General features: G+C 40.6%; 10 protein-coding genes and 1 non-coding gene across 19 annotated transcripts; 4 read left to right on the top strand and 7 right to left on the bottom strand.

Moving 5' to 3' along the window:
• Nucleotides 1-3,629: 3,629 nt before the first annotated feature.
• Nucleotides 3,630-10,457, bottom strand: grk7a (G protein-coupled receptor kinase 7a). Its single transcript, XM_055033593.1, has 4 exons — nt 9,252-10,457; nt 7,631-8,086; nt 5,482-5,762; nt 3,630-5,291 (listed from the first exon to the last, which is right to left on the bottom strand). The coding sequence occupies exons 1-4, from the start codon at nt 9,846-9,848 to the stop codon at nt 4,952-4,954; spliced, it is 1,674 nt and encodes a 557-aa protein (XP_054889568.1). The 5' UTR covers nt 9,849-10,457; the 3' UTR covers nt 3,630-4,951.
• A 3,417-nt stretch (nt 10,458-13,874) lies between these two features.
• fbxo36b (F-box protein 36b) lies at nt 13,875-16,327 on the bottom strand. Its single transcript, XM_055033397.1, has 4 exons — nt 16,161-16,327; nt 15,594-15,702; nt 14,765-14,937; nt 13,875-14,453 (listed from the first exon to the last, which is right to left on the bottom strand). The coding sequence occupies exons 1-4, from the start codon at nt 16,254-16,256 to the stop codon at nt 14,070-14,072; spliced, it is 762 nt and encodes a 253-aa protein (XP_054889372.1). The 5' UTR covers nt 16,257-16,327; the 3' UTR covers nt 13,875-14,069.
• A 208-nt stretch (nt 16,328-16,535) lies between these two features.
• agfg1b (ArfGAP with FG repeats 1b) lies at nt 16,536-30,215 on the bottom strand. Of its 3 annotated transcripts, none has more exons than XM_055033611.1 (12): nt 29,853-30,214; nt 26,633-26,726; nt 26,317-26,432; nt 24,858-24,996; nt 24,605-24,764; nt 24,372-24,467; nt 23,496-23,640; nt 21,172-21,251; nt 19,793-19,885; nt 19,458-19,616; nt 18,937-19,031; nt 16,536-18,530 (listed from the first exon to the last, which is right to left on the bottom strand). In XM_055033611.1, exons 1-12 carry the CDS (start codon nt 30,017-30,019, stop codon nt 18,471-18,473), a joined length of 1,404 nt encoding a protein of 467 aa, XP_054889586.1. In that variant the 5' UTR covers nt 30,020-30,214; the 3' UTR covers nt 16,536-18,470. The 3 variants fall into 3 exon arrangements, with proteins under 3 accessions (XP_054889586.1, XP_054889588.1, XP_054889587.1); XM_055033613.1 differs by lacking the exon at nt 29,853-30,214 and adding an exon at nt 29,713-29,800; XM_055033612.1 differs by lacking the exon at nt 24,372-24,467 and having other exon boundaries at nt 29,853-30,215.
• Nucleotides 30,216-31,094: 879 nt separating this feature from the next.
• zgc:110269 (probable flap endonuclease 1 homolog) lies at nt 31,095-37,017 on the bottom strand. Of its 3 annotated transcripts, none has more exons than XM_055033463.1 (11): nt 36,714-37,017; nt 35,811-35,877; nt 35,568-35,670; nt 35,314-35,368; nt 35,161-35,222; nt 34,941-35,092; nt 34,332-34,392; nt 33,527-33,658; nt 33,257-33,402; nt 33,017-33,161; nt 31,095-32,071 (listed from the first exon to the last, which is right to left on the bottom strand). In XM_055033463.1, exons 1-11 carry the CDS (start codon nt 36,793-36,795, stop codon nt 32,018-32,020), a joined length of 1,059 nt encoding a protein of 352 aa, XP_054889438.1. In that variant the 5' UTR covers nt 36,796-37,017; the 3' UTR covers nt 31,095-32,017. The 3 variants fall into 3 exon arrangements, with proteins under 3 accessions (XP_054889438.1, XP_054889439.1, XP_054889440.1); XM_055033464.1 differs by having other exon boundaries at nt 34,941-35,077; nt 36,714-37,016; XM_055033465.1 differs by lacking the exon at nt 36,714-37,017 and having other exon boundaries at nt 35,295-35,368.
• A 59-nt stretch (nt 37,018-37,076) lies between these two features.
• Nucleotides 37,077-43,257, bottom strand: LOC129362118 (mitochondrial fission factor homolog A-like). Of its 3 annotated transcripts, none has more exons than XM_055033466.1 (9): nt 43,099-43,257; nt 42,658-42,785; nt 41,247-41,465; nt 40,885-41,063; nt 40,054-40,145; nt 39,780-39,977; nt 38,740-38,815; nt 38,354-38,527; nt 37,077-38,245 (listed from the first exon to the last, which is right to left on the bottom strand). In XM_055033466.1, exons 2-8 carry the CDS (start codon nt 42,698-42,700, stop codon nt 38,396-38,398), a joined length of 939 nt encoding a protein of 312 aa, XP_054889441.1. In that variant the 5' UTR covers nt 42,701-42,785; nt 43,099-43,257; the 3' UTR covers nt 37,077-38,245; nt 38,354-38,395. The 3 variants fall into 3 exon arrangements, with proteins under 3 accessions (XP_054889441.1, XP_054889443.1, XP_054889444.1); XM_055033468.1 differs by having other exon boundaries at nt 39,780-39,950; XM_055033469.1 differs by lacking the exon at nt 42,658-42,785 and having other exon boundaries at nt 37,080-38,245; nt 43,099-43,255.
• Nucleotides 43,258-43,949: 692 nt separating this feature from the next.
• Nucleotides 43,950-51,912, top strand: stk25b (serine/threonine kinase 25b). 2 transcript variants are annotated; one of them, XM_055032748.1, is made up of 11 exons: nt 43,950-44,354; nt 44,908-45,138; nt 46,664-46,720; nt 46,813-46,921; nt 48,774-48,931; nt 49,883-50,068; nt 50,783-50,928; nt 51,007-51,106; nt 51,193-51,264; nt 51,349-51,485; nt 51,565-51,912. In XM_055032748.1, exons 1-11 carry the CDS (start codon nt 44,325-44,327, stop codon nt 51,602-51,604), a joined length of 1,266 nt encoding a protein of 421 aa, XP_054888723.1. In that variant the 5' UTR covers nt 43,950-44,324; the 3' UTR covers nt 51,605-51,912. The 2 variants fall into 2 exon arrangements, with proteins under 2 accessions (XP_054888723.1, XP_054888722.1); XM_055032747.1 differs by lacking the exon at nt 51,565-51,912 and having other exon boundaries at nt 51,349-51,546.
• An 800-nt stretch (nt 51,913-52,712) lies between these two features.
• septin2 (septin 2) lies at nt 52,713-65,393 on the bottom strand. Of its 2 annotated transcripts, none has more exons than XM_055032749.1 (13): nt 65,250-65,393; nt 64,348-64,395; nt 62,381-62,495; nt 59,616-59,702; nt 59,400-59,523; nt 59,172-59,306; nt 58,446-58,563; nt 58,224-58,325; nt 57,959-58,104; nt 57,180-57,302; nt 54,837-54,897; nt 53,783-53,896; nt 52,713-53,706 (listed from the first exon to the last, which is right to left on the bottom strand). In XM_055032749.1, exons 2-12 carry the CDS (start codon nt 64,369-64,371, stop codon nt 53,816-53,818), a joined length of 1,116 nt encoding a protein of 371 aa, XP_054888724.1. In that variant the 5' UTR covers nt 64,372-64,395; nt 65,250-65,393; the 3' UTR covers nt 52,713-53,706; nt 53,783-53,815. The 2 variants fall into 2 exon arrangements, with proteins under 2 accessions (XP_054888724.1, XP_054888725.1); XM_055032750.1 differs by having other exon boundaries at nt 57,219-57,302.
• A 1,052-nt stretch (nt 65,394-66,445) lies between these two features.
• Nucleotides 66,446-66,517, top strand: trnap-ugg (transfer RNA proline (anticodon UGG)). Its single transcript has one exon. It is a non-coding gene; the product is annotated as a tRNA-Pro (tRNA).
• Nucleotides 66,518-72,662: 6,145 nt separating this feature from the next.
• LOC129361725 (transcription factor Sox-14) lies at nt 72,663-73,748 on the top strand. Its single transcript, XM_055032755.1, has one exon. The coding sequence runs from the start codon at nt 72,663-72,665 to the stop codon at nt 73,377-73,379; it is 717 nt and encodes a 238-aa protein (XP_054888730.1). The 3' UTR covers nt 73,380-73,748.
• A 1,706-nt stretch (nt 73,749-75,454) lies between these two features.
• selenof (selenoprotein F) lies at nt 75,455-82,097 on the bottom strand. Its single transcript, XM_055032756.1, has 5 exons — nt 81,998-82,097; nt 79,494-79,661; nt 76,957-77,020; nt 76,765-76,814; nt 75,455-76,186 (listed from the first exon to the last, which is right to left on the bottom strand). The coding sequence occupies exons 1-5, from the start codon at nt 82,043-82,045 to the stop codon at nt 76,055-76,057; spliced, it is 462 nt and encodes a 153-aa protein (XP_054888731.1). The 5' UTR covers nt 82,046-82,097; the 3' UTR covers nt 75,455-76,054.
• Nucleotides 82,098-82,340: 243 nt separating this feature from the next.
• hs2st1a (heparan sulfate 2-O-sulfotransferase 1a) lies at nt 82,341-116,741 on the top strand. Its single transcript, XM_055032753.1, has 7 exons — nt 82,341-83,002; nt 108,227-108,477; nt 108,569-108,654; nt 109,739-109,877; nt 110,067-110,164; nt 112,695-112,852; nt 114,237-116,741. The coding sequence occupies exons 1-7, from the start codon at nt 82,879-82,881 to the stop codon at nt 114,458-114,460; spliced, it is 1,080 nt and encodes a 359-aa protein (XP_054888728.1). The 5' UTR covers nt 82,341-82,878; the 3' UTR covers nt 114,461-116,741.
• The last annotated feature ends 4,567 nt before the right edge of the window (nt 116,742-121,308 follow it).

The raw sequence follows: 121,308 nt of genomic DNA, 5'->3' as shown, positions 1-121,308 counted from the left end.
GAAGAATCAAATGTTTTTGTAGTTTTTTTATGTTTAAGGAATATTGTTCATTTTTTCACTGACATAACAAAGCAACTTTTAATTTAAAAGACACAAGTTTTTTTTATATTATTATTTATTATGCACTCGCCTGATTTAAGCAACACATTGAGTAAGATATTGTCTGCTTATGACAGCATCTTACCTGTCAGGAGATCAGCGTAACCCCACTTACACAAAAACGAACGCTTTTCTTTTTGAGTCATATTTAGTTTTTCCAAGTATCCTTTTATTTTTAATAAGTATGAGTGTCAGAGAGCTTGGGTTCCTCAGAGAGAGATTGGAAGGTTTTCAAACATAATCATTGTTTCTAGTAAGTTATTTCTAATCTTCTGAAAATTCTCTTCCTTCCAGATCCCTGTATGTGATTCCATGAAGCAGGTGCAAAAGGTCATGACCTAAGATCAGCATAGAGTTATGCATAGACAGAATGAAAATGAAATTTTTGTCTTCAGATAAGTTATTATGAATTGGGTGATGGACGTCACTGGACTGCAGCTCGGGTTTTTTCATAGACATAAATATGAGTTTTTTCTGACGTCCTCTCATTTTTATTGTAGTACATGTTTGTGACCACATGAGGGCGCCAGAAACAACTCTGCTGGAACCGCCAGAGAGACCACGCAGTGACAGACAACATTGTACACACGTCACCACCTTACCGTTGATATCAACTTACCGAGTAACATTATTAATATATAACATGTAAACCTAAATTATTTAACAACATTCTTTGGCTGTAGCTCTTGGTTGGCTTTTGTTAATTTCACAATGATCCATCACTGCTTCAATAATGTGATGATATTTCTATAAACGTTTCTGGTAAATGGTCGGTGGGATTAAGATCATTATCATGATAAAAAATGGAACCATTTGTACAATTTTCAGAGCACAGGCTGAAGCTGCACTCTTCACATCATAATTCTATCAAAGCTGGACATGAATGAACCCTGACCTCTTCAGAAGACAACCAGAAACATGACATGCAAGATTGTTGTCATATGCAGCAATCACAATCTTAAATGTATTTTGTGTCAAGTAAAAGGTCACACAGGTTGTTCTCAACATGCTTTTGTAATAAAAATCTGAAGATTGTGTCTCATAGAACCCGAACCTGTTGCTGCAAGAACAGCTGCAACATCTGGTTGTTTATCTTGTGACTCTTTCAGTTTAAAAAATGATTTTCCATTGTAGTTTTAGAAAATACGTCCGTTTAAATGCAGCTGGAAATCCACCTCACCCGAGTGCACCAATGGTCAATCTAAAACACGATTATTTTTTTTCATGCGTTTCCATTAAGCTAATTTAGATAGACTGGTCATGTTGGTAATGAGCCCTACTAGAGGCTCTACTTGGTGCAGAGACCAGAAAACATCAGGAATGGATGCAGAATAAGTCTGATCTTCTGCAGAAGCTCAGTCCTTCACGCTCAGCTGCAGCAACAGCAGCAGGAACAGCAGCAGCAGCAGCTCCTGCTAAATGTGAGATAATCTCCTGGGCTTTAGCTGCAGCAAGAATCCAACTTAATGTCTCCTAATCTCTTACTGTCCTTGACTTGGATGACAGTAAACAGCTGAAGTTGGAGATAAAAGCTTTTCCCACTTGGTATCTCAAGTTTCATTGAGGCCAATAAAATGTATCAACAGTTTTTATTCATTTCTTCTCCCAACATGCAAAATAAAACAAATGCCATCAACTTAACACCTTTGGATGATGCAGTTCTTTTTGGATCGGTTATTATTATTATTGGTTATTACATCAAATTCAAAGAAATAAAATTATTTGGTGAACCTAAGTCAGCCTTCCACATGCACACACAAATATTCTGATATGTCCCTGAACAACTTGTAGAAAATCCACCGAATTTTCATAACTATCTCCTGACCCAGTTCTGACTGGATAATTATCCATTCAGGCAGAACTCGGTTGATTTGCTCGGTTTCTTTCCACAGATCTGGCTTTCAGACATAATCCATACATTTTCAACAAGGTGGCAGTCAGTGCTATTCTATAAGCTTAGAGTTATCCTGAATTAACCGGCATTAGAGCAGTTTGGATCTGTGCTTGGGAGCATTAAAAACTAATTTTTTTAACACTTTATTGATCTCAAAGAGAAATGAAATCTAAGTTGATGAATGAAATTGACTGGATGCAGAGCAGGACCAAAGAGCAAAGAGAGAAGGAAGTTCTAACCGGGCAGCAATATAAAGTGGAGCGGCTAAAGCTGATGAGGCAGCTTAGCGGTGCTAGCCGACTACTGATGATGCAATGCAATCCAATATTATTGTAGCACATCCTCTCTGCTGCCCTCTATTGAGCTGGACTGCAACAGTCTTCAGTCAGAAGCCTCCTCAGATTGGTTGCAAGTCTGACTGCTCCTTTCTTCCCATAGCGTCACCATCCAGGATTTTCTGAAGATATTTGAATGATATGAGTTAAGACAAAAACTAACTCAAACTGCATGACACAGTGAAGGAAGACAACTTCTGAGTTCTTTGACTTCAAATCAACAGCTGGATGTTTGAAATATTGATGCATCTGAATGCAGGTCAGCTGGAGCAAACATCAAAAACTGTTTTTTAGAATTGATGAAACAGGTTTAAGTTTTTGGACGGGCACTAACTTTTTATAATTCTAAAGAATTATAAAAAGTCTGGCATAAAATCTGTATCAGTGCCAGGAAACCGATAGCCAGTCTGTTACCTGCCTGTGGAAAAATGTAGGTTTCTTCCACTTACTTTGATTCCTCTGGTAGAATTTCAACCTGGCCAATCAGTGAACAGAAGGAGGAATTGTGATGATGACGTCAGTTGCCTGTAGTTCACTAATGGCAGTGGAGGGAGTGAACGAAGCCGTTCAGTCCGTGTTGGCCACACTTCCAAACATTGAATCAACATAAAAAGCCTCTTTATGTTGGACACTTCTCTCTTCACAGTGGAGGTCGGTTGTTAACAGCACAGCACACAACTAGTGCATTAAATACTCACAGACAAATGTTAGTTATGGACTAGCTGTCATTGGAAGCAATCATTTCTTGACAGGCTATTGCAAACTTGACAATTGTGGTCAAATATTCTTGTTAGACCAGAAAGCAGGTTGATTCTCTGCAACTTGTTGAGGGAGATTTAATCAAATACTAGTGTGAGTCTAAATTTCCACCTGTATATTATTTCAACCTCATTTGGAGAAAATCCATGGTAAATTCAAACTTGTGTAAATTCAAATATTTGCTTTTAGCATTTATTCACCACTTTGAAAAAAGAAAAAATGCTGTATGCAAATCTTCACCTTGCACATGTCAGAAGCATTGAGTCGCCCAGAACCTTGAGGCGATTTAGAACTGGTTTAAACTAAGATGGCAGAAGGGTTATCACCTAATCAGCTAAAACTTTAACTTGCCAATTTGTGGAAACCAAGACCTGGCTGTAGTCAGCATCTTTAGAGGGGATTAGCGCGATGGATATTTTTAGGATTCACTCCCGAGTCCTCAGCAGCACCGTCTCTATAAATACAGTGAAGAGCGTAACGCGCCACAGTCTGGGCTGTTCTGACGCTGGCAGCAGGTGACAAAAACACATGAAAACCAGAAGCACGGATTTCAAAAGACACATTTAATTTCTTCAAACTGATTCAAACGTAAAGACCTTTTTTTTTTCAGATTTACACAGCGCATTACTTCATTTTCTTTCATTTATATGTACAGGAACATGATTGCACATTTGAATTATATTCACATAAATGGTAAAAACTCAACTTTGCCCGATATCTGCCAGTTTAAAACAAATAAAGACCCTGAGATAATCAACAAGAACAACTGGCCTATTCAAAGTCTCTAGACTCAGCTCAACATAAACGATACAATAATTTATAACATCTGATCTGATTAGCTTGAGTTTTTTTTTTTTTTTACAATCATTAGGCTAATAAAAACAGCCCTGAATGATCACAGAGCTTCAGGGTCATGGACAGTGAACTCCTGGTACAGGAATTTATTGCCCAACTCCTCTAAATTGTCCTCCGTCATACGCAGCAAAGATCTGCCAGTTGTGCCCTCTTCTGTCCCCCAGCATACCTGGGCTTCACTCCCCGTCCTTATGTCGGACATTACAGCACCAACACAGGAGAGACTCGGAGTGGGGAGGTGTTTGGTATTATTTAATTTCTCTAATATCATTCTAAACTTCAAATTACTTACATAAAGCTTCTTTTTTCTGTGCATAGATACTTGCATAACTCTTTATGTACAACACATACAGTCACATTTTATAGTTTGTATAAAACTAAGAAGTCAGGCGGATGTAAATGCTGTGTTTGGCTGTAACTACGTGGTCTAAGATCACAATGAAAAAGGAATGCTACAAATTTCTCTGTGGAATGCGGTGGAGTAAGAAAACCCCACTCTTCTCTGTAGAAACCCTGTGGTGTTATGGAAGCGTAAATAAACGCAGATATTCCAGCACAATCCAGATTTCAAAGACTAGAAGATACTTTACGTTTCTATCTTAACAGTTGTACATGTAACAACAGTTTCCAAGTGTATTGCTGTGCAAACACCAGTTTACTTTTGCGGTTTCACTGCAAACACTTTTTGGATAAAAAAAACCAACTTATTGCTAGCAGTCACTCATGGTCAACGTGGTTGCAAGTCTACAGAATTAAATACGCATGTCTTTAAGAGAAGCTGTGGACCAGGAATGATATGTAAAATACATCATCATGTCATTGTTCATGCTTTTGTGAGCTCTGTTTCAGGAGCAGCCCACCTCTAAGCCATCAGCATCCATACAAGCTCTTTCTCTCTGCAAAGATGTCAATCCTTACCCCTCATGAAACATGATCCATTTTTTACACCGACGCTATTGTCCATGAGAAAGCAAATTACTGAGGTGTTAGAAGCGTAACGTGAGCTCGCTCAGAGGACCGCACATGTTCCGGACTTCTTGTCATCATCCAGACCTCCTCCGCCCTCCTTCCTGTTGGGATCACTGAGTTCGTCGTACAGTCCGGTGTCGATCATCTCCTGCTGCCAGGGAATAGACACTGCGCCCGTACTGAACTCCTTGAAAAATTTGTCATCCTTGGCATCAAACTCAATGCCTTTGATCTCGGAGAACTCTGCGATGTCGCCTGTATCCTTGGCGTAGACGACATTGGGTTTGGGCACCCAGGGAGGATCCACGAGCCCTGCCTCCAGGCGAGGGAAGTTGATTGTCTTGAACCACTCGTGCTTCCTCGGATCCTCCATGTTGTTCCTGACAAAAGGAGAAAAATACATGTGTGAATTCAATTAGGTCCAGAATTACCAAAAGGCCAATCACCAATGCTGAATCTTATGCCTGACGCCCTGACTAAGGCTGATTTGAAGAGGCTACTGTTGGGGTAGCAGTGGTACCTTCTGTCCATCCCTAATAAGTCATGTAAACCAGAAGAACCTGTTCTTACTTCATGCCCAGGCGCTCATCTATCTTCTTCTTGAGGAACAGCTGGATGATGTCCTTGGTGGGAGCATCAAAGCACTTGTGCTCCCACTTTGGCTCCTCATTGAGAATGCGTCGTTGGACCTCCTCCTTCTCCACCTTCTCCTTTTTGCTCTCAGGGCCTTTGAAAGGTGTGTAGCCTGCCACCATCTCATAGATACTGCAGCCCAGGGCCCACCAGTCCACTGATGTCCGATATGGTGTTTTGCTCAGAATCTCAGGGGCCATGTAGGCTCCTGTACCAGCCTGGACAGCAGACATAAAAGGTAGGTAATTTAGAAAAGTTGAGGTCAACATAATAAAAGTCAAGTCAAAGTCAAGACTTTTGTCATGTCCGTGTCAATGAAAGCATGACATGTTTTAGAGAACGTTGTTAGGTCATGGAATACATTTCTGCTTAAGAGTATGCATTTCCAAATGTATACATTTCCAAATGTATACATTGATCTGTCCAATGAAATACCACCTTTCATTCTCCTTCCCTACTGCCTTTCTCCACCACTTCCCCTTCTTTTTATCTTTCCCTTTCCTTGTGTGACCCTGTTGCCAGCCTTAAAGCCAGGAGTTTAATCCTAATGCTAAGCCTACTAGCTGTCAAGAGTTGTGTGTGTCTGCACCCTGAGTTGTCCTGTCTTTTATATAAGGCCTGGCCATTTCTGGATGTTGTAGCCTCCAGCAGAAATGCATCCAGACATCCAAACACAGAGCCCATTATGGCAGTTAAAGAACATGAGCCACAGACCTGCGTTGAACTATTTCTGTTTGCCACCTCAAGTCAGTCACTGCACTTACATATCCAAACACCTTAAAGACTATTACTATCAGCCCAGATCATTCATTTCTATTCTTTGCTCCACCCTCAGCACCATGCCGGTAGGCAATTGACCTAGAATCATTGCCAGTATCAAGAAAACGCATAACATATATAAATGTAGACATTGATTGAAGACCTCATCATTTGTGCTATTTAAGTTTTTTGCACTGATGATTGGGATTACTGGACACCTTTGGCGCCTCTAGATGTGTTCTTCACAAAGATTGAGTTGTGATTTAAATGCCTACTAGTTTTGGACCAGCACTATGTCACATATGATAACCCAGTCCACACAAAGGACGAAAACAGAGGCAACCTCTGGAATTTTTTGTCTTCTAGATGAAAGTGATTGCAAACTACCATGTCTGAACATATGCAATGCAAGTTTTCCTTCAGTCTCTCAATCTAATCAGGGACAGACTTGTGTAATGCCCAGTAAGAGGATTATGGGACCAAAGCCAGGCTTGCCTGTAGGAGGTTAGCCCAGTCACTTTGGCTGACTGGAGAGCATTGCAGTGCTCAATAATGAGCTTACTGGACTTTCATAGAGCCGAGAGCTTACTCTTTGCTCCTGCAAGTAAGTCCTGAACGAGTGGCAATACTGCTCTTCTTTTTTTGACAGTTGAGGTGAAAAATGCTGCTGACTAAAATACTATTAGAATGTTCAATTATTTATCTGTTAAATGCATTTTTACTCAAAATATTTCACAAATCTACCATTGTTTTCACATGTTGGTGCATAATCTTGTCGTAAAGGCATCTAGTCTGGTTCAGTTTCATCAGGGTGCCCTTCACTTGGGGACCTTCAACCAAGATGAGTTGATTTTCACAGCTGAATAGAATGAATAAAATCTCTCCCCTCCAGGAGCTCACAAAAGCATTAGCATTTGTCCTAGTGTATCTCAAAATGGTTGCCTACAAATGTTCAAGCTTTGTCGTGACTGCTAAAGGATCAAATGAGTTATATAATCGATTGAGAGGCTCTAATTGCAAAGATCTTTAAACAAACCACTAATCCCTGTCCGGATTTACACTGAAACTCTACCAAAGGGTAGAGTTGGGTGACAAGGGTGACAAGGCTATCATGGCTGAAATGAGCTCAACCTTTTCTTTACATTAGCCCACTACCCAGGGACCACTGAGCCTGCGTTATTTGGATTTTGTTTTGTTTCTTAAGAGAGTGATCTCACAAAAACTACTGCTTTAACACCAGTTATACAGACACAAGGGATGATTCTAAATAGCTTTCTTTCCACAGATGCTTTCTCAGTTCTTGAAACTACACAGCCGCAATACTCACCATCTGGGTGACAGTTTTTCCGGGAGTGACCTCTATTGCCAGACCCAAATCTGAAAGTCGACACTGGCCTTGACTATCCAGCAGAACATTCTCAGGCTTCATGTCACGGTATACAATATCCATGGCGTGGAGGTGCAGGATGCCGGTGGTAATTTGTGCAGTGTAGTGAATGATGCGTTTCATCTCTATGCCCTTGTCCACACCTTTGCCATCATAGCCTATGTTGTAGATGTGGTACTTGAGGTCTCCTCCATTCATCAGGGTCATGACAAGGCACAGGTGAGTCTTGGTGTCATACGCATAGGCCAAGTTGACCAGAAACAGACTGTTGACCTTCTCCAAGATCTGCTTCTCTAAAAGGGCCATTTTTTCACCACCCTTCTTTTTCAGACGCTTTTTACACAACTTCTTGCAGGCGTACATCTGACCTGTGTTCTTGACCTGAACAGCACATACCTACAAGGAGAAAAACATTGTTTGGAAAACATGAGGCTTTCTTCATTATGATAGATGCTTAGAACTTCTGCAATTTTTAGACAGAACCAAAATATCATCTTCTGTTCTTACTTCATGCCCAGGCATGAAGGAAGAGCAAGCTAACAGGCGTAGCTGAAGACCAATTTATCTATGTAGATTGAATGACGAAAAGCTTTTTTGTTTCTTGAACAATTTTCACACTAATGGGCAATGTGATGTTTATTATAAAAGGCTTATAAACTTTTATAGTTCATGTCTATATGTTCTGAGTTTGTGAAACCAAGGTCAAATTTTTTGTGCACACAAACTTGGCCAGTGACACTTTTTCTGATTGTGAATGTTAAACCGTTTCATTAGTATCCCCTTATGTATGATATACTAATCATCAATCATCCAATTATCTATTGGCTTGGGTACAAGGCAATTGGAAAACTGGACATAGGAGTCAACCTAACTTTTCTATCTGATCCTTAGCATCATTTAGCATCACTTAGCATCACCCTGGAGACTTTTGCAAGACTTAACATCTTAAACCAAAATTCTAATCAACATTAGTTTTTGCTGTAGGTAGAAACATGGCACAATCAGTATGTACACTAAGTCATAGTAACCTCCAGTGTTTTGTTGAAAAAAATGGACAACATACTAATGAAGGCCATTTGAGGTATCAGCTATAAGGTTCAGTCATGGTAATCCCGAACTCCAAATCAGTCCTTCAAGGATCATTTCTAAAACCTGTGTATGTGAGTGTAATGCTGAGCCATTACAGGATAGTAGTGTTCATCTATTACTGATGATTCTTTTAATGCTTCTGTTTGACAAACTTTTCCCTTTTTGAAATACTTGGATGGCTCAAAAAAAATAAGTTTCAAATATTTAGTTTTGGGAGTCAAAGACTTCTTATTTTGGCCCTTATTTTCTGTCGAGTCATCAGATTTGATTCTGGACCAACAATATAAATTGTGATTTTATGGCTCACGCTTGTCAGTCAGCTTGAAATGAGGTTAATCCTCTTGCTCATAAGTTCTAATCAACAGTAATTTATTACAACCAAGAAATCCAAAAATGCCAGTAGATTTTAGAACTTGAATTTGGAAACCACATAAAATGATTAAGGTAGAAAAGATATAGTTTTTATGCTTACCTCACCAAAGCCCCCTTTTCCCAGAGTCCTGAATTCGTAAAAGTATTTGTCACTGATGGGCTGCTTTTCGTACTCCTTCCATTGAAGGAATTTGTCAAAGAATGGGCTGGCCTGGTATTCTGTAAAAGGCTTTCCTTTCAGAAATTCTCTTACGCCGTCCTGGACGTTGGACTTCATCACCTCTTCAAAGTTGGCATCTGTAACAGACTTGCATTTTTCCGCAGGTTCCCCGGTAAGAAAGGCCAGGAAGGATTTGGAGTCAGCTTTGCAGTACTTTTTCATAATTTCTTGCCGAGCCTTCTCTTTGGTGGCACCTTCAGCGAGGTCCCAGTCATATAGCTCATCCAGGAACTCTGCAGCAAGTTTGAACTCAGGGGTACTTGACAGAAAATCACGGAAAAGCTTTTTCCCTATAGGCTGCCTTTCACAAATGGATGTAAAGTCCTTTTCGATGGCTCCTCTGGTGGCAGCACACTGCTCTGGCTTGGGCAGAGACAAGCTCCGGCGGCGTTTTTTCATCTCCTTGTCATCCCCTCCTTGTGCTTTCAGGTAGGCCGTGTTGGCCACCAGGTTATCCAAGCCCCCCATGTCACACATCTTGGCAGTTTTATGTGTTCTCTCCCCCTACGTGACTGGGTTCTTCAGTGGCTTCCCAAGGATGCCCACTTGGAGTTTGTGCGTCTATGTAAGAGTTCACTTCTCTCCCAAAGCCAGCGTGCAAATGAGCTCCTGCACACAGCACACCTGCAAACCTAAGACACACTGACACACCCAGTAATTACTCATTTAGAATTAAATACCAAGGAGGGATTTTGGCTTAAGGATCTTTGTGTGGTCTATTCAAGGATGCTGTACACGGAAAGGGAATCGTAAGCGGGCTCTGTCGTAAGAGGCTTTGAAGACCTCTATATCTGTCCCTGATTTTTCAAAGTCTAGCAGTGGTCCTTTGGATTCTGTTGACCATGAAGATAACAGTGAGGTGCACAGTAAGATCAAAAGAAAGAAATAGCCAGAAAATTTTTTTGACTTGTCATGGATAAATTTAAATAAATCTAGTATGTCTATCTGTGCATTTACTTGAAACACGACAACTGTAAAACTGAATTCGATATTGTGTCGTTATCATATCTTGTTTTCACAAGATATCAGTCACACGTGCGCACATGGAATGGGAAAAGATCTTGGGCAACGTTACATTCCTCCTGCCTGTCTCACCAAAACATGGACCTCAGTCAGCTCACTTCTAATCTGCTTGCTTTTTTTATCTCCCCTGAATTAACTAACCCTCTCTCACTGGCAATATTTACTCTAATTCATCAACGGCCATCTCTTGATCACTAAAAAAGGAAAATAAATAAATAAATCTGCAGCACATTTCTAATAATACTGTGTTTTTATTGTCATAAAGAAGACCATATTGAGTGAGATGGTCTCCGAGAACATCCTGGTTGTGAAACCAGCAGATGTTACAGATGTGACTGAAACCAGGTGTTTAGCTGCTCTGACGGTCTGCAAACTGCAGCTCTGGACCCGCATGTGGCTGTTTGGGCCCGGATCATTTTGGACAAAGTCCAAGTAGAACAGAGCAGCTTTTATTGCATATGAAATTCAATAAAAGTAGTCTAACAGCAGCTTTTCTATGTGGTTTGGTTCAATAGCTGCAGGTGCAATTTAAAGATTAGTGAAGGTGCCACATTCACCTGTTAGAACAGTTATGTGCAAGGATAAAGCCCATGGTAATGTCCAGCTCTGATATTCTTCAGGGAGGAGAAAAAAGCCACACAGTGAGGAAGAATCCAATACTACAAAGGCAACAGAAAAAAATACTAAATTCTAGTTTGAAATTGTCTTAAGGAAAATAGTTCACTGTGTTTTGTTTGGCCTCGGCCGCTCTGGGACTAGCCGTTAGCTTCCACCTTCTAGACCCTTTAATAAATCACCAAGATGGTTATCTTCTGCATATCAGCTGCTTATAGCCTTTTCATAGAACCTCACCTTAACATTTCTGAAACGATTTGAATCGCAAACTTTAGATGCCAATTAATATATTATTCCTACTTCTGCAGGCAATCCCAACGTTTTGTCTATGATAATGTGTGGGCCAGTTCAGGTTGATAAACCTGAGATAATATTAGCTAATCCTTTCTCAAAGAGTCTCGAGCTGTCAGTGTCCTGCAGAAGATCAAAGGCTTTGCTTGCAGTCCACAACCACCAATGTAAGAACTTTTGACCCCCTCCAGTGGCCTGGGAAGACTCCCCACAGATCACCCAGCTTCTAAAAACAGTCAGAGGGATCGGTCATAGTTAAGGTCCTCATTAAACCACTTTACTGAAGAAAACAAGACCAACATTTCCTTTTTTTTCTCACTGGCTAAAAGAAAGCTTAAGAATATTTTGATCTAAGAGAGCCAGCACCCAAGTCAGCCATGACAGTGTGGACTTGTAAATGGATCATAGTGTCAGTGAAGCCCTTAAGCCTCCTGAGTGGATGAAAAGAGGCCATGAGTTTTATCTGTTTCCAGGTCAGGGAGGGAAGAGAGCTGTAAGCTGAAAGCTCACAGATCCCTTCATAAGTTTCACTTTTACCTCACACACGACTTCTGCTGCTCAGTTACTCTCCCGTTGGACCTTGGTACCGTCACAAGGCACTTGGTCACATCAGATCACAGGAGAGAGTGGTTGCAAATAAAGATCTGTGTCAGATACGCTGACAGGACTGTTTCCAAAAAGGATCCTCTGATGTTTTATTTCAGTTGGTTTTTATGCTTTTTCAATGAGTCGCCTGCTGCTTTAACATCGGTGTAATTAACCTAGCATGGTGATTGGTGGAGTGTTGTTAGCAAGGGTTCAGATGAGGTTAACCACTCTGAGCTAGTGCCTCAGAAGATGTTATGTCGTCTTCACACTGTTTCACTCAATCTTCTTAAGTCCTCCAGACAGCTCTACATGGAGAGAGAGGCAGCACACATTCCCAGCGGAGCAGGGAGCCAAATTAAAGGGATAGTTCAGGATTTTATATTCTGGAGAATGTTAAAAGATTTTAAGCAGCCAGTATCCTATTCAATTTCTTTTCTTCTTCTGTTTGTGTTCCGACATGTCTTCTTTTTAAATGTGTCTTGCGTGTTATTGTCCCAGGTCATCACAGATGACAAAATAAGGCTTCGGGATCCCCAAGAGTCTCCAGCAACTCCAGGAAAACCTGCAACACAGCGCTGTGCAACAGAGTCCTGTTGCCACCGGTGCAGAGCTTGCTCAGCACTGGCAGTTTGCAAAACAGGGAGCAAAGAAGCTTCTTATGTCTCAAGAAAAACATGGAGGACATTCTGACAGTCTGCCTGTGTTTCTTCTCCTTCGTCTCCGGCTTTTCTTTCACTATTGTAAGCCTAACTTTTTCAGTGTAGGGGAAAACTGGAACCTGATCAAAAAATATAAATAACCCTTACATGTTTGCAAACACTATATTTCTTCAAAATAAAGTGGTCCAAACAGGCAGGCAGGGAACACTAAGAATAGACCAGTCCATTAGCTTTGGCTGCTTTTGCCCCCTAGGGGGCTTCTTCTGAGTCCTAGACACCATTAATTCTATAAACACTCCTACTTTATGTGTCTCCTGTTCAGACAGGGAGGGAGCTGATGTAAGTATTAAATACAAACACGGCCAAAAAATGTTGGCATCCTTACAGAATGATTTTCTTTTGAAGAAGATTGTTTAACAGGGATGGAATAGTTGATGACAGTTTTAAACCCATTGTAGATCTGATTCTCAAGAAGCAATTATTAACTATGACATGTTCAATATGAGAACATTTCTGAAGGAAGCTAAAAGAGGCCTTCCAAAAGTGTGTGTATCGGTAAGACCCGAATCACAAGTTCAGGTGGGGAGTAAGGTTCTGCAGCCGTCAAACTGGAGAGTCAAACCTTAAAAAAGGACATTTTGTGTGTTTACTGTGTTCCATGAAAATGTCCAAAATGAGTTAAAATACTAAAGAACCTATTCTCTCTGGTATAGAAACAGTGTATATGGGTGATAAAATGTGTATCACCCATACATTTTATCTACAGTGAGATAAAATGATGTCAATATGATATGGGCCAGTACTATATGTTGACTAACATGGACTTAGTCCATTCAATATGTTAAGTTTTGCAATTATATCAAAATGAACTAAAATGCTAATTTTAGCTAAAGTGTTATTTTCCTTATAGCAACATATTTTATTGTGCCAACAGCAACTTTATAAGCTAACTTTAGCTCAAATGCCACAGTAAGCTAAAAATGATGCTTACGGCATCATTTTAACTTATAGTATCAAAATTTGTTATTTCATACATATTTATGACAGCTTAAATGCTATCATGAGCACAACAGCTATAACTAGCATATTAATATCCAGTAACATACTCCATCTACATGTAAACAACAGTGTATAGCTACATTTAGCTAAAACTGCTATGACAGGCCAGAAGAGCTCATTTGAATGAATTGGCTCTTCTGAGTTATGAATTGTAAATATCAATGTACATTAACATTAAAATGATTTCTGTTACTGTAAAGTAAGTCTCTTATGTGTAGTCAAACAAGTAATGTAGACAAATGAAGAAAAAGATGATTCAAATGAGCAACTAACCAGATATTTAATCACACATGTTAATGATACAACTATAAGAATTCAACTGAAATTTAAATAAGGCTTTTGTCAGTCAGACTGGCTTTGTGCTCCCTCCCACCCCCTGAACAACTTTCTGTTTGGAGGAAATTCTCAATCTCAGACAACTGGATGTTGTCCTTAAAGCGGTCAGCAAAGGAGTTTAATGGAATCATACTCCACCCTCTGAACCAGAGGCGGCATCACGGGTGGAGATGTTGTCAATCTGTGGATCAATGTTGTCAACTTGTACCTCAGTGCTGTCAAGGTGTGGCTCTTTATGGTCAGAGTCTGGATCAGCTCTAATACCAGCGATCATTTCCTCAAAGCTTTCAGTGGAAGATTCCCGTGACTCTGTAACGTCCTCGGTGCCGGTGCCTTCCTGTTGCTCCCTAGCTGAATGCCTCCTGCGGCTGAGCAGCCTCTGCAGATGTAACTTGTTGGTGAAGAAAACGGTGCGCCAGCCTATTTCCTTTGCCAGAGATGCCACTTCGTCAGAAATGCTGCAGCAACGGCGACGCATTGCCTTCTCCCAGAACTCCTCTGACCCACACAGCTGAAGGGAAAAACACTTCACGGTAGGATACAGTGACGTAAAAGAAGGATATTCTACCTCAGAGATTTTGTTTCTGTTTATGGTTTTGCCACATTTAATCTTTCAGATCATCATTTTAACGTCAGGCAAAAAACCAGAGTGAATGCAAAAGGCAGTTTACGAATGATATCTTCATTGACTTTATATTTTATTGGATTTCATGGAAGCAATTTTGTAAAAAAGTAAAATATTTGGTACAGTGTCTCAAAATTGAAGCAATACAAAATGTGCATAATATAGAATTATTTGATTTGTGTTTTTCTGCAGCTCACCTGCTGAAACTTGCGTGAAGTCTGTGCAAGCTGATCCACATCCTCCAGCTCCAGAAAGTTTATTATCCGTAGGAGGAGGGGGTCGGACAACCGATCAAGATAATTGTAACGGCCTTCGCACAAAGCGATGGTGAACTCCAGGACATGATCTCCAAAAACCACTCTGACTTCTCCTGAAAGAGGAGGCCATAGTCTGTTTGTTTTTTTTTGTAGATTACATGCTTGATATTATTTATTGCTTGTTATAATTAGCAACAAAAAAAAAAAAAAAAAGTCTATTGCAACCAGATGAAACACAATCAGAGACACGATGATTCTACAACAGCAAGCCTTAGAGGAAATCGTCGTTCTCACTTGTGGCTCTTAATGCCTTCCCAGACAGCAGGAGCTGCAGTTCACCATGCAGTGTGTGACAGGCAGAGTGGAGAAGGTCTTTTAGTTGTGTTAGATACTGCTTAGTATTGATGATAATCATTTTTTTGGGTGCTTTTACTAAATGTTTGATATAGATTTTTTCTTCTCCTGATACAAAAATGTTGTCATAGCAAAAAAAAAAAAAAGAAAAAAAAAAAGGCAAATGTAAAGAATAAATTTGATCATAAAATATTAAAAGAATAAATATAATCAAGTTTTTATACTCTCTAAATTGATGTTATTTGCAGAGGAAGCACAAATTTTAGAAATTTGATGGTACTCAGAGACGCCTCTACTAACCACTAACCAACTCCCCTGACTAGTTTTGCCTTTTCTCTTTTGTGTTTTGCAGTCAGACGAGACATTTGTTTCCACTGACTGTGTTTTAACAAATCTCGAGATGTCGTTGCCTTACTCTGTAGATCAGGGTCCTCCAAGAAGTCGCTGAGAGACTCCTTCACCTCTCCGGGCTTGCTGTGTCTGTCCACCGTTCTGGGGGAGATCTTCCACCATCTCCATATTATCTGGAAATGGTCAGAGTAAAGGAGCTCCAGTTCAAATCAGGGAGGGAAAAAACACAGACTGGTTCTTTTTATTAAATATCAGTGAGGCCCTTTTTCTTCATCTAAGCATTTGTGACATATGATGGAACAGAAATACTAAAGCCATAAGGTCTGTCCACATTTCCACATAAAATAAAAGGATTAAGGTCACTGAAAAAAAACATATATCAGAAATCTGATTAAAAATAAAAAGTGAAAATAATTTCAAAAGTAATTTAATTCTGACATTAAATTACTGTGTGTAATTCACTTTTTGAAGACTTCAAACGAATTGAGACGCGCCTATTATTTTTGAAAACTGATGGAAAAGTTGGAAATGTCTCTCCGCAGGTTTAGCTCTTTATGCTAGCCGTTTCAACCCTTTCAACTACAAAAAAGGAAACAAAAGCTGTTCTGTGCCGCACACAGTGGTTACTTACTTCTGACTTGGTGACAAAAAAGTGGTAATAATCTTTAATTGGCGGAGGACCCCGTCCACAAGTCTCAAACAACGGATCTGTTAGAAGCGACGCCATGTCGAGTGTTTGGGCGTTGCCCTGACAACGCCAGACTCAGTCCTGTTGAGATTCAAGGATCATCATCCAGATTATCATCCAGATTATCATCCAGATCATCATCCAGATCACATTTTATGTTTACAGGACCAAATCCAGACTTAAGAAACCTAATAAATATACAACATATAGATGAACCTGAAATGATCTTTGTTAAATGTTTATGTGTCATCAATTCATGCAGCATGTTGCTGAAGCGCCAAGTATGTCATCTGCTATAAAGACTTACAAGTTAGGCAGTGTAGTTAAAAATCTTTTAATTTATTTATACATATATTTATAAATGTACACATTTACTACCTAGTCTTGTAAAAACAAGAAACATTTTTTTTCTTAAAACATAACTGAAATTCAAATTGCCCACAGTCAGGGGGGCTGGTCCAGTGATGTGTGCAGTCCTGAAACTTGGCCTCATCTACACAAACCGTCTTCTCTCCACCTTTTGCTCGTCTCATCTGATGCGTTAAGAACGAAGACAAAGAGGACAGATTCAAAAAGAGGACAGTGAGCACAACCCTGATCGCTCAGATGTTTAGTCAGTCAAATGCTGAAGATGTTCTGCTTTTAAAGCGCCGCTCCCCAACAGAACCGTGGGATCCTGACTTCATGTGTTCTGAGGTAGCCCAAACCGGATCACAAGCCTGAGGCCTTCAATAACAGTCTCTTTCTGCTGCTTTTATTCATAGAATATAGAGAATATCTGAATTATGCTCCCCAAGTAACAAGAGTATACTTATCAACTTTAACAAGGACTTATCAGCTCAGGTAAAATGACACAAAGAAATCCGACTAATACTCAACCTTTACTTGGTTCTCCTCTGTTTCTGCTCTAAGAGCCGTTTCTGCTCCTTTACCTGTGAGTAAAACACGACAGACCCCAGTCTGCCTCATAATCTACATAGTATAGTTGCTGTGCACTGCCAACAGGCGTGGGCCTGGGGCCTACAGTAAGACGCCCTGCCCCAGCTGGTTGCTGAACAGAAAAACTAGCTCAGCTGTTTGGAAATATTTGTGTGAAGACAAAGACAGAACCACCCACCCTGAGGGTAGCACTGTTTTAAACCTACAGTTGGTAAGCTATGAATCTCCTCTGGTAAGCATCCACTACCTTAGCAGGTCGGCTAATAAGCACTTAATGACTAAATTTAACAGGTATTTACTATATATTTCTGCTTTAGTCTCTGTAGGACCATCATAAATATTCCTATTTCTGTAGAAACCAATAGGTAAAAATTGTAGGAATTACTTTTCAGATGAAATATGACTTAATTAGCTCATTAATTAAGCTAATTAATTAATGAGACAATTGGCCTATTGTCTCATTAATTAAGCTAATTAATTAATAAGCAAATTAAGTATTAAAACTGCAGTTTTTTGTTTTTTTTTACTTAATTTCATATGGTGACAGTCTCACACCAGTCCACGCCTAATCGACAATCTTTAAATGTTGGCCTATTGTCTCAGATCAATGCCAAATTACACGAACCTGCTCTGAAGGTTACATTTCATTGTATTTTTTAAAAGTCCTAGCTATCAGACTAAAGCCTACTTTTATATTTCAAGAATGGCAGTAATGGAAACACGGCTTAATACAGAAAACCTGGTGCGAAAAACAAGAGTTCTTAAATTAACAAGAAAACAACAATTCCCTTTTTTGAAAATGAAAAACAAACATACAAAAACAAAAAAACAATATTATGACTGCTTCACGCTACCAAAAATGCAGATTTTGATGGGACCCTGTTAAAATGTAAACTGTTACCTATCTATTAGTTTGAAGTGATTTTCTTCCCCTTTTCTTTTTTGTTGTTTTTAAACACAAGGTTTGTGGTTACGCATCCTTGTTAGTTCAGTCCTTGTTATACATTACATGTACTTGTTCGTGATTACAAATAGTGATATGCACAAAGCTTACAGTTAGAACGGAAAAAATATTAAAAATAAAAAGCATACAATAATGGAGTATAGTCCAGACAGTACATTTCCCCCATAACTGTCCCTTAGTCCTAAATATATTCCTTTGTACTCCTTCATAGTGTTGTAAACTTCTTTCATGGAGAAAAAAATAGATAAGTCTTTTCTCAAGAAATGTACTGTCACTAGTTGCGTGACGGAACAGGTGCGTTTGAGTATGTGCTGCATGCTGCCCTCTGGTGGCCGAAGCCAGGAGCTGTGCTACAGGAAAGGGTTGGTGGATGAACCTCCAGAGGGGAACGGCCCCGCTGGCGCTCCAGCCTGAAATAAAAAGAATTATCCAAGATTAGGTTCCTGCGGTGGCCCTGAAGTGCAAACCGCTTCCGCAAATCACTAAACACGACTACAAATCAAAAATCGCAACATGAAAAGTGGTGTCATCCAATCAGCGACGCCTCAGGGACTTACCTCTTCTGTTTAGTTATTGTTGTTGTGTTTTCTTAAGTTGGAATTATGCTTAGCTAATGTTCTTGTGTTTTTCAATCTTTAGTTGTGTTCAGTAATTTGTTGATGTGGTTTGCACTCCAAGGCCATCGCAGATTCCACAACACAAACAGAAAAAATAAAAACAAAATAAAAAGCAAGCACTGCAGCAGAAGAAAGACCCCTGGTGGGATTGGGTAGTTCTGAAGAGAACTGTGGAAAACACGGGACAGAGCATGCTCACCATAAATGGGTTATTGGACATGCCAGGAACAGCCATGGGCTGCCCAAAGGGTGTAATAGAGGGCTTGTTCTGACCGTAGACTGGGAAGGCGGGCCCTGAGGGGGACAGAAAGAAAGGAAGGAATATGGCTTCACTTCACACAAACACATAAATATTAAAATGATTTAAACCATAACAGTCAATGATTCAAAACTTTGAAAGAAATAGGGAAAATAAAATGAGAGAATAAACCTTGAGATATTCTGTTGCATTTAGGTGTAAACAGAGCCATGTTGACGAATGCTTTTTTAAAATTATTATTATTATTATTATGTTATATGTTGAAAACAATAACTCAAAAAGCTTTGCACCCTAAATGCAAACCTTCAGTAACTGTACAGCAGCTGCCAAAAAACAAAAAAAACAAAAAAACAAATTACTGTCCATCCAGACATTCCTTTATGACCAAGTAGATACAAGATACAAGGCAGGTACTGTACAGGTACAATACTGTGTGAGGTCAGAGGGGACAGGGCACTAACCATTAGACTGAGGGTGGTAGGCCCCAGGCTGGGAGTAAGGAATGGGGGCCTGGCCAGGGAATTGCTGCTGGAAGTTTCCGCTGAAACTGGTCGGGAGGCAGTAGGAAGACGCATTCCCAAAGCCGGCGGGCATGCTCATAGAGCCAGTACCAAACGAGGCTACGAAACACACACATCATGTGTGCACAGCGACAGTACACACATACCCACAACACACACACAGATACATTAGATACTTAGCATAGACTATTTGTCAATGTAACAGAGTTACATTAAAATTCCACTAGTATCTAATCAGAAACACAGAATAACAAAGGTTTTCTAAATGTTCCTACCTGCAGCTGGACCTCTGCCGTTGGCCTGGAAGGGGTTGGAGGTCATGTCGGGGGCTATCGCTGCGGCAACGAAGGGATTTGTGGATGGCACCGCTACGATGAAACAGTCATAAAAATCAGCCTGTACGTTATAAATCACTGAACGGCTTAGCGCCACAATACATTAAAGATCCTCTGCTGCTATTATGTCAACCTTCCAGACCTCTCAGGTCTTCTGGTTATGGGTCTGCTCTGCATCAGCAGAACCAGAACCAAACATGGAGAAGCAGCATTCAGTTTTTATGCTCCATTAACCTGGAGCAAACTTCCATAAAACTACTCATAAGTCATAAGCAATGAATAAATAATAATGACCTGCAAAAACATGCATCCTTTAAATCAATTGTAAACCCACCTTCTTAGAGCTGCCATTCATTAAAGAGGCAGTGTTATGTATTTTCCAGCCACATAGTACAATTTCAGAGCATAATAAAATTCTCTTCAGTTGTTACAAAAATGGTGGATATATGAAGTATGGCTTAAAAATATTTGACTTTATAATTTAACACCTTGAAATCTTTAAAAACACCTGCTCTTTCAGAAACTCTGCCGTCAAGAAGTCACAACAAAATTCCTCAATTAACCCTTTAGCATCGTCTTTACCAGCGTTTCACTGAGAAGTAACGCCTATAACGAGTTCATCAGATGTGCAATTCCACCATGATTGGTGCTGGCTAGTCTGAAGGAGCTGAGTGATATATATATATATATATATATATATATATATATATATATATATATATATATATAATATATATATATATATATATATATATATATATATATATATATATATATATATATATCTGGTAATGGCGAACCAACCAGACATTGTCGTAGTGGATAAACATCAGAGGAAAGCCGTTGTGGTAGATGTAGCAATACCAAGCGACTGCAACATCAGGAAAAAGGAGCACGAGAAACTGGAGAAATACAGGGCCTCAGGGAGGAACTGGAGAGGGCCTGGAAGGTGAAGACCACAGTGGTGCCTGAGGTCATCGGGGCCCTCGGGGCAGTAACCCCCAAACTGGAGCAGTGGCTACAACAGATCCCAGGAACAACATCAGACATCTCAGTCCAGAAATGTGCAGTCCTTGGCACAGCCAAGATACTGCAGGACCCTCAAGCTCCCAGGCCTCTGGTAGAGGACCCGAGCTCAGAGGATAAGAACCACCCGCGGTGGGTGAGAAGGGAATTTTTATATATATATATATATATATATATATATATATATATATATATATATATATATATATATATATATATATATTTTTTTTTTTTTTTTTTTTTTTTTAATAAAATTAAACTTTGTAATCAAGACTGAAACATTAATGGGCCACCTCCAAAGCCGGGCTGCATGTTGGCCATCACAGGTTGGTTCTGAGCTGGCGAGGAACCAAGGACAGGTCCAAACATGGCCCTGTGGGAGCAAAACACAACATGATACAGTTTAAATGTCTGTTTAACAGTCGTAGGCCATAAATAAAGAATAATGACCTGGCAGCGAAAGACTTAAAGCATGATTTCCACATCACTAGGCCTATTGCAATTCTAAACTTATCTGGATGATAAATTGTTGCAGAAATTATTGCTATAAACAATAATATTGTCGTTTTGAGAGCATTTTCAAGTAATATAACATGCATAAAGATGCGAGTGAATCCTCTCAAAGATAAATACACTTTAATTTATAACTTTTAACAATAGAACTAGAAGAGATTTTTTTTAATATCCCAAATTACAAAAAACAAAACAACCAAAAACAAAAAAATCAAATGAAAATAAAAAGCAAACATAAACAAAACAATAAAGATAATTAAGAAGTCTCTGTAAACAAAATTGTCCTTCAAAACATATTAATCAATAGACTCACACTGGTTAAAACAAGAAAAAATGCCATTCAGCACTGTGATCATCAAGCACATTTCAATTTATCACACTGTTATTTGCTGTATTGTTTAATGCAACAGGCTTACACGACACAACCATGAACTTTACTAAAATTTTAGTTCATAATGGTGAATTCTGACACAGAGATTTAAAAAACTTTTACAAATAAAAATGGAAATACAGATATATTTTTATGAAGGGGTCAGAGAACATTAATGAAAAAAGTTTATGGACTTATTAAAGACTTTGAACATGTCAGAGGTCGGATGTGAACGATGGTGCTCCGGTCTGATGAGAAAATTCAAATTTATAGTCTAGTATATGGTGAAAACGCAACACTCTTAAACCATCCCCATGGTGAAACACAGTGGTGGCAACTTCATGCTGAGGGAAAATATTTCTTCAGGACCAGCTAAAGCAGGGAAGCTGGTTGTTGGACGGAGGAAGCTGAATGCGAAAATAACTGAACTTTTGCAGATATCGGTTAAAGTTCATATTTTAATTGAATCAACATGCGTCTTCCCACTGGAGGTAACATTTAGGAGGAGTCAACCCAGAGTCCCAGCTTGAATCTCAGAGAATTTGTGGGAGGCGCTAAAGATTAATGTGATGGCAAGGAGCCCTTCTAACGTCGTATGAAAACATGCAAAACGTTACTCAGGTTAAGACTGCCACAATAAGCGATTAATCTGTTAATTACATGATAAATGAAATTGAGCTTGATCATTTTCATTCTTCTGCTTAATGTGTTTTGAAGGGCCATTTTTTTTAATGGAAACTTCCGAAACCGTTTTATTTATTGCTATTGGTTGCGTTTTATTTTGGATATTCAAAAATATTTTCCAGGGAAATGTTCTTAACAAATGTAAAGTTTATTGGTCTTTGAGAGCGCAAACTTGTATTATTATGCTGTTATCATCTTACTTAAAAATGCTCTTGAAACAACATTATATTTTATCAATAATTACTGGGACAATTTATTGTCCAATGAAATTTATTATTGTGACTTGCCAAAAAGGTGTAAAGCCAATAAATGTTTTCTTTTCATAGATTGAGTAGAGTATAAATATTCTTCATCATGTCTTTTTATTTTAAGTATTTGCTATAAATGACGTTTTGTGTTGTTTTGGGAAGTCTTGTCTCACTTCCTAGTCAAAAACGAACTTCTTATCTGAACAGCCAGAGCAACAGTAAAATAGTATAGATTAAATCATAATTCATGTTTTAGAGTGGCCTACTCAAAGTCCAACATAAATCCACTGAAGACTCAGTGGCAGAACATTAACAGTGATGTTCACAGACACCCTCCATCCAACCTAACTGAGCTCGGGCCTTTCTGCAGACTCTGGGCGTGGAAAGCTGCTAGAGTCACTTTCTGTAGGACGTTTTAGAACCCGAGGAAGGATGGACTCAAATTCATGTGGGACTTTCAACCAATAAAAACACATTTTTATTGATAAGAATGTTTATTTTTTAGAAAATCTTGTATCATTTTCCTTCCATGTCACAAATCTTGCACTACATGGCGTTGGTCACTCACATAAAATTCCAGTGAAACACTTTCAAGATTGTAGTTGCAACATGTTTAAGCGGTATGGATGCTTTTCAAAGGCTTTGGAAAATTATAGTTCATGCAGTATGTTATGCAGTCTGTGTGTGAAAGGCAGCAGCTGCAATGAACGTATGTGTGTGTGTGTGTGTGTGTGTGTGTGTGTGTGTGTGTGTGTGTGTGTGTGTGTGTGTGTGTGTGTGTGTGTGTGTGTCGGCCTCTCACCCCTGCATGTTGCTGCCTGTGGTGACAGAGGAGCTCAGCTCACTGTCCAGCTCGGCCAGCGCAGCGTAGCGGTCCTCTGTGCACCTCGCTGCCTGGGAATGAGCTGAAGCGGCACTGGATTTGGAGGGAATTGGCACACCTCCACCTTTCAAGGAATATTAGCACTGTGTCACAAAGCATCACAAAAATGTGCAAGAAAAGCCCCCCCAAAATTAAACTGTTACTATAAAAATTAGGGTGCACCGATTGCAGTTTTCTAGCCGATCACCAATTTTATGGGTTATGCCATTAACACGTTGCATTCGTCAACAACTCAGAGACAGAAGTCAGAGCTCGGCGCAACGCAAATAATTTTCCGGCTGGAACACGATGCGCTAAATGTTAAAACATAAATTAATGAAGCTTCGTGGCAGGTAAATTTTCCTCGACGAATTTGAATAATCGAGGTACTCAAATCATTTGAGAATTCGTTTCAACCCTCCAACAGTGGGTTGAATGTTGTTAACTGCACATGTGCAGATGTGATCTGGTGTCAGACCACCGTCTCTTGTGACAGAGCAAACAGGGACAGTGGCTGATTTTTAGATCTTTGCCAATGTGGATAACATCTTCTTCATGTGGAAGTGTCAGTCAATCACCCAAAATTGAGAAAATTGGGGCCGGTATATTAGCTCCTAATAAAAATTTACAAAAAATTATGTAAGTAGGTTTTTCTCCTTTCTAACGGATACATTGATTTTAGTTTAAAGCTCTAAAGTTGGGGGGAGATTTCACTGAACATTGCTAAATACTGAGTGCATTTGGAAGACATCAACATGAAACAAAACATGAAGAAACATAAAGCAAAATGGTGAAGGGTGATGGGGAAGGTGATACCTGATGAGGGAGGTGATGTGCTCAGATGGGATGAAATTGCAGTGTTTCCAAATGCTTCAAAGTTGGCAAAGTTGGTGTTTGAATTACCCTGAAGTGCTGCAGCCATGTGAGAAACCATAAGATGGAAAATAGGGTGTGGAAATAATAATAATAATTTTAAAAAATTAAAAGACACGGCAGGAAATTGTACGGAGTAATGGATGAATGAAGAAGTGTGTTGGGTGCAGACTTACTCGACTGGCTTGGAAAATGTGCAAAATTGGCAAAGTTGGTGGAGGGGGGGCCAGCTTGAGTCGGAGGAGCAGCGAAAATATCTCCACCCAGATCCGAGAGCAGGTCGAACTTCTTCTCCTGGCCAGTGCTGTGGGGCTGCGGGCGACTCAGCCCTGGAGACTGGAACAACCAGACACACAGGACAACTGACCACCAGAACCCACAATGGACAGGACGTTACCGGGCCCACTCAGCCGCAGTGGCTGGGCCTACCTGGCGTAGTGGCGTTTTATTGAGCTGCAGGGTTTTCAGGGGCTGAACCTCCGGGGTGCTCCCAGTGCTGCTCGCTGACGAGCCCGACACCGAGGCCTGAACGCTCGCTACCGCCCTCGCCTGGTCTGGAGGAACATACCTGCAAAACACACGCGCGCACACATGGCATTACTCCCCAGATTTTTCACTTTCACTGCATTTCTTTCTTAAAACCTTTTACTTCCTGCCATCTCTCATACGACAATGTTTCTTTAAAAGGTCTTTCACAAACTACACGGTAAGAAAAAAGGGAAAAAAGCAGACACGTGGATAATGTAGAGACTCCATGCTAGCAGACTGAAACATATGATTAAAGATTTTTGGCAGAGGGAAGTAACAATTAGACGGCACACTTTCTTCACACCACAGCTGACACTGATAAAGCAAGAAGTGTCGAGTCATCCTGGCCGAGACCTACATAACAGGAATAATTGTAAAGTGGACTTAAAATAATACGGAGTATCCAAACTTTTTTCTTTCCAAAAAATAAAAGCTGAAAAGTGTGGTGTGCATTTCTTTTTAACCCTCTGAGTCAACGCTACCCAGGATAAAATATTTCTTTAATGCACAGCAGTTTCTTTCATTTGTGAAAACAGACAATAGTAAAAGCTGACCTTTAGCTAATGTTTTTTTTTCCATTCAGACCATAATTACTTACTTTTTGGGTTAAAAAATATGGCTAAAATTAAAAAAAAAAATTGAATTCAGAAAATAATCAACATTTGACAGATTTTATAGGACCCTAATTCTGTTCTTGTTGCCGATAATAAACACAAAAAACCCACATAAAGATAATAGGAAAAAACAACATTTAGGATAATCTTGATTCTTTTCTACTACTTTAATTTAGTACAAATTGCGTTTATATTTGAGCAGGTAAGAGTAAAACATATCTTTATTTTAATATAGAAAATTTTACATAAACATTTTCTGGCTCTCAATGGGTGGCGGGCATATTATTTATTACTGAAAGTAATTAATGATAAGAAAATTGATTTATTTATTATCTTGATGAATATCCATTAATGTTGGAAAAAAAAACGATATTGGAAAGTTATATTTATGATTTTTTCCACTGTTCCAGAACTATTGGTAAATTTGAAAATATGATTACATGTAGTGTGTCTAGTTTAGTGATATAAATCAAACTTCTTTAACTGGTGTCCTGAACTACTTAAAATGGGAACGTTTTTCAAGAATGACTACACTTGCTAAAAATCCCCCTCTCCCCCCCAAAAAAAATTAGAAGTTTGGCATCATCATTTTTATTCATTATCACTATAATATCACAAAATATTGCAATAAAATTCAAAGTCCACATCGCCCACCAGTTTTGTCCCAAGTGGCCAAAAGTTTGGACCCTGATTTATGACAAATTATTGAATTTGTGTTTGTGATGTGACCAAGCGGGAGGACTTACCATCTTTTCTTCTCATATTTTTCCTGAAGAAACTCCTTTACTTTCTGCGGTTCTCTGAAATCTGGAACAACTGATGTCCTGTCGTCGTAAAGGCCCAGCCAGATGTGTTTACAGACCTACAGGGAGAGGGGGCCACAGAGAGAAGGGTTGAGGGATTGAGGTGGGGGTGGAAGGAAGGACAGAGGTGAGAGAAAGTAAAGTCAGTAAAGGGGGCAGGAGGAGGGAGAGAAAAGGAATTGGAGGAAAAAAAGAAGGGGGAGAGGAATCTCAGGAAGTGAAGTCAGAAAACGCTTAGGAGTGAAGACGTGCAGGGCACCTCGTTGCCGTGTTTCTGTAGGAACTCTATTTCCTGTTGTGTGAATGTGGTCATAGAGATGGACTTCACTCTGTGGGGGGGGTTCAGTCCTCGCCTGCAGGGAGGAGAAAAGAAGACTTTACGTTAGCTGAAGAACAACAGCAACTTTCATACATGAAACACACACACACAAGCTTATAAATGCAATTTGTACTCCACCTGCATTCAGTGCAGCCTCAGCATGTCGGGTTGAAATCCCAACGCCAAGAAGGCAGTTTCTAAAAATAACCTGACCTCTGTGTTAAGAGGTGCAGGTGTGCTGCTGAACAGAACGCCACGATTCACAGGAGAATCTTTCAGAGTCCAGAGATTTGATTCAGAAACTGGCTTTAATTCAGAAACCAATTTTTGCCAAGCAAATAGAGAATTTATTTAAAACTATTTTATAAGCTTCCATGCTTTACCAAATTCCATCAGCCAATAGTTCAGCAAAAATAGGTTTATGCATGAAGTTTGTTACTTAGATTACTAGTGATAGGTTAACTTAGCTGGCATACAAACCTCACCGGGTCTGCCTTTGTCGCCACTTTTTTATCGCATGTATCATAAAATTTATTTCTTTGAAAGCAGAAGAACGGCAAAAAAATAAATCTAAAAGTTAGGAAATAACTGACTGCCAATTGGGAGAAAAACACATTTAGTTTCAACCAGTAAAAACTAGAGAACTAACTTTTAGGAGTGGTTTTGTAACCTATATTTACTGTTAGACATAGAATATTGATATGGTTCCCTCTTACACTATGTCCATGTGAAAAGATAAAATTGTTTTATTTTTCTAGTAATTTTATTATAAGGGTTGCACCAATTGCAGTTTTCTGGCCAATCATTGATTGCTAGAAAGCCTGGGCCTGCTAATTCAGATTTTTGCTGATACCAAGTTGTTGGGGGTTTTTGTCTAAAAAGTCACTAAATATAGCCTGTTGGTAACAAAAAGTTGGTAACAGTGGGGTGACTACTGTTAACCGAACAGGTGCAGACGTGACCTGATGGGCGGAGCCAACGGTCCGCCCATCCTCCACAAAGCTCTCCAGAGCTAATTAACATTAGGATTTTTAGAAAGGCCATTCCTGAAGCTTGCTGTTATTCTGCATTAGAACCGGCTATGATGCATTTACAAGATCATGTACCTGTTGGAACACCAAAACAATCAAAATTTCAATCAAGCAGCTGTCGATTTCAGATGAAGAACTTCTTCTTCATTATAGCATGATGCTGCCACCACAATGGCTAGTAGTTCATATGATGTTCTTAGGTTTGAAAGCCTAGCTCCTTAAAACATTATGGTCAAAAACTTTTCTGTCATCAACTTGTAAAGATGTGTTGTCACCATTCGGAAGACTCTGTTGTGGGCAAAGGCTTTAAATCTATCTGAATTATATCTTTCCTCTTCTCGTCCTAAATAATCTGGTTGTTGTTTATACTTTCAAATCCAGGAGCAGGGAGGTCACATTCACCGTCACTACATCAAGTCGTTGGCCCGTGAAGCTTCTTCCGAGAAACGTGGATGATGGAGCTGTGGATCTCTGGTAGTAATCACTGTAGCAATAAATATGAAGAAACTTCTGACTGAAGACACTGACTGACATGACATGTCATATCTGGGCAGCAGAGAATATACTTCCAGGATGACATCATGAGCCGTTAGCAAGAACTATCAATCCTCCTCATTTGCTTTTGCTGCTCCTACTTAAATCTGTCTGGCTCTACGGTTAGAAAGCTGAGTAGAGAGAGGATACAGTCGGAGGTTTGTTTCTTGTCCACTATGATCGATGGAAGAGATGGTTTGAACTTCCTCCTTCTCTCTGCCTCCACTGCAGCTCCTCTGGGATTTGGGGGTCATAGCGCAAGCATTATTTGAGCCTTTGAGATCTTAATCAGCTGCTTAAAGAAACAAACTAAAATGTACCTTGTTGTTACTATCCTCAATTGTCCTGAAGTTAAAAGAGAAAATTAAAAGCAAAACCCAAATTCCAGGTGAACAGCATCCAAAACCACAGCATCCCCCCAAAAAAGCAACTCATAAATCAAAAACACTGTAGAAAAAAATCTACAAAAAGAACAAATCAGAATTAATGTGACAGAGTTACTACAACATGCTGCCATCTTGACCACACTAAGCTTAAAAGTTGAGCACCTAAATCTTGTTTTACAAAAACACGCAGCAGTATTTATAGGACGTTCATGCCCATAATGACTTCATGTAAACTTTTAGCCACATCTGTATATTTCCCTCTATGTCTTGTGATCTGGTGTTATAAATGTGTTTTACAGCAATCTGCACATATGACAAACATTACATTAAGACACAAAACATAGGAAAGATTTTAAAACCGCACATGTGTATTGTCAAATCGCCTTATATGGAGAAGATTATAACTCCTTTGTCCCTGTATAAGTCACACGATGTGTGTATGGTTGGCTGATATACACACAGGATGAGTCAAAGGGAAAGGTCATAAAAGTGACGTAATACTGCGATACTCTTATGAACATTTTTAGCCTCCAAGTCATTTGAAATATGAAGGTAAATGGTTGGTAAACAATTACTAATGCTTCATCTCCATATTGCAACCTGACTCTAGAGACAGGAACCTGCCAGTTATACCACTGCCTGGATGGTGTCCTGCAAAACCAACACTTGAGTAAAACCCATGTGACGCACACAGAGAAGAAGCAGAAATGTGTTTTATGTTTAGACCAAGTCGATGGCTCAAACTTGAGGAATGACTGACTTTCTGATTGTAGGGTTTTTTCCATCCTGTCTAAGTCCAAACGCCTATCAGGCCTAATTAGAGCGGTGTGTTTCTCTTCTGCTTGGTTTAATGACCCTTCAGCGGAACACCTGGAGGTTTTCGGGAATTGGATGCTAACCTGGAGCACCGAGGCAGTGTGAGTCAGAGATCAAACAGTGAGCCTACACACAAGACAAGGCGTCTCGTCATGCTGAAGGGAGGCTGTAAACAAGCCAGTCTCCCTCCTGGAGGACCATAAAGCCCAGCCCAACAGCCCTCCGGCTGAACAGGAGGGAGCGGCGGCTTTACCTGTCCCGTCTTCCCCACTAGCTAATGAGCTAACGGTATCGGACCTCCCGGGAGCTTCGTGTCGACAGCTGCTTCCTGTCGCTCCACGGCGGTTGCTATAAGCAACAAATAGAGCGCGGAAGCTAAAAGGAGACACTCACAGGATCCCGGAGCAGGTGGTGCAGACGAAGGAGCCCACTGTCATGTTGACGTAAGTCGGGCCGCGCTGGTCACAGTCGAAGCATTTCCTATTCGCAGGCAGGCTAGTCATTTCCCGAAGCATCTTTAGGTGAGTCTCCTCCTGCTTTCGCTTCGCACTCGTCGCCATGGCGAGAAAATGGGGCAGCTGGTATCACCGGGAAAAGTTTGGTCAAATGGCCCGGCGGCGGAATGCGTTTCTCCGGGAGCAGACTCGCCGCGTCTGACGGCAGGGAACGGGGAGACACCTTGCAGAGGTCCAGCGGGGAGATCGGGCGACTGACAAACTTCTTCTTCTGTAAGTGAGACGTCGACAAAACCAGACCCCTCCCCCAGAGGCTGCGCCATCTGTCGGTTTGGAATGCTGCCTTGCGTTTTCATCACAATGGCAAGAAAATGATCAAGGGGCATAAGTGCCAAGATGCGTCCCGTATGTAATAACTTGAAACAAAATAGTGAATTTGTTAAGTGCAGCTTTACATTTTAAGAACCAAAAGGTAATAAATGAATTTGTAAATAAATATTGATGTCTGTAATAATTTAAATCAAATGGTATATTAAAATATAAAACTTAAGAACATCATGTTAACTGGAAAACATGAGGGAGGCAGTGTCACCCTGTAAGTTTCTTGAAAGTATTTAGCATTAAAAGAGGAGGACGACCCTTAAAATCTTTTGACTTCACCCCCCCCCAACAAAAAAAAAAAAAAAAAATAGTAGAAAGTTTTACATAGTTTTAACCATCGTGTTTTTTTTTCATCTGGATTCTAAACACACACCAAGGAGGGCTTGTTAATAAATAATTACTTCATGGATTGTATTTAATATGCTTAAACATATTAAGCATCTTAATACCCTATAATTTTGCTGACAAAATTATATTCATATTTTATTTCATAGACATCTGTTGTAGGTGATCAGTTCATTTTAACTCAGTCACTGCTTGAGTCCATAGCTGCTATTTGCAACTCATTGATATTTGATACAAATCATAGTTTGTCACCAATCAAATATGGTAATCATATTTGACTGTGTCAATATGATCTGTGTTTGATACAATCAAATACCAGCCATATATTGGTAGTTGCTTGTGAGCCAATCAGATGTCGAGAATTATTTGAAGAGGCATAGTGGCAGTTTAGATTATTTAATAATGAGATGTAGCAGATGAAATAAATGCATGAAAAAAACATATATCTCTTACTCTTGACATGATTTAAATATTTTTGATATTTGTGTATTTAATAAACTGGCACATTATATATTTAACAAAAACTTTTGGTTCGCTGTAGTAAATGGTCCCACAAAAGAGCAATTAAAACAATTCACATTAAGTCACAAAAACACCACATGACCAAATACAACTCAATGTCATTTTAATTGTGAAAGAAAAATAATTACTTATAAAGACATCAAAAGATGATAACAAAAATATGAGGATTTACACTTTTTTCCTTGATAATATTTATGTTACTATGTGAACTTAGCGATCTCACTTTCTCTTTCTGAAATTAACGCAACAACGTACACGGTTTAAAATTCAAGCCTTCGGTGTCTGTCTTGGCTCCTGTTACACAGCAGGTGCTCATTGAATATCCAGAGAAGAGACGTCGCCTGTCCCTGGTTTTGGCCTCCCTGACAGTGGTCACTCTGTTCTCTTTCATGGCCGCACACCTCCTGCTCTGCTCGTCTCACTGGCTCTGCAGGAAACTGCTGCATGGACCAAGAAATCAAATGGAATCGTGTTGTTTTCTGAACACCGCTGGTCGTACACGGCCACAGTACTGTACTGTCGGAGTCTGTGATGTTCCAGATCCGGGGTTGTGGTCAGTATGCTTTCATGATTTCCAGTTGGGTTTCTTTTAATTGTATCAAAAATAGGCTCTCTGGCAATTAAATCACTTTTAAGCTTCACATTATTTATCAATCAGCAGCTGATTGAATTATACTATCAGAACTGTTGGATTGGGATAATAATCTGTTATATTAAGAAAATGCCTCCTGATTATTTTTGTATGGAATATTTATCTCGGAGCATAATCTTCAGGTTGAAATGTTTTTTTTGTTGTTTTTTTTTCATATATAATTGTTCCAATCTAGGAACAACTATAAAATAGAGGTGGACTTATTATGATCTAGGTTTCTTTTTGTTGTCACCTAATGAGGAAAGTGATTCCACTGTCTGTGGAGGAAAAAAAGAGAGGAAAAATGTTTAGATGTGAAAATAACAGATTTAAACATTGAAAAAAACATAGCAGCTCTGCTCTAAGGATGTGAATGCATCTGAACACACAATAAGACAAAGACTTTTGCGGTCGGGCTTTGTAACAAGAAGGGAAGCAAAGAAGTCTCTTCTGTCCAGGAAAAACAACAAAGACTGACTGAAATTATGCAGTGGGCAGATGGAGAGCAGAGGATTGGTGCAAAGTGATTTTCTCGGACAAATAATCCTAATTGTCTAGGACATCTGGATAATAGTTTGTGCAACAAATAAAAAGTGTGTCAACTGTGAAGCGTCCTAATACATTTATATGGTTGCTCATCTTCCAAGGGAGTGGACTTCTTCCTCGCACTTCCGTCCAAGCATAATGCCATAAAGAATGGAATCAAAAACATCATTCTTGAGCAGCGTCTTGAAACACTAATAACCGTGCTTTGCTCTCAAAAAGCAGTGGTTAAACAAAAAGCCAGCAAACTGCGGTAAACTCCAAACTCATGTATACTAATTGTTATGTATTTGTTTATCGAATTTAACATACATTTTCTGAGAGGGCCATGGCCCCCCCGGCCACCCTTTCAGGAACACCTCTGACCATTAGAAGCTGATATCCAGCATGTCAGAATAAATGCCTTGAGATGTTATGAAAAATGATAAGAAAGATATTGTAAATATTTACTCTCTGGATAAATGGCATGTTTTGTTTTGTTTTTTTGCTGAAAGAAAAAAACACTGCATCGAATAAAATTCTTTAATTCTTCAGTAAATTATCAAAACAATTAAAAACTACAAACACATTTGCAATCATATTTGGGGATGACTAAGTTGAAACGTATCAATGATGAAGTGTTGAAGATTTCTGTTTTCTAAAATCCACGTTTGTGTATTTTCCCCTTTTGCTCTCCTCACCTGTCCTCTCTTTCTGGTAACTCTGAAGAAGTTGTCCATGCGCGTCTGTCTCATACATCCCGCCGCCTTCTCCTTTCTCCTCTCCTCTCGCCTATTTTCTCGATGTTCATGAAACGTCTTCATGCGATGACGGATCCTCTCCTCCCTAGAAACGCACACGGGAACAAATGGAACAAATCCTTCAACTCCACATCAGTCCAGGTCCACGTAAACAGAAACACAGGCTGTATGAATCTGTACCTGACATGTTTGGTGTGACACAGGAAGTCCACCACGGCTTCTTCGTCCAGCTCACTCCACACCAAGTCAGGAGCTGGAGTTTGTGTTTCGTCCAAGAAAATCTTCCTGGCCTCTTCATATTTCCATAAAACAGGTACAGGATAGGTCTGGAAGTATTTGACTATATTATATATATATATATATATATATATATATATTTTTTTTTTTTTTTTTTTTTTTTTTTTTGAAGAATTTCTGTATCGTGAGAAGTAGATCAAAACTAAAGATTACCTCTCTGTTGATGTGCAACACCACATTCTCAATAGTGCGATGTTTCTGGATGAGAGTCAGAGCTCTCTTCGGACCTAAACCGGGGATCTTGTCGCAGTAGTCACAGCCCAGCAGGATGCAAAGGTCAACAAGCTAAAAGGCATTTTGCAAAATAAGACAGGAAAAAAGTGATGATTCATCAAAAAAAAAAAAACAACTTTAATCCAGGATGTCAGACTGATTTTTTTTTAGGCTATGTCAAGATTATGAACGTCCACAAGGGGCCAGTTGTGGTAAAACGTTTTGATAAAACCCATTAACAAACATTTCACATTCATGTAATTTGGCAGTTTACATATGAAAACTTCAGCAGAAGATTGTAAGCACTGAAAAAAAAATTCTGGCTTTAATCTTTTGAGATCAAACGTCCTAATTCTGAGGAAAATGTCAACATTTTCACCTTTTCCCTCACAATTTTGATGTTCTTTTCTGAGAATCCTGGTGTTTGATCTTAGAAGATTAAAGTGAGAATAAATCTTGCAAATTCTAAGAAAAAAAAGTCAAAATTCTAAGAAAAGAATTCAGATTTTTTTCCCCCTGTGAACCTAATCTTCTTCTACTGAAAACTGCTTTCATTTGATGGATAAAATATTATTTAAACATACAACAGCTATTCCCAGTGTTCTATGTCAGTGTGCCTCTGGGCCACATATTAACTTTATGGCGGACTGGATTTGGCCTGCGGGCCTTGAGTTTGACACACATGCTTTAAACAATTCCAATAACAGAAACTTATGCTGAAGATTCATTAATGTTTTGCTCTTACCTCCTCATGAGTAATCTGCAGTTTTTCCAGCAGCTTGGGTAAAGAGTATTCCACAACTTCACTGGGAACATGAGTATAAAATCAAAATCAGATAAGACTACACATCTCGATAATCTGAGAAAAAAAATCAGGCTCCTCCACCTTCTCTCAGTGCTAATTAGAAACAGCCAATCAGAGCCAGGAGGCGGGTCTTCTGGCTGACAATCACAATATGTGTGGCCCTACTCAGGCTCCCCTGTCCTTCCTCTCCTTGCTCTCTGCCATGCTGCAGCTATCATAGCCTGTTGACAATGCCAAGGGTAGTTAGCAATGAAGGTGGATAAACAATTTTCCTGTAGCAGTAAACTGTTACCCCTCCATTAGCACATTTATCATCCTGTACACAAGCATGACCGACAGCGCTAGGATCCTCCTCCTGGCTCTGATTGGTTGTTTGAGTTGGTGCATTTCTTCAAACGGCAATAGCAGCTTAAGGAGGTGGAGGAGGAGATCGATTTTTTCAGATTATTTGTCTCTTACTTTACTGTTACAACATAGTGACAGATTTGACAAATATGAAAAAGTAAAATTTTTATAAAAGTTACACACTGCAGTTTCAACAATTCATACCTGTCCTTCTTAGCATTCAACTGACGAATGAGAATGTTGGCTCCAAAGGGCAGTGTGTCCATGTCCTCGGAGGCCACTGCATCCACAATCCCGTCTCTCACCAGCCGGGCACACTGCGCTTCTGCGTCCCCTGCAGCCTGAAAGGCAGAATCCTGTGCATGAAGTATGAAAAAAATTATTTTTAAAAATGCATGAGGGTGGAATCTGAAACAAGTTGTACCTGGATGACAGGCACACCCATACGTTTCAGTAGCTCAATGGAATCCTTAGTCTGGGCTGATGCTGTATAAAAGAATGATTCAATGACATCAGAATTTGGAAACATTTAAATATGTTAATGAAAGATCCTTTTACACTCTTTGTGCATGTGGACCTTCTCCTGTTCTTTTGGGGGAGCTCCAACCAGCTGCTGCTGCTCGCCTCTCCAGCTGCAGAAAAGCAAGTCTCAATCAGCGAGAGGGATTTTTTAAAATCTGGAATCAGTCAATTTGCCGTTTCTATAGCAGACCAGTTAAACTGCTGATTTGAGCAAAACAGGAAATGGTCTTTGGCCCCTCACACATGCTCTCAAACTCAAAATGCTCCCCAAAAACAATTCAAAACACGAAGGCTGTAAATGTTTCTTACAACAGGTGTCTTTTCCACGGGAGGTTTTCCATCAAATACAAAGACCGGCTTTATGTCGTGTTCCAGGAAGGTCAGCGTGCGGAAAAAGAGTCCAGTCAGAGGACTGTGGAGAAGAAACCCAACATCATCAACATGGAAGAGAAGCTATTTTGGCATTTATATATGAATTGTTGGACTTTTTTTTTTTTAACAGTACAGATGTTTGTATTTTTTTCTGATAGGTATTTTTCGAAGGTCTCTCACCTCAAAGAGGGTGTTGCTGCTCGAAACTGGCTCAGAACCACTGAGGTATCCAAGGCGATGACTTTCCCTGCGGTGGAATACAGTGGCAGCACAATGATCATAAAACTACACAAGAGTTCTTCACTTACTGTCTCCTGCCACTGACATAGATTCCCAAAGGACAAACTGAACAGATATTTCCTTGATGTCAGGACAAAAATAATCGGTTTCAAAAGATTTCATTAGGTAAATTAATGAGTCACAAGATATTTGATATTTTCTTTTTGAATCTGACAAGTTGAGATCATTTCTCTGCATACGCCTCAGAAAGTACTTAGCTGCGCCCCTGCATGTGAGTGAAATCATAATTACCTAAAGTTATTGTTGCTTACAGGTGTTCCATAAACCATTGTATCTGTGAGTGAACTGATACAATTTATGCATATTTGTGGATTTATACATGACTGTTCTCTGCAGAATAATATATTTTATTCCTACCCAGAATAACATAAGAATAATAAAAATATTATTGATGAATGTATTTCATGTATGGCACACATTTAGCTACAGCTGCTTAGACTTCATGATGATCAGTAAAATATTAATGCATTTTCTCAGCAGCACATGGCTGTTATTTACATAATTTGTAAATTTCTTAATAAATAATTAGATCTTAGAGATATTTAACTAGAAGGTTCTTTTCCACTTATGGTAACAGTTTAAGCTTACAGTATTTACTATGGAGAGACCAGTTAACACTTGACTTCATGTGAAAGCACTGACATCATTCACTGATTAGCACCAAAGTGATTGGTTAGTGTTATATAATCAACTCAGAAACTTTATGAATGCTAACGTTAGCTGCTAGCAACCTTTGTCAGAGATAAGGCAGATCAAGCTGGTCGGCGTTCAGTCCTGTATTACCTGTATAGTCACTGATATCCTTATAAGACACTGCATTTGGAGCATCAGAACGAATTAAATCAGCCAGTCTGGTGATCCCCATCCTCCTGATCACAGATGGGCTTTTGTTTTTCTTCCACTTCCGGTTTGAAACAAAAAAGGAGGAAAATGAAACAAATAGCGTCCGGTTCTCAGTATATCTCACGGTAAATCCACTTTGTATCCGTTTAGAAACACAGCTGTTGACTGTAAGATGAAATGCGTTTTATCTCCAACGAATCTCCCCTACTTAAACACAACATCGTTTTCCTCATCTCGGCACTTCACCAAAATGGACGGTAGGGGTCAGTACTGAGCAACCAGACGGGTTTTGAGGAAATGGGCCTCCAGCATTTATTATAGCAATAATATTTACAGACATTTCACAAATGAATAAATTAGAAACAAATATTAACCTAACGTTTTATCGCTTTAAATATATAATACATATGTAAGTAATGTTCACATAAGAAGGATGAATATATGCCATTCGAAAACAAGTATTCATCTACACCTGAGCATGAACACATTGGCTCCTGAATTTACAGCAAAATTTTTGATGAACAAAACAATGGGATTAATGGCTTTAAGCTGAGAAACAAAAAAACAAAACCAAAAACCCAGCTCCAGCTCTGTGAAATCTTCATGTAACAGATCATAGTAAGCCTCCCCCGCATCAAAGATAGTTTATATAAAACATATGAGAAACTCCTAAACATGTGACATGCAGGAAAGTGGCTATGGCATCTGCAGAATTATTCATATTTTGAGACTTTACAAATGGTTAGTGATGGCCACAGCAGGGGACCTACATTTCAGCCTGGGTCCGAGACCTAAAACTTTTGTCACTGAAGAAATCCTTGTGAGTCTTTTCAAACTGCTGCTCAGTTTAACATATGTGTGTCAGTAACAGATGAGTTTGGTTCTTACTAGTACAAGTCTCTTTTTTCTGTTCAAGCCTTTAAATTCCCTTACCTGTGTAAAGGCCACTTTGCTCAAACAAAGGTAAAAACTGTTGTCCAAAATATGCAAATAGATTAAAAATAATTAGTGTACAATGGGAATTGATATTATGGACACTTCCTTTAGATTATATAATGGAATATTTAGTACTACAAATATCTGCAAAGTGATTGTTGTTGTCAATTGAACACCATTGTTATTTTTTATTTTATAATTTCACCCTTTTTTGTAACATTTGAACATTTTAGCTGACTTGTCGTGAGCTTTGTCTCAGTGTTTGGTGTCAGGATTATTTATTAATACCCACAGTAAAAATATTTTAACTCAGACAACTAGTTTTAAATTTGACAACAGTGGCAACAGCACACATACACACAAAAATCAAGATGGCTGGCCTTCATTTTGTGGATAATAACTAGCAAGAAATGGTGCTATACAGAGTATACAGAGCAGATCCAGAAAGCATCTACAGCTCTTCACTTTTTCCACATTTTGAGCACTTTCTGGTTTCATTGGTTCAGGTGTTACCTAGTCAAAGATAATCTTGAAATCTGAAATAAAAACAAAGCAAACAAAACATTGGTTTTCTTTAATTAAATTAATTATTTAATTATTGTGGAATGCCAGAGGAGACCTATGCTGACTGAACAAGGATTTACTTTGGCTTCCAGTGTTTTTGGAGCTTTGGGTTGGATCCTGGTTTAGCGACGCAACCAAATCCACGTGTTAATGAGCCAGAATGTCAACGTGGTCGAGTACAGGACCACCTCCCTCTTGGAGCGTTCTTTGTTTTCTTCCTCCAGCAGCTGCAGACGTCTGTTGAGCTTCACAATCTGGTGAGCACAAGAATGTGAATATTTACTTGCACACCTTTTTTTTTTTTTTTTTTTTTATGTTGAGCACTAACTCTGCTGGGCTGTGATAGGGAACCTAACAAACTCCCCAAACACCGACACATCCAGTCCCTGTTTCAGACCTAATCATTTCAAATGAAAAAGAGTTCAACGTTGACAAAGACAGCGCTTAAGATTACGGGATTCATTACCTGACGCCGCAGCGATGAAGCATCAACTAAGCCAGATTCGTCAGGGTTCATATCAAAAGCCAAGTCCAAGTGGGTTCTGTGGAAATTAACACATCTTTGGTTCAATTAATAACATAACCAGCAGCCTGAACAATATTCTGAAATTCGATATTTTTCCAACACAAATTTTCTTGTTCTTTTAGACCAGTATCCCAACTGCTTTCATTAATTAATCGCCACAGTTTGTTTGTTTTTTGGCAATTTTGTAGGATCCAGAACACTTAAAGTTCTGCTGTCCTTACCTGGCTCAAGCAAGTTCAGGAGTCATGATTCAACAATAGGAAAGCAAGCTAAAAATCACATTCATTAGAGGACCACGACCAAGAGCCACTGCAGAGCAAAAAGACTAAACAAAAGCCTAAAAACATCGATGATCCTCAAGAGTTTGGGGGAAATTGCCAAAAAGGCTGAAGGTTTTAGAAAGCATATTGCATTATATCTAGTATAGAGTGATGACAGCTGGAGTGGTTTAGAGGTTAAGTGATGGAACAGTGAATTCTGCTCTCTAGCAAAAAACTATTGAAGGACAATGTCTGACTATGAGCTCTTGACCTTTAGCTCAAGCTTTCATTGGAAGCATGTTTCAAAGCAAACCAGCATGTCCACCTCTGATTACCTTTAAAAAAAATCTAAACCAAAATGAATCTATGAAGCAGCTCAGTCAAAATCCAGACTTGTATTTGATTAAGATGATGTGGCCTGACCTTATGCAGAACATTCAAACTTAAGAACCTTCCATTGCAGTTGATATAAACCAATTCTGCAAAGAAAAGTGATCCCCAATTCCTCCAAATTGATGTAAAAAACTGTTTGAACAAACAGTCATCACGCTACACTAGATACAATGTAATACCCTTTACAAAAAATTACAAACAGTTGATGGAAGTTGTTGCTGCCAAGGTTTGAAAATACATTCAATTCAAATAATCAGAGCTGGCCATCTATATGGAGAAACATAAAGAATGTAATGATTAATGAGAAAACAGCCAAACAAAACTCACCTCCGGCGGCTATTGTCCAAGAGTTCAAGGACCTGCTGGTAAGCACGGCGTGTTGTTGACTGAACGTAAGACAGAAACCCAGCAGCTGTAAACAGGTTGATGTTTGCGTCTTCTGGAGAACAGAGGGGAGGACAGAGGCGGACAGTGGGGCCAGAGGGGGAGGGGCTTACGCTAGCACAGGGGGAAGGTTGGAAGAACCTATAGATTAATAAACAATGATGAAAAATAGACTTTAAAGACCTTTGGGGATGAACAGCGATTCAGGTTTTCTTACTTTACATCCCCTTTGTTACAACGGCTGCCATGACGACTTGGTGTGTTCTCACTTGCACCGCGTTCCCTCCGAGAGCGGGTGTTATAACTGGTCTGTAACACGCGGAAAGAGATCAATGAATTCCAGGCTCACATTAAAGCTAACATTTAGTGATCAATTGTCATTGAAAATCCTGAATCATTAAATAGCCAAAATCAACAGCTTTCCTGCTAATGATCGTCTCAGCATGCCACCACATGAAGCAGAAGACTTATCAGACATTCATGCAAGTCAGGTGTGTGACAGAAGGGAAACGCCTAAAGATCAGATCCTGAGGATCCCTCTTTGGTAACACTCCACTTCAGATTTTCAATGACCAGGGTGACAAAACTGACAGCTACAACAGACGTCCATCTCTGGCTGTACTGACTGGGCTTGTATGCACTGCTCTCTCCAGAGAAGCTTCCAGATATTACTGGGATTTCAACATGAAATGTAAAATTTCCAATAAACTAGAACTATCAGACATTATGAATAGAATCAATCAAATTTTATTTGTATAGCGCCTTTAAGCAACAAGGCATTTCAAAGTGCTGTACATCTTAAAAATACAAAGTCAGCGAACACATTACATTTTGCACATCAGATTACTGATAGTTTCATATTTAGATTTCAAAAGCAACTCTAAAAACCTGAGTTTTAAGTCTAGATTTAAAGGAACTCAGTGTTTCAGCCATTTTGCAATTTTCTGGAAGTTTGTTCCAGATTTTGGTGCATAGACGCTGAAAGCTCAATAAGCAATTTTTCGAGTTTTTATTACAATCCATAAAGCTAGAGTATGATTGTACTTACAGTTTGGCTGGGATTACTCTGTGAGTTGGCAGCTTGGTCAGTTTCCAGAGAGTCCAGGGGCTGTTCTGTCAGGGTGAGGACACGCGGCGGGGCCTTCATGTTCAGGAGATCCACCGATGGAACCGACTGAATTAGATCTAAATCTCTTGGTTGAACAAACCTCGACTCCTCATCATCACCTGAAAGAAAAACAAAAAGAAAGAAATTAAAGAGACATTTCTTTTACCACTTCTAGCATCCCACTGATGATGGTTTTAGAGCCGTTTGTCCTGCATGGTCTGCAACAGCTCCACAACTTGAACTGCTCCATCTATGTTTTACTTTAAATGTTTATTATTAATGACACTAACCCAGTGTCTTACCTGCAACGACAATTCTTTCAGGAACCTGCATCAGAGTTGTGTGAACTGGCAGAGGTGGCTGAAGCAGAGCGGCCCCCGATCCGCTCTCCAGCGCCACCTTGAGGGTGTCAGGGATTCGCATGCGCTGGCTTATGCCCTCTGTGTACTCCAGCTCATAATGGATGCGGTTTATCTCTGCCACTTCAGAAGGCGGGGTGAAACTTGGCCCACTCATCCAGCCTGTTGTCAAATGGACAAAAAAAAAAGAAAAAAAAAAAAAAAAAAAAAATTTTCTCTGAATATACGTTGCTTGGATTCGATGTCTTTCACATATAGACATTTGAATTATCTTACCAACAGAATTACAGATGCGGATGGAGCCTTCAAGTTATTTTACTTTAAGATGAACTTAAGTACAAATCAGCCAGATTTCTCACGGGCAATCAGAAAAATTCAAAACTTTAATGTTTTCTCTATCAGAGGATCACAACACACCTAGGCATGGCTATGTAACAGTGACTAAAACACTCTTCATTGTGGATGTTGTTACAGAAGTTAGCTGCTTCCTGTGTCAGCAACATGTTCAAAATGAAATCAGAAGAAGCACATGCCTGTGACCACAAGAGAGCGAAAAAAGAGAAATCTGATATAAGAATATATTTTTTTAAATATAAAAACTTTTGAGATTAAAATAAATATGCACACTTGATGGGTTTTGTTTAAAATGGTGTAAAATATGGTCATAGGTTTTATAGTCTGATGAACTAGGGTGTTCATCAGACAACCTGAGGGAAGAAACTGTTGCAGTACTGAACTTTTTTTTTTTTTTTTAAACAAACTGCGCTCTGTAACGTTGACTTGAAAGTAAACTGTTTGTGTCCTGGATGTGTGGGGTCTGCACAGATGTTAGCTTCCCTTTTCCTGACCCTGTTCCTGTACAAGTCCAGGATGGAGAGAAAATCAGCCCTGACGATCTTCTCTGTAGACCCGATTCTCCACTGCAGTCTGGTGCCACTGTCCAACACAAGACTGTAGCTAGAGACCAAGACATGTTAAGACTGAACCTGAAGATATTTCTCTACCAATTCCACTGCCACATATTTTCTAGAAGCAAAACAATAGAGTGGGTACGATCAAATGTTTGGGTTTAAATGGCACCCACTAATCCCCGTCTGGTAGGCCCCAGTCCCACTCTGACAGATAGCAGGAGGCTCTCTGGGTGAGGCAGGAGGAGAAGCCTGGCATGGTATCCATCACAGGGGAATCAACAATTAATCTTTTCAATTATCAATAACTCTTAGATTATTCTTCTTGTAACCTCACACACACATAATATAACATCTAATGGTAAAAATGATTACGTCACACGATTTCAATCACGCTGCCCTTCTCCATCCCAGTGGATAACAACTGATGAAGCGGTTGAATTTACTTCGGGCAGAATCATTTACGGCTGATCCGGACATGCTTAGCATTAGCCCCGCCGAGGAGCTGCCGTGTGGTCACAACATGATGTCTGGCTCGTCTGAACAGACTGTCCGGTGGTCGAGTCGCGTCCTGCTATGAAAGATGTGAGGCGATGTGAGGCGCTTCATAAATACTGGATGAAAAACAGCGTTTCTCGCAGCGCTGCTGCGTTGAATTACATAACACTGACATGAGTATAGCTGTTGCTGACACGCGGTTTCAATGTCACAGAATGAAAGACGCCATGTTCAGCCTGAATATAAACTAGCATTACGCTAATTAACTCAAATTGGCTAACATGCTATTCAACATTAGCAAGCCACGAACAGCAACCCGCGTTAGAATGTTAGCAAAGCCGTCAGCTGAGAACCGCGTACAGAGCTATGAACCCTGCGTGACTACTTACTGTTGGGGGGATATTTTTTTGGTCCACGCTTTAAAATGTCATGTCAAATTCGTGTTCCACTTGTTAAATTAACAGCTTCTCCCCGAGACAATCAGCGAGCAACGATACAGCTCCAAACGCAAGAAAAGAGTGGATGTTGCGCCAATCACAATCGCGTGCATGACTGAGGGGGGCGGAGCTTGAGACTTTGTATTGCTCGCGGAGAGCCGCAATAACAGGTGGTAAAGAGGTTATAAAACAAACGCACACTACTCTCATTACAGCAGGCGGTTTCTGTATTAAGGAATCATCCGGCTGAATAAATAATAGAGAATGGCTATCTGCAACATGCCTTCTGCTTATTGTTCAGTTTTTTTTATTTATTTGGAAGAGTAACATTAACACATCCATTAGGTCACTATTTCCATAATTTTGTATTCACCCGTGTTATCCTCTTATTTACATAAGTATCCAGTTCTAATATTACGATTATTATGTAAGCATCCTATTGTCGAAATAGGATTAGATACTTATATAATCCTATGTTGAAGAAAATCTTTTAAAGTTTGAAATCTGGAGAACAATTAGAAGACACAGAAAAATGTTTCTAAAATGTACACAGCAATATCCTACTGGGGGAGATCTGACTACCTGTCGTTCTTTGCGCACAATTATTTTTCATATTTTTATTATTTTTTAATATTGAAAATAACCTCGCACTACTTCATAAAAAACATCCCTTTAATAGCTCCAATCAGCTCTAAAATATTAATGAAACGATTAAAAATATCAGGTTGAGAACTTTCTGCTACAAGTGTGGAAATACACCTCCCAGAATTCCATCGGTTTCCTACACAGAGCGCATGCGCAGTCGGTCTGAGCCATTATTTTGTCCTCCTCAAGCTTTAAATGAACAACAGGCTAAGCGCTCCCTGAAATGAATTAAATATTAATTCACGGAAAGAGATTTTTTTTCCCCTCTCCCTCCGTCCTCACCGAGAACATACCATGGAGCGTGCCGGTCAGTAGCTCGCTGTCTCGCCGGGCCTGCTCGGTCCTCAGTTGGGCTTGAAGGCCGAAAACGGTACGCGGGGTGACAGCCCCGTTAAAAGGCAGCAGTTTGGGTGTTTATCTGCTCGGCTAGCCTCTCAGCTAGCTTCCTAGAGAACAGCGACGGAAACAGTCAGGACTGATAAGTTTGGAAAGACAGAGCCGTGACCGTCGCTCTGTCCGACCCGGCAGAAGGGATGGCACACCTTGGAGACTTGCAGAACCAGGTACAGAACCTCCTGGCACCTTTCTGATCCTTTGTTTAGTGGATTCCTGTGGCTGTCAGGCTTTTCAGGAATAAGGATGGGTGGGGGTCCAAGACATCGGGGCACACGGTTAAACCAATTGTCACAACATGTACCATTTTTATTGCCATTACATTTTGCAAGAAACAGGATTGGAGACACTTTGTACGACCATTTAAAATGTAATGTGCTGTTTTATCATTTAAATTCTCAATGATTTTGCATTTGCAGTTGATGCATTTGTACGCTGAGACAACCTCGTAGCTTTGAGTTTATTTGCTGCTGGTATTTCAAATGATTAATATGGTGACGTAGAACAGACACAGCTGATCATATTTTCTATTAACATTTTGCAGCACAGCACTGTAGCACGTCAAATACACGTTTAAGGCAGCAATAGCAGTATTGCTTTCTGTGCTTTTTGTGTCAATTACAGACAAGCTCACTGTATACACACACACACACACACACACAATAAAACATAAGCACTTTTATCAGCACACAAGATGCTTAGATTTGTCTGTCACTCATCCAGAACACCAAGCTGGACCCGGAGGAGTACTTCACCCGGCAGGAGCGGATTGGAAAGGGATCTTTTGGAGAAGTTTACAAGGGCCTCAACAACCGCACCAAGGAGGTGGTGGCTATTAAAATTATTGACCTGGAAGAAGCCGAGGATGAAATAGAAGACATTCAGCAGGAGATCACAGTCCTGAGCCAATGTGATAGTCCGTTTGTTACCAAGTATTATGGATCATATTTGAAGGTGAGATGATTAACAACAAAACAAAAACCACCCACAACAACAACGGGATCAGTACACAAAGAGCCTCGCAATAATTTCAGTTTTTCACATTTTATGTCACAACTACAAACAATAATGTCTTATTCAGGCGTTTTATGAAATAGACCAACACTCAGTAGCACAGAACTGTGAAGTGTCTCTCCTTTTCAAAATCCTTCATGAATGAAAATTAAATAGCAAGGCAGGCACAATTTTGTTTTCTGCCCCATTCTCTCTGACACCCCTAAATAAAATGAACTAGAACAAACTGGCTTAAGAATTCAGTAAACAGAGTTCACCAGCATGTAACTTGGTCTCAGCATAAATGTAATCGATCTGAGAATATTGCAGAGTTTTGCGTTAGGACTTTGGAGAGCAAACGGCTTCGCTGAGGCTAACTGTCGCACTCGTGCTAACTGTGGAGGAGTTGCAGAGAACTGTAGCTCAGGTGAGAAAATCTGGGCCCAGACAAGTTTTCATTTCCACACCATAGATGTGGAAAAAGATTAGACTGAAGTGAAGCTGGCATGCAAAATGCCAAGCGTTCCCTCAGACCCTTCTGCTTCACATAAACTCGTTAATAAATGGATAGCTAAAGGTGCTGTGTGTGTGTGTGTGTATATATATATATCGTTTTATATCTATATCTATATATATATCTATATATATCTATATATATATATCTATCTATATATATATATATATAGATATATTTTTTTTTTTTTTTTTTTTTTTTTTTACAGAACTTGAACCAGTTGAAACTAAAACTGTCACTTGAAAAGTATTGATTAGAGCATATTTACAGATATTTATCCTAAATGCTACATTTCTATATTTTCTGTGCAGTTGTGGCTTTATTATTGCTCTGACCATGTTGTTCTTTCAGCAAGTTGCCTTCTTGTGAGTCTGTATACTGCACTTAACGATCAATCAATTACAAAATTATTTCAGTAATTGATTAATCACAATTAATTGTTCCAGCCTAATTTTATTACACAAAATCCCTATAATCCCAATTGTGTTTTTATGCTAACAAATAAAAAAAAATAAACAATTATAGCATAATCGAGACTTATTTCATGTGACTTAGGTCAAATCGTTGTGTTGACATCCAAATATGTCAATGTCAAATTTATTTATATAGCACTTTAAAACAAGTATAAAACTGCACCAAAGTGCTGCACAGGAACGACAGTCTTTGGTTTCCTTTAAAGGAAACCAAAGAGTTAAAATGAACTAAACAATGTAAAAAAATAAAATCAAAGAAAGAAGGAGCAACAATTTATCCATAAGTTAATATAAATGAAATACTGTCATTATTATTTAAAAAACAAAATAGAAAAATCTGAATAAATAGAAAAGTGAAAAAATAAGTCTAATGTGGTTGTAACCTGACAGAAAGTTGAAATAAGAACCAGGAGATAAATTGTCAGGCGCTCTAAAATAAGTTAAAGACGATGTGAAACAACAGTCAGTTAATACTCTATTCTTTCTTTTCCCACTGCAGGGGACCAAGCTGTGGATCATCATGGAGTATTTAGGTGGAGGATCAGCTCTGGATCTGGTAAGACACTTTTCTACATTTCGCGCAGCCCGTTGTTGTTGCGGCCAGACTGAAAACGAGAATCCAAACCGTCCCGTCTCTCGCCGGCCCAGCTCTGCCCCGGACCTCTGGAGGAGACCTACATCGCCACGATACTGCGGGAGATTCTCAAAGGCCTCGAGTATCTGCATTCGGAGAGGAAGATTCACAGAGACATCAAAGGTAGAGGAAGACGTGTGACTACAGCCTGGTGCTGGCCGAGCCAGAACCAGATGCTTCACACTCTGCCATACTGCACACATTCTCCTGCTTGATTTCACAAGCGTGTGTGAGGCTGTAATGTAGGCGCTAAACATATTCACATTGGTATTTTATTTTCATTTACATCTCTTTTTTTTTTAATTGACATTTCTTTTAGCTCTCCATCATGAGACAGCGTTATTCCCTCATGAAAAACATACCAGGAGTGTTGCCTTGATGTAGAAAACCATTAATCTCCCTGGCAACCATTCAGCTGTGTAAAGCATCTCACTTAAAAAGTCAAATTTGAAATATGAAGCGTTTTAGTAACAACTGAAAAACCCATCACTCTGCGCCTTTAAATGTTTTTGTTACTCCTGAAACAGATGGATTGTGGTAAACCCACAGTGAGACCTTTAATAAGTTGGACTATTAGTGTGTTTAATATTTAGCAGAAAAATGAAGGCGTCGTTCCTCCCTGCTTCCTGACTCCTCTGTAGAGTGTTTGTGCTTTTTAGTGCTGAATCCAGGGTCAGATTCAGGGTCTTGGTCTCAGCAGCATGTTTCAGGGATTGCTCTTCTGCAGGGTGTGGCCTGGAGAGTTTAGCCGTTCAGGTTAGTGCTTCTGTTGAGACAGCTGAAGTGAAAGATGTGGATCATTTAGTTTCATAATGTCTTAAAATCCAATGTGTTGAAAGTAGGAAAAAAAAAAGACCAAATGTGAGGATTTTGCCGTCTTTCTCAGGGGTCAAATGTAGATTTCTTTACATTTGGGCCATACATGCACAGCTGTTGCTTTTATGAGATTTTCCTTCCTTAGACCTTCCAAAAACATTCAAATGGCTAAAGGGGTTTTATTTTTTGGGGGCATGCAGGAGGCGTTAGTTTCTCTCTGGAATCTTCCAGTGATACATAAAACAAAAGAGCTGCAAAAAATAACTAAATATAAAAGTTAGGGATTAGCCTACTGCCAACCGGGAGAAAAACCCACTTAGTTTAAACCAGTACAAACTTAAACTAACTTATGATAAACTTTTAGAGTGCTTTTAATCAGTATTACATACTGTTATATATATGTATATTGGCTATTTTCGTGTGAAAAGGTAAAATAGTTTTTTCTTATACTTGAATATAAGGGCTGAACCGACTGCAGTTTTCTGGTTGATTGTGGATCTTTAAAAAGCCTGACCTGCAGATTCCTATTTTATTTCACTTTGTCTGAATGGTTGCTAGGTTGGTAACGGTGGAGATCCTATTGTCAACCACGGGACGTGACCCGGGGGGCGGGGCTAACGGTCACTTCTTTCTCACAGCAGATCAGAAGTGGACAGAACCAGTAGCTGGTATTTTATGGTCCTGGTATTTATTGGTCCTCTATCTGCTGTAAACTTCCAAGCGCTAATGGAAGTATAATGATACTGTTACCATGGAGACTAAACACTGGATGAAGAAGAGACTTTGCTGACTTCTGATTTCTTAGGCAAGTAGGTAGGTAGCAGGGAGCGCACCCTTTAAAGAGAGACATCTAGATCCTCTAACTCTACGTCCTTCAGATTAAAAAAAAGCACAACTTTGTTTAATTTTATGTATTTAAATTGACATTTTCCATATTTATCATAGCCCTGTGTTGTTTATGATGAAGTGTGCCTCTGATCAAATGAGGCTGCCGCAGTTTTACTCCAGACCAGGTGTTTCACCATGGAGCATTTAGGACCTCTGGAACAGATAGCAAAGACTAACTCAGCTTATTGAGCTGTCTCTCTCTCTCTCTCTCTCTCCCTCTCTCTCTCTTTCTCTCTCTCCCTCTCTCTCTCTCTATTCTTCTGTCTCCCAGCTGCCAACGTGTTGCTGTCGGAGCAGGGCGACGTGAAGCTTGCTGATTTCGGAGTGGCCGGCCAGCTGACAGACACCCAGATCAAGAGGAACACGTTTGTTGGCACGCCGTTCTGGATGGCGCCGGAGGTCATCAAGCAATCGGCTTATGACTTCAAGGTGAGAGAGGAGCAACAGCAAATGGCAAGCACAAGCACCATGACTGACATTTTGACGTGACAGAGTCACTGTTACAGACGCTGGGCGTCTGTAACAGCGTCTGCTTTGCACTTTTAGAAACTGAACTCAGACTAGATGGTAAATGGTAATTTTCCACTCTTGCCTCAGACATGCTAACACTGAACTAGGCTTTGATCTGAACTACTTGGCTGTAGGTTTAGGTTACAGCAGGAAGTTAGCATTTGCTCACATCTGACCCAAACTCCCACTTCCTCATGTTTACTGAGGCGGCGGGTAGAAAACTCTCTGAGGTTACTTTCACCAGCAGCTTGTGTTTCTTGCCCCTCCCTTCAGAGTGCATGACTGACAGCTGTTCAGAGTTTCACACTTTGAATGCGATCGGTGCAGCTCCTCCAGAGGTTCCACAGCACACACCACTTTATGCTACCGTAAACTAGCATAAAGTGACAGATTGAACTGTTCTCTGAGAGACGCTTAAAGCTCAGCATACTGTTCTGGAACCTAACTTTATTTTTAGAACAAGCAAAATGTCAGAGACAAAAAAATTATATTTAAGAAAACAAAAAAAATCTATAATAATATTAATCATTAAACATGAAAAACACACAAAACTCTGGGTTCATATTGAGTTAGTGACAAATTTTGTTCTGCTTCTGTACAGTAAAGGCTCATACTAATTCTAAAAATTAAACGCACACCACACTTTTCAGATTGTTGTTGCATCAAAATGTTGAAAACTTCCAGATGAAACATAGGACGTTTTATGATCCTCTGTTTTGAGTTGATTTATTACATAAAGATCTACTAAAATCTCATTTTCTTGTGCGTTTCAGTGTGGGAAAACATTGTGGGCTTTAGATTTGAAGTCTAGTTCTTAGTTGCAGCGTTTTGTGCCGCATGACGTGACGACGTGTTTCTGCTCTGTTTCAGGCCGACATCTGGTCCCTGGGGATAACGGCCATAGAGCTGGCTAAAGGAGAGCCGCCCAACTCAGAGCTGCACCCCATGAGGGTACTCTTCCTCATCCCCAAAAACCCCCCGCCCACCCTGGAGGGCCCCTACAGCAAACCTTTCAAAGAGTTTGTGGAGGCCTGCCTAAACAAAGACCCTCGTTTTGTGAGTCCCACAGCTGCGTCCGATCTCGTAGCTCACAATTCTGGAGCTTTTCAATGTGGAAAAAGAGCTTCACTAATTAAAACATTTAAGAATTAGAGATGCACCAAACCAAAGTTAATATCCGTATCGGTTCCATATTGCAAAAAATTCTTGGTGACGATGTGCCCAATCTATTCAGTCTAATTTTTTGTTTTATTCTCTGAGTGACGCCATGCTTTATTATTTGTTTCATACATTTTACTTATGTCTTCCTAAAATAAAGGCATAAGTATGACGGCTTATATATATTTTATATTATATTTAGAATTTTTAGATTCACTTTCTGAACCATTTAAAAGAAAGTTTATTGGAGGTTTTTTTTTTTTTGCATGTTTACCTGAGATAGTTTCAGTTTCTTTATCATTTATTTTACATTGACTGTTTTATTCCTAATTGCACGGACAGAACAAATGAAAGTTTTTTTTTTTACACGTTTGACCAAACTTACAAAGCTGTTTGTGAGCTGAACTGATGCAGAGTTCTAAGATTCATTTATGATTCAGTTCCTTTTTGTCCGTGTTTCTTAAAAGAAGAAAAAAAGAACATTTTGAGTCAATTCAGTACCTCAGATATCAGTATCATTATTGGCAGTGAAAAATGTGGATCGGTGAGGTCCTAATGAGAATAAGTAAAAAAATGGGTTGTGATTTTTTTGTACTTGTGTTGTGTCTGCAGAGGCCCACCGCCAAAGAGCTCCTAAAGCATAAGTTTATCACGCGTCACACCAAGAAGACGACGTACCTCACAGAGCTGATCGACCGATACCGGCGCTGGAAATCCGAGGGACACGGGGAGGAGTCCAGCTCCGACGACTCAGACATGTCAGTGCCACCGTGGCTTTAAGAGCATTTCTGGCCGCTCGCTGAGTCAGCAGTGTTTCATTCTCCTCCGTCTCACAGGGACGCCGACGGTGACGTTGAGCAGACTCCCCTGTGGAACTTCCCTACAGTCAAATCTATAAGCCAGCTACAGCAAGGCTACCCACAGCCAGACTCAGAGGTGAGGCGTCCCGCTTGCCGAACACGGCAGCCAGCCAGCAGCTGCTCTGTCAGGTCGCTCACCTCTCCTCTTCCTCCTCTCTTTAGTCTGGAGATTCTATGAAACGACAACCTAAGTCACAGTGCTTGTCTGCTTTGGTAACGCCCATATTCAGAGAGGTAAGTCACACTCCTCCTCATCACAGCCTGCAACTCATTGACATAACCGGACCAGTTTTTGACAATACTTTCCTTCCCCCCCAGTTGAAAGACAAGCGTCGGGCCAGCGGCGGTGGAGTCGGAGCCATTGAGGAACTGGAGAACGCCTTCAGCCTGGCAGAGGAGTCCTTCCCAGGCATCTCTGACCGTCTGGTCACACACATGATGGAGAGAGTGTGCAGGTGCCGCTTCCGCCGCCGGCGTTCTAAAACCAACGTCACGTCTCTGATTGTAACCTGCTAATCCACGTTCTCCTTTCAGGTTTACTTTAAATGGTAACATGACTCCATCTTCACGGTGAAACCCCCTACTGGATGTAATGTGACCCGGCCTCGTTTTTGTTTTTTTTGTTTTTTGTCCGTTGTCTGTCCCTGAACACAACAGCTCTGACAACCACAAACAGACCACCTGTCGTACCACTGCCATCTTCCTTCTACACCCTGAAAGAGATCTTATAATTAGTTACAATTAAATATTTTTACAGTTTTTCTTTAAGAACAAAGAGTATTTAACACTAAAACAAAAAGAAAAAAAAGCCATGCCATTTAGACCGTTGTGTATACCTGTTAGTGAGAAGAAATCTGCTATCATAAAGACTATTGAAAATGATCTCCTGTCTTTTTTTTTCTTGCTCTATGGAGCCTTTTATCACGCCTTTCATTCTTTGAAACGCCATTAAAAAGGGACAAGTTGACATGACAAAATTAAATTTGTTCATTCCACTGACATTTTCTCCCTCCAATCAGTGAGCTGGGGCTTTGGAGCACAGTGATTACTGATCACCGTCATGTTTAGGGGCATCTAGTGTGAAATCCCTGCAACATTAAATATTAGTAGAAACTTGGGTGATATGATGGATGGTATTTTCCAGACTCGACCTTCAGTTGCTATAAAAATGCTTCATATGTATCAAATATGACTTACAAATTTGTGTAATTTAATGCCTTGAAACTGGGCCTGTCTCTTTAAATACTCCTCTGAAACTTCACCTTCATCACATCAGCATTAATAATGAGCTCAGCAGAAGCGCTGTTCCACCTGGAGTTCGCTAATTGCTGCTTGCTAGTCTGAAGGAGCCGAGTGGAGGGTGGGATCCTGTTTGGAAGCCTGGAAGCTGCAGCACTGAGACAGAACTTTGTCCACCCTGGTGTCTCTAATAGCTCAATTGGTTGCTAAGGGAGATTAAAAGATTACTCAAACATGCATGAAAAAAATCAAAGTGTTACTCAGGTATGTTTGTGATGGGGTAGTGACATAACATGTTAAAAATAAAGAGGATTTTACATAATACTGGCCCTTTAAAGGTTTGGGGCCGTTTGTGTGATGAGTCTCAGTTGGCCTGACGGGGAAACATGCCCTGCACTATTTCAAAGATTGTAAAGATGAATAAAAATCCAAATTACAAGAGAGTTTGTTGAAAGTTTAATAAACATTTGTTTTATTCAATATATGCATAAAGAACAATATTTGGTACTTAAAATGGTGGGTAGAAACAGCACAAAGACGAATGTGAAGAACCCAAATCTTGGCAGGTTTGAGGAACATTGGTCCTGCCGGGTCGCCTCCCGACCCCAGAGCTCTCAGCAGCTGGGAGGAGTTCAGGGTTAAACCATCACAATTCACCACTTCCACCTAAAACAGAACACACTCACTGCTACTGCTGCGCCACGTCACACTTCACATGAGAGGAAAAGCACCCGGTTAGTTTAAAGCACCAAGCAGACGTCACGCCTCGGTACTCCAGTCAGGTGCACAGGAAGACTGTCAGAAGCCTCAGCTTAACCACAGTGAAAGGCAGTTTTAATATGGCTACACTGATCTGAGAACAGCACTACTGGATAAAAACCTGACTTCAACTATGCCTGAATAAAAACCTTTGACGAGGCTGAAGGCTGAATGCGTTTAAACTGTCGCCTTCTGAACGCTTACAGGTTAGAGGATGGGACCAGTTAGAGAGTTTGAACTGGGTAACACTGAGCAGGACATGTCCTATTAAATGGAAATTCACATATTGGGTTAAAAAAGGGGGGAAGGTTATAGGCATTTTTAGTAGTTCCCACCATAGTTGGTTCTCCCAGGAATTATTTTTCACAAACTTGTGAAAAGATGCAGCAAAACTTTGGCTTTCTGAACAGAAGTGGTCCACAAATTAAATAAACGTAACAGAAACATGAGTCACCATCGTAGTGAGATGGATGACTTGATTTCTTCTAAGCAAATGTAAAAAAAAAAAAAAAAAAGATACATAAAAAAATAGAAAGAAAATAAAGTTTTATATGTAAATATATAAACATAACACTGAGTATATCAAACTAAATGTAAAAAAAAAGAAAAGAAAAAAAAGGACTTCAGACTATCTGGAACTAAACATTAGGGGTCAGTTGGTTGCCGGTTAAAATCCACCTGAAAGGAGACGATAAAAAAAGTTACATCGCTATGGGAACAGAAACCGGAGCGCGCTTCCTGGTTTGACGCTTACCAAAGATGATGTTTGCCCGTGTTTTCTTTCCTTCTACACGTGTTGACCATCTCCCTCTCCTTGGTTCTGCATTTGGGCCTGCATCTTAGCGATCATCTCTTGCATTCTCCTCAGCTGCACGACACAGAACATGCAGAGGTGTGACGGGAAATCTGAACTTAAAACAAGGAGCTAAAAAGCCTGCAAATCCAACACATCACAGATCCCCGACTAACGACAAAATCTACCACTGTTCAGGCAAAACGCAAACTCAAATGAATGTGTAAAACACTAAAATGGACAATGGGTTCTTACTATTATATTATATTCCTTTTATTTAAATTAGCCTAAATAAATGAAAGGAATTGATTGATTTTCCACTTGAATCAGTCAGAACCAATTAGCAGCCAATCAGAGATTGGAGAAACCATTCAAACATAATAGAAATCAATCCTTCATTCAGGTGAGCTGTTGATAATGTCTATTTGTTTAACTGAGAGGTCATGTACCAGTAGTGGCTCTAAATGATTTTTATTCAGCTGGACTGAAAACAAAAATGTCTATTTAGATTATAAACGGTGCAGATTCCTGGTCCGGATCTCTTAGTTTCCAATATGGCTCTGACGAATCCGGCTTTTTGTTGTGGTGGGTCTGTTCGGTTCAGTCTGACGGAATGGCCCGATGCCGTGCAGGAAGCGGCACCGAATGAATCTGTGTTACTGGAACTCAAGGTTTTCATGGGAGATGAGGAGGATGGGAAAAACCTCCGGGATTGTTTCTAGGCCAGCACCGGAAAGGTTTTTATATCGTCACCTTCCTAAAATAAAGGCATAAGTATGATGGCTTATCAGGGCCTCTGTGTATAAAAATAAAAGAGCAAATGTCTCCAGAAAATCTGACATTTCTGAGCTCCAAAAATTGAAAATTTGATTTAGATTTTTTTCTGGCAAATTCTCAGTTTTTCCAATATATGAGAAGTGTACCGACAAAAAGTATGGCCACTATGAACATAAAGAAGGAAGAATGAGTGAATGTTGCACTTGACAAAGTGGTCAGACATTGGTCAGCCTCTAACCTCGGCCTCCTTCTCCTGCAGAATCATGTCCTTGTCCATTTCCTCCGGCTCGGGGGCCTTCCTGCACAGGAGACACAACCTCAGTCATGCCTCATGTTATTGTTGGTTGCCATGGAGATGGAGAGTGAAAAGAGGCAAATTACAATGAACAAATAATTTATGAAGGAATTCCTTTAAATGTGCTAATTTGTCTAAAACTGAAAATAAATAAATAAAATAATTGGATAAAGAATTACACGTTTAGATTTCAATAAAGAAAAAAAAAAAGAAACTTGAAATAATTTATTCGAACATAAAATTCTTATATCTGGTTTTAAAATGAAATCAATACATTTATTTGAGGAATGTGTAATTAATTCTACATTTAATTGATAATTTGTGTATTTATTGAAATGAAAGATTAAAGAGATCCAATATTAATATTAATAAAAAACCCCTTTAGATCAGGTATCGGTGACAATGTGCACAAGAGCAGATCTATTCAGTCTACTTCTATGCTTTGTGCTTGGAGTGACATCATGCCTTATTACTTATTTTACATGATATTTAGAATTCCTATTTTCATTTTCTGAACCATTTAAAAGGTTTGTTGGAGTTTTATTATTTATATGATCAACATAATCTGTTGGTTTTGTCAATTTCAGTTTGATTATTATTTATTTTACATTGGATGTTTTATTCTGAGTGAACAAATGAAAGTTGTTTTACAGTTTTGACCGAGCTTGTGAAGCTGTTGGTGCAGTTATCAAATCCATTTATATTTCAGTGCATTTATGTCTATGTTTAAAAAGGTAAACATTTTAAGTCAATGCAGCCGTGTTTCAGTATCGGATTGTATTGGCCGATACCGATCTGCAGATATCAATATCAAAAGTGAGAAAAGTGGATCGGTTCATTCCTAATTTTAATAACTGTTTCATAAGTTTGTCATTCATTGTAATTTTCCTCTGTTCACTCAACATGGGCTGCATTACCAACATGTAATATTTTATCTCAACACTCAACAAATGAAGCTGAAAGCAGTAAGGGAGGTTAATATGGTGCCATTCGCTTTGTGCACTGATTTATTGATTATTAACACAGAGTGCTCAGAAACACTATGTGAGGAAGCGCTTGTTATCCAGCTTTAAGCAGCTTTAGGGAAATAAGACAAAAGCCACATTGAGAGAGGGAAAACGGTTAGTGTGTCAGTCTTCTTTTTGCAGAGGGAAACGTTTGGCTCTAAGACAAATATCTAAAAGAGTCTAAAGCAGGAAGATCCAGAAGAAGCAGTAATTAGTGCCGAGGTCCGGGGAACAGCTTGCCTCCCCTCTAAAGATAAAAACATTACCTCCCCCTCGCCACAAGTGGAGACCAGCACAGCCATCAGTGGACAGATGGCGGAGCAGTCGGACAGCAAAAACCACTTCCTGTGGTTGACGTCAGAACACAGAGCTAAACCGACTCGACTATTCAGGGGTTAAACGGTGATGGAACCACACTATGTTACTCCACACACACTCATCCTGATTCTAATCTACAGACACAAACTACACATGCTTTGTCATCAACAGCAGAACTAATTCTTTAAAAAAAAAAGACTCCTAGCATCAGTTGTACATACAGATATCAAAGGAAAATGGATGCAGCTACCTAAAAAGTTAGCTGAGCTACACCTCAAGTAGTTTTGCTAATGCTAACGTATTATTTAGCTAAATTCAACCATGTTGATACCCACCAGGTGTCCATAGCTGTGTTTGCCGTTCAGTACAGAATTGTGCAAATTGAAATTACGAAAATAAATTTGTTTAACTGAAACGCACCAGTTTAGAAATGAAACTCATGTTTTTTGATAAAACATTTTTTCACTAGGATGAGGTTGGTTTTCAGCCAAATTGAAATGGATGTATTCCTCAAAAGTGCAGTAGAACACTTTTTTTGCATCACGAGTAACATAATCAACAGTCGGATGTTGCTACTGGCAGAAACAATGAAGATGACAGGAAGTGGTAGCGGGACGATGGTTTGTTTGTGTTTTCTTCAGACAATGTGCAGTTGGCTTTACCAAGGCTAGGTTTCATTCCAACTTATTGAATCCAGGTTAACATCTGTGGCTGCCATTATTTTTAATGACTTATCACGTGATCTAGCCTATTCACATGTGGTTTTGATTTCATTTTCCTTTTTAACTGAAATGTAGCAACTGCAAAATTGTGTTTTTCCCCAACATTAGCAGAATATCAACAGATTTGTGCACATTTGCGATGGAAATGCAGCTTGTGAACCCTAACATGTCATCGGTGGAGGGATGCTGTTTGGAGGTGGGGGAGGTGAGACAGAGCAGGCAGGCAGACAGCTACGTACGCAGGAGACAGAGGCAGAACGTAACCATGGGAGGACAACCTGCCACCCCGCTTGAGGCGGTCCGAGCGGAAGTTCTCATAGTGCAGGTCCTGGGTCACTTCCTGCAGATCCTGCATGTGGGTTCTGTGGGAAAACAGCGACCAAGTTAGGAGCTTCACAGATATTTACAGACTTAGGCCGGACGGTTTCCCCTTTAAGGGAGAATCAAAGATTTGTCATCTGTGTTTCTTTAAGATGGCAGCAGCCTGAAGTCAATGGAGTCAATTATGCCATGGGAGGAATGTCGTTTTCCTCTTTTCAAGAGCTCTATGCTACTAGCAGAGTGACAGAGTAACTCTACAGTAAAAACAGGAAGTTCGGTCCTGCTCTGCTTTACTGTATGCACTGTTTTTATTTCTTCAAACAGTGCATACAGTATGTAATAAAAACCTTGAGTACAAGAGGTCCCAAATTTAAAAAATGAAGCTTTGCAATCTCAACAAATACCCTTGCTGGATTCCAGAGAATTTCCCAAAAACAAATGTTAACAGAGTTCAGGCACCTTAAAAAACAAAGTGTTAAAATGAGCACAGTAAAGACAGTGCTCTCTGATCGTTACTGTCTGAAACATCTGGATAAACTATCATTTTGTAGAAATCACCGACAATAAATTTGCATTATTATGCAATTTTCAATATATTACTTGAAAATTATCTGAAAGCAACAACATTATTGTTGATCACAATCATTTCTGGGACAACTGTTCTTGCAGTTGTAGTTTCAGCTCTTTGCTCTCTTACATCAGCATGGTCCGCAGCTTCAGGAAGTCGTTGTGTTCTGGGTTCTCCACCTCCACCACGCCCCACGGGTACAGGCGACCTCTGACCTTCTTCCCTTTGGCCTCAATCTGCTGGTTGGAGCCCACCACTGCAAACGGGATGCTAGCCTGAACAAGAGAAGTAGCATATCATATTACAAATGGAACGCGTCCTGAAGTGAAAAGACGACTTTAGGAATCTCGATGCAGAATGTGATAAATGAGCTGCTGTGTAGAGAATCAACAACCTTGAGGATCCTGGTCTGCTCTTTGAAGTCTTCATCTTCATCCGACTCGGCGTCAGGAAGGTGATAGATCTTGATACCGTGCTCATCGATCTCATCAAGAATCTTAGCATTATTTTAAAAAAAGAGAAGGAGACAAAAAAGTGAGTTATGAAGCCATTCCAGATCCAATTCCCAGTTGCTGTGATGGTGAGTCAGGAAGTGGAGCCGTGGTAAACTCTTTACCCTGCGCTTCAGCCTCTCCCTCTCTCTCAGGGTGAGCGTGTCGGCCTTGGCGATGACCGGAACCACGTTCACCTTGTTGTGGATGGCCTTCATGAACTGGACATCCAGAGGTTTCAGGCTGGTTTGGACAGGAAACCAAGAAGTCAGCAAATATTAGAGAAAAATTATTTTGCAGTTTCCAGGCTGATCAAACAGGAGTGGTGGTGTACATTTAACATCTAAATAACTCAAACTGCAATGCAATTAGTACAAAGAGACAAATCCTGAGCAATTTACCAGATCTATTTAACGCAGATCTTTTCAAATTTTGCAATCTACCTGGAAAAGTCATTCTTTCCATCCCATATAAATCACACATGATCTGGTGCCAGTCATTTCAGCTTTTCAGGCCCTGATCACCAATCTTTAAAAAGTCTGACCTGACGGTTCCCGTTTCGGCTGATACCAATTTTTCAGTCTGAAAAGTTGCTAAACATAGCAACAAGGTTGCTAAGATGGTAAGTATTGTTAACTGAGCGCATGCAGATGTGACCTGGTGGGCGGAGCTTACAGTCAGCAGTCTATCATTGGAGAGCAAAAAGGGGACAGTGGTTGATTTCGCAAAGATACATAAGATCACTTTCACATTTAAACACCAGCTGATTTCCTAAAATTAAGAACATTGGGCTGACTTATTGAAGCGTTTGCTCTAACATAAGCGGTGTTTGCATGTCAGGAGGCACACACCCATGGCCCAGAGGGGAGATGAAGTAGAAGCAGCAGTGAACCCTGTTGTCTACAATGTGTCTGCGGTTTAGGCCACTTTCATCATGGAGGTAGCGCTCAAACTGGTCGTCAATGTAGGCGATGATGGTGCTGAAACTGGATCAACAGAAGGAAACACTGGCAATAAAATCTGAACACAGAGCAAGTAAAAACTATATCTACTTATTAGATGTGAAAGTGATTTCCTACCAGTCTTGGCTATTGATGGCGTCTCCGTATCCCGGAGTATCTACGACGGTGAGGCGGAGCTTCACCCCTCTCTCCTCTATTTCTACAGTTGATGCTTCGATCTGAACCGTCCTCTCAATCTTTTCTATTGCAGAGACAAAATACAAAGCAGGCGGTACAGGACTTGAACTGCAGATTTAAGATGGAATTAAAAGTGTGTGTAGGTGTGTGTTCTACCTGCTGCCCCAGGGATGACTCTTTCAGGATAAAGATCAGTAAGGAAGAGGCTGTTGATCAAGGTGGATTTTCCAAGCCCAGACTCACCTTTAAACAAAAAGATAACACGCTTTAAATCCGTGCTACACGACATTAACTGCAGAAACAAATTTGGTTCAACGAGAAATGGCTGAAAACTAAACAGAAATGACTCTGCATGAGGCCTCCCATCATGTAGAAACACAGGGCAGGTCGTCTGCACCTGGAGGGCCACCAGGCTTTAGTTGCGCCCCCACAAGGTTGAGAACTGTTTGTTCTACTTATGTGCTAACAATACCTGAACACAGTTTATAAAGCCTTATAATGACAAACATAACCAAACTAAAATAAGTATTCCAATTTCCTGTCAACTTTATAAACATTTTTATAACTCAAAAACATGGAATGCTGCTGGATGACTGACCTGGTGCCCCTACCACCGAGTTTAACAAGTTTTAGTTTCAGGAAAACCTGAAACATGAAATTAATAGGAATTTTTCCTATAAATCCTCACAACTGCTGAAGAAACAGTCTGTAGCATAAAAGGGGAGTTTAGGAACACTTATAGTTTTTCTGTGTACTTCAGTAGCCAAGCAACCTTTTGTTTCCAACAACAGTTCTGCATTTGTGTAATGTCAATAAAGTACGTCTGATTTTTTTCAAGCCTCGGTTTATTCACAACCCAAAAAGTCAGACCCTGAAACTGTCTCTCGATTCCACATTCACAGACGATGCTGAAGTGAAACTAAAAATCGTTCTTCCTTAACTGCTTTTTACATGACATTACTGTACTGGCAGCAGCAGAGATTAATGCTGCTGACTCCGTCTGACTCCTCTAACCCAGATGACTAACTAAATCAAAAATTGTATCGAAGAAATCAGCAATATATTCAATTCAGAAACTCTTTCTGGTGCTAAATTACAGAATAAACTGACATACAAGCCCAACAACTAAGAAATGTGTTGCTTGTAATGTTTTTCAGGTTATTCAACCATCAGACAGGAGCAAAGTTCTGCTCTACTCAAACAGCTTTCCAGAGTTTCAGGACCTCCTGATCATTCATGGAGCTTCTTTAGAAATGTAGACTGTGAACGCTGACATTAGCGATGGAGACATCTGTGCTGCTGCTACATGTTTAGCATTGTGATGCTACCTTAGGTTTGAATAGCTTCACTGATAGTCTAACTGCTTTTAGCACAACATGAACACATCAACAGTCTTTTCCAGAGTCCCATCAGACTTTTGGAAGCAAAATGTAACCCTCAGTGAGTCAAGAGAGACGGTTTTATCATCCATCGCTGATGTTAGGTGATGTCACTCTTGCTATCCATCTTATTATTTTTCTCAGTCTCTCCCTTTCATATTTCACAATTCATCAATACATGTTCTACATTTTTATTCCTTCCACATTCTTCATGTTTATCATTATTTTTTTCCTCCCAATTAAACATACAATTTAGATCATTTAGAAAGGCATGACCTACTCTTAATCTCATTGTTATTATTTCTTCCCGTCTGTTTCTCTCACTAATATTTTTAACTGACACTCCCCTTGTGGTTTGTGACTCAGGAAGTGATTTTAGAACAAACCTTTCACTCATGGTTTCAGTTACGTTTTGCTAACTCTGTTGCTGGGAACAGATTAAAGGTCATTTGCTGCACCGCATCACCGGTGGAGAACGAGGAGAGGAAACGGAACGGCTGGGTAAACATTCACCCTCTCCAAAATAAGAGCATGAATGTGACCATCTATTATTTGAAAAATTCTTAAATAAAACTTCGACACAGATGTCAAACTTTACTTAAATGAAATTTAATAAACAGCTAAGTCAATATGCACTTTAGAATTTATCCAGACAAAATAATTTAGGGGAAGCTAATTACACTAAATGTTGTCAAAGATACAAAACGCAAAATTAGAACATTAGCGGATAGGCTAATGAGTTTTACAAATATTTATCAGCCTTTCCAACTAATTTGCTTAAATTTCCAGTTTTAGGCAAGTGACTAAAAACATCTGGAATATTTCTACCTTCATGTGACAACATACCTTCAACATAAACTGAATGGCCCAAATAGCTTAAATAGTCCAAATGAAACAAGTCAAGATACTGTGTCTCAGCTTGGATTTTAAGTAATGGTTGTCCAGAGGTTCCAACTAAATCTTTACCAAGTGACAGAATCAAAATGTCTGAAACACGTAGAAAGTTTCTTTGTTATCATTATCATATGCAGACAAAACTCCAACACTGTCTTCATTTGGTGATTTATTGTTTTCATTGTAACTTTGTCACTGCTACTTGTCAGGAAGAATTATAAGCTATGCTGAAGAAACAGGAAACGGCTATTTGCTCATGATCCAGATTCCTGCTCGAGATAAGCACTAAGTGAGGATTCTTGCAGTGAACAGAGCAGAAGGCCTGGCTGTGTGAATCTGTCCCACGAGGCCCACAGGCTGCATTCCTCTGGTTTATTTTAAAGCAGAAGGATGAGCCGTGTTCAGGGTAGTTTCTACCCTGCCTCCACACACCCCCGTTTTCCTCCCCTTTCCCAACAATCCCAGAGGTTCACACAAACACACACATCAGGAGTTAACAACGCCGCTCAGCCGGCTGAGCAGCTACATTCAAGAGACTCGAAGATATGAACAAAATCTGGGACTACCCAGTGAAAAACTTGCTATCACTATCGCTCCTCAGGACAGACAAAACCAGTTTCGCACAACAGGAAGTAACAATATACTCACCTACAACCATAAGGGTGAACTCAAAACCTTTCTTGACTGACTTGCGGTGAACCTGATTTGGAAGGTTGGCGAATCCAACGTACCCCGGGGTCTCTGGGTTGGTGAACTGCCCCTGCTGTGAGAGTTAGAGGAGAAAGTTAGGACTGTTCCAAAACTACACTGAGTGCAGAGGCCTTTTACATTCTTGCTGGGAGTTAGATCCAGACCAGAATGTAATCAGGCAATAGTATGACAGCCAATTAGAAGACCTACATCTCCCATCACATAGGAAACACCGAGAGATGAAAAAACTTTATATTTACAGAAGCAGGGCAGCTGGAACATCTCTGCATTATTTCCACAAGACATTAGCTGTTCCCAAAGGCTCAAGATTAGGCCATTTCAAACACCATGAAGTCAAAGCCATGGATGTCACCCCTCACTCACTGAGCTACTGAGCTGCATGTTTCCGGGTTAAAACGTAACTACAGTGTGTATTCATTCCACAGAAACGAGGAGAAGTCGACGTTTGACCATTTGGTTTTGTAAAGCAGATTTTACGCTTGACCAGCCAGTCCAACATTTTTCAAAATCTGTGAACAAACTGAAACTTAGCGCCAAAAGCATCAGTCTACAGTATAGATGTTCAATGCTGAGAATGCCATTTTCTGTCTATGGCTGCATTTCCGGTGACCATATAATTTGATATTTTGAAAAAAATTTGCTTAATGGAAACACGCCAATTGTGAGAGAGAAAAAAATTTTTCATAAAAAATATCGGCATTAGGATGAAGTATTATTTTATTTTTATTTTTGCCAGCATCAAATTTGATTTCACAAAACTACAATGGAAACACTTTCTTCACATCACACGAGTCACATGATCAACAACTTGATGTTGCCGCTGAGGACGACAGTCGAAGAATGATGGTGCTGCACGGTTTTTAATGACTTACCTCGTGGATAAACTTCTCCACGTGAGATTTTAATTACGCTTCTCATTTAATGGAAAATGCAGAATTTGTTTTTTTTTTTCGACATTAGCAAAATGCTGACAAACTTTTGTGCATTATTTGCAATGGTAATGCAGCTGGAGAGTTGTTGAAGCATGAAGTCAGAGGAAGCACAAAAGACGTAAGAATCTTCTGGAAAAGCAGGAATTTTCAGCTGGTGCATTTAAACACTTAAAACAGGAATCCAAACATTGCAGAGCAAAGTTCAAAGTTCAATCCGATATTTAGTCCAATTCTGTCTGAACATGCTGGACGACTCATGGATTCAATGAGGTGCTAATTTCCATCTCAAAAACATTAAAATTATCAATTTTGTCATTTCTATCTGTTTAACAATAAACAGATCATGCAAAGTTTTATTGCAATGGACAAAATCATCTCGGGTCGAACATTGGATCATAAAAAATGGCTACCAGCCCACACTTGTACTGATCAAGTCCAGAAGACCCCAAAGTGCTTCACGCTAGGTCCAGTCATTCATTCAGTTACTGCGATTGCAAACAAAAACTAAAAACAGACTTTAAAAGGGGTGAATATTTACACACTTTTTTATGCTGCATATTTTCACTTTGACATTACGGAGTTTTTTTGTTTATCACGATTGATTTGTAAAAGCAATAAAAGGGTAAAACATACAAGGGGGGTGAATACTTCTAGATGCACTGTTCCTGTTTGAACTATATCAAAGATACATTTTTTCTTTGATTTTTTTTAAACTCTTATTGTAACAGATCCATTTTGTGTGATTTTACAAGAAGTTGTTTGGTGTGGTCATGAGACCTGCACAACCTAGCATGCAGTTCTGATTCAGAGTGAATAAACTGGAATATCTAAAAACTTAGCCACAAAGAGAAGCTATATCAGGTCGATCTGGCAGCGAAGCAGAGCAGAGCATCACGAGAAGTAGGAATCTGGTAATGCCCGCACCTCACGAGGCCATGAGATACAACAAGCCTTGACATTTTGACGGCTCACCTTCATTTTGTCCGCCTGAGACATTTTTTTCTTTCCTCCTTGATCAACCTGGGGGAAAAAGAGAAAAATGAACAGATTGCTTAAAGAACAAAGTGACTGAAACACCATTAATCCTGAAAATGCGTCCCCACGGTTCACCTCTGAACGATTTCCTGCCTTGCAAGTTATTCATGTTGTCAGTTAAAGCCTTCAGTGTGTGAGAGACAGGAAGTCTGCTCAGACTGGCTGAGAGAGTGCTGCATCTCACCACAAAAAGCTGCTTCCCTTCATCACAGCTGCCTCCCCCATTCCGCACTACGACTTTAAGCCTCAGAGACTGAGATATGCCTCTTAAATTAATCCACCCATCCCTGTAATTTGCCTCACGAGTCTTTCTTCTGTGTATCCGATTACTGTAATCTTGTATACTTTATCAAAAACGGTCTTAATGAGCTGGAGCTGGGACGTGCACACACCCACACCGACAATCAAAGTCAAACAATGCGAGATAAACGTGGAAAATGACGTTTATATTATAATGAGTTTGAAAAGATGTGCAGTTTTGTTTGCGCTGGGGGTTGAGTTAGTTTCATTTTGGCTAATTTTGTTTAGAATGAGCATTATTAGCTAGCTAATGCTGTAATGCGCACTGAAGTTAGCCGGGTAATTAGCCCCCAGCTACTAAGTTACATTAACGAAGGTCAACGGGACAGATAAACCGTCGTGTTTGCTGAACTACCGACCCATGCTAAGGCTTCATTAGACAGTTCCGCGTTATGTAGCCGCGTAGCTTCTGCTGCGGGACGTTATCTCGCATGGCTAACGTTAGCGACGCCCGTCCACCGAGCCGAGATTAACGCCGCGCCAGAGACATTCGGTGATAAATAAGAGATGAAGTCCCGAACAGGGTCGGGTAAACTTACAGTGTGCCAGCAGGGAGGGGGCTGAAGAATAAGACAGAGGTGCGGGGAGAGGAAAGACGAGCTGCCGAGGTAACGCAGACTTGGCGGACACCTCGAATTCTTCAGATTCCGGCGCAAGCAGCTTCCTTTAGCACAGAGACCACAATGCACCAGGAGGGAGAGCGGAGCAGCAGCAGCCAGCACCGTTAGCTCTGCTCAACACATCACAATGCAAACATATCTGCTCTTTCATTTAATAGTGCATTTTAACTGTTGCATGGTCCTTAAAAAGCGCGGAATTAGAGTTATAACATATCAACAAAAGGAAATAGTGTGATGTAAAAAATTCATTTCAAGCCTGCGATGGATACATTTCTGAAATTCAGCTCAGTTTGTAAAACCAGCACTGTATTCATTATGCTAAAGCTTTTTAGTTTATTTGAAGTAAATTACAGTTCACTATAAATATATCCATATTTTTGGCTATAAATAATCAATTTATTGGCAGACACACTCATTATTCACATTTAAAATCGAGAGAAATTCAATTGCAAGAATCCAAAAATAGTAAATAAATAAATAGCATTGACAAATATTTTGTAAAAATGATCTAAAGCAAATGAGGTGGACTAGCAGAGCAACTGATGATGTCAGCAGGACATATAGTCTCTGCTGCCCCGATGCCATTAGAGTTAAGATACTGTCATACAGCAACAGTCTTCAGCCAGAGGCCGCTTCAGACTCGTTGCGAGACTGACTGCTACCAGAGATTCTTTTGCTCGAAGCGTCACTATCCGTTCTCTGAAGACTTGGGTGGAATCAGTTATGACACTTCATTTCTATATGGGATAAATTAATAGTCTAATGCTTTGAATTGAGAGAAAGTTTGTTTGAAAAAAATTCTTGATAGGTCCTGGTTCCTGCTCAGTTTGTAGAAATGTACCAGATGTACCAGAGATCGGAATCCCTTCAAAGTTCAAGTAATAATTTAACTAAGAGGTGCTTCTGTATTTGGCTTTTTTATGTTATGAGTTATGAGTATGTAAAACTCATCTGTAGCAATGCTTTAAAAACAGTTGTCATTTCCACAAATCAAATACATCTAATGCTTCTCTAATAGATAAAAATGCGTAATGACAAGAAATACATGACTCTATTGCCGGTATATATGGCTTTTACCAATTTCATATGTTGTACTTCAGGTTTCACATGCATCCGGCTCGTTGGTCTAGGGGTATGATTCTCGCTTTGGGTGCGAGAGGTCCCGGGTTCAAATCCCGGACGAGCCCAGTTTTTCTGTATGTGTATTTTTTTACGAATAAAATTTAGCTGTTAGTGCACACGGAAAATACTTGATAATTTTTTACTTTCTTCTTGAATATAAAATTAGAATAAAAGCATAATTTCAAGGATCTAAACGCTGAAACGTAAAAGGGGTGTGTTTGCCAGTAGAATTGAGTTTATCCTGACCTCTAGTGGACTCTGATGGAATTACTGTTTATTGTTTCGTTTCTGTTCATTGGATGAACTAATTACCGCACGTATAATGGCTCATTTATGAAAGAGCTTAATTTGTTTTCTTTTTAATTCGGCTCACATCCAAAATACATTACTAATACCAAAATGAAATAAAATATTGTAACTTATAAAGATTTTTCAGAGGTGAACTGTGGTCTGTTTGTGAGGTGATTGTTGAGGCTTCTGCCTGGAGCTTCTGACAAAGCAGATCAGGCTGAATTGTGTTAAATACACTGGAATTAAAATCGGTTCCTCACTGTGTAGCCTGTTTCGATGGGTTTGTTGAAACATAGACTTGTTAATGAACTAGATCTTTAGGGAAATTGACAGATCAGACCTGAAGGTGAGGTTCTTGAATCAGGTGTATGATGACATCTTCAACTCCAACTCTATACAGATCTTCACCCGTTGATGACTGATGTGGGAGTTTCTTTGGTACCAGAACGAGGCAGGATGTTGTAACCTGGTTAAACGACTCTGCAATACATTTAAGCTCAAGAGAAAGATGTTTCTGCTTTCAAGAAAAGAAATGTGGCACTTGAGTAGCAGTTTTGAGTCGTTGACACTTCTTTCTCCCTCTACACATCATGTAACAGCAAATAGTTCCAATGATTTTCAAGATGTCAGTTGAGACTGATATGTCTTCCTGGGACTATTTGTACAAAATCTTTGTCTAGTTGCTCAGAAAGTGCATGAGGCGACTTAAAAAAAAAAGATGCTTTTCTGTCTCCTCTCTGGGAGCTTATCTGAGCTTGCTGTTGTGACAGCGTCTCAAACCCCAGACCCCCTCCGTCCCGGCTCAGTCCTGAACTATAAAAAGAGTTCAGGACAGTTCGCTCCTTTTCTCCTTCTGTTACGGTGCAGCAGCATCTTCACAGGACCCACGCTCTTCCTATTATTTTCCATAAGCTTCTTACTGGCGCAATGCTTCACCAGTTGTAGAGCCCACTCATATTGTGATACGCATGAGTTTCTATATATTTTTTGAGTACATCTTCCCTTTATCCACCCTGGTTATATAGCAGAAGAAATTGCTGATAATTCCTGTGTTTTACACTGATGCTCTAATCCTGTTCTCCAGAGAGAGAGAGAGAAAAGACAGTATCAATGATGTTTCCCTTCTTTTTCACAGCACAGAGTGTTTTTGCTGTTTTCCTCTTAAAAAGCAAAAAATAAAACAAATAAATAAAACAAATAAATAAAATAGCAGTTTAAAAATACAAATTTAATCTCAGAATTTCAAAAAAGGATGAAAGACAATAGAGGTTTGAATTTTTTTTTTAAACAACCCAGGATCCTGACAATGCTAAACAATAACAGACACTGAAAACTATTTGCCCATGATCTCCTGTTAGTCAGGTAATGTCCTAACTTGCTTTTGATCTAAATGAGTAGTTTTGTTAATAATTGCCTTTATAGCCAAACTTATTGTTGCCTAAAATCTTCTAAGGGCTGTATTATGTGTTTTCCTGGTACATGGTGCCATTTTAAAGCACAATCAAGTAACTATGTCATATGCAGTTGTCATGAAAATGCTAAATATATAAATGAAATTTGACTTTGCAATGTAACATCTTGAAATTGGGCCTCTGTTTCTTTAAGAAACTTCTGAACTTTCTGAAACTCCGCCTTCAGGAAGCCATCACAACATGGCTCCTTTATTAACCCTTGAACAATGTTTTTACCAGTGTTGCTATAACGAGCTCAGATGCACAGTTTCACTAGGTGTCCACTAAATGATGCTGACTAGTCTGAAGGAGCTGAATAGGGGCTACTCTGTGAGGTGGAAGCTGAGAAGCTTGGAACCTGCAGCTCCGTGGAGGAGCTTCGTCCCTGAAGGTGGGGCTAGGTTCACCCAGGCGTTTAGCCCTCTGAATAGTTACCATGGGAGATTCAAGAATTTCTCAAACATGCATGATAAAAATCAAGGCAACACTCCAGGCATGTTTTTGATCAGGGAATAATATTCTGACATGATATAAATCTCAAAAAGTTAATTTTACATGACACTGTCCCTTTAATAAAATACGTTGACCTTTGTGTGACAGGAGGAGGATTTCTATTTCTATTTCAAACCTACTTTACAAATCTGGACATAACATGTAATGTATTTGTGAAAGGCTCTTCACCACTATTTTGTTGAAAATAATATTTACTTTCATTCTCCTATCATAACCAAAATGTCCTTTTAGAAGGAAGCAGCCGCCTGCTCAGACTCTCCAAGCAGCACTTTCATTTCCTGCAGGATGTTTTAAATCTCTTTCTTCTGTGGCACTGAGTCGCTGACAAATGCCCAGTTGTAAAATGCATCTCATTGACTGCTGACTCGGTTGTATTACATGGTGGCTTAAAGGGGCCACCGCAGTAATGTGGCCCCCAGGTTTATCCCCGAATGTTGGAGGGAGTGTGTTAATATCAAGCAGAGGCCCCACCCTCAAACTGGGATTGAAGCTTTCAGCCACAAAGCCAGAACCGTATTCCTCCATCAATGTGTCAGTAGGAAAGCTATTAATAAGCGCTTTACTTTTCCTAAGTATGGTGAGTATAAGCACAAGATTTAGTGAAATCCTTCCCAGAGCACTGAAAATCTTGGGGGGATTTTCCCCCCTGAAATGTATCCTAATGGACTACTCAGAGGTGTCAGAAGCCCCGTTAAACTCCAATGTGTTTTTTGGACTTTAAAGTTTTTATTTGGAGCTGAAGTGACAGAATTTTGAGTGGAAGCAAATTGGAACTTTTCTAAATCTAACACAAAATCCTTTAGTCAGCTCTCATCAGTGCAGACTGCAGGGTTCTCCAAAAAAAGAAAGCAACCCGACCACTTCTTATTTCAGTCTGTTTTACAGCAACAAATTGACAATGATGGGTAGTTCAGAGCACTTTACTTTTACAACAACAAACATTACAAACGTTTTAATAAACAATCATTGCTCTGCCAGGTCGTAAAACTATTTAAATGTAACTTTAAGTTTACAAAAGCACGCAACAGATTCCACAGGATCATTATTTTTTTTTAAAATGCTTAAGTTCAAATATTTAAAAGCATTGCATAGAAAGTAATACTTCATCAGCAGGGAATTTGACACTCTTTATTCCAACATTGCTTCAGCTTATTGAGACTGTTGTCCTCACTATATTTTAGATTTATCAATATATGTAAGATATTATGGAAAATCCACCTTTTTGAGCCTTTTCCCACAATTTTCCCCCCTTAGCTCCTTCAGACTAGCCAGCAGCAATTAGCAAACATCTGGTGGAACTACTCATCTGCTGAGCTCATTATTTACCTTCTCAGTAAAAATGATAAGGTTCAGAAAGAGCAGGAGTTTCTTAAAGAGACAGCGCTCCAATTTCATAGCATTGTTACAAAGTGAAATTTCCTTCAATTAATACTTGACATATACAGTATTTTATGACCGAAGGTTACATAGTTCTTGGTTGTGCTTTAATATGGTATTATGTGCCTAGAAAATACATAGTATTGCCCCTTTAACAAAAACTCTGTTCCAAGGTCATGATTCTGCTTCCACCTTGTTTCACTCTATAGATGATAATGTCGTTGAATCAAAGTTAACTTTCAGAATTGTGGACAAAGGCTAATGCTTTTAGAGACATGTCTGTGGTTTAGCCCCACCTTTTAGTCCAGACACTTGAGAAGAATGCAGCAGAGTTTAGTCACCTAACCAGAACGCTGTAGAAATGATCACTTGTCCCCAAACAGTTTCTGTCTTATCTTCTCATTACTTTGGGAAAAACCTCCAGTTTTCGTGATGCGTCTGCTGTTATGCCGTTTTTTCAGGATCTCAATCAAATTCAATACATTGGACTCTGAAACACTTTGAGGATGATGTTTCTAGAATCCAGATGACCTTTGACTGGTAAAGGCCGACGGAGAATGAGGAAACCCATTGGAGAGGTTCTGCTTGTTGGGAACATGAAACTAGAAAGACAAATCAAAAAGATTCATGATGAATTGTTGGAGACGGTGAAGTGACTGGGGACTGCTGGACAAAATAAAGAAGCTGTTCTACTATTGATCAGAGCTGATTTGTTTTGTTAGATTCCTCTTTTATTCACAGACGTACAGCCTGTCTCTCTATCTCGTCCTTTATTTGCTTTTTCACCTACCTGCCAGCCTCTTTCTACACTGTGACTCCCTAATCCACCTGAGTGCATAGAGGACAGTTTTGACATAAGAAGAAAAGATAGTCTCCTAAAGAGAGGACCAGTATCTTTAGAGCCGAGAGGATAACCGGATTATGGCCACCCATTTTGAGCTGCAGGCACCCCCCCCCCCTTTTTATCCTCTCCTGCACCACTCCCCCCCCCCCCCCCCCCCACACACACACACACACACACCACCAACCTCATCTCTTTGGAGTTGAAACGTTGCCCTTTCTTAGAAGTCCCTCTAAACACTTATAGGTACAAAACAACACAAGACAATTTTTCCACTTAAAACAACCAAAGCCTTTGTGGAGAGCAAAAAGAAGCGGATCATTTCTGCACACGTTGCCGTCCTCCAGCTGCTGTTCTTCTGCAGGGTGATTGTCTCTGCGCCTCCCGTGTGGAGGCCTGCCTGCCTGCAGACGCCCCAAAACAGATAACGGCAGCTGCAAGGAGGAAGATGAGCTGCCTGAGCCCGGCTGTCCTCCCAGCCTCCGGACAGGGAGAGGAAAACATCTTATCGCCCCCACCTCCAGTCTCTTGTGCTCCACCGAATCTTTTATGTCAGGTTATTTTGCCCTTGAAGAGACCTGGATTGCTTTAGATGATTTGAGGCAAATTGGAATAAAGACCACCCTCTCTCCCCTCCTCCTCTTCATCAGTGGTTGCCCTGACATCGCTAAGACAACGGAAAGCCGAACGCCGATCATCCACCAGCCACAGCAGGCCTGTCCACAGGAAAACACACCCCACCTTGTTCAAGGAATAATCCCTCTGGAGCCATTTTGGCTATTTTTTTTTTTTTTTTGAGGCAGTTTCCACTTCAGTTCACAGAAAGAAATGTATCTTTTCTGTAAATTGATTGTGCTAGTTTGATATTTTTTTCTTTTTCCATTTTGTCAGGTTAGAACCATGTACTGTGTGGAGTTTCATTCCAATTTCATGTGACAGAGGAACAAAAGTTCTGCATAATTCAGAAATGTTGGGGTTTCCAAAATATTTCACAATTAAAACACTTTAAAAACAACACAGCTGACCAGAGTCCTGTACATCACACCCAGACATAAAAAAAACCAAGAATAAATTCATTAACGATAAGAGTAAAAATCGAAACTTCAAGTTCAAAGTCAGTGAGAAAAGATCAACTTTAAGAAGACTTTTGAAAAAAGCATGAAGAAACTCAGTTTGTCTGATTTGTAAAGGTAAACCATTCCACAGTTTAGAGGTATCAGAGTAAAGGAGGCTGCATAGAAACATGTATTTGTAAAAAAATGTAAAAACTCTCTTGAGATTTTTTCCCCGTTTTGTTTTGGTCATCACAGAAAATTCCAATAAAATCCAGCAAAGTTTCTAGACAATGTGAGAAAAAGTTGTAGTTATTCTCCTATTTTGTCTTAAAGGATTATATGGTCTCTTTAATCCCCCTGTGCCCCACCCCCCTCCCCCTCCATCTCCCTCCTCCCTGTCAGCGGTGATGAGTGGATGACATGCTCTGCGTCATCAACAACAAGCTCCCACTCGGTCCCGCGTGGCCCCCTTTCATTCACTCATTCAGGCTTTCGGCTTCACTGTTCAAGTTTTCCTCCAGTCAGTTTGGACTTTTTGTTCCCCGAATCCTCCAGAACTAAACCAGCTTCTGGACTTTTTTTTTCCCTCCTCAGCAGCTTTTGCTTTTACGCACGAGAGGAGCATGAGCTTTTCCAAGCGGTGACTTGATTCCCTTTACATTTCCAACATCAGCCCGTAAAAATGGCAAAACCTTTGGATCACATTAAGAGGCCCATGAACGCCTTCATGGTTTGGTCCAGAGGGCAGAGGAGGCGCATGGCCCGGGAAAACCCCAAGATGCACAACTCTGAAATCAGCAAGCGGCTGGGCGCGGAGTGGAAGCGGCTCTCTGACCCGGAGAAGCGGCCGTACATCGACGAGGCGAAGCGGCTGCGGGCTCAGCACATGAAGGAGCATCCGGACTACAAGTACCGGCCCCGGCGCAAACCCCGGGGTCCCCTGAAGAGGGACCGCTTGGTTTTCCCGCTGCCGTCTTTGCTCGGCGACGCGGCGGAACACCTGAAGGGGGTTCACCTGGACTCTTTGATCGTTTCCGGGGACAAACCCAGAACTCTGCTTTCTCCTTCCCCCTCATCCCCCTCTCCGTTCTCGCTCTGTGAGCCGCTCACGCAGTTCAGCACCGGAGCTGTCCAGCGGACTGCGGAAGTGCCGCGCGCTCTGGCCGCAGGCGCGCTGCCCTACGGCGCGCACGCCTTCGGCTACCAGGGCGCAGGGTTCGGGGGGCTGGCGAGCCCCGGGCAGCACCAGCCTCCGTCCAGCCCAGCCGGGTACGTGGTTCCCTGCAGCTGCAGCGCCTGGTCCGCAGCCTCCCTGCACCCTCAGGTGGCGTACATCCTGCTTCCAGGAGGGATGAGCAAGGCTGCATCATACGCGCCACCAAACTCCCCCAGCATGTGAGACTGGAAAACCAAACACTATCAAATATTCCTCTGAAGGAAGATTCTACTAAAGTGGCTGGAAAGGTGTACAAAGGAGGAGGAACATCTTACAATAACTCCAAGCTTTAAAAGAAACAAACTAAAACCAGCTGAAGGAAGTTTCATGTCTGCGAACAGATGTCTTTTTTTATCACTCAAAATGCGCTAAGACAATGTGATCACTTTCATATGTTGCTTTAAACCCAAGGAGGGAAGAAAAACACTGTTCTGAAGGACTTTTGGTAAATTTACTCCTGTTCCTCACCTGAACGCGATTCATATCAAGGTTACGGTATGCTTCTTTGTTTTCACATCGAATAAAACGAATAAAACCGATATTTAGATTGTATCACTGGAGCTGAAAATCTATGAATCTGCTGCCATTCAAAGAAAACAGCATTTAAAATGAACTTTAGTATCTATCTATCTATCTGTCTGTCTGTCTGTCTGTCTGTCTGTCTGTCTGTCTGTCTGTCTGTCTGTCTATCTATCTATCTATCTATCTATCTATCTATCTATCTATCTATCTATCTATCTATCTATCTATCTATCTATCTATCTATCTATCTATCTATCTATCTATATAATAATTCCATGTAATAAATTAGTGCACAATTGTTAAGATGAAGAAAACCATGAACAATTTTCTCTATTTATACTGATGAAAGTTATGTATTTGTGCACATCCCCCCCCCAAAAAGTGCAGCCACTTCTTCCAGACATCTTTGGAAAAATCAACCTGACCACACTCTGTGTAGAGCACGTTAGTTTGGAGCTCAAACAGAATAAAAATCTATACATTCATTGTTATATGTGATAAAGGTGCAACTAATGATTATTTTGGGGATGTAATTAATCGATTAATTGGACAAAAGAAATTGGCATGTTTGGCTGATTTTTCATTTTAACCTCCGAATCTGTTTTTATGCAGTATTGAACAACTATAAAATGCAAATTAGCAAATAATTCATGTCCTTTCTTAAATAGGAAAATAAATATTTCACTTTCTAAATTGCATTAACTTAACATTCCTTTAGCCATCGCTTGATCATTTGGAGCAAAAGATTTGCAGCTAACAAAATACTTTGAACATCAACATGTGAAAAGATAAACTCGTTCTAAACTTAACATAAATACAGTGTAGAACTAATCTGGTGGATATTATTTACTAACCAATTTGTAATTTGATAGGAAAGGGTGTTTAGTAAGATGTTTCTTCTTTTTTTACTATAGAATTTGAACCAGGTGAAATTAAAATCATATCACTTAAGTTTCTGGGAAGAGCATGTTTCCTATCTGTCTTAATTCCAAGATGTACAGTTTTGTGCAGTTTCACCTTAATTATTGCATCTGAGTGTGTTTTGTTTAGCAAATGGCATTTTTATTAGTCTGTAAACTCCAATAATTCGATTACTAGATTAATTATTTCAAGAATTTGTTAATCAGGGTTATTTAGTTAGTCTTTGTTTCCGCAGTCAGAAAATGAATTTTGATCAGCCTCAGTTCTGCGTCTTTCTAACATTTCAAAGACCGAGAGCTGAGACAGCAATCTGACTCTATGCCAACAGGAGGAGAACAGGAACAGAAAACTTCCTGTCCTGTTATTTTAAATAATTTTTATAACAACTGAAGGTAACAGTTATCTGAGTGTGCAGTAAAATGGCACTATGTGCCTTGAAAACACATAATACTGTCCCTTTAAACTTCAGGTCATTTTTCAGCATGGTAAATCTTCAAAGTGCCAACTCTTTGAAGGTCGCGGGTGGCGAGACTGACATTACTGTGGACTTTCACCTCTGCTGACTCAAAGTTCCTAAAACTTACAACAGATAATCTATTTTCATCATAGATTTTGTAGATAAATGTAGTTATATGAAAATCCAACAGGTTTCAAACAAGCGTCAACACAAAGTAGCAACCTGATGCAAAACATAGCTGCAATACACAAAAACACCACTAGATGTCAGCACATCATCTAAAATAGACACTTCTGTCCAGGAACAATCTGATGCGTTTGTTGGCATCAGAGGAAAAAAAACCCAACACCTTAAAGGAGAAATTGAAGATTCTGTTTATTGTTGCATATTTATCCCATCAACCAGCTCAAAAACGAACCCTGAAAAGAAAACCAGTTCCTCTTCAAAAGCAGCCGCTGAAGAAACACACAGATTTCCATCAGAGCTCACATCCCAGAACCGGTTTACTGTGAGCTCTTCACTGACGTGTGTCTCATCAAGGCCGGGTGCGTTCGCTGAGGAAAGGGGATTCACTCTCTCTTACTGCTGGTCACAACAGTAAGCATCATAAAAATAATCATCTCACAACAATATCCGACAGACAAAAAGAGGAACGTTTATCTTAGCAAAAGATGATTCCTTTGTGAAATTGATTTTATGGACGTGTTTTAGGGTTTTAGTCGAGTCATCTGGTGAGATCCACGCAGACACACTGATTATAATCAGATACAAAAACACAGATTAATGATTTAAACAGCTGTCGAGCCCAGGTTTTATACAAACAGCTAAACGATGACAGAAATCCAATGAAACAAAAAGCAACATTTTTGCCCAAAATAAAGTCCATTTTCTTGGTAATTTAAGAGACCACTTAAGTTCTATACATATTTTTTAAAAAATTATATTTTTTTGTGTGTGTCTATATTCGGTCTAACTTCTCACTCAGAAACTCTTCTACGCTGTCGGTGTTCCACTTGGTGATGCTGAGCTCTTCAGCGATGTTCCCGTTATCGTCCAGGAGCTTCAGGATGGGATCGGAGCCTCTGACGTACTGCGCCATGGAAACGGGAGACAGAAGACACGAGCCGTGTTAGAAACGCACATCAACGCTTGGTAAAAATAGATGATGCCAGAGAATGATAAGATGAGGGCTGAAAACGATTGGATTAGTCGCGATTAATAAATTCTTGAAATAATTGCCAACTAATTTGATAACTGATTAATCTTAACTGAAGAATACAGACACAAAAAATGCAAATTGGTGTTTAAAAATAACATATTCAGAGCAGTAATTAAGCCAAAAGGGTACAAAAAACATATACAAGATAAAAACACCTCAGTCTGTAAAAGTGTTTCCTCTAGTGGTACAGTTTTATCTTCACCCAGTCCAGCTAAAGGAATGTTACGATGTTTCATTTTAGGCATTGAATATTTTTATTATTTAAAAAGAGAAATTAATTATTTGTTTGTTTGCATTTTTGAATTTTTAATATTTAAAAAAGTGTTTAAATTAAATGTGACATTTTTCAATCTGATCAATCAACCGTCAGAATAATCGATTAATCGTTCACTAAAATAATCGTTAGTTGCAGCCCTACACAACAGAAGAACATAACTCTTCAGGGTTACCTTGATCTGAAGACCTTTAAACATCTTGGGCATCTCGCTCCTGACAAAAGCTGAGGGGAAAAAGCAGAGTCAGAGGTCATGTGGACAGACAGATGGACGGACATCTTGAGAATGCGGCAGAAACAGCTGAGGGGACACAGCTGAGGTAAATAAACAACAGATGGACGTCCTTCGTCTCTCTGCAGAACTTACCCTGGACTTGAGGGAACCTCCCCAGTTTTCATCCACACACCTCCAGGATCGCTCCGGCGTAGAGCTGCAGGGGGAAATGAAAAAGATAAAAAAAATAAAGAGATGTGTTTGAGTCTCCGCTGGAGGGGCGGAGCTTAGCGTGGAGGAGCAGAGCCATAAACAAGCCGTGGCATCTTCAAGATCAATAAGCAGCAAATCTGAGCATATGCAGCAGGCCTGATGGATGACGAAGATGAAGATGAGCTTTTCAACAACCAGTTAGTCAGTAAAGACGTCAGTGACACATTTATAGTTTTGGTTTTGATTAAATATATAGATGAGATGAGCCAATCAAAATGATCCAGTCATACTATGGTTGGGCCATAAATTTATTAAGTCAATCGAATAGCTTTTTTATGGAGATTTAATTTTTAGAAAAATGAAGATATATTTTCACTAATGTACTACTTTCACTTCATAGTGTGTCTGTCTTTCCATGGACAGAATGAAATGACCATCAATCCATCAGGGATCAGGTTTGTAATGTTTCCTGATGCTGGGAGATAGTGGAAGGAGTCGTGTGTGTTAATACACACCACACCACAACAGAACATTTTGCTTTGGCATCATTGAATTTGGAATACAGAAATAAAAATAGAGTCACAAAACCGACTCCATAAAGCTGTTTGGAAGTTCCACAACAAATACTGCGATGGAAACTGTTTAAAAAAAATTTAACAGGGAAAAGAGAACACTGAACAGATCGAACAAATATTACCCAGATGGAATATAAAGATATAAACGATTCACTAAGAGAGACTGAATTCAACGTTTCTGCACTGCTCCGGCCTCCAAGAGCACAACAATATTTATTAAAGGGGTAAAAAACTGTAAAAAAAAAGCTGATTTTTATTAAAAGGGAGAAAAAAAAATCTATTCAAATCAGAAATCAGATTTAGTATGGAGAAAAAAAAGATTTTATGTTTAAACCTTAAGTCTCTTCAGTCACTCATGACAGGCAAAATATAAGAAGAACGATGTGATTTTGAGTGTTCTGTAAACACTTGAAAACTAACCAACAGCATGTTCTCACACGGTTTCTGTTAAGGTTATAAAAGATCTGACAAGGACAACTTGAAAACGGTATCAGCCAGGAGAAACCATGATGGATCTCCAGAATACATAGGGAGAATTAAAAATGTGTATGTATGAATGAAAATGTATGTTTTCCAGCGTTTCTCATCGAAGGTCATCACACAGCAGGTTTCCACGCTCTGAAATGAGTGTCTCACAGGTATTATCATCGATTGTTCTGCAAAGAGGCCTAAAAGACGGAGATAAGTCAGGTTAGCTGAACTCAACCTGCTCACTAACCAACAGGGCTCTGCAGAGAGCCTAACGACTCACCACTCATGTCCAATCCAACAATTAAACGGATTCTTAAGGGACATTATTGTTGCTGTCTGAGGGGGAATGTGCTGAGAGGCGGTGTGGTTTCAGCAGGTACAACGAGGGGATGGAGAGCAGCAGGAGGAGGCCGATTGCTCTTCAAGTGACAGTTTTTACTCAAATCGTAGGGAGGAGAAGGAGGAAGCGGAAAGAGGTAATCTTGGCTGTAAGCGTCTTTCTGGAATAGAGTTATCATCAAGAGGTGTAATGAGGTGTTCACTACACTTCTGAGAATGTACTGTTGCTAGGATACTACACACGCGCTCCAGGGGATTTGCTTAAATCAAAAGAGAGAAAAAAAAAAAAAGAATGCTGTTTTCCCACCATCAGTCGACTGTGCGTTTATCCATCAGAGCTCAGCGAGGGTTGCAATGATTCCTGCTGTAATCACAGAGGGGATCGCCACGGAGACGGTCCCGGGGCAAAACCTGCCAATTCAGCCCGTCACAGGGGTGTTAACAGAGGCTGGGAAAGCTTTGTCATGATGGAGTTTCAGAGTAGTTACAAATGTGTGCCAAGTTTCCTCAGTATTCCAATAATGCCGAAAACCCCCACAATTTTGCAATTCTTATTTCCATTAAATAAGAAACACAGTCGAAAATCACATGTGAAGAAGCTTGTTCAGGCCTATAAATCATTACAAAACGGCATCCTCCTACTAGTTCCTGTGCTCTTCTTCAGGGTTTGCATCAGTAGCAACATCCAGTTGTTCATAATATGACTTGTGTGATGTGAAATAAATGATTCCCTTGCAGTTTTGCAAAATAAACCAAATTCATGCGTCCATTAAGCTAATTTATTTTCGCAATGTCAAACTGTGTTCTATGGTCAAAGGAATCTCAGCTGGTGACAGACGGCTCAGAGATGATGCACAGTTGCAAAGTGTCAACAAACCCACAGACAGATGGCAAACTGAGCTGCTTTTAGTAGCGGCAGAATGCTAAAGAATGCGACCCTCTGTCAATAAAAGCTGACGCATTCTGACAGATTGTCCTGCATTCCTTACACCGTCTTCAGTTTGCACCTCTGACATAGTAAACTATTCTTATTTTTACAGGCATTCCCTCTGTTCTCTAAATAAGCTCTCATGTAGCCCAGCCCAGCCTTACCTTGCGTGATTCCATCTGAGCCTCCTGCTGGCAGCACTGCCGGCAGATGGGCTGCAGCTTGGTGAGGCTGAACTCCCCCAGCAGGTCGCAGGAGCTGCACAGGAGGTTACTGGAGAAGCCCAGCTCCCTGCAAGCCTCGGACGACAGCTCGGCCCCATACGCAGACAGCTGTAAGGATACGCAGGTTACATGAGAAGGAGATTCAATTAGGAACCAAATACGTTCATCATACAGTCTCAAGTGGAACTCAGTCTGTATGAGAATGAGATGGTCTTTATCACCTTTGAACACCATTTGAAGCTCGCCTTGAGTGTACAAAAACATGCAACAGATTTCAGTCTATTAGACAAATCACTCCGAAATGTTCAATTTATGTTTAGCAACAATAATTTAAATTTCTGTCTAACGTTACTAAATATCAGTGTATGATCAGATATGTTGGTGACCCAGATTGAGCCAGACACCAGCTTTTTGGACATATAGACCCTGACATTTGATTTTACAATATTTATCTATAAAGAGCCGTTAATGGTAAACAGAGTTTTTTACATCTGATAATCCGGTAGACTCTGCTCGACTGGGGACAAATTGTGACATTTGTTCCATTTTCATTTGCTGCAGTTCAAATTCACATGGCACTGTAAGCTAATTGAAAAATACCTGTTCCTCTCCTCACCTGTGGGACGACAACTGAAGGAAACAACATGAAAACCTCTGAAGACCACTTTTACCTTTATAAAATGTAAATAAAAATGGAGCGACATCAAATCTTAGTGGTTGTAGGATTTGTTTTGTCTTCGGTAAAAGATCACGAGCCTGACCCCTAACCCTTCTCACACTAGCACTAGAATCCCAGTTTTGTTTGTTTTGGTTGTATTTACCCAGAAGGCCCTGTTTTATACTGCACTTCCTGCTTTTGGAGACATTGGGGCTTGATTACACATTCACACCTGACTGAACAAACCAGACTTTATAGAGAAAAGAAATGGAGCTTTAAACAGGACTGGTGTGAATGCAGCCGTAGTGATCGTCGATGTGAAATGGGGGAAAAAGGCAGGTGGTTAAATTGCCCCTTTTCTACCTACACCTGATAATGATCTGATCATTTTCATACAAGTATGAATGCACAAGTTTTGGACCAACACCACAAACTAAGACATGAGAATTTGCAGCAATAAGCTACTGCAAATCACACATTTATTTCCTTTGTGTAGGTCTGGACTATCAAGATGCCACTGAATAAGATTACAATGCCTTTTAAAATAAGAATTAAAAACAAACAAACCTAGAAGCATATCACAAAATTAGTTAAGATGGTGACGGCCACACCAAACAAGGGCAATGTTTGGAGTCGTCATCAAAAACCTGGAAGGTACCCCACATGTCTAACTCAAATCATCAGGGGCGTTTCCACAAAATACAAAGAAAATGTATGTAAACTTCCAAAGTTGGGAAAAAATTTATATATATATATATCTCAAATAGAAATAAGTTTGGTAATTATAATCAATATTAAATAAGAAACCTTCTTACTGAGGGAAAACAAGAAATACATATTTTAATTCTTGTTTTTGGCTCGTTACAGTTATTGAACAGTAATTTCGTCAGAAAACAGGAAGGAGAGAGAAGAAATGGCACGAGACCTGGAATCGAACCCACTTTCCTGTTTTTCATTAAGTGACCGGAAATAACAGATTTCAACTATACAGTCTCGTGCGCTTGAACTGGTTTTTTATTTCCTTTGACATGAAAATGGAAGATGTTGTCCTTGAATATTTTTGTACGGACTTTAATGAGTTGAAAATGCATCTCTTTGTAAATATGTTGGCCAAATTAAGCTTTTATAAGCAATAAAGCACACTCACAAAAAAACAACTTGTATTTGGTGTTATAAAATTTCATTAGATAGAAAAAAACATTTCCGCTCGCAAAAAATATCCAAACAGTAAGTTCTGCTTCTTGTCATCTTGTGTGGTTCGCTGTGTCCAGCAGACACGTCACGCTCCACTCATTTGTTTTCGTTTTCAGCGGAGTTTATGTTAACGCTTCACAGAAGGTCTCCTTTCATTTTCGGAATACGAAAACACCGTAGACCACGAGCGCCCTCCGTGCCACGTCACTTTAACGCTAAACGTCATTTTAAATCTCGGTTGTCGTTCAGCTTTTATACAGATTGAGAGTTTGGAACGCCGGAAGTCAAACGTCAACGTTGCCTCTCGGCGCCAAAAACCTGTACATGAACTGTTCAGTTCATTTCTGATAGCAGCGTCATCCAGATTTACAGCGTTGAACGAATAAAAACTCAATTTCTCCTCTTGGTTCGCAGCTATTCATTGGAAGAGCCACGTCATGTAGCGACTCCTGGAACAACAGGATGCGGTGCTCGAAGCTGAACGACGGACTGTAAGAACCACCAGCCGACTGTACGCGGCCGGTGATGGCTGTAAGCTTGTAGGGAGTCTCCCTGTGGCTAACACCGGCTCTCTCAGCGTTAATAAACTCACCGTCTGCAGCAACGACAGCAGCCACAGGAGATACACCTCTCCCGACATTTTGCAGCCTGCTTTGTTAGCGAAACTTCTACTATGGCCCTTTATTATTCCACTCAGGGAAAGCTATACTCGCCTGAGTAATGTTCAGTTTGAAAAATAGATTTGTCCTTTATTTTTCAGCTTATTGTCAGAAAATAAACACTTTCGCTTGAAATATTTTGTTTGATTTTTTTAATGAAAATTTTCTTTTCTATTCCTTTCATTTTGTAATTTTCTTTAATCTTTTCTATGTTGGCATTAACTAAAGCCGACTAAAAATCTCTTCCTTGTCTTTATTGAATTTCGAGGATGATGAAAAAAGGGCGACACCTGCCGTCTGGTTGAGGTAAATCAGATGAAACTGTCCAATCCGGATTGAATAGGCAGGAATAGTGAACGAATGAAAAGCCACTGCTGGCTGGTGGACTGCTCATACGGCCAATAGTCTGGGTGGCACACAGGGGTAATGTGTCCGTAGTGCGGTGGTAGCCACACTCGGTGTGATAGGGGACACTGGCAACACCGACTGGTACCAGTCTGGTTCCCCAATCCGACTGGAGAAGTTCGCATTCTGGCCAAATCTTCTGGGTTTTGAGGCGATTTACAATCTGGGACAATTAATGAAGCATGGGGGTCTACCATTTGAGGTGACTGGAGGATCTAGATGTTACGAGATATCCACACACGCTTCTGAGAAACGACGGAGAGAAAGAGAGAGAGAAACAGAGAGAGCGAGAGAGGGGGCCATGCTCACACTCCCCAGCCGCTGAGTGAACCCCCCGCCGCAGCCGCTGTTTGTTTCGGTGTTGTCTCTTCCGAGGATGGAGTGACCAAATCCCCCTCCGGATGATTTGATGGGGTTGCTCAGAGTCATGATGCCGCCCAAGTTGCAGCTGCTGGCGCTGCTTGCGTTCGCAGTGGCCATGTTCTTCCTGGAGAACCAGATCCAGAAGCTGGAGGAGTCCCGGGGAAAGCTCGGTGAGTTGAAAGCGATTCCCGGCGGAACGCGGCCCCAAAACGGGACCGCGGCACGGGAGGCGCGCGGGCAGAGAGATGCGGGCGAGCCCTCATTGTTGTGCATGTGGGTCAGTTAGAGACGCGAGCTGCGCCTCATCCATCAAGCATGCTCCGTCTTGCTCCTCAGAAAATGGCACACAGTCTTTCATTATTTACTGATGCAGGAGATACTGAACTTTGCATGACTGATATGAACATATTTTACGCGGCGTGGGGATTGGTGATCACGTTCAACAGACCTGAGCGATGAGTCAGGGAGGAGCAGTTCCGTGGTTCAGTACAGAATAAGGGACAGCAGGTTGCAGTGGTTTTCATCCCTGATTGATCGGTACTAGAAAATACCAAGTGACATCTTGGTCCATTTTAAAGGCAGTGATCATACTTTTAGGATATAATCACTAACACATCTAAACTTCCAACAAAACACAGCTGGTTGTTAAAGTGGATTCCCGCTGTAATATTTCATAAAATATATTTTAAAGAAGTGCTGTGAAGGAAAAAAAAAAACTTCCATCAAATTGTGTGTATTTGGGTCATGACATCACAAGAGGCAAATGAATCGAGCTGATGTTGTGTTTGCTCTCATAAGCAGGAATTTCAGAGTTTCCAATCGAGAAAGACCACAGAGTCAGAGCTGAGCAGGTCAGAGCTTATCGCCAAGAAAACCTTCAGTTGAGCATTGAGCAGTGTCACTCACAGTGCAGTAAAATGTGAGCCTTCCTTCAGTGTTTGAGCTCATGTTGTTCGTGCTTCGTAGCACCACAATGATTGAATCTTATCCGACTTGCCAGAACATGCTCACCTCCAGAGTTCTGAAGAAATCCAATGCAGTTTCATGGTGTTTCTGCTGAGAAGTGAGATTTTTCAGTTTTCACTCAGAAATGAGATTTTTCAGTTTTCACTCAGAAATGAAACATTTCAACATCTGAGGTCAAAAGTCATAACAGATACGGCCGGAACCGGTACAAACTACTTATTAGCACTTTTTTTTTTGTCTTTTCATCATTCCCTTCCCATCAGTTTGTATTGCGTATCAGCAATACGTATTGCTGCCATATTCACACAACGCAGAGTACTGACGAAAAGCCATAATAATTAAAAAAGTTACACTAACTGTTAGCAGATCCCACAGTTTCTTCACTTGCAACTGGAATACGCTTGATTTAGGTGTGATGTCATTCCGACTTCCAAGATAAACCACATGTGCCACCAATAAACAGGAGGAAGAAAAATTAGATACTTCTGATCAGGGAATCCAATTTAAAAACCTGAAAATACAGCAGGCAAGAAAAGGCGACCAACTGTGATCAGCTGCCTTATGCGATGTTATCATGCAGCTGTGGAAGCTTGGTTTTGGAAAAGTGGAATTTAACTTAAGTTACAATTTACAGCGAAATAGCAAAATAAAAGAAAAAGCTGATCATGCATGTTGTGCAGATATTTGAAGTGAGTTTGTTTGCAGAAAAGTCTGGCTGCCATGTTTAATACAGCGCAGTTTCACAACACGTTACTTCTGCTTCATGTTGAAGCCGTGTAGAAGTTTCCCAACTCTCGATTCATGTTTGAACTACTGGAGTAAAACATTTCAATCATAACGTGGCCGGCCACTGTAACTAATTTTGCTGGAGAATAAACTGTCCCAGAAATGATTGCGATAAACAATAATATCGCTGTATCGAGACAGTTTTTTACTAAAATAACGAGAACGGCACAATAATGCAAGACTACAAGTTAATTTTGCTCACAGCACTCCACACTGCAGCTGGAAGACATTTTAAATGGAAAATAAAACCAACCAAAGACAAGAAATAAGACGAGCACACACACACACTCCCACACACACACACACTCCCACACACACACACACTCCCACACACACACACACACATAAAAAAAAACATAACAATGTCCCTGTCAACAAAACCGCCTTTCAAAAATATTAACCATCAGAACGGAAATTATAATTTATTTAATGATATACTAGAAAATTAATTGATTAATTGCTTATTGAGACATGCTTGGTAATAACCTGGATTTGTGGGGACACTGCAAATCCTCCCCTGGCCCCTTTAACCAAATTCTCCTCTGATTAAAAGAAAAAAACAAAAAAGTGGCCGGCGGTGCCCTCTGAAATCTCATCGCCAGCTCCCACCGGGGTTCAATCCCAGAAAAGATCTGGGACGTTGCAGGATTATCTGTGCAGCGTCTCCACTGAGGGGATTTTTGAGGAGCAGTCGCAGTGATGGGTGCAGCCGAGGCGTCTCGGAGGGATTCACACCACATCCGAGCTGTTTTTTTCTTTTTTTGATGAGACCGCGAGTTTGGCGCAGAGGGGATTCCAGACCGGCAGCGTTCAGACAAGTTCCAGCAGGAGAAGCGCAGGTGTGACTGGTCACAGCAGGGATGCATTCCGGTTAGGCGCTGCAGCCTGAGGGCTCTTACTCTGAAGGGTCAGGAGAACCAGAAAGAATGAAGCAAAAAAAACAGAAAAATAAATGAATACATAAACGTCCTTCATTATGTTGCTGATGATGAAGTGCTTTGCAGCATTAATAATAACTATAATTTAACTACACAGGATAAGGAGGAGAGATAAATGAATGCGCAGGTCAGGCTTTTTAAAATCGGTCAGAAAGCTGCACCTGTAGTCCTCTCTGTTGATGGAAATGCTCCTGGTGCTGAAGTGAGGAAGAGAGAGAGAGAAATATCCCATAGAGAAAAACTCTGGAACTGTTTCCACTTTTGCACAAGCCACACATGTTGCCCTGTGGCTTTCTGAGGCAGTGAGGGGATAACAACCGTTTCTGCGAGACGGACTGATGAAGCCGTTAGCGTTGCCTGGCATGTGTCTGAAAAGGTCATCAGCGGCTCAAACACATCAAGTAGCACCTCTGCTTCCCTTGCCGGGCCCAGTTGATGCGCAGCTTAGACATCTATTTATATTTCCTGCTCTCCCACACAGTTGTTTTCCTTGTGGCAGCTTAGAGCTGTGCAGGGTCACACAGAAGATGATGGAGTCGGTCTGGGCTCGCACGATCGCCAGCTGAGCTCGGCTTCGGGACGCCAAGGCGCGTCGGTCAGCAGTGTTTTGGACGGATATGAAGAGGCGCCTTATCGGCCTGGGGAAGGCAGAAACACCTCGGCTGGTTCAGGACACACATGATCATATAGACCAAAAAGTAAAGGTTAATTGTGAAGTGGATGGAAAATTATAATGAAAACTGCAAATTATCAGTGTAATGAATTAATCGAAATAACTTGTTAAAGTTCTGACCCTAGTTATGGTGTGATTAAATGTAATTCTAATTTGGTTCTTCAGATGCAATTAGAGCTATAAATCAAGACTTAGAGGATGTCATAAATTTATAATTTTTTTCCTAGTTGTCGCCGAAAAAAACCCATAAAGTCCCAAAAAGTCCAACAGTGGGCCAGTATGTGCAGATTCTTATTTGTGTGTGTTTTTTCGTGGAACGTAGGTCCAAATTATTTGCAGATTTGTGTGTTTGCAAAGTATTTTTCTAAAATATTGAAAAGAAAATTCAACTTTGATGCTTAAACGCCTATAGGCACCATGTTGCAGAGCAACCAATCCAGGAACGCCACGCCGATGGCTGAACCACAAGAGCAGAGATTCAGATGTCAGCTGTGTGTATTAATGCATAATTTGGTATATTTGTTAAGAGAACTTTCAAATTGGCAGTTAGAAGTAATATATAAGTCAAGGCTATGATTACTGGGTTGAATTTTAAACCAAATTTTGAATCAAATCTGTTACAGCTGTTGTCTTAACTGCAATAGATTCTGTCCTGCTGGTGATATCAGGTCACCTGCATGGACAGGTGAGCTCTATCGTTCACCTCCTCCTTTAAAAACATCCACACACTCGTCGTTACTGCTGGAAATGAACCCGGGAGGCGCTTCCCTCGCTGCCCACCACAACAAGAATCTGTTGACTTGGCGTGAAAACTCTGATGAATGACGGCAGCGGGCAGACGTCTGTGTATGGGAGCAGCGAGTTATGTGGGGGCTGACGGTCACGATGCTGACCTGAAGGCAGGTACGCCTGCTGTAGATCCATCTGTGCCATCCTGCAAGGCTGCACACGGGCCATTAGAAGGGACAGGTGGTGTCCAAACCCACATGGAGATTCCACAAATCATCTCCACACACCATGATGAAGCTGGAAACTGCAGCGCATTGTCAGGTTACAATGACGGCGTCTGCAGATAGGACTTCTATGATGCTGCTGTTTTTTCACACAATAAAAGCTCAAACAAATATTAATATCAGACAAAGATGACTTAAGTAAATACAATTTAAATTTTTTTTAAACAATAATTTGATTTAGTGAGGAAATAAAACAATCAAAAACATCCTTAAAGGCAATCAGCCTTTAGGTTGAAGGCAATTGGCCTTTAAATCTAATAACCTATTTCTTGCTTAGTAGCAACAGTTGCCATCAACTGTTCACAACACCAGCTGAGTTTCCGTTTCAAATGGAAATCTTTGTCTATATTCTTTTAATGTCAAAAAAAAAAAAATTGCAATTTCACATTTGGAGCATTTCCATTAAATAAAAAATGGGAGAGGCTCCATATGTGTTTTTTTTTGGAAAAATTTAGTATGATTTTACTGAAGAGTTGTGGATTCAACACGTTGGATTGACAAAAAACATTTCATGAATTGTGTTGATGCTGTGAGAGCTCTGGTGGATAACTCGCTAGAAAAAAATAACAAAAACAAACCATCATCCTCCTACCACTTCCTGTTGTCTTCTTCCTCGTTTTTGCCAGCAGTGACATCTGTCTGTTGATCACATGACTGGTGTGATGCCAAAAAATGCTATAGACATATTTGACTGTTTTGCGATATTTGACTAACGTCGTTCGATACGTCATCCTAACGCAGAAACCTGAAGATGAACCAAAAAATTACATTCATTGTCATATTTTCAATAAATAAGTAAATGGATGACTAAAATTGTGATCTGAAAACTGCTTTTTATGTTTTCTCAGGTGAATATAAAAATCTGGTTTGAAGCATAAATGTGTAAAGCAAAAAAAATAAATAAATAGAAGGTAGAAACTAAAGGATCATTTAATATTGAACCAATTGTTAATCATGTGAGTCATCTCTTTGATGTAGAACAAAAAGCTCCATCTCTTTACTGTTGCTTTGTTGGATTGATTTCTCTCTTTAATTCCCACACCTTGACTCTTTTGTTTTTCAGACATTTTGTTACACCTGAAATAAAGTCTGTGGAGTCTCAGCTACAGTTTTGTTTTGTTTTTTAGCCTAGCATTATTCTCCTCTAGCAGTGTGAGATTGTGTTGCTGCACAGGTTGGTTAATTCCCTGCATTACACACCTCCTGCAGGGCATATGACCTCTGGTTTGCTCCAACTATTCATCATCCCAACGTTAGCTGCGATGCATCTGGCATTGCTAACTTCCAAAACTCCTGCAGCGGACTCTAATCCAGTATTCTGGAAGCATCGTCCACCGGCTGCTCACTGGTTTGATAAAAAGGAGGAAGGAAATAAAGGAAATAAAAATTCTTAATTGCTGAACTATAGATTTGAATTCATGGCTCGCCTGTCCTTGCTAAGATTGCTGTTACCTTTCCCATATTTCAGAGAGTTTAAGGTTGTCCAATTGAATGGATTTATTGGTTCAATTTGACGTTTCAGACCAGCATTTAGAAGTAAATGTGACTCGAGAAGTCTACATATAGCAGTCACTTTGTTGAAACTGAAGGAGTTGGTGAGCCTGAAGCAGCTCTGTGAGAAGGAGCGACGCACCAATCACAGATTTTTGGCGGATTTCTAATTACAGAGCCTGAACAGGTCGAACCTAGATTAGCATGTTTCGTTCTCTAATGCAAGACTCGATCTGGAAGTGACCAGATCATTTCAAATGATAAAACGTTTAATATTTGAGTGAATAAGCTCTGATTTACTGTAACGCATTAGCTTGTTCAGTCATTCAGTACTTTAGTACTTTATGTATAACTTTATATATACATAAAGCACAAATCAAAAATTGTCTCATTCTGCTCACCAGCCAACTTCTCCGTGTGTGGCTTGTGAAAACTAGACATTCGTTATCCGGCTGCTGGTATCTAATGAGCTGCATAAAGAGCTAAAATAAAGTTTTTAAGCATAGGGGTTTAAATGGTTTGATAAACTGATATCTCTGCCAGTCACGTTGGTTTGCTCCACTGAGTTCATTACACAAATGGATGCATCGGCGTTGCATAACATCTGTCCTTCTGAGTTGCGATTAAAGGGAGATGGTTGCCAAACGCTATTAAAAGGTTATTCCTTCCGGAGAAGCCCCTGTCCATGTAAAATCAGTGTGGCTATTAATTTTTAAAGCCCTGTAAACTCTTAAGATGTGTGGTTTCAGGTGGCACTTCATGTCCCGTCAGAAATGGGAATGTTGCTTATAAAAGCGTCACCTCGCGGCCCTCGTAAGGGGAGAAAAATAGACGGCCCTGAGTTAGCCCCTGCCCTCCAGGCCCGGTGAGGTCTGTTTGTCTCCCAGCAGGACGGAATCTCAAAAGACTTTTCTTGCTTTCTTTCTTTTTCCACCCAGCATCAGCGGCTTTCTATCTGCGGGCAGCGAGTCGGCACGATTAAAGAAATTCAATTTCCATCTGTTGCGTGGCGGTATCTGCTTCCAGACACAAGTGGCCCTGTGATGAGCTCTGGGAGAGCCGAGACGTGCTGTCGAATGCCCACGGAGAGGAGGGTGCGTGCGGCCGTTGTCGAGGCATTCGCCGAGCTGATGCAATACTTTTTAAGCATTCATTTCCTGGCGCAGCTCCATCGCTGTCAGTCCCCAGTTTGACTTTGATTGTCATGCTTGACTCTTGCGGCCCACCCACACACTCCCGCTGCTCGGGGACCTGGAGATCTGGTCAGGAATTTCCTCTTGAAAGGACATCGGCCAGGCATTACCAGTCTGTCCTCAGGCGCACACAGCACAGACATTGATTGCAGCTCAGTTCGCCGCCGGACGTCGTTCATCTTGTTGCTGATACTGTATCGGACACTGCTGCCAATGTGTGCACCATTCTTCCTTTAGTAACACCCACAGATTTGTAGATTTTGTGCCAACTGGCACAAAAAAGCAGTTTGAGTACTCAGCTGGACCATGACTCATCTCTTCTTTCAAAGTCTTTTCTTTGTGGACATCTCAGCCCTATTATTCCTCGTCTTTTCTCGTTTTTCTTCTTACACAGCTTTCGGGTTTTGCCTTTGAACTCTCACTGAAACCCCTGGTATCTGTTTTTAGCTCTCCTATGCAGTATAAAGGATGCACGAGTCATTTGTTCTCCCTCTGCACCCGGGCATCTGCTACCATAAGCAGCTGGTGGTGTCTGCTGCCTGCACCTCTCTCTGAAACATGGCATTTTGAGCAGCTAATGGAGGAGAGCTCGCTGAGGAGATGGGCATAGGTGCCTGGGATGGATTTGCTCTGGGAGGTTGGACGGCGTAGCGCTAATGGTCAAACGGGGCTTTTGCCGTATTGTTAGAAGCGGGCCCTGATTGGGGCCAGGGATTTATGGCCCCTGGTGTGCACTTTGTCTGGCAGAAAATGTGTTTCTGCAAAGTGGCATGCGCAGCGACAACCAGAGCCGGCTCAGCCGTTCGCTGCCGTCTCAGGATGACAGACAGGCTAATCGGGGTGTTATGGACGGTTTCACACCCCCGGTGTAATTGGAGGCTGTTCCAGCAGAGCAAAGCACTCCAGTGCCACCCATCACTCCCTTCCCCCCTTTTGATTGCCTCACTCTGATTCCCCCTACTTCTGCTCCTCACAAAGGCAACCCGTCACCCCACGTTTCTCTCCTTTCCCTCCACATTTTAAAACGCGGTGCAAAAATATAAACTGTTATTCTTCAGAATGAAACTGAACAAATCTGAACCAAGCCGTAAGTGGTGTGTCAACCTCTAAGCTCCCAGTTACTTGAACGACATACCGCCTAAGCCTTTTATGACTGTAATTGTACGTAAGAAGGGAACACTAAGAGATGCGACAGCCAGCTGGCAGGTGGTAAATGAGTCATGATCACATTGTAATTTCTTTGGGAATTACGGGTTCGACAGAAGCCATCCCTTATGCTCTTTCTTGGTGCTTTCTGTGTGCTTATAGTCCAATTTTATTGCAGAGAAAGAACATCATCTGGGCTAATTGTTACACATTTCTTCACCAATGTTGACTTCTGAAAAGGAGGGGCTTAATCAAACCTTGTTGACTAAGGTAGATACTATTCCATGTCTACCTTGCATTTCACTTACATAGAAAAACGTGCTTCCTTCAGTAAAACCCATTCCTTTATCGACCTTTTGTCGATGAAGGAGATGCAATGCAGTAGATATTTCATCACTGGCTAAGCCCAGCTGCAACAGATTTCTTGTAAATGTAAAAATAATTACACACGTGGCACAGCTATAAACTTAAATGAGCAGATAATATTAGTTTATCTCATGCCATGCTATGCAGTTGCTCTCTCTGCACTGCTGATTAAATCACCTCAAAATCCTGAGTTCTTGTTTTGACTCCAACCGAGTGGCAGCTCAACCTACTTTCAGATGAAATATTTATCCACTCGTGTTCAGTTTTAGAGCTTTGAACTTCCGTCCCTAGATTGTTCTTTAGATAAGACCTAAAACAAAACAATATGTGATGTTACTGCAGAAGTTGCATTTCTTGTCGCGGCCCGGTTGATCTCCACACAAACACAGTGTGCATTTAAAGTCATACACACTTCAAAGAGATTTTTCGGTACACCAACATACATTTCCAGATTAGAACAGCTTTATTATTCTTCACACACTTATTTTTAATCTTAGGTTTTGAGCAGGGTTATAGGCCCCAGGTTTTTTTCTTTTTCATTTTTTTTTTTTGCCATGTTGCCTTCGTGTGTAAACTGTGTTGTTCCCAGTTAACTTCCTGCTACTTCCTGGCTGAAACATCTCATTATAGGATTTATTTTTTTTGCAGAACTCATGTGGATTACTGTTGGCTTTACTTCGACTAACTCAACATGCCAATCGGGTGATGTTTCAACCTATAGTGTCAAACAAAAAGAAGCTTGAGAGAGAACCAGGAGTTTTGCACAAACCTGAAGGTGAAAACAATCAGATTTGGTTTTAATTTGTGTCAGGGAGATACAAATAAACAGATGAGAGCTATGAAAATGATTTGTTGAAAATCTTATACTGCGAGGCGTCAATTGGCGAGAATTTAATTTGTGAGCTTAATGGTCAAACGGTGGAGTTCAAAAAGTTCTCTGTCTGGTGGTTTCATTTATTTCTTTAAGTAGTCAATAAAGACTTGATGTAATTGTTGAAAAAAAAAAGATCCTAATTCTATTTTTATTTAAAAGATAAAATCCCTAAATTGACTAAAACTTTCCTTCCCGGTTGTAGAACTGTTCCAAAAACAAGTTAATGTTTGAAGATATTTCTGTGTCTGTGGAACACCAACTGATCAAAAATCATCACAGAAAATACAAGTCGAGGTCATCTAATGCTAATCTGTAATCCAACTCGTGTCCATTCAGTTAATTTCAATACAAATCAATTAAACAGTTTAACTGATCCAATTACAGCCCTGACCTACATCTACTGTAAATGTAGAAGGAGCTGAGATGTGTTCATGTTCCCAGAGTGTGAGCTGCACAGGAAGATGCAATAAAATACACCCAAGCTCATGTAGATCTAGTGGGATTATAACTAATCCTCAAATCATAGGTTTTCATATTTCACCAATTATAGATACATTACATGCCCATTTTCCACATTACAAATCAGTGCAATAGTCTTGTTCTATTTACTCACCAGTGTTCTATTTGTAGGGATTTCAAGACATTCTCAATCTAACGCTGTTAACTAGTGTTACTGGCATCAAGGTGGCCCAGGAACAGACTTGCTCTTCACTCCAGTCTGTTCCTCCGCATCAGCTTTTAGATTCATTTTCACTGGCCATAAAAATTGCTCAAATGGGCCTAATTTTGAGAAAATGTAAAAGTCATGAAACGTGTTGAATTCATTCACTCTGAAAATGGCGACCACATTTTTCCCAAAACGCTTCTTATGCAGCAGCTCTCTAAGGCGCTTCTCGCTCCAGCGCCTGAATAAAGTGTCAACACCTCCTGTGATGGTTGATGAGCCATCGCACCGTTCATCCAGCACCATGGATGAATGATGAATATATTTCATGTAGCTGTTTACATCTGTTGCTGCCATGATTTTTAATGACATATCACATAAACAAATTTATTCACGTGTGATTTTAATTGTTTCTTATTGAATAGAAATAGTTTTTTTATACATTAGCAGACTACCAACAAAGATCTGCACATATTTGTAATGGCAACAAGCTGGTTTTCACTAGTTGTAACCCCTTCAGCATGCGTTTTGTTTTGTTTTGTTTTCATTGCTAATTATCTGAAAGTTCAAGATGGGCAGCGACGGCGTCCTTAGAGCGGCCTTTTCTGTGAAGATGATTGTTTGATGAGTGACTGGCACAGAAAACAGGAAGCATTATGTACTTAGGAATTTAAGAATTACCTGACAGAGGTGGTTTCCCAGGGCGATGATTTTTCGAGATTCTGACCTTGATAGACTGGCATCCTCTTTGTTGTAGCAGTAGAGGAATGGCAAATGTCCCTTTGCTGGGGATTCTTTCGCCCGCAGAGCGATGTAGAAGGGAATCCTCTGTAACCAGGGCGATGACATCATGGAGTGCGGAAACTCCAGTAGCAAGGTGAGTAGGATTACACACACTAATCCAAAAATCTGAGCTCACCATGGGAGAGACGGGGGTTTCATTAGCCTCGATCCAATTATCAAATGTCCAGTAATCAGTCCAGAAATTTTCTCAAATGTCCACTTTGGTCTGAGTTTTTATAAACATTTTTAGTGATTATAAACTGAGTTTTTTTGTGGATGAAAGGGCAAAATACCTAAAAATGTATTTGCAGATGCGTGTGGACTAGGACTAAATCTCATTTATTTCTCATCAGATCAGTATTGTGACTAATCTCGTTTTGTGCGTTTCAGGAAACGTCACACCCCTCGATATCACTGATGAAATGTTTACATAGCCTTGATTCAAAAAATCTGAGCTAATGCTTTAAATAAAGGGCCCACTATCTCTTCATAAAATAACTGACTCCACAGTGCTTCAAACTGAACACTCAACTTTTAAATGGGTATTTGTGTGTTTTTCAGGCATCCAGTGCTATTCTAAGGCACAATCAAGTAACAACATGCTATATATCTCAAATACAACTTAAAATCAATTTTACTTTGTAATTTAACTCTTTAAAATCTCCTGCTCTTTCTGAAGTCATCACAGCATGGCTCCTGTATTAACCCTTTAGCATTTCTACCAGCATTGCATTGAAAAGTAGCTCGTATTATTAGCTCAGCAGATGTGCAGTTCCACCAGATGTTTGTTAATTGTGTGAAGGAGCTGAGTGGGTTTTACACTCAGCTATGTAAAAGTGGATTTTACATAATACTGCCCTTTTACTGCTGATTAAGAACATTTTGAAACGAATGAATGTTCTGTATGGAGGAAACAATTGGTGGAAATAAAAGCAATTAGGTAATGTTATAATTTATGTACCAGATGTAAAAAAATGATTATTATTTTCTATGCACTTCAACCTGCTTTAGCAAATAATGTGGTTTAGTGTTTGCTGTAGTGTGTAGTTAAAGCCTGTTACGTCTGGTTGCTGTGGCAGCCATCGTTTTCCTCACTTCCCTGAAGCAGCAGGGTTTTCCTTTTCCTGCTTCTCCTCACAGCACCAGCCCAAACATCAGGTGGCTTATAAAGCTCCGTCATCACCGTAACTCATAATGACTGTGCTCTCTCTCTCTCACTCGCCTCCTCCTCGATCGATTGTGGTAAACAACGTTTTTATTCGCTCCCACCGTCTCCTATGTGGTATTCCAATGTGCCACTTGTGTTTTACTGTGCCTGTCCGTGGAGCGCCTGGGAGGACAATAATGTTTGCAGGAAGCTAGCTGCTGTCACGGGAGAAGGAGGCAATTGAAATGAAAGGGATGATTTCATTTTCATCGGGACATAGAAATATTTAAATCCCTCGCTGGTTGAAACCACAAACTCCTACAAAGAATGGGGGGGGGGAGAACGAGGACAGCACGCCTGCAGGAGTTTTACAACCAATTACATCAGACCAAAAAACGGCAAAGTGAGGAGGAATAAGATTTCCTTTTGTCACTAACTTTCGTTTCAACCCAGATTAACTGTGGCCCAAGTTACTGGGAACTTGTTTTTTTTAGGTGAACCAAAGTATCTGTGGTATCTGAGAATCTGCAGGTAGACATGTTTACAGACGGTCTCTGTCCAATCTGACTGAGCTCCAGCTATCTCACAAAGATGAGTGGGGGGAGGATGTGCAAAGTTGGTGAAGCGATGCCTCTAAAGACTTGCAGTTGTAATCTCAGTCAAGTGGAGTTCTGCAAAATAACTGAGGAGTTTGAATGTTTAAAAATCTTGAAAACCCTCAATCATTTTCATCCATTCCAGCAACATCAGACGGCTCTGTGGAAAAGCTCAAATAGCATCAACACTTTTTGCAAGACTCCACTTTTTATCAGCTTCTTTTTCTACTTTCATTTCCTCCTCTCATTTCCCTCCTTGCGCCTGTTTTCTCCTCAGAACAATGTTGGCGGCGTCACCAAACTGCCTGGCTTCCACTTCACAGTTTATTAGACAGAATACAGATAAGAACATGACAAACAGCTGCGTTGCGGGCTTGTCTGTGTGTTTGCACAGCACCTTATTAACGACTTATCTGGGTTACTGAATATTCAGCTCCCCCGCATTGAGACCGCGGCCCCCCGCTGAATGCAGATCACTGGATTTGCGAGTTGACATCTACGTTGTTTCCTCCTCTGCTTCTGCTCGGATGGTGAAGCAGCTCACCAGAATGATTAATCGGGTTCTTCTTTTCTTAGATTCATGGCTGTGTTCTTCCCGTCAAGACTCCGTCGGTCCAACACAATGGATTACATTGCTGCTGGTTTGGGGCTTTGTTAAACAGATTAAGCGTCAGTGAGCTCCTTCATGTCGGTGTGCACAGGCTGCTGAGGACTTGGAGACTCGTAATCTTGCTATTTTGGGGCATCTCTTTCTCAAAGTTTTCTAAAATCGAATAGAAACATCTTGAACCTCAATGTCATAGAACTTTCTTGCTTGGCCACTTTTATTCAGAAAGTTTCAGTAATGTCTGGTTCAGATGACAAGATTTTAAAATTGTAGGATTAAGCTGAGAGTTTCCTGTGCAGGGTGTCTGGGCTCTCTCTAAGTGATGGGGAGAGAAGCTCAGTCATCCAGGAGGAACTCAGAGTAGAGCCTCTTCACATTGAGAGGAGCCAGTTGAAGTGGCTCGGGCATCTAGTTAGGACTCAGACCCCGGTAAGGTATTCTGGGCACGTCCCACCAGGAGGAGACGCAGAGGAGGACCCAGGACACACTGGAGGAACTGTTTCTCTCCTGACCTGGGAATGCCTTGGAATTGGCCTGGAGGAGCGTGAACAAGCGGCCAGGGACAGGGAGCTCTGGGCCTCCTTGCTTCGGCAGTAGCCAAAGCAAGACTGTTGTGGCATCCTTTAGATTATCGGAAGGGGAATGAGAGTAATCTACCATTCCCATCCCATCCCAGTCGTTCCTCTCAGCGGCCTCTCGAGGCTGCAGGTCTCCCCTCGGTGGTGGAGGTTTGGACTTCCAGCAGAGTTCAGAGTTTGTGCCTCTGAACTCTCGCTAGAGGCCTTTGGGTGCTTCTGATAAGGCATCCAATGGATGGGGAAGTTTGGTAGGTCAGAACTTATTAAGAAATGTGTTTTCATCTCCACATTGGCACATTAACCCCTTTTTGGAAACGGTGAAAACAACCTCAAGAGAGGTTTTAAATTTTATGCAAAATAAAGGAAGTTATTTTGACTTTTGCTGTTTCTGTTGAGCTTTTCTAATGCAACACTTGCTCTCTAACAAACTGAAGAAGTATGCCAGTGATAGTATAGTATGAGAGCAGGTGGAGACATGTGGGAAGCTTGCATCACGTTTGTTGGCTGGACTTCAAAGAAGCACTTTTGGGCTCTTTTTTTAAAAAAAATTGTTTTACTTTAAAATACCTCTGATGGAAACACAATTAATGTTATTTCTGTTATCTTTGCACTTTGACATTAACACTGTAGATGAAACTTGAACATTTATTTGATGACTGACGGCCTCCCAGTAAATTTCCCGACCAGTAATACAGGATGACGTTTAAAGAAATCGAAGTCTGACCCTTCTGGAGATTGTAATGTCTGTGTTTCTATAAGCTGACATCTTATGAACACAGTATCAGACTTTTGTTTCCCTTTAGTCTGTCATCTCTGCTGGTCTTCTGCCTGGTGCCTGTGTGCAGGCAAGAAATGCAGGAGTCGTAATTAACTGAGCATGAAGGCATGAACTGGGACACTGTGAATATTTGTTATTGTTGCATTTTGCCAGGCGCCAGGCATCTGTGCAAATCTGTGACTTGTAGCCAAACAAACATGACAACTCCCTTCACAAAACTGCTGAGTCACTTTCAACACAAAATGAAATTTGTCTAGAGGCACAAAACAGATAGATTTTATAAATCTAGACTAAATAAAATGACTTATTTCTGTCGGAGGTAGTCGAAGAGTCGGAGCTATGGCAACCTCGTTTCTGTGAACCTGCGCCATCACAGCTGTCATTACCATGTAGCCATGTAGCGCCACCATCAGTGGACGAATGTGACTTTGACTGTGAGGGCTCTGGACGTCTCAGACTCGGTAAAGTGCTGTACAAGTGTCGGCCTTTTACTATATGAATTTGAAAGTTAAGAAACTTTCATAAAAATGTTCAGAACAAAATGAATCATCTCGTTTCTGCAAAGAAAAGAAATCCTCTTGTAGAACGAGGTCAGCTGCACGAGTCCTTTCCATAAATATGGGAAATGAAGAAAGATGTGTAACCTGCTTAAAACCTGCTTGGAGAGCCTGAGCAACAGATTAGAAATGATAAATATCTTTATTGAGCATTTTTAATTAGAAATGTATCTAGTTGATAAATGATTTTCGATTAAAATGTGATTAATTGCAAGTAATAATAACGGACCCTCGATTAAAAATTTGAATCCAAACTCTTCTAGGAGGTTTTTTTAGGGGCCACATGTGGCCGGCCGCTCCTCCAGACCAACAAGCAGCCAAGAAGCTCTGCTTTTATACAGCTGCTCAGATTTACTGATGTTCAAATACTGTTGCTGCTTTTAAGCTAAAATCTCACAGAAGCCCAAAGGCTCCAGTTCATTTCTTCCATTTTGGCTTCATTTCTGCTTGAAACACAAGGACAATTCAACAGCCTTTCATCTGGTTTTGTACAGTTGAGCTGAGATTGAAATCATTTCAGTAGACAATAAGGACCAGATATGCCCCGATATGTAAATCACATTTGACAGAGGTACCTCTTTTTTTTTTCTTTTGCTCTGACCTTTTCTGTCTCAGATGGAATAAAACGCAGAAACCTCAAATCGAGCATGGACAAACAGCTGGACTGCGGACGGACAGGAGGATTTGCCTGAGCTGTTCAGACTGACAGAAGTTTGACTTTAAAAGCAGAGGGAGATCTTTTCAGTGGAACCAAGAAGCGAGATCCATTCACATCCCGGAGTGACCTCTGGTTTGTTGGTGCGCAGATGATTTGTCAGAGATACAAACCACAAACTTACGTCTCTCGACTTTTAATGACCTGATGGTAAATCCAGCACATCAGCATTGGATTAGACAGAGGAGCCACTCAGAGACAAAAGGATGAATCTTCTTGGGTGTTTTTGTTTTTGCAGAACTGCTCCATGTAACACTTGTCTCTTTGCGAGACAGATTTTCCTCCCGTCTCTCCTGCTCAGCATTAGGCCGTCGTCTAACAGTGTCGAGCTTTCCCCGGACTCCTGTGTGTGCATTATTAATTATTTGTTTTGGGGCAGTCGGATAAAGAGGGAAGAGTGACAATCCTGTTTGCAATCCAATCCGTTCTGTTACAACGGGGGTTTGTTGTCACACTTGGAAATAAATCCTTGGAGTGTGGAAAAAACCCCAGAGCGCTCTATTTTAGTTCAAATCCTACTCCATATGCCTTCCTCTGTCTCAAGCTCTTTCATCTTCATTCATCTGTTGATCTGACTGTAGTATTTCGCGTTTCTTGCCGAAGGCGTTTAGCAGTGACAGCCATTCCTGCTGGGACTTCTTCTCTCTCTCTTTCTACAAAAGAGATTTATTAGCTCTTCCTCAATCATTGTTCACATATTTTCTTTTTATTCTCTGCCAGAGAATGCGTGGCCAGTAGCCTCTGCTTAGTCAGGAGGATGCTTGCCAAGACGAGAGCAGTTCCAGCCAATCCACTGTGTAACTTGTCAGACCTACTGTTTCTGTACGAAGCAGAGGAACGGTTCAATCGGTTCGTCCAAAAAACCTCGTCATCTAGTGGCTGTTTGTGATGAATCGGCCTCAACGCGCAATTTCTCTATGGTTTGTGTCCGATCAGACATGACTGGCTTAACAGAACCATGCGGTCAGATTGGCGACATGTAGGAAGAGAAAGTGTTTGGACAGTCAATGACCACAAAGTACCAAAAGGTTCACCAGACTCGCTGTGATAAAATTACCTAAAGGTCTTGTTTTGTTCACTTGACCCTGCTTCTAGGCTGTAGTAAAACTCTGGATCTCTGAGTGGAGCTGGCCGACTCAAGAACAATTCCACATCAGCACTTGATCACTGGAAAGTCCAAAAGCACTCAGCATGTTTCCGGCCTCAGGAAGTTATTACCTATCATCCACATGGATAGCAGAACCTGATTTCCCATCAGAACATCTATCAATAACGATTAAAACAAAAAAAGAAATCTCCAGAAAGAATCATTTTGTCATTTTCGTCCATCGTCTTGGATCCTGTCATACTGACTAACCCGCAAATGATTTTCAATGGTGTAATTGTGGTCTGAAGACCTGCACTCAGACCCGTTAACCACTTTAAGCTGTCTGCACGCTGTTGTCCCTCGGCTCAAACAAGGGTGTGTTCTGTGCCTTCTCCAAATTGGAGGAATGCTTTGTTGGTAACAGAGAGGTTCTTGTTTTCAGAGAACTACTTTTGTTGAAAATTAATAGGGGTTATATTATAAGCGGCCTTAGATGAGTTGTTTGCAAAGAATTCCTGGACAGCAGCGAAGGCAGCACGACTCTGTGGGGGATTGTAGATGAAAATCAGGCTTCTGACCTTCACAGCAATGTCTTCCAGTTCATATTATTCTCACATTTTCTGTCAATCTCATTTTTGCTTCCTCTTGCAAAAATGAGGAAGCATTTTTGCAAGAATCAGATGGAGATTCTGCCTCTAGAATCTCCATCTGAAGGCATTCAGAGCTTTATAAAGAGCACGTTTCACTGTTATGTCGCAGCAGTTTCTTCAGCGCAGTCCTTCTGGGTGGTGAGAACTAAAAATGGACTGTCTGTGACCTATAATTAAATCTGAATTTGATTCCTCCTCCTTTTATAGAGTATCTTGAGAGCCAATCATTTACTCCAATTATCCCATGTGAATTGTTTTTCTGTTTTCAAGGTAGGTATTGATTGATTGAGCTGGGTCTAGATTGATTTAGGTATTGATTGAGCTAGGTATCAATAGTGGTGTATCTATTGATTGTGCTACATATCGCTTAATCTGGGTATTTATTGATTGAGACTTTAATAGATTTTTAATTATGTGTTTCATATTAGCCACCAGGTGCCAGACTGGGAGATCTAAAAGATTGACTCTATCATGTGAACCTAAGAAGATTACGAGAATTCTCTAATTATTTAAAATCATTAGGAACGTAGACAGGAAAAAAAAGAAATCTGGAAAGTACATTAAAAGTCATTTGGAATTTTCCTTTTGGATAAAAAAAAATGTAGATATGAACGGACTAAAACTGCAAATGTGTGAAATGAGGAAGATGTGAAATTAACAGCAGCTTCGGCAGCTTTTTTCTTTTTTTTTTTAAGAGTGATACAATTTGCTTTAAGGGCTATTTTTCGGAGCAGACTAATTTTTTCTACCGGTTTGAGATTCAAGCAAAAGTTCTAAGTTATTTTTGTACATATTCATTACACGCAGGCGGCTTTGTGACGTCGCCATCCAATTAATGTTTGAATAGGGAGTGGGAGTAAGTAAGCTCTTCTTCTTCCCACTCTTTTTCAAGCTTCTTTCATTTCCTGATTATGTATAAATAATGAATATATGTTTGCGTAGAACTATTTTCTGGTTTAAACCGTTTAAGGAAAGGCGGCAACCTGCTCAATTCTTAATGAAATCTGGAAGCAGAAGCATTTAGCCCCGTTTCTCTGCCAGCAGTGTTTTAAAGCCTGGTTCCTCTCACACACGTTCTCCTCTCCTTGTCGTGTTTTGCTCCGTTTACACGGACCTGCATCTCCTCTGACCCGAACCCTAGCCCTCCTTTCTTAACTCTGCTGCTAACCCACCCTGAGCTAAATGCATCCAAAGACTGAATTAGAACAATTAAGACTTTTCCAAAGTGTGTGTGTGTGTGTGTGTGTGTGTGTGTGTGTGTGTGTGCGTGTGTGTGTGTGTGTGTGTGTGTGTGTGTGAACGCTGCAGTGGTGGTATAATTGCCCTCCCCACCAGCGGTTCTGGAAACCTGGCAAAGCAAAACTAGCGAGCTACACCCAGAGGTGCAGGGGAAGAAAACTCAATTTACAAAAAAAACAAAAAGACAAAGATTTTTACCACAAGAGTGAGCCAGATCTCCTTCCTGCCATCCTCCATTGATTTTGCAATCCGGCGGCGTCCAAGCAGAACCACACAAGCCGTACACCTCAGTCTGCCCCTCATTGCCAATCTCTATTACCCTCCCAGCTCTAGGCCTCGGTTCGTTGAGGCTAAGCCTCTCCGGAGGGGAGAAGGGAGAAGAGGAGAACTGGTGGATGGGAGCGATGATGGATTTATGAGCCGCTTGGAGAAAGGATCATCTTCTCTCTCTCTTTCTTTCTCTCTCTTGCTTTTATTATCCCATCAGATCTGGCGTGGGAGCAATAATACATGACGGCCTGTCCCATTTCGGAGATCAAGCTGCGAATGTGAATGATGATTTGAAATTCCAACGTCTAATCAGCGTGAAATTGCTTCAGTAAATATGTTTCAACTACCAGCCCCTCTGTCTTCCGCCCGCCTCTCACTTGGAACGGGACCGGGAGTAATAGGCTTGTAGTTGTCACAGTTTTTAAGACCCGTGTAGGCTGCACGGTTCATAATTAGCTTTTAATGCACAGCGACGGCTAGAGGGGAGGGGAGCTGAGGGAAATGTGGAAAGAAAGGAGCCCCGCTGTGTGGCCATAGTAATTCACACTTTTGTTCCCTAATTAAATGACCTCAGAGGGGAGCTCTGAGCTTAGCTCCGTGTGTGTGTGTGTGTGTGTGTGTGGCACTTTTGATATGGGGGTCTTTGCCAAGTGTGTTCAGTCTGGCGATGAATGGGGAACCCACTACAAAGCCCAAGAAGAACCTCTCTTCGCTTGCTTGTTGGTTGTTGGAAATTTGGCAGAACCTGTTTGGTTAACAAGAGCTTTCAAGGCTCCTTTCACATGGTCAGTGGATTTCAGTCAGCAACACGGCAGCCCCTGTGTTTTCTCAGTCCTTCTTACAGAAAACCATTACCTATGGGGTAATGTTCTCAAACTGGAAGGCTAATTTTGGTCGGTTTTAAACGTGACGTTTGGTGCATGCAGTATCTCTTCCATGCGGTTTCATGTTGTCCACACAGCAGCAGCAACTCCTTGAAGGAAATGTGTTCTTCATACACACCTGGAAATACAAACCTGTGTGTGTTTATCCTATTAATAACCATTTCTGGCATATTTACTAAACTTCTGAAGGAACCAAAAACCCGGTATATGGAGCCCCTTGGTAGGGTGAATATGCAGTTTCTAAATTATGTTTTTGTTTGTTCCTTGGTGATAAAGTTTTGTATTTTTGCCTAAAGTTATTGTCATCCACTGACAACTATGTAAAAATGGAAGCACAAGATAACTGAGACGTCAATCAATGGCCACCCTGGAAGAATGGCTTGAACTTACCCAGAGTCACTGGCTGTAATTTGAGCTCATAATCATGAGTGAGGAGCAGGAAGTCAGGAGAAATGTTGTCTGAAAGCTGCGTCTTGGAGACTTAACAAGCCAGCTTCTGATTTAGGAGTAACCTGCAAAAAATGGCTGCACTGGTGAAATGAAACTCTTGACGACGTAAGTTTTGTTCCAGGCAAGACAGAATTGTTATTCTGTTGACAACTGGGCCACCAGTTTACTTTATGTCAGTAAACCACGCTGTTGTTGTCTTGAACATCGAAGCTCTGGATGGAAGCAGCTGAGCAGTTTTCTGGGACTAAAATACATAGGAAAAATGAAAATCCTTGGCAACCAAACCTTCGTGGGAAGAAAAACATAAGCTACCTCTAAATATATCCTACAGACAACATGGTTTGTGTATATTGTGCTCAGTGTTTTAGAAGAGAGGAAGGATTGGGCTTAGACACTTTCTCTTCATTATAGGGTAAAGGGTCTGGGATAAGAGCCAAGACTACAGGATTTTTTTTTGGAGCAGGCTGTAGCAAAGATGTAGAATGTGTTCAATGGATTAAAAAAACAAAACAAAAAAAACCAGAAGAAAACACAGCTTGATAGGCATAAAGTGATACATTTGTACTAAATGTTCCCAGAGAGCTATTAGCTTTGTCATGTTTTAAACTAGTGTCACTATACAAGAAAACACTGAACATAGCTTGGACTTGATAAAGCTTGGTTTTGCAAATTCTGACATATCTTTGAGGCTTAAGATGTAGTCATGTGATCATATATAATATTTTTTCTACATTCCTTTCAGTTACAAAGCACAGACAAAATGATTACAACCAAGATTAGAGCATTTCATACAGGCAGTTAGTGCTGTTAGCATTATGCTAACATCATGTCCAAGTCTTTCATGTTTAAAGACAGAAAAGAAAAAGGTTCTTACAGCCATCTTCTTCCTCTGACTTTAATTATTAGCACCTTAGTAATACTGAAAACAGCAAACCTGGAGTCTTCACTCAGTAACACTGAAGAGTGTTGTTATCACAATTGACATAACCTTCACTGATCTGAAAAAAGGATCCGATTTTTGAGTTTATCTGTCCGGTCCAGGCCACCAGAGCTAAAAATCATCTGGTTCCAATCACCAGCCTCCAAAGAGTGCGTCTTCATTTACTGTTTGAATACAAAATAGATCAAAAGTAGATTTTTAAAATATGACCACCATACTCTGAATTAGGTGTCTCGTTGTTTTTTAGAGTGATTTTTAAATTTATGTGAAATGCATAGTGCACTCACTGCATGGATTTACCGAAGCCTTTGCCAATTCTCCTCGTATGGCTGACAGTGAAAAATGTTTACAGGTTGTGTAGATGTGGAAAGCAGACTACGTTCCTTCAAGCACCTGCTACTCTGTGCCACTCTGAAGCGCGTGACGTTGATGACTTGTATTGTCAGGGCCCGTTGGTTCTGCGGTACTCTGTGTACCCTCTCTGTTCCGGATCAAAATATTCCAAAGATGTCACTTGATCCGACGCGATAAGGTTCCAACATAGCAACTGTTACTGCTGTTGATGTTGGCCGAGGCGAGCGCTCCGTCGTCACGTGAACACATGTCTACAATCCAGTTGTTATGCATGCTGACGAACCCTTCGTCCATTACCAGCAGCTGGCCGGTCTCCACTCCGCTCTGTCCGTTGTCCTGTGGACACAAGCGAGTGCAAGTGAAACCTGATCCCGACTCGTAAACAGCTGCATGGGGCCATGCAGCTCAGGAGGGGCACTTTATGTACATATACTCACAATAAGGAAAAAAGTGGAACCCCAAATAAAATTTAATTCATAAAAACTAGGCAGGACTGTCCAGGACGGGTCTGTGCCCCTTGCGCAAGGCACTGCTTCAAATCGGCGCTCCATCTGGAGCTCCCACGGGTATTAGGCGCTCTGATGTTGCTGCCTTCCCTCTTCACACACTCACACAAACTTCCTCTCTCTACATCCTTCCTGCGGAGCACTCGCTGTCTTTGTCAGCGGCCGTCAATCTGGAGGCAAATTTTGGCAAAGAAAAGCCGGAGGGCGTCAAAGGCCAGGCCTTCTTTGTGTTATGTCTATTCACACCGAGGCACCGGAGTCTGGCTCCTCCACAGTCTCACACAGTGTTTGGGAGGCAATAACCCCAGTAAAACCTCTGCGCTCCTAATTTAAAGGGCATTGATGTCCTGTAAACGTCCAGTTCACTATCAAGTAATTGTTATCTTTACGTCTGACGGCCAACCTCAAGCCCTTAATCCTGTCTGCTTCAGGGCTGCACCTCTAACACTTATTCAGTTGAGTTTGTGTTATTAATACCGAGGCAATTCACAGCAAACATCTCAAGGCACGTCATAATGAACATCAGGCTGAGTCAAGTTTAGCTCATTGATCAAATTCGCACTGCGCCGGGTCTCTGATGTTCAGCATTCACTCTTCCTGGACGAGCAGGTAGAGCTTTGCATCGTGTCGTTGACGGGCCATTGTACAAATAAAGTTCCAAAAAGTGTGCTTTGTTTTCAACCCTCCTGAGCTACAATACCTAATGAAGTCACTTCTTTAAGTAATTTCTCACACTGGACTTTATTTGAAGTCAATTTTAAACGCCATATGACCTTTCACCTCAGAGTTCTGCAGTTCTGTTGGACTGTATTATAAAAAGGCATTAAAACCCGAGCAAGCTTACGGCTGCAAAGTGAGGAGAAACTGGGAAAACCCAAGAGACAACGTCTCGTCCTTTTACATCACTTTAAATCCAAATATTGGATTGTTTGATGTGACTGATCACGGAGCCGTCTGCATAATCCCTGGGATGCGGTGCATCAAGTTTTAACAAATTGTTTGTAGAAAGATTAACTAATAAACCCCGTTGACGACATTTCTCATCTCAACGCACGGCACAAGTTTTAGCTTTGCTGCGCACGGACAGGGACGATGCTGAATGAAATGAAAATCCATTGTTGGTTCACTTTATGTCCTGTAATGAAGTTACAGCTCTAGTCTCTCTCAGAGCTGTGTTATTGATCACGGTCTCTGAGTGCTGCATCACTGAGTGGATCAGATTTAAACTTAAGCTCAGATTTGTAGCTCATACAGTCAAATTCTGGATCAGCTTCAGCTGTGATTGATTTTTCTTTTCTTCTTCTTCTTTTTTTTTTTTAGGCAAACCTGTGAAGACACTGTTTCAGACAAAATACAACAAAAGACAAACACGTGGATGAGTTTTTCTAGGTCTTGCAGGGACTTTAGTTTTGTACATGTTCTTCTTGTGATAGAAGGCTGACTTTGTAACAGTCTTTATGTGTCTCTGAATGTGCAGTCTTGTTCTCTTTGGGAAGAATTAAGCTAAATCTAAGCAGCGTACACCTTTCAGTTTGTAGAAGTAGTTCCACTTTGGTTTGTTGGGCATTTGTTTATGCATATGCGTCGCATGCAAAGCTTTTCAGCTCAGCCGAGTTTCAGGCTTTCACTGGAGCTTTGTAACATCGTCCTTCTTTACTTTTCCTTTCGTTCTGCTGCTTGGGTTCACTGTGCAGTTTTCACTGCTGCGTGGCCTGGTTCAGAACCAGCTGGATGGACCCAAGAAAACTTTGGGTTTCAGAAGTGATTTTTTTTTTGTCATGATGCTGCAGGTCAAAACGAGCTCACCTTATCATTCTTGTTTGTTCTGATGGGCTGAATTTGGGTTTCATCCACATGTGGTTTTCTGTAGTCAAATGTTGGTTTCATTAATCCATGCGGGTATTATGGGTTGAGTTTGTTTTATTTCTTTATTTTCTTCCCAGAGAACTTTCGTCTGTCCCAACTGGAACATTCTTCCACTGTTACAAAACTTTACATTCTAAGACCTGTAATAAGACTTGTGGATTTTTTCTTATGACCTTATTTTTTTTTTTTTAAGATCGATGCTTTCCTCCTCCACATTGTTTTGTCACTTGCCTTATTAAAAGATCCACAAAATGTCTCCACATTAGCTTTTATGGAGGTCATCCTGCTTACTGATGATCAGCCGATCAATGCTTTCCAATCAGCAATACCAGCTGCTTCTCTTTTGTAAACAGTGACTTTGCCATATTTTGACTCTCACTGTGCAGGATTGTGAATATGGCAGGCCGCTGGGAAAGTTACACAGTAAAAAATGAACAGCAATAATTTGTTTTGCTGCAGCCGTCGCAACGATGGATGGATTTGAAGTGAGCACCCATTTGAGAAATGGCTGTTCATTTTTCAAGGTCATATTTTCACCGTGTCACGCTTACATTTATAAATGTCAGAATTCCAAACTAAATATTTAATGTGGAGATAAATATTTAGTTTGTGGACTAAATATTTAACTCCCAATTTAAATATTTTGTTTGAAAGTTAAAAATTTATCTTCATTATATATCTAAATATTTATTTTCTGAACTAAATACTGAACTTGTCAACTAAATGTTTTGGTGAGCTAAAATATTTAGCTCACCATGAAGCGGGTGTGAAACTAAAAAGCTGGGTGTGGGACCTCTGTATAAACTCTGCTGCTCGCTAATTAAATATTTTTGTTAGATAACTAAATATTTAGCTAGCTTTCTAGATATTTAGTTTGGAAACTAAATATCCAACATTTAGTTTTCAAATTAAATATTTTGTTTGGAACAAAATATTCAGTTAGTGAAATAAACATTTAATTTGGAGCTGGTTTGAAAACTAAATATTTAGGTCAGACTTAAAAAATTTACCCTGGAATTAAATATTTATTCTTAACTAAATATTTCATTTGAAAACCAAATATTTAGCTCGGAACTGTAAATGCATGAATCAAATGGTGAAAATATGACGTTGAAAAAACAATAAGCACATTCATTTTTGTTCTGACTGAACTCTCACAACGTTTTCATGGTTTTTAGTGTTGATTTCACTCTTGCAGAGTTCTTTTTAAAATTAATAGTTTGAGGAGTTCAGATGAATCCTGTCAGGTCTCATCAGGTTCCCTGTCGTTCTCGCAGAGCGAGCCATCGCCCGGCACGAGGTGCGGGAGGTCGAGCAGCGGCACACGCAGGACGGCCTGAGGGAGCGCCAGGCGGCGGCCGCGCGGACCGACAGCGAGGACGACTTGGTCATCATCTACAACCGCGTCCCAAAGACCGCCAGCACCTCCTTCACCAACATCGCCTACGACCTGTGTGGAAAGAACCACTACCATGTGCTGCACATCAACACCACCAAAAACAACCCCGTCATGTCCATACAGGACCAGGTAGACAGACAGATTGACAGACAGACAGACAGACAGACAGACAGACAGACAGACAGACTCTGGTGTAATCAGCATTTTCTGGTGTGTTCAGGTGCGGTTTGTAAAGAACGTGACAGAATGGAGGGAAATGAAGCCGGCGTTTTACCACGGACACGTCTCCTTCCTGGATTTTACCAAGTAAAGAAATCATTTCTGTTTTTGACGGCAGGCTGCTTATACACTAGAAAATCCAACCTGCTGACCCTTTGGGTCTTTAACTCCCCCTGGTGGTCACTTAGGGATCCGAGCTTCAAACTGTGAATGAGGACGTCCTCGTCCCATAATTTGGAATATTATCAAAAAGTTGTTGCAGTGGTTCAGTTTAATGAGTGAAACTCAATAACAATATATGAACTCATTACACACAAAGAGTCGGGTGGATTCAACAATCAGAGATTAGGACATGCTCATATTGAGTTTTGGTGAAAAAGACATGTTCTAAATCTTGTTGGAAAATCAAACCAGCGTCTCCAGAAAGCCTGTCAGCAGAAGGAAACATGAAGTTCTCTAAAATGTCCTGCCAGACGGCTGCGTTGAAATCCCAGTGGACCAGAACCAGGATATGACATGGTGACCCAAAACACAACTGATTATGGAATATTCACACTGGACTGAAAGCAACATGGATCCTGAGCCTCTCCACGTTTCCTTCAGACTCTGGGATCTTCATTTCTAAAGAGAATGAAACTTTATTTCCATCTAAAAATAAAATGGACTTCGAGCCAATGAGCAAACTGTCCAATCTTTAGCCGTTTCTGGTTCAGCTGTTGCTTCACAAATCTGAGCTGGCTTCACAAGTTTGGACAAACATGTAAAAACAAAACAACTTCCATGATACAGTTCAGTGAGCGCAGTTAGGAATAGAAGAGCCAGAAAATAAATGATAACGAAACTGACAAAAACAACAGATTGACCAGGTTGATCAGACATGTAAAATAAACTCCAACAAATGGGTCAATTAGAAATTCTAAACATTTAAATTAAATAATACAGCATGACTTCACTCTGAGCACAAAGCATAGAAATAGACTGAATAGATCTGTCTGTATATATCGGCACATTGTCACAATACACCATCTATACCTTTTTTCAGTATCTGGACCGATACAGATATTGACATCTCGGTATATCTCTACTACAAACTACATTTTTTGTTCCCCGTGGTAAAATGGTTTCACTGTGGAGACTCGTCTGGTTGCCTGACTCAGCAAATCCTCCTCAGGTTTGGAGTGAAGAGGAAGCCCATCTACATTAACCTGATCAGAGACCCCATCGAGAGGCTGGTGTCTTATTACTACTTCCTGCGGTTCGGGGACGACTACAGACCGGGCCTGAGACGCAGGAAACAAGGAGACAAAAAGGTAAAAACAAAAAAAGCAACAAAAAAAAAACATGGCAACATTCTTCTGAAGCCTGCTTCCTCTCTGTTCCACTTTTTGTTCTGTTCAGTCATGTTTCTCTCAATGCATGTTTTGACATAGATAGTTAAGAAAGGGTTAAAAAGATGCACGCCGTCGTCCCCTGACGCGTTTTGTGCGTATTTGTTTCAGACGTTTGACGAGTGCGTGTCAGCCGGCGGGTCAGACTGTGCTCCTGAGAAACTCTGGCTCCAGATCCCCTTTTTCTGTGGTCACTATTCTGAATGCTGGTAAGAGTTCCAGTTTCACTACTAATTCCTCTTTGACAGCAAACATTTTGGTTATCGTTTCCATTGGAAATACTGGACATTAATAACTCTTAGAGTAAACTCAACCTGAGGCTAGTACAGCTGAAACCAGATATTCAGCTGTACTCTGAAAAAGACCAGCTCTTTTTTCCTCATTGTCTGACATTAAATCAGAGTAAAGGCTTCGGTTAGTTAGGTTTGCCAATTGTGTCTCTAATTGTTAAATGCTGAAATATCAAAGGACATATTATTTAAAGTCAACTTTTTTGGACTTTACATCATTTTATAATGTTATTCCCTCATCAATAAACATTCCTGGAGTGTTGCTCCAGCGTCTCCCCCTCAGCTCCTTCAAACTAGCCAGCAGCAATTAGCAAACTTCTGGTGTAGCTGTGCATTTGCTGAGCTCATTATAGAAGCTACTTGTCAGTTCAGCGCTGGTTAAAAACATTGTTAGAGGATTGATAGAGGAACCATGTTGTGATGACTTTCTGAAGCCCAAGTTTCAGAAAGAGCTGGAGTTCCTTAAAGAGACAGAGGCCCAATTTCAAGACGTTAAAGTTAAATTTCTTTCAAATCATATTTGATACATATAACATTTTAATAACAACTGAAGTTAACAGTCAGTCGATTGTGCTTGATATGTTATACTGCCGCTTTAAGAGTTTTTGTGTATTTCTTCAAATTCAGGAGTTTACATGCTTTAGGATAAGTTCACTGCAGTAACACTTTTCAAGGGAACGACTCAAACTTTCTGTTTCTTTGTGTGACATCATGGAAAATCAAAAGATATCACAAAGAGAGTGATGGACCTCCATGTCCAGCAGCAGCAATGGCAAAATACTGAAAATGAAAAAAATAAATAAATAACACAGTTTCAGCACTTTATTAATTTGCTTCTTCATTTGTGTTTTCTGTAGATAAGCAGCTTGAGGTGAATATTTTGCAGGGAAATTTTTATAAAACAAACTGGAGAAAAGAAATCCTGCAATTTGAGTTTAGAAGTCTGGATTACTGAACATGTCTGGGCGCACTGTGAGTTGTTTTAAGAGACAAAGGCAAAATGTGTATCATGATGTCAGTTTTCAAATAGTAATAGTTGGTGAATAAAGCCTGAAAGCAGCCGCACTCCACAAAACAATCTCCACATTCTACCCTGTGGCACACGCTGACATTTTGCTTTATTCCAGTGGACTGTGAATGTTACTGTATTTGATGTGAATTTTGCATAATGCTTTTTGTAGTCAGCAGTGTATTTATTTGGGATGGAACCAAAACTGTGCTCAAGGAATAAAGACATCCGTCTGAAACTAGACGTTTACGTACAGCAAATTAAAAATGCACACACATTTTTTTTTCTCCCTGTCTGAAGTTAAATCAGACCAAACCTCTCTTGTTTTAGGTCAATCAAAAGTACCAAAATTATTTACATTTTCTAAATTGAGAACTTTTGCAGCTTTCGTCGACTTCTGAAGTTTACGTGCGTTTGATCAGCGTCAAACTTAAACCGTTTGTATCTAAATGTAGGTAAACTTCTAAATTCAAAGGAAGTCAGCAAAAAAAAATCTGTAAAAAAATCTTCTCAATATGTTTTCCAACATTTAGCAAATAGAAATAAGTTTGGTCATTTTGACTGATCTAAAGTGAGAGAAGTTTGGTCTGATTTAACTTCAGACAGGGAGAAAGTGTATTTTTATTTGATTATTCTGATATCAGCTGTGTAGATATATGAATAATTAATACAACTTTTTATGCAGACAAAAATGTACTAGTATAAATATTTCAGTGACTAGCGTTTTCACAATCAGAAAACATTTTGGTTGATTAATACGTAAAATGACCAATTAAAACATTGTCTAATTGAAGAATAAGCATCAATCTTTGAGCATTTTTACCAGCCACTATAAGATGCTTCCTAATTTTTCACTTTATTTACATTTCTGTTGTTTTTTTTCCCTGCAGCTTTGCTTTAAAAAGAACAAAACGAATGTTTTAAACATCTTTTTTTTTTCTGCGTCGTTTTGTTATCTCTGCTTGTAAAATAGTTTCTAAGCAGGAGCTGATAAGGCCCACTTCACAATGGGCCTTAAAGTACTTTGCTCTCTCCTCCCAGGATCTTTCAGTACTTTCACCTTTGACCTCATCTCTGTATTTACGTAACCATCTCACCTTTGGCTTTGCTCTCATTCCTGTTGTGACTCTCTGAGATCTTTTACTCTCTCCTATACAGAGCGGGATGGAAAGCTAAAACAAACTAAGAAACATCTGAAAAGTAGCTGTTTTTTTTTCTCAGCCTCCATTTTGTCCTCTGGACTCTCGACACGGTCTCGGCTCCATCCCTCTCAACGCATGTGTTGGGTGGCGTCTCACTCCTGATATGCCATCCCTCCCCTCCATCACTGCTCCTATAACCGCATATTTTTATTTTTATACTTGTGAGCAGCAACCTTAACAGAAATGGTGTTATCTTGCTTTTCTCCCCGTCGGCCCAAACAAAACCTGATGTGTGCAGGAACGCGGGCAGCCAGTGGGCGCTGGAGCAGGCCAAATACAACCTGGTGAATGAGTACATGCTGGTGGGAGTCACCGAGGAGCTGGAGGACTTTGTGATGATGCTGGAGGCCGCGTTGCCTCGGTTCTTCAGAGGAGCCACAGAGTTGTACAAGACGGGTAGCGCAAGTTTTACTCTGTCGTTAAATCCTAGTGCTGTCTCTTCCCCTTTTGCTGGAATAAACAACTATCATGGCTTTAAAAAAAATAAAAAATCTAACTGGAGGGAAAAATTCAGTGCTTAAATATTTAATCAAATAGCCAGACTTCAAAAGGACAGATTCTTAAGACGCAGCAGGAGAAACTCCTAACTCATTCCAGAGTTAGGAGTTACTATACTACATATAGTATGATGCCACCTTCCTCTAATAATGGCATAAGTCTTCACTCCCCCGACTCCATCCAAAAAAATCACCACATCTCTTTACCAAAAGATGTTTTGGAAGGTGGCGATATGAGTATGAAAAATAAATAAGAGACCATTTAAAATTCTCAGATTTTACTTTTTATAGGTATATGTTTGAGTAAAATGAACATTATTGTATGACGACATGTCTCTGATATCGCTAGCAAAAATGTAGTTTTAATTTGCAGAAGATGAAAAATGGTCAAAATAATGAACAAAGATGCAGAGCTTGACGATGATGATGCACAGAAGGATTTTACAACCTGACGACCCCAACAATCTTTATGAGATCGCTTTAAAAGGAACTTCACTCAGAGGCTTCCTCATATTCACTGTCACACAGACAGCTACAGGAGCGCTTTCTTGCCGACAGCCATCGCCATTTACAATAATTCTTTGAAGAATTTGAGTTAATATGAGTTACAACAACATTTAATTTCCCTTTGGGATCAATATTTACTGAGTCACCAGTTCATTCCATCAATACATGTTTTTTTCCCTGATATATTCAACAGCTAAATCTGATCTGACCAGTTATTAGTGTGTTGACTTTTTATGGCGAGGTAGTTATTTAATGTTGACGTGGAAGGAAAATGTTTCATAATTTACCACATTAATCACTGAATAGTTTTTAATGTATAGTTTATTCAGACCCTTTTACTGTGATAGGCCTTCAGAATTTCACTTCTTAGAAAAGTTAATTCAGTCATTTCTGAGACAAAAGAGATAAATCAGGTAAATCAGAGGTTTAATGGTGGATAGGTTAGAAAATAATATCCTATTTTGTGAAATTGAAAGATTTCTGCAAACCTACAGCGACTTGACCTTCTACCCAGAACTGAAAATCTGTCAACACGGTGACTTTTATTTCCACGATTCTTCTCCTTCTTTAAAACTGGCTGAAAAAAAACTCAAGATGTTTGTCACAAACTGTCCAAGAAGCAAAGAAAACATATGGAAAAAGTTGCTGAAAAAATTAACTGAAGTTTTTAAACCTTCTAACACATCACCACTTCTCCGACAAAAAACCCCTAAAAATTCATAACTGGCTTGTTTTTATGCAAACAGACACCTAACTTGTATCTTCTTGTCTTGAAGGAAAGAAATCCCACTTGAGGAGGACCAGTGAGAAAAAGCCACCCACTAAGGAATCCATCGCCAAGCTGCAGCAGTCAGCCATCTGGAAGATGGAGAACGACTTCTATGAGTTTGCGCTGGAGCAATTCCAGTTCGTCAGGGCCCACGCTGTCAGAGAAAAGGACGGGGAACTCTACATGCTGGCTCAGAATTTCTTCTATGAGAAAATCTATCCCAAAAACTGAAGAGGGCACTCTCAGAAGAGTGGTTTTGAGTCTCCTGTCTGTTAAACTGACTCATTCTGAGGAAACGGAAGCGGAGAGACGCGCCGCTGTTGACTTGCTGGATTTGCGATGGAGGACTTAATGTGGCGCTGCTCCGTAACGTGACGGGTCAGCCTCTGGCTCAGCTGACTGGTTGAGGAGCTTGTATTTCATCAGCAGGTTGTCCTCAGCAGCTTCTCCACTCTGTTTTCCTTCCGCAACCAAATGTGAGGAGCCCTGGCTGCACCGCGCATCCCGTTTGGACCTGGCTCTTCGCTGAACCTGGCGGGAAATAAAAATCACTGGCTCTGTACTGTTTGATTGTGTTTGGTTGTATTTTAGCTCTTTGCAATGATTTGTTGTTCATATGTGAGGACATACATTTTCCACAGTGAAATGACATCGTCAAGCCTCACTACAGTGACTAACTTAAAGAGACAGTAACAGTAAAAAGCTGAATACTTGCTTGAACCTAAAGAACATTTGTCTGGGTTTATTTTGTTTGTTTCATTGGACTATTTACTGGGGCAGGTGTGTGTGTTTTATACTTTACTTGATGTGTGACTCTTGTAAATGAAGGATGCTTTTAATGTTATTGGGGTGTCAGAATGTTACAATTTCTCTCAACATTTCAATCCATTTTGTTCCCACCAGTAGGTTGTATGACTTGTAGAGATGCACCGATCAGCAGTTTATGGCCGTTTCACAATCAACAATTTTATTTCTTTTTTCAAAACGTTTTGTCGGCTCTAGTGGCTTTTATTTAGCAGTTGTCATACAGGAAAGTGTGCGATGAGAGAGGGAAGACATGCAGCGAAGGTCATTGAACTAAGGCCTCCATACCTGGGTCACTTCCATTTTTGTAAAGTGTTTTGACCTGCAGAACCAATTTTGGTCTGATTTTCTTTGAGAACTACTTATGACTACTTTTTTAAACAGTATTTAAATTAGTTTGCATATAAAAAAGATTGGAAAGGTCGCTAATTATTTATGTCCAGAGCAGAGGTGACGTCACACTGTGTGTGTGTGAGAGAGAGAAAGAAGTCGCTGTAAAACAGGATTTTGTCAGTCACAAACAAAAACAAAAGGGATTATGGAGGGATTTGAATTCTTTTGACTGTTTTGTTAGCTATTAGCATGGTTAGCCTAGTTAGCATTACTAGGTTGAAAAGGAGTGTCAGTGTGTATTCACTTCATTAGCTGTGAAACTACAGCACAACACAATAATCTTCACTAATATTTTGAACTTTATTGGAATTTATTTCTTTATTAGAATTGGCTATCCTTACTGGAAATATCTGCTGATCCAGCATCAAATCAAATGAAGATTGATTTATATTTAAGAACAACTGCTCTTGGTCAAAGTGCTGCACACAAAAACGACAAATAATAATTCAATTAGAAAAATAAGATACGATGAACACAATACCAGATAGAAGACAAAGCCTAACAGTGCGATTAGGTCAGAAGGATGAAACAGCAACTTTGTTGCAACATGTTCCTCCTCCGCAGATTCTACTAAAGTTTGTTCTCTGTCAGTTTCTTCCTTCCACTACTTGAGGGACAGAAAAAACCCCAAAGGCTTGTTCACTTTTGAGCTTCCTCCATTTCAAAACACCTCAACTCTTCTGAAAAAACACGAACCCTTGAGGAACGTTGCTGTCAGTGGATTCTTTCAGATTTCTGATCACCAATTGGTCACCAGTCAATTTCACTAATTATATATATATGATTATATATAATTATATATAATTTTGAACACTTCATCACTCCTCAGCCAACATTTTGTTTGTGATGTGGCTGAATTTTAAAGTGACTAAAAATTTGCTTGTCTTCATTTTTTACTCCTACAACTTGGCAGAAACTTGATGTCAGTTTTTCTTTGTCAACCTATTTCATTGTGGAATCATCTCCACAATATGGAACCTATAATCATAGAGGAGGTTTGTCAGCAAAATAAATAACATAAGGCAGAAAAAATTACATTGAACATTAGAAAAAATTATATTATTGTAATTAAGTTGACTACAACAATATTGTGCTGATATACTGAGTAGGAGTGTGGGCCACAAATCAAGTTCTGCTTCAGGCCCCATATAACTTTGGGCCGGCCCTGAATAGAGCAATTACTGGATGACTTCTTTAAACTGAATTGAGGCACATTTAGATCTCGACAAGCCAAATCATGAATCAATTATTTTGTGTCATACCTGTACTTTTATGTTTTGCTGCTGCAAAGTAAAGCAACATTTACCCTCTTTAATTGTGTTTTCTGTGTCATTTTGCCTGGATTTGTAGAGAACTACAGCAGAGAAATTTAAAGTAAGGTATCTTTTAACCGTAAAAGTTTGTTTCACCATGCCACCTTCACAAATGTTTGTTATAGGAGATTATAAGCATCTATAAGCATCACATATAGATTACCAGCAGGTTTTTAATCTCACTTTGATGCTCACCTGATTACCACTGCATAAACCTGATCATTTCTAGAATAAACTAGCCACACGTTTTATCTGTGAGTTTAGCTCGTGTCGCTTTACGAACATATAGTGTAACATTATGTACTTAAAGGCCTGCAGACTGATCAGCTGTAGAATCCATTAAGTTTTTTGTGCCTTTTCTCTGGTTCTCCTTGCTTTGCAGCTTTGTGTGAAGGAACAGAAATACAACACTAGCTGCCGTGTGTTTTTAATTTGGTTCTGACACAAAAAACAAAAGACCTTCATGAGATTCTGTATTGTTTTAATTGTTTTCTTATTCCATGCAAATGTCAGTGCTTCAAATCCAGCTTTCGATATGGCCGGGATTGGAGAGATAGAAAGCCCCAAGGGTGGGTGATCCAATACAAGACTCATGTCCTTCAGAGATGACAAACTGCCATTCCAGCTCCTCTGTGTGTGTGTTTTTGTGTGTGTGTGTGTGTGCCCGGGCGTGAGTTCATGTTACTTATTATTTCCACTTCAGTTGTTTGAGAGCTCTTCAGATCTGTACGAAGCATTCCTACAATCTTCAAATGTACAGATGTTGGTATCAAGTCTGGGTAAGTATAGAAAAATGAATATTACACGTGGGGAGGAGGACAGTTTAAAGATTCAAATTTTGTTCTTTTATTTATTCAGATAAAAAATCATAATCTGAATTCCAATGAACCACCTCATCAGAAACCAGTGATGGAAAAAAACAAACTCAATTACTGATTTGCCATGTCTGTAGTTTGTGCTCACAAACAGTACTGGAATTTTAAAATTTGGCTACATTAATTTTCCCATATTTAAAAAATAAATATACACGACGTTGTGTCAAGACGCAAAGTAGTGTCATGAAGCGTCGTCATGGATGACGTTGAGTCATGAAACGTAGCCGCCCACGACATCGTGTCATGAAGCAGCATCACCACGCATGATGTCATGTCAAGAAGCAAAATCGTCTCAAGAAGTGTCGAAGCCTATGATGTTGTCATGAAGCATCGCCACCCATGATGTCGTGTCATGAAGCGTCGCTGCCTATGATGTTGTGTCAAGACGCGTCGCCGCACATGACATCATGCAGTGAAACGTCGCCGCCCACAACGTCGTGTCATGAAGCATCGCTGCCTATGAGATCGAGTAAAGAAGTGTCGGCGCCCACGATGTTGTGTAGTGAAACATCGCCACCCACGACATCATGTCATAAAGCAACATCGCCACCCACAATCTCATGTCAAGAATCAAAGTCATGTCATGAAACATCGCCGCCCACGACATCGTGTCATGAAGCAATGTCGTCGCACATGACGTCGTGTAAAGACACATCGTCCCACATGACGTTGTGTAGGAAACCTTCGCAGCCCACGACATCGTGTCATAAAGCATCAACACTTATGACGTCGTATCAAGAAGCGTCGCTGCACACGATATCAAGCGTCGCCGTCCACGACATCGAGTAGTGAAGCATCAACACTTATGACGTCGTATCAAGAAGCGTTGCAGCACACGATGTCATGCGTCGCCGCACACGATATCAAGCGTCGCCGCCCACGACATCGTGTCATGAAGCAACGTCATCACCCACAATCTTGTGTCAAGTATCAAAGTAATGTCATGAAACATCGCCGCCCACGACATCGTGTCATGAAGCAATGTCGTCACCTATGAGATCGTGTCGTGTCAAGACATGACGTCGTGTAGGAAAACAAGAAGCGTCGCTGCACACGATGTCATGCATCGCCGCACATGATCTTGTGTCAAGAAGCAAAGTCGTGTCATGAAACATCGTCGCCGATGATGTCGTGTCAAGAAGCGTCGCTGCACATGACGTCGTGACAAGAAGGTTCGCCACCCACGACATCATGTCAACAAGCAAAGTCTAGTCATGGAGCGTTGTCGCCTATGAAGTCGTGTCAAGACGCATTGCCGCACATGACGTCGTGTCAGGAAGCATCGCCACCTATGACGTCGTGTCCAGAAGCACAGTCTTATCATGAAGCGCCGACGATGTCGTGTCATGAAGCATTACTGCCGATGACATCGAGTAAAGAAGCATCGCCGCCCACGACGTGTCATGAAGCAATGTCGTCGCCTATGACATCGTGTCAAGACACGTCGTCGCACATGACATCATGTCAGGAAACAACATCGCCGCCCACGATATAGTGTAGTGAAACATCGCCGCCCACGACATCGAGTCATGAAGCAATGTCGCCGCCCACGACATCATGTCAGGGAGCAACATCTCTGCCCACGATATAGTGTAGTGAAACATCGCCGCCCACGACAACGTGTCATGAAGCAATGTCGCCGCCCACGACATCATGTCAGGAAGCAACGTCGCCGCCCATGATATATTGTAATGAAACATCGCCGCCCACGACATCGTGTCAGGAAGCAACGTTGCCGCCCACAATATAGTGTAGTGAAACATCGCCGCCCACGACATCGAGTCATGAAGCAATGTCGCCGCCCACGACATCATGTCAGGGAGCAACATCGCCGCCCACGATATAGTGTAGTGAAACATCGCCGCCCACGACAACGTGTCATGAAGCAATGTCCGCCCACGACATCATGTCAGGAAGCAACGTCGCCGCCCATGATATATTGTAATGAAACATCGCCGCCCACGACATCGTGTCAGGAAGCAACGTTGCCGCCCACAATATAGTGTAGTGAAACATCGCCGCCCACGACATCGAGTCATGAAGCAATGTCGTCGCCTATGACATAGTATCAAGACACGTCGTCGCACATGACGTCGTGTAGTGAAACATCGCAGCCCACGACAACGTGTCATGAAGCATCAACACTTATGACGTTATATCATAAAGCGTCGCAGCACACGATGTCATGCGTCGCCGCACACGATATCAAGCCTCGCCGCCCACGACATCGTGTCATGAAGCATCGTCACCACCCACAATCTTGTGTCAAGAATCAAAGTAATGTCATGAAACATCGCCGCCCACGACATCGAGTAGTGAAGCAATGTCATCGCCCACGACATCGTGTCATGAAGCAATGTCGTCGCCTATGACGTCGTGTCAAGAAGCGTCGCTGCACATGACGTCGTGTCAAGAAGCACAGTCTTATCATGAAGCGCCGACGATGTCGTGTCATGAAGCATTACTGCCGATGACATCGAGTAAAGAAGCATCGCCGCCCACGACGTGTCATGAAGCAATGTCGTCGCCTATGACATCGTGTCAAGACACGTCGTCGCACATGACATCATGTCAGGAAACAACATCGCCGCCCACGATATAGTGTAGTGAAACATCGCCGCCCACGACATCGAGTCATGAAGCAATGTCGCCGCCCACGACATCATGTCAGGGAGCAACATCGCCGCCCACGATATAGTGTAGTGAAACATCGCCGCCCACGACAACGTGTCATGAAGCAATGTCGCCGCCCACGACATCATGTCAGGAAGCAACGTCGCCGCCCATGATATATTGTAATGAAACATCGCCGCCCACGACATCGTGTCAGGAAGCAACGTTGCCGCCCACAATATAGTGTAGTGAAACATCGCCGCCCACGACATCGAGTCATGAAGCAATGTCGTCGCCTATGACATAGTATCAAGACACGTCGTCGCACATGACGTCGTGTAGTGAAACATCGCAGCCCACGACAACGTGTCATGAAGCATCAACACTTATGACGTCGCATCACACGATGTCATGCGTCGCCGCACACGATATCAAGCCTCGCCGCCCACGACATCGTGTCATGAAGCATCGTCACCACCCACAATCTTGTGTCAAGAATCAAAGTAATGTCATGAAACAACGCCGCCCACGACATCGAGTAGTGAAGCAATGTCATCGCCCACGACATCGTGTCATGAAGCAATGTCGTCGCCTATGACGTCGTGTCAAGAAGCGTCGCTGCACATGACGTCGTGTCAAGAAGCACAGTCTTATCATGAATCGTCGCCGCTGACGATGTCGTGTCATGAAGCATTACTGCCAATGACGTCGTGTCAAGACACGTCGTCGCACATAGGGAACCTTCGCAGCCCACGACATCGTGTCATGAAGCATCACCACATATGACGTCGTATCAAGAAGCGTCGCTGCACACGATGTCATGCATTGCCGCACACGATCTTGTGTCAAGAAGCCAAGTCGTGTCATGAAGCATCGTCGCCGATGATGTCGTGTCAAGAAGCGTCGCTGCACATGACGTCGTGTCAAGAAGGTTTGCCACCCACGACGTCGTGTCAACAAGCAAAGTCTAGTCATGGAGCGTTGTCGCCTATGAAGTCGTGTCAAGACGCATTGCCGCACATGACGTCGCGTCATGAAGCATTGCCACCTATGACGTCGTGTCCAGAAGCACAGTCTTATC

Source organism: Poeciliopsis prolifica, unplaced genomic scaffold (genome assembly GCF_027474105.1).
Source record: "Poeciliopsis prolifica strain line A6 unplaced genomic scaffold, Auburn_PproV2 SCAFFOLD008, whole genome shotgun sequence".
Lineage (NCBI taxonomy): Eukaryota > Metazoa > Chordata > Actinopteri > Cyprinodontiformes > Poeciliidae > Poeciliopsis > Poeciliopsis prolifica.
This window is presented reverse-complemented; position numbering and strand designations above follow the sequence as displayed.

Excerpts from the sequence above, each read along its gene's own strand:
- grk7a (XM_055033593.1), bottom strand. The coding sequence starts at position 9,848 with ATGTGTGACATGGGGGGCTTGGATAACCTGGTGGCCAACACGGCCTAC. Across the intron at positions 5,763-7,630 it reads GAAAAACTGTCACCCAGATG|GCTGGTACAGGAGCCTACAT; the intron begins GTGAGTATTGCG and ends TCTGCTGTCCAG. Across the intron at positions 5,292-5,481 it reads GATGAGCGCCTGGGCATGAA|GAACAACATGGAGGATCCGA; the intron begins GTAAGAACAGGT and ends TCCTTTTGTCAG.
- zgc:110269 (XM_055033463.1), bottom strand. The coding sequence starts at position 36,795 with ATGGGGATCACCAGACTGGCTGATTTAATTCGTTCTGATGCTCCAAAT. Across the intron at positions 35,671-35,810 it reads GCAGCAACACCCTCTTTGAG|TCCTCTGACTGGACTCTTTT; the intron begins GTGAGAGACCTT and ends TCTTCTCCACAG. Across the intron at positions 35,369-35,567 it reads CCGTGGAAAAGACACCTGTT|CTGGAGAGGCGAGCAGCAGC; the intron begins GTAAGAAACATT and ends GCTTTTCTGCAG.
- LOC129362118 (XM_055033466.1), bottom strand. The coding sequence starts at position 42,700 with ATGCTAAGCATGTCCGGATCAGCCGTAAATGATTCTGCCCGAA. Across the intron at positions 40,146-40,884 it reads AGAGTAATCCCAGCCAAACT|ACCAGTTATAACACCCGCTC; the intron begins GTAAGTACAATC and ends CGCGTGTTACAG. Across the intron at positions 38,528-38,739 it reads CTTCATCGCTGCGGCGTCAG|ATTGTGAAGCTCAACAGACG; the intron begins GTAATGAATCCC and ends TGTGCTCACCAG.
- septin2 (XM_055032749.1), bottom strand. The coding sequence starts at position 64,371 with ATGTCTCAGGCGGACAAAATGAAG. Across the intron at positions 62,496-64,347 it reads CTCAGGCGGACAAAATGAAG|CAGGGGCAGTTCACCAACCC; the intron begins GTGAGCCGTCAA and ends TAACTCTCACAG. Across the intron at positions 58,326-58,445 it reads GGGAGAGGCTGAAGCGCAGG|ATTCTTGATGAGATCGATGA; the intron begins GTAAAGAGTTTA and ends AATAATGCTAAG.
- stk25b (XM_055032747.1), top strand. The coding sequence starts at position 44,325 with ATGGCACACCTTGGAGACTTGCAGAACCAG. Across the intron at positions 46,721-46,812 it reads GAGGATCAGCTCTGGATCTG|CTCTGCCCCGGACCTCTGGA; the intron begins GTAAGACACTTT and ends TCGCCGGCCCAG. Across the intron at positions 51,265-51,348 it reads TAACGCCCATATTCAGAGAG|TTGAAAGACAAGCGTCGGGC; the intron begins GTAAGTCACACT and ends CTTCCCCCCCAG.
- LOC129361725 (XM_055032755.1), top strand. The coding sequence starts at position 72,663 with ATGGCAAAACCTTTGGATCACATTAAGAGGCCCATGAACGCCTTCATG.
- agfg1b (XM_055033611.1), bottom strand. The coding sequence starts at position 30,019 with ATGGCGACGAGTGCGAAGCGAAAGCAGGAGGAGACTCACCTAAAGATG. Across the intron at positions 26,433-26,632 it reads TACAGAAACACGGCAACGAG|GTCTGTAAACACATCTGGCT; the intron begins GTGCCCTGCACG and ends CTCTCCCTGTAG. Across the intron at positions 19,032-19,457 it reads CTACCACCCTCAGTCTAATG|GGCCCGCCTTCCCAGTCTAC; the intron begins GTTAGTGCCCTG and ends TGTCCCCCTCAG.
- fbxo36b (XM_055033397.1), bottom strand. The coding sequence starts at position 16,256 with ATGGCGTCGCTTCTAACAGATCCGTTGTTTGAGACTTGTGGACGGGGT. Across the intron at positions 15,703-16,160 it reads TTTTTGTCACCAAGTCAGAA|ATAATATGGAGATGGTGGAA; the intron begins GTAAGTAACCAC and ends GACCATTTCCAG. Across the intron at positions 14,938-15,593 it reads GGAGGACCCTGATCTACAGA|GAGAAGTCAGAGTGGTTTTT; the intron begins GTAAGGCAACGA and ends CTCCTCTTTCAG.
- hs2st1a (XM_055032753.1), top strand. The coding sequence starts at position 82,879 with ATGGGGTTGCTCAGAGTCATGATGCCGCCCAAGTTGCAGCTGCTGGCG. Across the intron at positions 83,003-108,226 it reads GGAGTCCCGGGGAAAGCTCG|AGCGAGCCATCGCCCGGCAC; the intron begins GTGAGTTGAAAG and ends TCGTTCTCGCAG. Across the intron at positions 108,655-109,738 it reads TCCTTCCTGGATTTTACCAA|GTTTGGAGTGAAGAGGAAGC; the intron begins GTAAAGAAATCA and ends AATCCTCCTCAG.